The 120,470-nt window shown below is 35.1% G+C and overlaps 1 protein-coding gene and 1 long non-coding RNA gene across 20 annotated transcripts; one reads left to right on the top strand and one right to left on the bottom strand.

The window, feature by feature from the left end:
* Positions 1–13,689: 13,689 nt before the first annotated feature.
* LOC143234292 (uncharacterized) lies at positions 13,690–96,600 on the bottom strand. Of its 18 annotated transcripts, XR_013018584.1 has the most exons (6): positions 96,462–96,600; positions 81,998–82,095; positions 52,590–52,702; positions 29,507–29,596; positions 27,651–27,781; positions 13,690–14,453 (listed from the first exon to the last, which is right to left on the bottom strand). It is a non-coding gene; the product is annotated as an uncharacterized LOC143234292 (long non-coding RNA). The 18 variants fall into 18 exon arrangements; XR_013018587.1 differs by lacking the exons at positions 29,507–29,596; positions 81,998–82,095 and adding an exon at positions 46,334–46,477 and having other exon boundaries at positions 96,462–96,595; XR_013018583.1 differs by lacking the exon at positions 81,998–82,095 and having other exon boundaries at positions 96,462–96,595.
* Positions 43,181–112,085, top strand: LOC143234291 (uncharacterized). 2 transcript variants are annotated; one of them, XM_076471537.1, is made up of 10 exons: positions 43,181–43,312; positions 56,296–56,338; positions 57,524–57,637; positions 70,714–70,937; positions 74,745–74,874; positions 85,284–85,424; positions 98,854–99,030; positions 103,900–104,158; positions 109,080–109,217; positions 111,308–112,085. In XM_076471537.1, the coding sequence occupies exons 1-10, from the start codon at positions 43,239–43,241 to the stop codon at positions 111,715–111,717; spliced, it is 1,710 nt and encodes a 569-aa protein (XP_076327652.1). In that variant the 5' UTR covers positions 43,181–43,238; the 3' UTR covers positions 111,718–112,085. The 2 variants fall into 2 exon arrangements, with proteins under 2 accessions (XP_076327652.1, XP_076327653.1); XM_076471538.1 differs by lacking the exon at positions 98,854–99,030.
* The last annotated feature ends 8,385 nt before the right edge of the window (positions 112,086–120,470 follow it).

The raw sequence follows: 120,470 nt of genomic DNA, 5'->3' as shown, positions 1-120,470 counted from the left end.
TTTCAAGACCTACTGAATTCCTTATTCTTCGCCTTACCACCTGAAGTACAACTTCTCTTATGGTCTAGTATTTCAACCACCTATGTTCTTCATAACAACTGCCGACGACATGTTTTGCTCAATCCAGAGTTCATCAGGTCATCTGGGACGAAATAAATATTATTTATATAAACACCATTTACGGCCCGGCATGGCCAAGTGGGTTAAGGTGTTCGACTCGTAATCTGAGGGTCGCGTGTTCGAATCCAGGTTGCACCAAACATGCTCGCCCTTTCAACCGTGGGGGCGTTATAATGTGACGGTCGATCCCACTATTCGTTGGTAAAAGAGTAGGCCAAGAGTTGGTGGTGGGTGGTGATGACTAGCTGCCTTCCCTCTAGTCTTACACTACTGAATTAGGGACGGCTAGCGCAGATAGCCCTCTCTATGCGCGAAATTCAAAACAAAGAAACAAATAAACACCATTCATATAAGCCATCTGTTAAAACAATTTTTATAGTGTGAACGCCTTTTCGAAGTTGTCGAAACATGGTTATAACTAATTATACCTGTTATAAGGCATTAGTATCAGACGGATTATATTTTTTAACACTATGTTCTTTTCTAGTTCCTTAGTGTCTCATATTGCATTACAAAATAAAATTAATTTCTACATTACACAGCCCTCTTCCAAGTGGCACAGCGATATGTCTACAGACTTACAACGCTATAAACCGGGTTTCGATACCCGTGGTGGACAGATTACAGATACACTATTGTGTAGCTTTGTGCTTAATTACAAACAAGCATTCTACAGCGCATAATTGTTAACGTTTTTTTAAATAATGAAACGGAATTAAAAGACAACTATTATGTTATTTTCGAATATAAGTATGAATCCAATTTTTAATCGGCCTAAAAGTAAATTCCTAAGTAGATAGTTGTGTGTATTACTAGTTTATTGGTGTATAAATAAGAATAGGCATGCCATTTATACCATTACGATCAGTGTTAACTGAAGCTGATATGTAGCTTTTCCTCAGAACCAAACATGGTTCCGACAAACGTAAGTCTGCTGAAGAGAAGAAAAAAAAATAGTTGTTTGTTTTGAATTTCACGCAACGCTATTCAAGGTTTATCTCCGCTAGTCGTCCCTAATTTAGTAGTGTAAGACCAGAGGGAAGGCTTCCGGTTATTACCATCCACCGACACCTCTTGAGCTACTCTTCTACCAACAAATAAGGGGATTGACCGTTACATTATTACGCCCCCACGGCTGAAAGGACGAACATGATCAGTGTGAGGGGGTTTCGAACCTGCGGCCTTCGGAGTACGTGTGGAACGCCCTAAGCACCTGGCCATGCCGAGCGGTTTATCGGTCATTTTAAAGATAACATGCAGGCATGAAAGAAAAGGCAAATAAAATTCGATCATTTGTCATAACAGTTTTCAGAGGACTTGATAGATTAATGAGATAGGTAACAAGTGAAAGCACAGCATGAACAAAATAGTGTAATTACCCAAGTTTTTTGTGTAACAGAAACGTTTTAATATTTGCTTTCACTGCGCAATAGATTTTAATGCACTGTGAAACGTTTAGCTTGTTCTCTCTCCGTTACATTCAAATACGAATACTGTTAGGTATCAACAGTATAAGAGTATTGTTATTCCATTGTGTTTCTGTTCTTGATATATGTAAATACTGTCAAACTATTTTGTTTTAAAATTTATACATTAAAATAAAAGCCCATCTCCAGTGGCACAGCGGAACGTCTGCGGACTTACACCGCTAAAAACCGGTTTTCGGTATCTTAAGTTCGCAGAACACAGATAACTCTGCGTGTAGTTTTGTGCTCAGCAACAAAACAACTAAAAGAAAATTCTACGTCGTATATTTTATTAATAATTTTGAATTTTTTGAAGATAATACGTACCACGTGCATTAGCAAAATTACGTATATAAACAATACTAACTTTCAAACTTGAATCTTTTATTTATGATGTATTTGAGTCACTCATAGGTAAGTGTTTGTTTTACCGCAAAGCTACAAAACTCACAATCCATGGCCTGGTCACCGAGGTGAATCAAGCCTCGGACTTTAGCGCTGTAATTCTGTAAACTTACCGCTGAACCCCGAGAGATTGGGACATATATGTATAAATGCATATTGAGTATTTTCTACACTCTTAATAGAATTATCAAGACATGTTTAGTAATTCTGTGCATTAGTCACTGCTTGAGAAATTTGTCCAATGATAAGTTTATGGATGAATTGTACTGTTACTTTTGTAGAAGCTGGTTTACACATTACGACTGTCAACTTTTTTTTTTTTTGTTTAGAAAACAAATAAACTTCCATATGTTAAATTTCAAACATTGATATCCCATTTTGTTAAGATTCATTGTTTCTTTTTGGGAGTTTTGTTTTAGGTGTTACCAAGAGGTACACTGCTTCTAACAAATCGACAAGTGTATTCAAACTTCACCTACATGTTATAGCTTGTAAAACAAACCGTTTCGTCAAGTTGAAACAGATGTAAGGAAAACCTAAAGCTTTAACTACAGTTTAAATAAACACGACACCTAGGATGTAAACGGTAGACTAAAACAGCTGTTATAGCACCATCCAGTTTACCAGCAAATTACAAATAAACAGAAAATGCAGTGTGCAAATTAGAGAACCTTCACGTAACAAGATTTAGGGGCGTAGTAATGAGAGTGTTGGTCCAGTTTGTGTTGAGTGAAGTACAATAAGACGAGGGGCGTAGCAATAAGAGCGAAGTTCTATTTTGTTTTGAGTGAAGTACAAAAAGGCTACGGGCGTAGCAATGAGAGCGAAGTTCTATTTTGTTTGAAGTGAAGTACAACAATATTAGAGGGCGTAGCAATGAAACCGTAGCTCCATTCTGATTTAGGCCTGGCATGGCCTAGCGCGTTAAGGCGTGCGCTTCGTAATCCGAGGGTCGCGGGTTCGCGCCCAAATCGCGCCAAACATGCTCGCCCTCCCAGCCGTGGGGGCGTTATAATGTGACGGTCAATCCAACTTTTCGTTGGTAAAAGAGTAGCCCAAGAGTTGGCGGTGGGTGGTGATGACTAGCTGCCTTCCCTCTAGTCTTACACTGCTAAATTAGGGACGGCTAGCACAGATAGCCCTCAAGTAGCTTTGTGCGAAATTCCAAAACAAACAAACAAACCATTCTGATTTGAGCGAAGCAAGAATAAGAGAAGGAATGGATGGAAAACAAACATTTTTTTTCATGTGATAACTATTAATAACGTATGCCATGTGACATTATGCAATGAATTTGTGTGTTACTGAACTTTGAGATAGTAAGTGAATTTCAAAATATATCATATATACGAAAAAAACAGCTATCAAACGTGAATTGTTATACATATAACAAGTGAATTCTATATTGGCATAATTAACATGCAGAAATACTAAAAAAATGTGTTTCGTCCAGTGATTACAAACACACTCGGCCTTCTCGTTTATCTTTCTCGATAATTCATGGCTTAATACCCTGCTACACCAAATACGGTCGCCCTGTCAGCCGTGTGGGCGTTATAATGTGACGGTCAATCCTTCTATTCGTTGGTAAAATAGTAGTCCAAGAATTGGCGGTGGGTGGGGATGACTAGCTGCCTTTCCTCTAGTCTTAGACTGCTAAATTAGGGACGGCTAGCGCAGATAACTCTCGTGTAGCTTTATGTGAAATTCAAAAACAAACGAAAAGAACAAAAACAAACTTAATAATGTTTCAGTCTTCTTCACTTTATGCACCGTGTAATTATTGTTGATACGTCTTATTTGTATAGGAAGTGAAATACAGCAAGTCGATAGTGTGGTTTCATTTGTTTATTTTTCTCAAACAACCTAATGAAAAAAATCAGAATTATGGAAGTTTGAAATCGACTTCACTCAACTGAATAATGCTAAAACCAGAGACTCAATACATGTTAGTCATATGATGAATTATTTTAACCCCGTTTCCTGTCTAGATTCTCGCAATGTGCAGTAATAATATGGTCTAATGTGTAGCTTTGTGTATAAAACACAACAACATACAATAGTTTTTCTATATAGTTGAGAAATATATAATTAATTAATTGTATTATTACCTCTGTCTAACTGATGGTACTAAGTATATTTGTATGATTACCTCCATCTAACTGATGGTACTAAGTATAATTGTATGATTACCTCTATCTAACTGATGGTACTAAGTATAATTGTATGATTACCTCTGTCTAACTGATGGTACTAAGTATATTTGTATGATTACCTCTATCTAACTGATGGTACTAAGTATATTTGTATGATTACCTCTATCTAACTGATGGTACTAAGTATAATTGTATGATTACCTCTATCTAACTGATGGTACTAAGTATATTTGTATTATTACCTCTATCTAACTGATGGTACTAAGTATATTTGTATTATTACCTCTATCTAACTGATGGTACTAAGTATATTTGTATGATTACCTCTATCTAACTGATGGTACTAAGTATATTTGTATGATTACCTCTATCTAACTGATGGTACTAAGTATATTTGATTACCTCTATCTAACTGATGGTACTAAGTATATTTGTATGATTACCTCTATCTAACTGATGGTACTAAGTATAATTGTATGATTACCTCTATCTAACTGATGGTACTAAGTATATTTGTATTATTACCTCTATCTAACTGATGGTACTAAGTATAATTGTATGATTACCTCTATCTAACTGATGGTACTAAGTATAATTGTATGATTACCTCTATCTAACTGATGGTACTAAGTATAATTGTATGATTACCTCTATCTAACTGATGATACTAAGTAAACGTTTCTTACAAGGATTTATATAATAAGCATCTAACTACGTTACGTGTAAGAGTGACACACAAAAGCAACCGTATTGAAAGTTGCGATGATATATTAAATATTTTGTTTAAGTGTTGGCTTTCACAGCCAAGCTTCTCACTTGTTTATATATGGTAGCCATATCTGATTTTGAAATGAGAGACTAAAGAGGCGGCGGCTAATCGGCGCCACACGCCACCTACTCATGGGCTACATTTGTAAGAGTGGCCCGGCATGGCTAGGTAAGTTAGGATGTTTGGCACACAATCTGAGGGTCGAGGGTTCGAATCCCGGCTTCACCAAACATGCTCGCCCTTTCAACCGTGGGGGCATTATAATTTGATGGTCAATCACATTATTCATTCCTAAAACAGTAGCTCAAGAGTTGATGGTAGGTGGTGATAACTAGCTACCTACCCTCTAGTCTTTTACTGATAAATTAGGGACGGCTAGCGCAGATGGCCCTCGTTTAGCTTTACGCGAAATTTAAAACAAACTCTTGCAAGAGAGACTAGTGGGACATGGTCGCCATATTTATTGTTTGTTTGTTTTGGAATTTCGCACGAAGCTACTCCAGGGCTATCTGTGCATGCCGTCCCTAATTTAGCAGTGTAAGACTAGAGGGAAGGCAGCTAGTCATCACCACCCACCGCCAACTCTTGGGCTACTCTTTTACCAACGAATAGTGGGATTTACCGTAACATTATATCGCCCCCACGGCTGAAAGGGCGAGCATGTTTGGCGCGACCGGAATGCGAACCCGCGACCATCAGATTACGAGTCGCACGCCTTAACACGCTTGGCCATGCCGGGCCCCGCCATATTTAAAACGCTTCTTATTATAAACGGTAACACATGTGAATAACAGAACTTCAGAACTACAGTCCAGCATATTATACCACTGAGCCACGTTTTTAATAATTTTATAAATATATTACTTAATTATTAAAATTATAGTTCTATTAAACTGTTAGATAAGTATTTTGGAATATATTTATGAAGCATATTTCGATAAATATGACACACACACATATATATGATTTGCTTTGAGTTACTACTTGATATTCACATATATTATGTGGTTTCATATATTATGTAATATACATATATATGATTTGGTTTCATTTATTATATGATATACATATATATGTTTTGGTTTAAATTACTATGTGTTATGCATATATATTATTTGATTTCAGCTAGTATACAATGCCCAATGGAACATGTGCTACTAAATTTATAAGTGTTTGTGATATGCTACAAGTTATTACAAACAAGTATTTTTCGAAATCAGTTAATTGAAAAAACAAACTCATCTCAAAAGAAGATCAGATGCAAGCCACTAACTTGTTTGTCCTAAACTTCTAGACTTTCTTTACAAACTGATACAAACAATTGGATGAATTCTTCCTATTTCAAAACCTTAAAATAATTTACTCAACTAAGCCTTCTTTCAGATTTTTCTACAAAAAACTTCAAAAGTTTCAAGATAAATGATTTGCAAAGTGATTTTTGTTTAACGTATTTCGAATTTTAGTTTTCTGGTACAAAATGCAAATTTAAAGAGACAATAATCTTCGCTTTTAAGACAGCACATATTCCCCGTTTGGTACCGAGTCACTACGTTTCGAGATTTTTCTTTCTATTTATCAACAAACTAATTTGTCAATTGAATGAAAGCTTTCAGCTGTGAAAACGATGCTTAAGGTTTGTTGCAATTCACATTCTTGAATGCTTGAAAACAAAATAAAAACGTGTTACTTTATGTGTAAAAACTTACAATTTGATTGCATATATTTGTAACGAATTGTCTTATTACGTCATTTTAGAAAAAAACAAATCTTGAAATCGACCAGTGCTTGCTATGCTTTTTGTTAATAACGATTCACCAATGCTAAATAAAAGTATGGTCATAAAGTAATTAGTGTATATCTCGTCAAAAATGAGGGGACGAGTATTATCACCCCTACCTCTCATTTTATAAATAACGTTTAAAATAAATAAATTTTGAGAAATCAAGCTTGACAAACAGAGGCCCAGAAAAGTGTAGTCGAGGCAGCCAAACGTAAATTGCTACGTAAACCAATCAAAATTAATATCATTTATGAAATGAATTCGTGGAGTATTCATTGAATAATTATTGTTAAAAGCCAGTACATTTTGGTAACACTACGTTCCAAAAATGGCTTTTATGTCATGTTGCTCAGCAACAAAAGTATAACTTAATATTTTTGTTAGTCTATGTCCTGAAAGAATAAAACGGAATGTTAAATATAACAAAATTTGGAAAATATTTGTTGATTCTTTAATTTGTAAGCCTCCGCTGATTAAAGAAGTTCGTGATATGACATAAATAAGAGTAATTCAGAAACAATTTACATTCAAAATTGAATGGATATTTTTACTTGATGAATTTTATTCACTTGGCTCTAGGCTAGGTGATTCCACTCTACGTTTTTACTTTAGGGTTATCATATCAACATTTACTACACCCATAAGATTTCAAGCTCCACTTTACGGACTCCTTGCATTCCCGTCACTAAAATTTTAATGGGCAGGCAGTAATCGAATTATTCTATCTGGATAAATGCATTTTGGCTTTTACAACTCTTCGTCTTTCGAGAAATCAAGGATAACATGACCCACACCAGCTTTTTTTTTATAGGTCAGATAAGTTATGGTTCTGAATAGTAAACGAAATAAGAATTTTGAAAGCACAGTAGGCTTCTGCTGCATCAAAACTATAAACCTGAGCATTCTATTCCCTTTCTATGTCCTCCATTCCGATCATTTTAAAGAGTAAACTAATAAACGATACATATCAAGAACTTTATTCCTTTTATCTCGTATGTGAAAAGAACGTAAAAAATGGCTGTCTCGTATTCGTTTCATATGAGACCACATGAAAAGGAAAAACTTTGTAAATTGCTTTCCGAGCAGACAAAAATGAAAGTGATACGTTTCTATTGGTTACATAATAGCTTATTTTTCCTTCATTATCAGCTCTGATAATAAAGAGATGCTGTTTGCGCACCAAACACCAGAGTTCAGAATGCTCTTGATATAGTAATAACCATGATAAAACTTGCAAAAAGGTGCAACTTGAAGGTTGTATCTAGTAATCCATAGCAGTTCATCAATTGTCTTTCATTTTCTGTGGAACTAACAAACAAACCGACGGAAAAACCGTGAGAAAAGACCTGAGTTCGAGAATATGGTACAGGCAGAGGGCGGAAGATAAAAACCAATTTTCCCAGTCACCATATAGAACGAAAGTTGGAAGAGGCTTATATCGGATGAATCGCCTGGTAATACAGCAGACAGAAGTATTGCTGTTCTAAACGAGACCACCTGTGTATTTCCCACCGCAATCGAAAACAAACTCGAGGATAAGGCATGTTCAGCCAAATGCACTCTACTTTGCTGGCCAAGCCTGTCCGATCCGCCTCTGTGAAATCACATCATTTTGTGTTTACAACTGATTTTGATATAAAATTTCTTGTTTATAGAATCATTGAGGTGCAATTCTCTGAGTGAGAGCAATATTAGCTAAAGAAGTAACTTGAAGTGTTGGGAGAAAAATACCTTACTTTATCATTGTTGGTTCTTGTCTGTATTCATTCCCACAGAACTAACAAAAAATAGAACTGCAAAAAAGAATACGAAAATGTATCTAATCAGTACGTTGATGAAAAATAATATTATTATTTTAATTATTGACCAGTATTTTATCTTGTTGTAAACGAAATGGTCCGGTATGGCTAGGTGGTTAAGGCACTCGACTCGTAACCTGAGGGTCGTGGGTTCAAATCCCTGTCACACCAAATACGCTCGCCCTTTCAGTCGTGGGGGCGTTATAATGTTACGGTCAATCACACTATTCGTTGGTAAAAGAGTAGCCCAAGAGTTGGCAGTGGGTGGTGATGACTAGCTGCCTTCCCTCTAGTCTTACACACCTAAATTAGGGACGGCTAGCGCAGTTAGCCCTCATGTAGCTTTGCGCGAAATTCAGAAATAAACAAAATTCTTGTAAACGAAAGTGAATTAAGGGTGGGTGACGTTTTTGTAAACCAGAAACAAAGAGAAAAAATTCAGGTATTTTATTAAAGTCGATATGATGTCGTGAAAACCTAATACGGAACCACATGTGATGTTTCTAGTTCGCTGTCGTTTAGGTCTAGCAGAACAAACGTAGTTTCTAATATACTTCATTTGTTGAATTTCTTTTCCAGCTTGAGTTACACCCATTAGTAACCATAATATTTATATACATGTCATAAGACTTGCCCTACAGAGTCTCCAAGGCTGAAGAATTACATTGCTACATTTTGAGTTTTATGGTCTCTAAGAGTATAGTAATTAAATGTGATTTAAGGACAATAAACTGATAATCGTATAGCTTGTGATGATTTACAATTATGGCCAGGAGTTTTGTATCACATTATAATTATCCAATCTGTCTTTATGGAAAAGAATTTATGGATAATGTTTTACGGTTTTAGTCTGCAAGGAGGAATCTAATGGATAACTCGACTTTCTTAGCGCTTCAGTGAGTCAATCCATGTCTGCGAGCTCTAAGAAAGTCTTGAAAACTCGTGAAATACAGTACAAATATTAACTGTTATGAATATGGTTTCTGTTAGACTTTTACAAAATAATTCTATAGTTTCTTTGATAAAATCACGTGAGATAAAATATATCATTTATGTTCACATATTTTTCTATTTAAATTGTCTTATTTCTAAAGTTATAGAGCGATACAAGACGTTCAGATTTATATATATGTGTTCGGACCAACTAGCATGGAACGCGTAGCTTACCAAACAAATTCGAAGCATACTAGGCTCTGACTAGCACTTAACGTCTTCAAAATACATTCAGAAACATAAAATTGACCATTCTACTTTAGCTGTGCCATGTTGTATTTGTTAGCTATAATACGTACCAATTTCCTGTGGCTCAACTTAATGAGGTATCTTTGATCTTCGGCCCGGCATGGACGGGTGGTTAGGGTGCTAAATTTGCAATCTGGGAGTTGCAGGCTCAAATCTCCGTCTGACCAAACATGACCACTCTTTCAGCTACAGGGATGTTATAATGTGACGGCCAATCCCACTATCCGTTGGTTAAAGAGCAGCCCAAGAGTTGGGGGTGGGTGGTGATGCCTAGCTTCCTTCCCTCTAGTCTTACACTGCTAATTTAAGGACAGCTAGCACAGATAGCCCTCGTGTAGTTTTGCGCAAAATTCGAAATAAACCAAAACCTAAACCCGTTGATCTTAAAATGTTTGAAGTTCAACACAGCACCATAAGATGTAATATTCGAATAATTTCTAAAAAGTGTATAATTAGCCAGGGAAAATGATTAGGAAACTTAATAGTTCTTATCTTACTAAAGACGGGTTTTATAAAAGTCTGCTTTATAACTAAATATTAAAACAACAATGACCACGTGGTGAAAATATTTGATCGAATTGTGGTATTTATTAGTTTGTTTGTTTTTGAATTTCGCACAAAGCTACTCGAGGGCTATCTGCGCTAGTCGTCCTTAATTCAACAGTGTGAGACTAGAGGGAAGGCAGCTAGTCATCACCACCCACCGCCAACTCTTGGGCTACTCTTTTACCAACGAATAGTGGGATTGACCGTCACATTATAATGCCCCCACGGCTGAAAGGGCGAGTATGTTTGGCGTGACGGGGATGCGAACCCGCGATCCTCAGATAACGAGTCGAGTGCCTTAACCACCTGGCGATGCCGGGCCAGATACATTAAGACGTGATACGATCGCAAACAAATAATAATAACATCAGGAAAAAGATTTTCGATGTAAAACCTCATCCCAAGCATAATAGAGGTGAATGTATAAATGGTATTACTATTATGTGAAATAAAAGTTCCTAATCATACAGCAAACCTACGCAGTTACTTCATCAGCCATGTGAGTGAATACACATTACGTCAACACTTTGTTTGATATTGTAAGCATATTTTCATTCTTTACCAATTACGTTGTTTTTGTTTCAAAAATCTACATATAAAGCATTAAACGTTTAAAGCTTCTCGATTAGAGCTGAATTTTTAGTGCAGTTTCGTTTGTTAGGAAATCTTGCTTTGCCAAAACAAAGCAGCTTATTTTTAAATGAAGGATTTACTTAAAATTCACCCAGACATTCGGATCCCAACAGGATGTTTAAGTTATTTTGGTTGATTAGAGGATCGTTCTTTGAAAGAAAACGAATACTTTAGTTAAAATAAAAACTTAACAAAGAGTAATTTAATTATTTAAAAAGCAGCTGGGTTCTCAGGGGATTTTGCTTACTGATCTCTAAGCTCCGCTTTAGAAGAGATTTGTTAGGAAGTGAACAAGGTGTAACATAATAGATTTCATCTACGAATCACTCACTATCTGAGTTAGCTATATACACGTAGAAAAAACAGAGAAAAAAAACACGGCTGAAAACACTTCAGTACGAAAAGCAAATATCAGTTTCATCTGTTCCATCGCGCGACAATCAAATATTTACCTATTCGGATTTCGTAGGATGGTATTTACTTGATGAACTGTCTTTCATTGTACTCTTCAAATCCAGTCATTTCTGTCGACTTACGCACACGAATAAAATAGACCAAAACAAATTATGTTCAGACACTTTATTGAGAATGAAAAAAAAAATGGAAACTTCGCAAACATGTGGAGTTTGGACCAGAGTCTTAATGCTGTTTTAGTTACAAAATTAAAGTTGATGTTACACCAAGTTTAAATTTATTGAACGCATTCAACTACTGAATAAGCGACAGATACTTGCATATGTATAGTTAAAATTTGGTAAAACTAAAAGTGAAGAGTAAATTGAACAGCCCCCTAGCGGCTCAGCGGTATATCGTTAGGCTTTAGACGCCCAAAATTAGGTTTGGATACCATTAGTGACCAGAACACGTATATATATATAGCTCGTTGTGTGGCTTTGCACTTAACAAGAACCAAAAGAACCGGCATGGCACGGTGGTTAAGGCACTCGACTTGTAATCCAAGGGTCGCGGGTTTGGAATCCCCGTCGCACCAAATATGCTCGCCCTTTCAGCAGAGGGGCGTTAGAATGTAACGGTTAATCCCATTATTCGTTCGTAAAATAGTAGCCCAATAGTTGACGGTGGGTGGTGATGACTAGCTGTCTTCCCTCTAGTCTTACTCTGCTAAATTAAGGACGGCCAGCGCAGATAGCCCTCAAGTAGCTTTGTACGAAACTCAAAGCAAACAAACAAACAAACAAACAAGAACCAAAATAAACCTAAATTGACGAAATGAAAACATCTATGTAGTTAACATGTAGGCGTATTTTACGTAAATTGCCCAAGGAATGATTTAAAACAAGCAGAATTCCAGGTGTGATCCTATTCTCAAGTTTATTTTATTGTGTCCAGAAATCACACGTGTTCATAATTTTAATACGATGTTCAACATACGTTATACAGTTTATAATTTTCAATAATTTCAATTCCAACAAAAATAAAACGATTTTTTACTTATTCGTTTTACGACATTTTTTTACAAAATTGTAGTAACATCGTATTCAGTTCTTTAAAATAAAACAGTAAATGTTTTAATTTTATTTATATTTTTTTAGAAAAATACAACAGAGAGAGAAATCTCGAGGACTCGAGAGGTCGAATTCATCTGCTATTGTTACTGAACTTTTTAAAACTACAAAGATGATCAAATTCAAGTATCTGTTCAGAAAGCTACATAATGGGGCTAGCTGTGCTCTGCCCACCACGGGTATCGAAACTTGGTTTCCAGTGTTATAAATCCGCAGACATACCGCTGAGCCACTGGGGAGGGGCAAATGGTTTGGTTTGAATTTCGCTAAAAGCTGATGTTGTTTCGTGTTTTCTTAAAGCAAAGCCACAGTGGGCTATCTTCTGAGCCCACCGAGGGGAATCGAACCCCTGATTTTAGCGTCGCTAAAAGCTACACGGGAGCTATCTCCGCTAGCCGTCCCTAATTTAACAGTGTAAGACTAGAGAAAAGGCAGGTAGTCATCACCACCCACCGCCAACTCTTGGACTACTCTTTTATAAATGAAGAGTCGGATTGACAATCACATTATAACGCTCCCACGGCTGAAAAAACGAGCATGTTTGGTGAGACGGGGATTCGAAGCCGCGACCCTCAGATTACGCGTCGAGTGCCTCAACCACTTGGCCACGCCGGGCCAGGGCAAATAGAAATGTCAAAACAAGTCGAAGATTAGGGTTTCATTTATAGATGTTTATACACATTGATATATTCAAAATATCTGCCTTTTTGTTTCTCCTTTCGTTCTTCTATCTATCAATCCATCCACTAAACTGTCTATCTGTTATAAAGTGCATTTATGTATTTTTGATATATTCAAACTTTCGAGTAAATGTAATTAGAAATTCAAACAGAATAACGATAAAACTAGTAAAGGGACAAACAGATTGTTTGTACTTAAGCACAAAGCTACACAATGGGCTGTCTGTGTTGTGCCTGCCAAGGATACTGAAATCCGCTTGTTAACGTTAAAAGTTCGCAGACTTACCTCTGTGCCACTAAGAGAAGCCGGGACAGACAGAGTGAAACTAAGTCTGTAAAAAAAGTCTATGCACAATGTAGTGGAATAGATTGATTTGTGTAGTAATACCTATTATATATAGATTATAAAATAATCGTGTATTTAAATTTATCATCTGAAATGCTTAATCAAACAGAACATAATGCAAGAATTTCCAATCGTTTGAGAAAAAAAAATTTTAGAGGTATTATCGGTTATTCGAAGTTTATATATCGAACAGACTGAAAAACCACAAAACAATAGTTTGGTCAATATATCTATTCCATGTTCATTATAAAGATGCATTGCGAGACATTGCATTTGATTTATCGATTCGTACGGTTTTAGCTAGTCAACTTTTATGTAAAAGCACAATTACTCTGCAGTGAGATGTAAAAAAGCAAATAAAAAAACTACTTTTGTAACAGCCATACATTTCACTTCTTTCTTTTGATAGACATTTGATTGATGAGTGTTTGTAAATTGAGTGCTGTATATTTAAAAATGACTTCTTAAAACTTATCTTACGATCAATCGTAAAGTAATCGTATAGACAGGACGTTGTTTTACGATCCTTGTCTCTCAGGAAATTGAGCATTGGTACTGACTTTACGATAATGAGAATTTTGAACTTACTGAGCAGAGCGATATATGCTGTTCATTAATTTATTGTTCTGTAGGAAAACTGTGTTCATACATAAGTTCTGGTTCCCATGATTACAGTGCGACTTTATAATGAACAAAACTAAATTATTACATCGTCACAAGCATATAATGATCAAAATAAGTTATGGATCAACAGATTGTGACTTACAAAATATTCATATAAATTAACTGTTTTATTTATATTAATAGAATATCACAAGGTACCATGCTGTTATCATGGGACTGTGTTGTGGTGTAGATGACTGCTGGATGTAATCCATCTCAGAGTTCAATGAGAGAATGCTGTACATACATACATATCAATGCATTATATGGCTAAGAACCAGAGACGACAATGGATGATCCGTCACAAGTGTGTGTTATGGATCTGAACACAGAGAGAGAATCCTAGATATAGTCCATCTCACATGTGTATTACGGGTTTAAGCCTAAACAGAGAGCACTGAATAATCCATTATACATAACATTATGTGGCTTAAGACTAGAGAGAGAATACTGGATAATTCATCATCGATATATTTTATGTAACTTAAGGCTAGAGAGAGAAAGAGAAAGAAAGAACACCGGATAATTAATCACAGATGTGTATTATATGACTTAAGATTCTAGAGAGAACACTGGATAATTCATCACAGATGTGTATTATATGACTTAAGATTCTAGAGAGAACACTGGATAATTCATCACAGATGTGTATTATATGACTTAAGATTCTAAAGAGAACACTGGATAATTCATCACAGATGTGTATTATATGACTTAAGATTCTAGAGGGAACACTGGATAATTCATCACAGATGTGTATTATATGACTTAAGATTCTAGAGGGAACACTGGATAATTCATCACAGATGTGTATTATATGACTTAAGATTCTAAAGAGAACACTGGATAATTCATCACAGATGTGTATTATATGACTTAAGATTCTAAAGAGAACACTGGATAATTCATTCTCGCAAGTAATGAGTAAAGAGAAGCTGCATAGCTGAGAAACCCATTATGACCCTCAAAACAAAATATGGTTCAAAGCACCACCAAAAGGCTGAAACCAGTTGTTAAAATCTAGTTTTTACAAACCACAGCTTTTAATATACAGTTTCCAATAATGATCAGCACGTCCATCGGTACAGATGCCCTCACCTATACCCCCATAATCTAAGATCCACCTTCTATGCCTGTTACGCTCACTTACCTCGCAATTAACGAAGCATTATCTGGGTTTTCTTTGAGTGTTGTCGTTCTTGGAAAATATTCTGTTGTTGTTATTTTAAAATAAATATTTCAACCGAAAATTTGATTTAGTTGAAAAATGTTATGTTGTATGTAAGTTATCTTTAAATATCATGAAATATGTTTATTTTTACATTCATATTAATGTTTCATTATTTTTGAAAATAATACACTCGTATTCCTTCCTGTTCTACGATATTTCAAAATTAATTATTAACAATAGATTATCCTAAAATATATGATTAAAATCTCAACGTTTATTGACATTTTTGCAAAGTCTAACCAATTAAAAAAATCTAGCATCTATACAAACAATGTTTTACTGTTTGTCTGTCTGGAAAGTTTCTTAAAAAATTCTCGATGAAACGCTACAAATCTCATATCATTAGAAATACCTTTGTTCGAAAAGCCTGTATTACATATTGGCTTTTCGATTCAGAATCACTTTCACTGTTTCTTGTTTAGGCAACTTCCTAATGTAGTGAGTATGGTATGTGATGGCACAATGTTTTTGTTATAGCTTGATGAATGGTTTTGATTTCAATTTTAGTTTTTGATTTGTAAAGTATTTCAAACAAACAACACTTAATTCGCGCGTAAGTTCCTAAAATAAGAGCATTACATTAAATATGATTGGTATGGGCTTTCTCGACTGATTCAGATCTAAAATACGTAAGCATAATTAGTCCAACATCACACGCTTTTCGTTTTGTGAACAAGCATTCAGACGCTTCTGCATAATCAGCCACATTTGCTTTTATTACAGTTTCACACTTACTTTACTTTCCAATAATTTAGCTTCGGTTGGTTTTATAGACTCTTTTAAACATTTTAAAGCTACCATTTTTTAGCACGGGCTTTATTCTTCGTTTTGCGAATTTCTTTGTTTTAATTCGCAAAACTGTGTCATAGGCTAAATGTTCATAATTGTTTCATACTCTGTACACTGTTGTAAATACCATTACTTTATTGCTTAATTTACGTGTATTTTTATTAAATAAAGTTACGTCTACGTGAATTTGTTTATCTGACCGCGAATTTTGTTTTCTTCAAATAGATCAGAATTTATTCATTTAAAATATAATATCTTCTGAATTTCGCGCAAAGCTACTCGAGAGCTATCTGCGCTAGCCGTCCCTAATTTAGCAGTGTAAGAGTAGAGGGAAGACAGCTAGTCATCACTACCCACCACCAACTCTTGGGCTACTCTTTTACCAACGTCATATTATAACGCCCCCACGTCATGGCTAGCATGTTTGGTGCGAAGAGGATTCAATTCCGCGACCCTCAGATTACGAGTCGAACGCCTTAACCCACCTGGCCTGCCGGTCCTGTATAATAACCACAAAAAGGCGTAGATTAAATGCTGTGCGTGAAAATGATAGAACAGATAAAATTCCAACGAAGACAATGAAAACTACAATTTTGCGGGTAGCGGCTAGTTAGTAATAACGTTGTTATAGGGTTTATTTAGTTTACAATTTCCGCGCTAATTTACGCAAAGCTTATCTATTTTGAGCTGACAAATTAAGAACGAAAGCAGCTGTTAAAATGCAATCGCCAGAAACTCATCGCTTAATCCAGTCTGATCGAATAATGCAATATGACCTTCAACTTTGTTCCACAACTATGCCCTAGAGTGGGAAAAACAAAACAGAACAAATATATATATATATTCAGGAATGGAACGCGAGCCAAGAACTCTAGGATTCACTGTTCAGGCACGCTAACTACTTAGTCACGCTGGGCCATATTATTTGAGAATCAGAATCGTTTAATGCTCACAGCAGAAATGATCTCATTTCAAAACCTAATCTGTTTCTCTTACCAACTAAGCTTATGTTACTCCCCTTGATTACCTTGTCAAGTCCGGCATGGCCAGGTGCGTTAAGGCGTTCGACTCGTAATCTGAGGGTCGCGGGTTCGAATCCACGTCACACCAAATATGCTCATCCTTTTATCCGTGGGGGCGTTATAATGTTATGATCAATCCCACTATTCGTTGGTAAAAGAGTATCCCAAGTATTGGCGGCGGGTGGTGATGACTAGCTGCCTTCCTTACACTGCTAAATTAGAGACGGCTAGCGCAGATAGCCCTCGTGTAGCTTTGCGCGAAATTCAAAACAAACAAACAGTTACCTTGTCAGGAAGCTTCAAAGCTATCGTTTACGAAACTCAGACTGATACCAAACTAATTCTAACAGGTTATTTATAATTTTCCCCTACCTGACATGCGGACGAATGTCTTTAATACGGACATACAATTTGTTTCATAATGGTACGCACAAGTTTCAAAATCATATGGACATAGAAATTGAGTGCATTCATTCTGAACTGACTCAGAAGAGCTACGTATGTATAGTTTGGTCTGGTTTGAATTTTGCGCAAAGCTACTCGAGTATTATCTGCGCTAGCCGTCCCTAATTTTGCAGTGTAAGCCTAGAGGGAAAGCAGTTAGTCATCACCACCCACCGCCCACTCTTGGGCTACTCTTTTTACCAACGAACAAAAGGCGCAAGACTTTCGAAACGTCGTCTTCTACCCTTGTGTCTCCACAACAGGCAGTTGTCGTCCATTCTACAAAGTTTTATCATGAATACTCTGCCAAAACATGTTATCAATGGTAAATAATCTGTTGATGACTTTTTAAAAGTAAAATACTCACTTCTTGAAGCTTATCTGTGTCTTATTTCTATATAAACGAGATTATCCTAAAATTTAATTGAAGGAAACGCATATGAGGTTAATTATTTTGTTGTTGAACTATATTTCATAAATTCATTTTACTTATAATGTTTAAAAGCGGTTTTAAATCAAACTTAGTCGATCTTGCGCCGTCACAACAAACATGCTTACCCTTTCAGCCGTGGGGGGCGTTATAATGTGACGGTCAATCCTACTACTGGTTCGTAAAAGAGTAGCCTAAGGGTTGACGGTGGGTGGTGATGACTAGCTGCCTTCCCTCTATTCCCTACACTGCTAGATTAGGGACGGCTAGCGCAGATAGCCCTGTAGTAGCTTTGCGCGAACTTAAACACAATAACAACGAACTTACTCTACGTAGTGTAAGTGTTATTTCATAAAGTTGCTGGAAATAATCGTTCCTAGATTTAGATACTAGGTCTGCATAATTTATATGTGTTTCTAAATATCGTTGAATTACTTGTCAATCTAATAATATTGTTGCTGTGTTGGTTGCCACTTACTCGGTGTTAGTTATCAATACAATTTCATTTAAAATTTAGGGTTTCTGTTGTGATATTTTGAGTTAACATTATGTCGTATTGATAAAACTATAGGAGAATCAGTTACTTGAGCAAGCAAAGTAAGCCAGTTTATTGTACCCGTCTATTTTAAAGCTCCTTGTTATGAAAGTGGTGATGTCACCAGGCGGCAAGTCCATTGATTAATATGAAGAATTTTTCAATATGTAAAACCATACAACATCAGGTTAGAAAAGGTAAAATGGGTGTGGAGAAAGGTCACTCCCACACAGATATCATTTTTTTCCATGTTACACTAATCACCTGGCCACGCATGTTTGTGTCGCAGTTCGTGTTTTAGTGTTAATAAACGCATTAGCCTGACGTTGTTTTCTTACATGGGTAAATCTTTTAATTATAAAAACCAACGTATCATGATAAAACTCAGTCTCTTGACCTATATATAAATATATTATATATATATATATATTTATTTCTCATGAATCCATGACAAATTTCTAACATTATTAACCCTGACTTTCTATAACATACAATATTGGTATAAGATTCCAAAAAAAAACGTGCTGACTCCAGTCAACAAATTGTAAAAATAAATTAAAAAATGTAATTTGTGCATATTGTATTTTAATTTCCGTTATTGTATTTGCCTTCTGAAATATTAAAACACTGAATATTATATATTAATAAGGAACACAAACGTCTGATAAACTTCAGATTATTGGCAGCAAACAAGTTTGTGCACGTATACTTACAGACAATTGCTTCGTAATTTAAAATTCTACATCTTATACAGACTTCTTGATTGGAAACTTTTCGCCATGTATTATAAACATTCTTATTATATTTTACCTATGCGAAGTTTATAAGTTCCTATATATATATCTACTCAGATCCTTAAGAGCCCGGCATGGCCAGGTGGTTAAGGCGCTCGACTCGTATTCTGAGGGTCGCGGATTCGAATCCCCGATACACCAAACATGCCCTTTCAGCCATGGGGGCGTTATAATGTGACGGCCAATTCCACTATTTGTTGGTAAAAGAGTAGCTCAAGAGTTGGCGGTGGGTGGTGATGACTAGCTTCTTTCCCTCTAGTCTTACACTGCTAAATTATGGACGGCTTGCGCATATAACCCTCGTGTAGCTTTGGGCGAAATTCAAAATAAAACAAACCAGATCCTTAAGACTGGAATGTGATTAAGGAATATTATACTAAAGTTAATATAAAACACATCATATTTAATAAGGTACTAATAATAATTTAAATAAGCATACAAAACTTTGATTTGACTAAGAAATTTATAAACCTAGAAACAGTTATATTAAAGTGGAATATCTTAGTTAAATGTCCAATTCTGCTTTCCTGGCAGTTTTCTTGTTTAGCGGAAATTGTTCAAGTAATTAAACTCTCTAAAATAACTTTAATTTTAGGCATGAGGCTTCTTCTGTCGTTATAGCCAGGATTACACACACACAAAACAACAACGACGAACAAACAGTGCCTTTTAAAAAAGTACCTTTTGCCACAATGTTGTTCTTTCTACTTTATATAATAAACTTAATCTACTGAACGTGCGTGTTTGTTTTCCGTACATTTCTCAGTATGTTTGCCATTAATGTAAGTAATTACTAGGATACCCCATAACCTAAAAAAAAAAGTTAGTAAACAAAAGAAACGGGAAGACGTTTTTTATAAAAAGAAGACATTCCAAAATTAAAGACATAAATGAATGAACCTTACTAATGAGTTCTGCAGCTGCTTCATTATTGGCTTGAGAAAACATTACTAATACGGCCGCGTAGAAACACATGACTACAGTTTTTTTGTTTTTTTTAGTGCGCTCAATTCTTTAAAACGAAACATTAAGAAAAACGTTTAATTACTGAAATGTGGTTTAAATCCCAAGAAAAGTATAATGTAGTCCTACGTATTTAGCCAAGAAAAAATACTGAGTGACGCAAGAGTCTCGCATACTCAGATATCCCAAGTAATCTCAAATATTTCGATGCCACAAGTAGTATTCTAGCACACCCCGATATACCCTACATAATACGGCGAGGTGGACAGGGCGCCCAACTAGCAATCTGTGGGTCGGTGCTTGGAATTCCATTCACACAAACACACTTGCCATTTCAACCGTGGAGGCATTATACTGTTACAATCAATCCTACTATTAGTCGGTAAAAGAGTAGCTCAAGAGTTGGCGTTGGGTGGCGTTGATTGACTAACTATCTTCACTCTAGTTTTACACTGCTAAACCAGGATAGCTAACTCAGATAGCCCTCGTGTAACTTTGCGCGAAATTAAAAATAAACAATAACAAACAAATCCTGAATTAGAAAGGCCCATCTTTCGAAAGCACGCGAGTTACAGGACTTTTATTATTTCTTATATACCAATTAATATTCTCGCACACCCCTATTTACCATTCACATACCTTTATATACCAAATCATATTCTCGCATACTCTGATGCACCAAGTAATATTCTCACATACCTTTATATACCAAATCATATTCTCGCATACTCTGATGCACCATGTAATATTCTAACATACCTTTATATACCAAATCATATTCTCGCATACTCTGATGCACCAAGTAATATTCTCACATACCTTTATATACCAAATCATATTCTCGCATACTCTGATGAACCAAGTAATATTCTAACATACCTTTATATACCAAATCATATTCTCGTATACTCTGATACACCATGTAATATTCTCACATACCTTTATATACCAAATCATATTCTCGCATACTCTGATGCACCGAGTAATATTCTTGCATACTCCTACAAAAAAAAATTTCTAGGATACTATAATATATCAAGAAATGCCCTCAAAATCGATTTGAAATTATAAATGATCGAACTAGGCTTAAGGTTGAATTTTTCTATAACATTAGGTACACCAAGTAAGTTTGTTTTTGTTTTGAATTTCGCGCAAAGCTACATGAAGGCTATCTGCACTACCCGTATTTAATTTAGCAGTGTAGGACAAGAGGGAAGGCAGCTAGTTATCACCACCCACCGCCAACTCTTGAACTAGTGGGATTGACCGTCACATTATAACGTACCTACAGCTGATAGGACAAGCATGTCTGGTGCGACGGGGTTTCGAACCCGCGACCCTCAGATTATGAGTCGAACGCCTTAATCCACCTGGCCATGCCGGGCCTACCAAGTAAGTACAATTCAGTTTTTAATTGTTGAATATACTCACCAGTACAGGAAGACGAAAATGATCAAACTCTAAATTTCATTCACAACAAAAGACAGTCAACTGAACACCATAGAATGAATTATAATTATTTAATAAAAGCTGAATATCTTCCACGTTAAGGATACTTTCTGTTTTAAAACAATGATATATTGTGAAACAGGTCTTAAGGTGATATAAATTTGTCCTACTTCGATAGAATACACGTACGTATAATTTGATAAGTGGCTCACAATTTAAACGTATTCATTGTTTTAGTATTTAACTCAATTAATTGAAAACTGGTTCCAATTCTCGCAACCGTAGCTACATAGTAATCGCTCATTACTTTGGTAGAATTGGAATAATAACGAAGAGTAATGTAAGTTACGCCCGTATAATTACAAGAGATTTTAGGTCATTAGGAGATGTTAATTGTACAGTGAATATTTAGTTTTAAGATTTTATAAATTACAAATTTTCAAGTTTCAAACGGTTCTTCCAATAACTTATTCTGTGGTAACATTATTTACAACTTAATTGGTATGTTTAGTTTTCTCAACTTAAACAACACATGGGTTGAATGATAAAAACCCCAGGTTTAGGGGCTTGGCATGGCCAGGTGTTTAAGGCACTCGACTCGTAATTCGAGGATCACGGGTTCGAATTTCCGTCACACTAAACATGATTGCCTTTTCAGTCGTGGGGGCGTTATAATGTGATGGTCAATCCCACTATTCGTTGTTAAAAGAGTAGCCCAAGAGTTGGCGGTGGGTGGTGATGACTAGCTGCTTTCCCTCTAGTCTTACACTGCTAAATTAGGGATGGCTAGCACAAATAGCCCTCGTGGAGCTTTGCGCGAAATTCAAAACAAACACAACTAACCAATAGATATAAAAAATGTAGAATATTGGTCCGTAATAACTATATACTAAAATCTATAACTGATTACACTACAGCTTCTTTGAAGTAACGTACCTTTCTATTATAGTATCTATATGTATATGCTCACGTAATACGTAAGTTCTTTATTTCTATGTGGGGGGAAGGCCGATGTTAATGCATTGAAGTTCAGTTTCTATACATTTTATCTTAACAGTTTTGTTTCGTATATTTCAAAACACTGGACAATTTATTTACTAATGAAAAATACCCAAAGAGGGCCGCCCCTGGCCTAGTGTGCGAATTAAAGGACCTAAGGTTCGAGCCTTTCATTTCTGAATATATCATAGAAGTGAGAGTCATTCCCGGTTCAAAGAGCTCATGGAAGCCATTGTGATGATAGCTGCTGATGATTTCCCTTTTTTGCCCTTTGTATTTAGGTCTTATGGACCTCGAAGGGTTATGTACATTCGATCTTTTTCTCTCCTACAGAATGGGAGTAGTTAAAAATCAGGACAATTATAGTGATAGGAAACTACGAAAAAACAAACAGTATTCTTTGGTCATGTGATGTGGATAAAGGAGATGGAACACTTGGTAACAATGGAGAAAAAGTAAAGATAGAAGAGGGAAAAGATTCTGGACAGTTTAACAATTTGGCAACACAAAGAGATTGTGAATGATGCCATAACAAGTGTCTAGGGTCCTGGAGGGACAAGGCAGCTTATGCTACAAATAATGGTAACAATGACAGGACCAGAGAAAGCTGTCGTGGTAGTAGTTGGCAATAGCTGCCTGCGTTCCTATTGGCTTGTAGTTCAAAACCAGGAGCCACTGTAGCGATAGTTTCACATCGCTAAAAACGAAGTTTAGTTTGTTTGTTTGTTTTAAATATCGCGCAAAGTTACACGAGTGCTCCCTGCACTAGCCGTCCCTAATTTAGCAGTGTAAGACTACAGGGAAGACAGCTAATCATCACCACCCACCGCCAACTCTTGGGCTACTATTTTACCAACGAATAGTGGGATTGACCGTATTTTATAACGCCCCTACGGCTGAAAGGGCGAGCATGTTTTGCGTGACGAGAATTCGAACCTGCAGCCCTCGGATTACGAGTCAAGTGCCTTAGCCACCTGGCCATGCCAGGCGTACGAAGTTTGGTTGTTCAGATGAAAACAGTGATAAGGATATAAAAGAAAATAGATGGGTCGAATATTTAAATACACTTAAATCACGGTTATCAAAGTATGAAAACAGCGTATATTGTATGTAAGTACAAAATATCTTAATGGTATTTTAAAGTACTGAGAGGAAATGAATTATATAAAAACTATAAAATAAGTGACACAATACATTCGGAACATTAGTATTAGCGGAAAATAAGGTAAAACATTTATACGTAAAAAATGCCAACATATTTTTCAAAACTTAGGATACGTGAAATGAAGTTGATGTTTGTATATTACACTAATTAAAACAGCTTAGTGGAAAGATGCTTGCATATTATCTAAACCAGAGCGTTCTTTCATAAATAGAAGGCTTTTTCTTTTAAATGAGGAGGCAGGTCTGTAGATCAGCTGTAATAATGGTATAGCTGTTGATTTACGTGTTATGTCCCGTATGTTTATTTTATTTTAATGTGATCGAACTGCTACGTGGTAAGTCATGTAGTTTCTTCTACTCGGTTTCTTTCCGTGTCAAAGGCTACACAAACATCTGTATTGGAATGTATGTGACCTTATATTCACTACATGGGTATTTATACAGGAGCCGAGAGTGTAGATCGGTCTTTGTACTGAACTACCTTTTAATTTCTCTGAAGTTTCATGTCCACAGAAATCATACAATTTTGGCCAAGTTTTTACTTATTCCAGACTTCAAGTTGAGTCCACAAACTCCGAGTTCGAGTCATCAGTGTCCCAGTACAAGTCCAATTGCGGGCCAATGGTGTCCGAGTCACTGTCTTTCAAGTCCGGGTCAAGTGTTCCTGACTTGCAAGTAATCTTAAAGACTGTTTGCATTTTAATTTATTTTGAGTCACGTGGACATTAGGGTAATCCAAACAGCCGAGGACTAAAATGTTTCAATTTCGACTACACTTAAATAATAATTAAAATATATCTTATATTTGGGTAATATGGGAGATATGTGTCAGGAGGTGGGTTTGGTTTGTTTTGAATTTTGCGCAAAGCTACACGAGGGCTATGTGCGCTAGCCGTCCCTAATTTAGCAGTGTAAGAGTAGAGGGAAGGCAACTAGTCATCACCACCTACCGCTAACTCTGGGGCTACTCTTTTGCCAACAAATAGGGCGATTGACCATTACATAATAACGCCTTCACGGCTAAAAGGGGCGAGTATCTTTGGCGTGACGGGGATTCGAACCCGCCACCCTCGGATCACGAGTTAAGTGCCTTAACCACCTGGCCATGCTGAGCCCAATAGATGGGAGTGGCGAACGAGCTTATGATTCTACAGTTACGACAGAAAGTGTTCGTACACCTGCGTCCCGAGTGGTTTTTTACTCATAACTTAAAAAGTATCACGATTAGGATAACAGACGTATGTTTTATTGTAAATATTATACTCCATATTTTTATGTAAATTAAATAAATTAAATAAACTATTTATAAAGAAATAACCAAAAATAGGAGGAGCAGAAAGTGTTCGTACATTTCAGAACGTGTGAAAAAACTGATATTCCCGTAAAACGTTTGTTTAGTTTGGCGAATAAACTACATTATACCATTCCAGAACTAGGCACTGGGTTCATAATTATTGGAATTTAGCCAGCAAAAAATGTACTTCCGGCAATTTAGCGCCGTCTCCGTCATTATTTGCTTGGTCATCATGGCGAACTGGAAACAACTGTCCAGTGATTTAAAAAAACGAATTATTGTAACATACAAGTCTCGTGTCTCTTTCCGGTATTGCTACACAACTTAATGTGCCGAAATCTACTGTTCAAAACATAATTGCCAAGTTTAAGCTTACAGGATAATCTGTTAACCTCCCTCGTTCCGGACGCCCCACCGAAATTCCAGAGAGAACCAAGAGGAAGGTTCTCAGAGAATTAGTATGAACCCTCGTTTAACACGTAATGACATACAGAAACTGGTAAGGGAAACTGGGGTTGAAGTAAGCACCTCTACAGTTACGAACATGTTACGCTCTTCTGGATTCAAAGTATGCCGTCCTCGTAGAACTCTATATTTAAAGCCTGTTCATTTAGAAGCACGATTGAGTTATGCAAGAAAGCATGTAGATAAACCCTTTACCTATTGGAAGAGTATTCTTTGGTCAGACGAGACTAAAATCGAACTTTTCGGCCATAATGATGTTCGCTATGTTTTCCGTAAGAAAGGAGAACGAAATCTTCCAAAGAACACCGTTCCTATAGTTAAACACGGAGGTGACTCGATCATGCTCTGTGGTTCCTTCAGCTCTTCTGGTGTAGGCAGCCTTCACCGCGTCAACGGAATCATGAAAAAGGAAGAGTACGTTGACATATTAAGCACTTACATCAAGAATGATGCTCGGAACTTGGGTGTCTTTGGACCTTCCAGCACGACAATGACCCTAACCGCACATCGAAATATGAGCAATCCTGGTTGCAGAGGAACCATATAAACGTTCTGGAGTGGCCATCGCAGTCACCCAATCTCAACCCAATTGAAAACGTTTGGCATGAGTTGAAGACCAAGGTTTATCAGCGTCATTCGAAAAACTTGCAAGAGTTGGAGGCCTTCAGTAAAGAAGAATGGAAAAAAATACCAGTTGAGTGCTGTCAAACGATCATGGAGGGCTATGAGGATAGATTGCGCCAAGTAATTCAGCTGAAAGGCTACACAACTGACCATTAAAGTAGACTCACGAATACTTTCTGCACCTCCCATGTTTGGTTATTTGTTTATAAACAGTTTATTTGTCGTTCAATTTACATAAAAAATTATGCAGAAGTGTGTTAGTATAATATTTATAATATACTGTATATTCATTGTCCTAATTGTGATAATTTTTAAGTTATGAGGAAAAAACTACTCACGACGCAGAGGTACGAATACTTTCTGTCGTAACTGTACCTAGTACTACAGCTTAATAGCAATAAACACGTTTACCTTTTAATTAGAGTCAAAGCAATTAACAATAAGAAATTGCTTTCATCTAATGTATGCTTCCCCCACCAGTGGTACAGTGGTATGTCTGCAAACTTAAAACGCTAAAAACGTGGTTCGATACTTGTGGTGGGCGGAGCATAGATGGTTCATTGTGTAGTTTTGTGCTTAACTTATTCATCTACATGAACTCGTGAAAGATGCATATTAAAGTCACATAGATATAGTTTTATGCTTCTTTTGCAAAACGTACGTATAGCACACGATTATTTTTATATTCATGTGAAATACGGGTGACACAAATGTTTCGCATGTAAATGACAAATTAATATTACTTTAAGACATTTATTTAATAACATTTGCTACATCGTGTATGCATCAAATGTTCGAAACTTACGGTGGTTAAGCAGTAGCCCCAATGCTTTATTAAGCCAAAACTGTTTTGATACTTGCCCTGGGCAGAACACAAATAAATAATTATTCAGATTCGTGCTAACAGTAAAGCAAACAAATAAATGTTGGATAGGCAAGAAGACCAATTGATATTGCTTGGCATATAGCCAGATGTTTAAGGTACTCGTCTCGTAATCGCGGGTTTGAATCCTTGTCACATCAAACATGCTCGCCCTTTCAGCCGTGGGGGCGTTATAATGTACGGTCAATCCCAGTATTCGTTGGTAAAAAAGTAGCCCAAGAGTTGGCGGTAGGTGGTGATCACTAGCTGTCTTCTCTTTAGTTTTACACTGCTAAATTAGGGATGGCTTGCGCAGATAGCCCTTATGTAGCCGAAAGTGGTATAATGGTAAATGTATAAGTAATAGGAATTCGAGGGTTGTTGGTTGGCGACTCGCGTTTCGCACTTAAAGACGGTAGAAGCGCTATGTGAGTGAGTATTGTCCAAAACTAACCATTTGACAAGACAAGAGTAGCCAGAAATTGACGTTTGGTAACACTGATTAACCGAGTTCCTTTCGTCTAGGAGTTCGAAACTATGTTCAGCTGTGTGTCGATATTCCTTGTGCATGATTCTGTGAAACTACTAAAAACGAGAGAAAAAAACATAATAGTATGTTATCAATAAAATATTAATAGCATGTAAGGTAAATAAGGTGAAATGTTCTGAGCACTACAGAGATAAATCTATACATTCCCTGAAATCTCTTTCTTTTAAGATAGCCTAACCAGTCATTTTGTCCAGGTGTATGGATGAAATTATTAAATAAAATATAATTGAATGAAATTGTATAAGAAGCTTTTTAAAACAAGGCTTAAAATTACAAGGAAAGGACAATTAAAAATGACGGTAGTGAACTTCAAAAACTTTCGATTCTACAAAATAAAGTTATCTTGAATTCACTATTTTTGAATTTTTATTCAAGGAGTTTCATTATTTTTTTACCCAGAACAACAGAGAAAAAACAGTACAACAGCTGTTTCTGTTACAATAAACAACTTTGATACCAGCTAGTTTTTTGTTTTTTTTTACTGTTGCAAAAACTACGAGCAATAAATTTTCTTTTAGGTTATTACGTTCTTGTGCATAATTTCATAAAAGAAGTAAGTATATGCGTGTTTAATTACTACCTAGATTTTGTAAGAAATCATAGCTCATTACCTGCGCAAAGGGCGTGACCTATTATTTGTTACATATGCATATTACGTACAAACAAGAATCTCGTATATATTTAAGATAAAGCTTTGTTGGAAAAGAAGGTAAGTAAAAATGTGGATCAGCCTTCATTAACAGTGCTTTTGATGGACTTCTTCATTTTCCATCTTCTATCTTTACATAACGATTGAGACCCGACAAGCGTGATATATCACTGATTTTTAATACTTTTCCAGACTAGTAAGGAAGTTTTGTGGAAAGCAGTAGGTGGACTTACGTTTGTTAAATGACAAATATACGCATCGCATTTAACTCAATAAACGAAGAAGAAATCGAAATGGATTCAGATGTATTTGCTTGTTTGTTTTTGAATTTCGCGCGAAGCAACACGAGGGCTATCTGCGATATTCGTCCCTAATTTAGCAGTGTAAAGCTGGAGAGAAGGCAGGTAGTCATCACCACCCACCGCCAGCTCATGGGCTAATCTTTTACCACCGAATAGTGGGATTGACCGTGACATTATAACGTCCCCATGGCTGTAAGGGCGATCATGTTTGGTAGGTTTGTTTCGAATTTCGCGCAAAGATACACGAGGGTTATTTACGTTAGCTGTCCCTAATTTAGCAGTGTAAGACTAGAAAGAGGCAGCTAGTCATCACCACCCACCGCCAACTCTTGGGCTACTCTTTACCAACGAATAGCGGGATTGACCATTACATTATAACGCCCCCAAGGTTGAAAGGGCGATCATGTTTAGTGTGATGGAAATTCGAACCCGTGACCCTCGAATTACGTGTCAAGCATCCTAACCATTTGTCAGTTTGAAGTGCATTAGTAAGAACATAAGTTTTATGGCGATTTAAGTCGACGAGTTAATATATAAAAGAGCTCTGTAGGGGAAAAACATAAGACGTTAGAAATTGTAGAACGTTCATATGTTTTACATAGATATTCACACACTTGTGTAATTACACTTAGTTATAAATCAAACTTGTTAAAAACGGTTAAATGAATTTTTAATTTTCTATTAAATAGGGATGATTTTAATCTTGATACATTCAGTTTGAATGTTATACACATAAACGTTTTTTCACGTTTCCAAGCCATAGTTAATTACTGATTATTTTAATAGCAAAACTGTCGAAAATCGCTTACCGACAATGAAGTTGAGGTGGCTTAAAGGTCTTTAGGAAATTGAACCCACAGTTCAATAAAGTGGATTCCATAACTCTTCTGTAGGTGGCGCTGTGATAAAATTAATATAGCTCGTGGAAATACATTTCAAATCTTAGCAATAGACTACAATATGCTGATAATGTCTATAGAATTTTACTTTGTATGTTTTAATGCTATTTAAAACACCGTGAGTGTGCCATGTTCGTTCCAAGTTTTGAATTGTGTGATGGATAGCGAACTCAGTAATGAGACCGGAAATTGAATCCTTGAACAGATACTGATGAACTTCCTGTCATTTCCTGGAAACCTCTACGTATGGAACGTAATTAGTTGTTATAAGTAAAAATTGTCTTGTCTTACGCCACTCCCGTGTGACAACTAGTTTGATAGATTTAACATGTGTTAATACGTTGCACTATAATGTAAATATCAAGTTTCCATTGTCTACCAGTATCGTAAAATAAAACATATGTGGATGCGTACCTGAACTGTAACATACAGAATGCCCGGAAATTACGTAAATTGAATTGTTTATTTGACGTAATGTCCGGATACTGTCTAATATTAGAAGCGATATCAATACCCGGAGAAAGGATATTAGGTTTTCAAAATGGATAAAAGGGTTACATTCATAATTTGGCATAGTTAATATTCTAAGTATAAAGTAAATTTAATATAGTTTTCATGGGCACCGCTAGGGGGAGAAAGGAGGCAGATGTTCCTCTGAAAAACAATAAACATAATCCTTTATTTATTCATTCAGTATGTGTTTACCAAGTTAAAAGTTTTTTCTATTCAGTTCAAAATTTCATACTTCTTATTACAGTGAATTTCAAATTCTGATAAAAGTCGCCAGGTTCGTCAGCAGCTTCACTTAGAAACTAGATATCTACACTGTAACTATATATTTAAAAAAAATGTTGCTAGCGTGGTGGATTCTGGGATACTGAATATAACAATGCTCATCAAAAAATGACGCGGTCTTTCCGTTGTCACCTGAACATAGTGTGATAAGGTGAACTTACTGCCACCTGCTGGCAACTACGGCAGCAGGTTATATAAGAGACTGACGCAGTCTTTTCGTGCTAACCATACATCCACCATAAATATCATTAAAATACTGTATTCATATAAGAGATTGTTTAATATAAAGTAAAATTATCCTAAAAGAACAAACAAAATATTATTATTATGGGAGTATACATAGTGTCTGCAGTATGTCTTAAACTAACCTTACAAATATTGAACCCATCAGATCTGACCATGTGAGCTTGCCTGCAATGGCAACACTTTGAAGGAGGGTCCATCGTCCCTTGATTCTGAATTTTCCCTCCACCCACACCCGGAAAGATGTCTGCTGACACCCATATCCATTTAAAACAAAGCCACAAACATTCTTACCACACTTGTGTTGTTTATCATCTTTTTCAACGTAATATTTAATTAACAGTATTTTTGAGTTAGGCTTAGTGATATTACGTCACAACACTACTGATCATAATAATAACAAATCAATAAATTGTGTTCTACCAGGTTAGGCCTTGTGCATACCAGCTTTGAGGTTCTAATCTTGCCTGAATGGGAAAATCTCAACTTTTTCCCCAGTTTTATATAATTAAAATGTTCTTTTTTTCTGCCTGTACTTTATCAAACGGAGCTCAGACTTATATGATAAAAAACTATTCCAATGGGTTGTTAACTTTTCCATAGGAGATTTTCAGATTCTAGCCTTATGGGGTTTCCTGAACAGCAATGATTTTTTTTTTTTCAGTTTTACCAGAAATAAGTTAAATTTGAGAATTATAAGAAGAAGTCATTATGTTAACTTTAACTGTAGGACATCTATTAATCACGAACCTGCTAGGATTATGATAATTAATTCGTATTTGTAGGCTTTGTTTTATAAGTGTGTTTAATTATATATTTTTAGCTACAACGAATTGTTCAGATCTTAAACACTATACACTTTATAATGATGTATCTTTAAAGTTTCATAAGAACCAGAAATAGAGATTGTTTTAAGGTTGATGACTAAAATATGTCCACGCCATGTTATACGAAATAATCAAGTAGAAAATGCTGTTACGAACCAACTTTTTAATAAATCAGTTGAATGAATATTTATTTGTTAAAAAACAATGCATAATAGAAATATGTATTTATTGTCAGTGCAAGGACGTAGAATGCAGCGTATATAGAGAAACAAGTATGTTAATATGTCCAGTATGTTATCACAACATTACACAGTGTAAAGGAATACATCCGGTGTGTTACTGTAACATTATGTAGTGAAAAACTCTGTTAACACGTTAGTTGTATTATTATACAAAGAAACTCGTCAACATAGTACCGTAACATTATACAGCGAAAACTAATATATTTAATATATTTTTACTAAATTATCTAGTGGAAAACAACATATTAACATATCCAGTTTATTCTTGTAACTGTACTCTTCTGATGGACCAGTGGTATATTTATGAACTCACAGTGCGAAAATCCAGACTTTGCTTGTTAAAGCGCAATAGCCCATTGCGTAGCTTTGTGTTAAAAGACCAAACAACAAATATCAAAACGATATCTTATCACGTTAATTATGCTATTACAACATTAGAAAAGGAAAATAAACGATGCACGTCGGTAAATTCGATAAGCTTGTAACTATAACTAATGGGTATACATTTCCTCGGACGTTTATATATGGAAATGTGATGTACGAATCAAACGATTTTGAAAACCAGAGAATAAGATTTGTCTGCAGTATTATTTGTATGAACTGTTTTCACTTTCATAGTCCTACTTTATAACGTGGATGGTATGTTCATTGAAACCTACTGCAAACTTACAGAGTGTAAGTATTTTCAAACTGTAAGATATCCATTGTAGTTGTTTCTTAAAATATGTGGGTGTTTTCTTATAGCAAAGCCACATCGGGCTATCTGCTGAGCCCACCGACGGGAATCGAACCCCCTGATTTTAGCGTTGTAAATCTGGAGACATACCGCTGTACTAGCAGGGGGACTTCCTTAAAGCAATAGAAAGAGTTACAATCTTTGTTTACCCTTCAGTGTGTTAGGATAGATTGTGTTAGGGGACTTCCTTGAAGTAATAGAAAGATTTACAATCTTTGTTTACCCTTCACTGTGTTAGGATAGATTGTATGAACTCTTGAAGTCGATAAACAGCTTGATATGTTTAAATATTTCTAAGATGTGTTTCACAGTGATCATCTTTCAATATTTTAAACTGGAATGTTTAACTGGCAACACTAAACGTTATGAAGAATCCAGTACGGTGCACACATTGTGATAAATTATGAAATATCACCACAAAATATAAACTGGAATGTTTAACTGGCAACACTAAACGTTATGAAGAATCCAGTACGGTGCACACATTGTGATAAATTCTGAAATATCACCACAAAATATAAACTGGAATGTTTAACTGGCAACACTAAACGTTATGAAGAATCCAGTACGGTGCACACATTGTGATAAATTATGAAATATCACCACAAAATATTGATATATGACTGATTACGTCATTATAACTTTTCATGTGCTAAACCGGAAGAATATTTTACTTTGACCGGAAATTACTTAATATGGAGAATAAAAAAAACAAAAATGTTTAAGGTACAGTTTTTTTTTATTCTAGGCTTAAAAACTTCTATATACATCAGTGATATCATGAATTGAAATTATTTGAATGGTAAAATACTACGTAATTACAAAAATAGATAAAACCTAAAAATTAATTATATGTTTTACTAAATCATTACGACAAAGAAATTAATTATCCGGGTTGCCTTTTTTTTAACCTGTTTTTACTCAGAAAAGTTACAACAGAAAGGAAAAAATGTGGTACGAGCTAAAAGAAACTTTATGTTTTATGAATTAATTTTAGGAAATAAAGGGTAATATATAAACAAACGGAAATATCTATTATAATAATAATCAGTTTTTTTGTTTTTCCTGAAAATGCGCATGGATGTGCATTTCAGTTCGTACACATTTTATACGACTGCATATTAAAATCTTATTGAAGTTTTTAAAAGGGTCGCATAATAAAATTATAAGTTGATTTTTTTAATAATATTAAGTGCACTAAAGTTTAGCCCTAAATACGTTAAAGCAAAAAGCGTACACAAGTTAGTGTTAATTTATTACCTCTTCATCGCATATGGGTGATACTTAACAAGAACTTAATTAAAGTTAGGCCTAAGACACGTGGGCTTACACATTTTGCAAGAAATCCTAATTTGTAATTGAAACATATATCTTAAATAATAGTACTTTGATTTATTTTTATTATAGACTATTTTCATGGTTTGAATATTTATTCCAAACGACTCGTTTAGGAAATAAAATATATCATTTCCTTCAACAACTTTATTTTTTTATTTATTTCGTCACACATCAGGAAATGTTTAATTTGTTCACATTTTCTCTCTTTTTTTCCATTTCTATCCATTCAGTTTAAAACATAACATTTCCATTCTCAAATGTACACGCAGAATAATACGAAGCAAAGTTTTAGCTCCCTCTCCCCAGTGACACAGCGGTATGTCTGCCGATTTACAAGGCTAAACACTTTGTTTCAATACCCGTTGTGGGCAAAGCACAGATAGTCCATCGTGTAGCTTTGTGCTTAATCCAAAAACAACAAAAACAAAAGTAAAGTTTTAAAAGTGTCACTGGAATGAGGGAAAAATGAGAAACGGTGTCTGTTTCCTATGTGCCAACGATTTGAATCCACGCTTCTAATGATAACTCGTATAGGTCGATGGTCTGGCTCATAGAATTGGAAATATTTCTATTGGGTCTAATACTTACACTCTGCTGCATGTAACGTGTCGTTTTAATACAGAGGTAGGATCGAGTTAGGCTGTGTTCATGAAACTTTGTGAATTATTAATTTATATATACAGCTGTAATTTGTGTTTTGGAGTTAAATTAAAGAAACTACAAACATTTTTTTTCTTCCAGTAAAGTATAACAACGTAGTAACAATCAATTTTACTAATATTAATGGCCAGGTGGTTAAGGCACTCGACTCGTAATCCGAGGGTCGCAGGTTCAAATCCCCGTCGCACCAAACATGCTCGCCCTTTCAGCCATGGGGGCGTTATAAGTGACTATCAACCCCACTATTCGCTGGTGAAAGAGTTGGCAGTGGGTGGTGACGACTAGCTACCTTCTTTTTAGTCTCACACTGTTAAATTAGGGACGGCTAGCGCATATAGCCGTCGTGTAGTTTTGCGCGAAAATTCCAAATAAAGAAACAAATCGATAATAATTGATTATTTAGGTCAGACTTTGATGGTTCTCCAAATGCTTCAGTCAGCATTTACTTTAATACAGATCTAACTAGCTCGATAAAAGAGACAGATGGGTAGATAAAAATAAATATCCATACAGAAAAACATACATTTATGGAGAGACAGATTATAAGATAGTAGATGGATAGGACTACAGATAGATAAATACGCGGATAAGAACATAGACAATCTCATGGGCAGATAGATATACAAAACGCAGGTAAGGGTATAAAAAGGCAGATACAGGACAAAGTTTCATCGTGAAATACAGTGGTACCTCTGTTCTCGAACGACTCCCTTCTCGAACATATTGTTTGAGAAAAAAATGTCTCAGTTGTCGAACATAAACTCAGTTCCCGAACCAAGCTGTCGGGGCCCAGACCCCCGAAATAACCCGACTGATGACCCGAACGACCCTTCGACCATTTTCGGCCCACGCCAAGCTTGCCCAAAACATTTTACCTGCATCTGTTGCTCAGTCCACACCCCTGCTAAAATCTGCTGTGAACGTTCTCGTTTTTTTTTTTCTAAATATTCTGATTAAATAAGCCACCATGGGGTCAAAGAAGGATAATGAAAGCAGCAAACCAAAAAGAAAAGTTGTTAGAGCCACAATAGAGGTGAAAAAAGATCTCATAGCGAAGTATGAGAGTGGTGTTCACGTGTCTAACCTTGCTGCACAGTTTGGTATGACGAAGTCTAGAGTCTGCACCATACTGAAAAATAAAGAGGTCATCAAAGGAGCTGATATTGCAAAAGTAGTGACAGTGCTTACGAAACAAAGATCACAAACAATGGAAGAGGAAGAAAAACTGTTGTTGATTTGGGTAAATGAAAAACAGTTAGCTGGTGATGGCATTTCTGAGACCATCATTTGTGAGAAAGCAAAGCAGTTGCATGCTGACCTCCTGAAAAACACCCCTGGAAAGAGTGCTGATACAAGTGATGCCTTTAAGGCTAGTATGGGGTGGTTTGAAAAATTTAGGAAGAGAAGTGGCATACATAGTGTGGTGAGACATGGGGAGGGTGCCAGTTCTAACAAAGACGCTACTGATAAATTTGTTAGGGAATTTAAAGACTATGTAAAAGCTGAGGGTTTTATTTCCCAACAAGTGTTCAACTGTGATGAGACAGGCCTCTTTTGGAAGAAAATACCAAAGAGGACCTACATCACCAAGAATGAGAGATACAAGCCAATGAAGGGCAGGCTAACTCTACTGTTATGTAGTAATGCAAGTGGGCACAAGCCTTTGCTTCTGTACCATTCTGAGAACCTGAGGGTTTTTAAGAAAAATAATGTCCTGAAAAGTAAACTAAATGTAATGTGGAGGGCTAATAGTAAAGTATGGGTAACCAGGCAATTTTTTTATAGAGTGGGTCCATGAAGTGTTCGCTCCAAGTATAAAGAATTACCTCACGGAAAAAGAGTTGCCACTTAAGGCCCTTCTAGTGATGGACAATGCACCTGCTCACCCACCAGGCTTTGAGAAAGGGTTGATGGACAAGTACAGTTTCATTACGGTGAAGCTCTTGCCCCCTAACACGACTCCTCTCACTCAGTCCATGGACCAGCAGGTCATATCGAACTTTAAGAAACTCTACACCAAAGCAATGTTTCAAAGGTGCTTTGATGTGACCTTTGACACAGAGTTAACCCTCAGAGTGTTCTAGAAAAATCACTTTAATATCCTCCATTGCTTGAGGATCATAGACAAAGCCTGGAGGGAAGTGTCTTTGAGGACCATAAACTCAGCCTGGAAGAAATTGTGGTCAGACTCAGTAGCAGATAGAGACTTTGAGCCTGTTGTCGAGGATATTGTCTCACTAGGCAAGTGTATGGGCTTGAATGTGAGTAGTGATGATGTGGAGGAGTTGGTAGAAGACCACAACACTGAGCTCACCACGAAAGAACTTCAAGACCTTCAGAAGGAGCAGCAACAGAAGGCAATTGAGGAAGTGTCTTCAGATGAGGAGGAGGGAAGGGAGGATTTTCCTAGTTCACTAATCAAGGAAATGTGTGGAAAATTGGGAGAGTTACAAAGTTTCGTGGAAAACTTTCACCCTGACAAAGCTGTAGCAAACTGCAGCATAAACCTGTTCAATGACAATGCCATGTCTCACTTCAGAAACATTTTAAAATGCAGGCATCAATAAACCTCATTAGACAAGTTTTTAGTGAGAAATAGGTCCAGTGAGTCTCAAGCAGGTTGTAGCGATGCAAAGAGACAGAAAAGAAAAAGAACCCCAGAAGGAGAGTTACCTGACGTTTTTATGGAAGATGACTCCTATTCCAAACAATAATAACCCTCCTACTCTCCACGTTCCTCACCACCTTACGCCATCAGCTCTCCTCAGCACAGGTAAAGTGCAGTTAAATTTTTATTTATTGTTTTTTATTGCGTTTATAGTTTTTGTGGTTGACTTTATGCATGTATTATTACACAGGTATAAATAAGCAATATTTTTACTTAAAATGCTTCATAATGCGTAATTTTTGGAGTTCTGTAACGGATTCATTTAATTTACAGTATTTCTTATGGGAAAAATTGATTCGGTTTTCGAACAGCCTTCTGGAACGGATTAAGTTCGAGAACCGAGGTACCACTGTACTGTGTTTTTATTTCACGTTGTACTTTTAATCTTAGAAAAGAATACATTATTTTCATATCGTGTTTTTAGGTTTAAGATGTAGTTAGCTGGTTGTAACTCAATGTGAGCTTTAACACCTGCAGCTCGCGAAACCATTTTTAAACGAATATTCGAGGTCTCTACGTTCATAGATGTTAGTCACACTACGTTCTGGTACACAAAAACAAACAAACCTTTAACTTTTAATATAAACAATTCACTCCGATCACAATAAACACGAAGGAATCCTCAATAGCCGCGGTACTTGTAATTATTTTAGGCAAGATTAGAGTAAATTAATCTGTGAGATCTTCTCCCCCTTTTATTAACTATATTTTTGTGCGCCAACAGTACAAAGTGTAGAGCTCGACTATACCCGATTCGATTTTATAACCCGTCAGGACCTCTATCAACTTACCCTCAATGTGAAATTCCTTTTATCAGGATTAAAAAAAATTAATCTATGAGACTCTGAGCGTCATAAGATACACCAATCGAAAGTGTTTGACCTTCTGAGTCTAAAATGTAATTAGTTTCCAAATCGGTCAAGAGGTAATGGAGCTGTAAGCTAAAAGTTTGTACTTGTAAAACAAACCAACAAAAAATGAGAGATGTTCTACTGGCCGCTGTGCCGCAGCTAGAAATTGAAAGTCGGTTGGAAATGAAAGAAACACCAAGTTATTCTTCACAGACAACACAAAGAATTATGTTCTAGGTTGTCTACTATCGCGTCTTTTTCATGAAATAAGTACTTTAAAGGATAGGAACTTATACGGATACCTGTTTGCGTAATACAACATTTTAAAGTGTGGCACCACTTTGCTCCTTCAGAACCATTGTAACCAGTCCAGTAACATGTCGACGTCCGATGGAAATTGTTCCGATCGCCCATAGGAAAGAGCCGTGAAACTAATTTGAATCATAACCTTAGCTTACCAGATATTTTCTGAAGCGCATGATTTCCTTATTGAAAAATGTATCACGCTTGCGCTACTCACAAGAGAATTATTTGTTAAGAGTGGACTTAAACCTTGTGAATCTATCGTAAGAGTTTTATATAATATAGTAGCTTTTATAAAGTATTAGAATATATATGTAAATCTCCATAATTTTTCTGTTGAAACTTGAAACGCAGGTTTATAGGAGTGTTATTGTTATTGTTTTGAATTAAGCACAAAGCTACACAATGGGATGTCTGTGCTCTGCCCACCACGAATATCGAAACCTGGTTTTTAGCGTTGTAAGTCCAGAGACATACTGTTGAGCCAAGTGTATGTGTACGTTTCATATGTTTTTTCCCATTCTAACACAGAAACGAAATTTAATAAAAACAAAATAGTATTAAGGTCCATGTAGAATATTTTTGTATAGAAGTCGATTATGTTTTTTGCCGGTGAAAGTTATGGTAACCGCTTTACACGGTGGTTAATAAGGTGTTATGGATTAATGTGATATAGTTACTTGATTTACTGACTATTAAATATTTATATATTGTTAAGCATGCACTGAATGATTAAAAACTTCTTTATAAATGTGTATAATTCACTCGGAAAAACAAACACGTGTAATTTATGTGAACTTCTTAAGTCATAAATAAAGCTTAATTTTCTGTTTGTTTTCACACTGAAATAATAACAATGCTTATTTAAAGTTAAGCACAAAGCTACACAATGCGCTGTTTGGGCTGCGCCCAGCACTGGTATCGAAACCCGGTTTCTTTCATGCGTTAATGAAGCAGTAATAAGAAACATTCGGAAAAGATTCTGAAACAAGTAAATATCAGCTTTCGTTTCCCAGAACAATGCTTCTGCTGTGTCCAGTGGGAGGAATTGAACCCAAGATTTTAGCGTTTCAATTTCCTAGAGTTATCACCGCCTCACAGGCGGGACTAGTTTATAAGAACGATTTAAAATATATTATGATTTCAGTTACAAATGTACAAGCTTAAATTGTCCAAACATCCAATACTGAGAATAAATAACATAAACCGATTGCAAGCTTTCCTCATGACCCAGCGGTGAGCTTGTTACTTTATAAACTCCGGGGTTCAGTTCTCACGGTGAACACACCGCGACTTGAGTTAGCTTTATTTTCACCTTGGTAGACAAAGAAAAATACAATAAAATTGTGCATGTTCAAGTTTAAGCACTCAAGCTCTAACTTTACAATTGATTCTACGTTAAAGAATCAAAGGCTTATCATACAGTCTTGGCCGAAGTGTTTGAATATTTTATTATAAAATAAGATCATTGTTATTAAGGAATATAAGTACACTTAAAGCTGCCAATCTGTCAAATGTATGTTACATTACACATCTTAATACGTACTTTTTATAATGAAATAGATTATATGGACATCATGAATGATGTATTAGAAGAGCAAACAGTTTTATGAAACACTTGTAGAAAAACAATGTGTGATTCAGCGTTTAACCTATCACGATTAAAACATTACCAAAACGTACAGTACTGTGCAAAAGTGTCAGTATTAAGACAAAAATTATATTGTAGGATATTTTCAAAGAACAATGAAGGTAAACCACATGTGAAACATTGATACACTATTAATATTCATATATTGTACAACAGAAACTCAGTGGAGTGTGTGTGTGTGTGTGTGTGTTTCGTATAGCAAAGCCACAAAGGGCTATCTGCTCAGCTCACCGAGGGGAATCGAACCCCTGATTTTAGCGTTATAAATCTGGAGACATACGAAACTCAGTGGAAGTGACCGAGTTCAGAAAACAATTAATGTTTTTTATGTCTCCCATTTTGCCTTAATAACAGCAAAAAGTCTTTCAGAGTAGCCCAAGAGTTGGCGGTGTGTGAAAATTACTAGCAGCCTTTCTTCTACTGTTACACACCACTAAATTATGGACGGCTGGTGGAGATAGCCCTTATGTAGCTTTGCGCGAAATTCATAAGGAAACAAAACAATGTAAGATTATACAAAATATTCTAATAAAAATACAGCTAGGAATTTAACCATTTAAATAGAATTATCTTACAAGTTGTAATACTAAAGAGAGTAAATCAAAACGAAGAGAATAGTATGAACCGAGTAAGTTTAGAAAAACTAAATGGTTATTTTTTGAAGATATTATTTTTGTTATTTAAACTAAAGGTAAGAAACTGAGTTAAAGAGAACGTTAATTAACAACTTTACTTGTGGCTTGAAATAAGCGCAATTTCCAAAAATGTATGGACGGATTGGCAGTAATGTGTTTGTAAACACAAAACAACACATTGGAGCTATCTGTGTTCTGTCCCATCGTGGGGATTCAGATTATTTTGCTAGCTTGTAAGCACAAAACAACACAGTGGAGCTATCTGTGTTCTGTCCCATCGTGAGGATTCAGATCATTTTACTAGTTTGTAAGCATAAAACAACACAGTGGAGCTATCTGTGTTCTGTCCCATTGTGGGCATTCAGAATATTTTGTTTTTTTGTAAGCAAAAACAACACAGTGGCGCTACCTGTGTTCTATTCCATCGTGGAGATACAGAATATTTTTTGTTAGTAAGCATAAAACAACACAGGGGAGCGATCTGTGTTCTGTCCCATCGTGAGGATTCAGATCATTTTACTAGTTTGTAAGCATAAAACAACACAGTGGAGCTATCTGTGTTCTGTCCCATTGTGGGCATTCAGAATATTTTGTTTTTTTGTAAGCAAAAACAACACAGTGGCGCTACCTGTGTTCTATTCCATCGTGGAGATACAGAATATTTTGTTTTTTTGTAAGCAAAAAACAACACAGTGGCGCTACCTGTGTTCTATTCCATCGTGGAGATACAGAATATTTTTTGTTAGTAAGCATAAAACAACACAGGGGAGCGATCTGTGTTCTGTCCAATCGTGGGCATTCAGATTATTTTGTTTGTTTGTAAGCACAAAACAACACAGTGGAACGATCTGTGTTCTGTCCAATCGTGGGCATTCAGATTCTTTTGTTTGTTTTTAGGATAAAGCTACACTATATCTGTGCACTTGGTAACGAGGAAGCAACTTTTACGAAAATAAACTTTTTTGTTATTATTATTATAAGTATACTATGTTTTGACAAGATTTTAACATTCTATCATACAGTTATAGTATTTTTTTTTTATTTACCCAGCCCAGTCGTCTCAAAACTTGAATACCTGTGTACTTTTATTTATATATAAAAATGCAATATAAAATATACCCTTTTTCGCCTAAAGAATAAATTAATTTACTTCAGTGAGATTTGAAATGTTATTTATCGAATTTAGTACGATTCAAGTTTTTAGAAAATCATTTCTTAAATGTATGATAACTTATTACTGACAATTCCTTGAAATTATATTATCGTTTCAGGTCCTAACATTAGGAAGGACTTACTATTCTTTTTGTTCCGTATTTGTTTCACACTACCATGTACAGAAAGTTTCATTTCAAACAATATTGCCCCCAAAATAGTTTGTAATTAAGCACAAAGCTACACAATGGGCTATTTGTGCTCTGCTCACCGCGGGTATCGAAACCCAGTTTCTAGCGTTGTATGTCCAAAGACATCGCTGTGCCACTGGGTGGCCTCAGATAACTGACATATACACGTGTACTTTCGTTTCGATTCACTTAACTTTTTTACAATCTCTCTACTGAATAGGTACGACAAAAATCGTTAATCACGTATTGGTGAGTCTTCATTTCAGCTAGGACCCGCTATGGCCAGGTGGGTTAAGGCGTTCGATTCGTAATCTGAGGGTCGCAGGTTCGAATCCCGCTCACGCCGAACATGCTCGCCCTTTCAGCCGTGGGGGCGTTATAATGTGACGGTCAATCCCACTATTCGTTGGTAAAAGAGTAGCCCAAGAGTTGGCGGTGGGTGGTGATGACTAGCTACCTTCCCTCTAGTTTTACACTGCTAAATTAGGGACGGCTAGCGCAGATAGCCCTTGAGTAGCTTTGCACGAAATTGAAAAACAAAACAAAAACAAACACTCCAGCTATTAACTTGTTTCACTTAGAAAACAAACAAATCCACAATTCACTTTCAGCTAGGTACATTTGCAAATGTGTATATGAAATTACGAATCCTATGTAGTTCTGATGGAAAGGAAAAAGAATACACTTTAAACGGAAAAGGCTTTATTATTATGTTTAAATAAGCACGTGAGCAGTAATATATTTTTATCTACTGTTCTATATATAATTATATATTTTCAATAAACATATATATGAGACTTTTCATATCCATAAAGAAACCAATTCTTTTTTATCGACCTTGATGTGTTAGTTATTAAAGTATTAAAATAAAATGCGAACTTATATAACAATATTCATAGATGTACCTTATCTTCCTTCCACAGTTCTCTTCGAATGTCCTTATGAAAATAACACACTTAGTAAGACAGAATTACAAATCGAAGTACTACATTGCTTCTCTGACGTCACGCCGTGGGAAACATGAAACCTGCTGTTCGGGGACCGACAGCGGTTTCTATAAGACCGCCAGCTTATTGCGAGAGCGACCATTTCGGTAACAAGAAATTCCTTTAAAGTACTTCCATTTTACCTAGACCATCTCACCATACAGAGAAATACTGGCAAGCCATCCAGCCATCCATTCCTCTCTAACACGTTTGTGTGAACACCAAGTCCCAAAAACTTTTGCACCCCTTATACAACGTTGGCTTGTCCCTGCCTGGAATGTAGGCTTCTCTACGGAACAAGAATCTCGTGGGGAAAAGCCAGTTTCACAGACGTAGAGGAACTTCACTGATTAGGACAAGAAATATGAGCACCTACACCACAACCCCTGGTCTTATATCAACATTCCATTCAACCCTTGACAATATTGTGAAAGAAAGGTTAGACTTTACTATTCTTTGAAGAAATTCATCACCATATTATATTTATTTGAAAGAACTAAGTATGATTGTGGGTTAATATCACCAGCCATACTTACTTTTATTACAATAATTTGGATATAGTAGAGGATTTGATATCATTAAAACATTAGGATATGACATTTAGTTTTTACAAATATCTATTCCCAACAATGATAATTTATACAATACGATAAAACTGGAAAAAGAAACGCGTAAAATAAGTTCATACTACTATAACTAAAATTACATTTGAACATTTTTTTGTAAGTAAGAGATATTTAGTAAGTTTTCAAACTAAGTTATACAGTATAGTTTATATTGGTAATAATTTATAAAGTGGTATATGATTATTCGATTAAGTGATTTATTTGTAATATATTACATTAACTTTACTATTTCATACCGATAATTAGTTAACGTGATTGTCTTTTTAAATTATGCAGTATTTAATAACATAAACTTGATCAATTATTCCTTGTAATTTTGGATCTGATACTCTAAAGACAGCACAAGATAATAATAAAACCCGAATTGTAGTTTGGTTTGAATTTCGCGCAAAGATATGCGAGGGATATCTGCGCTAGCCGTTTCTAATTTAGCAGTGTAAGACTAGAGAGAAAGCAGCTAGTGATCACCACCACCGCTAACTATTGGGCTACTCTTTTACAAATAAATAGTGGAACTGACCGTCACATTATAACGCCTCCAGGCATGTGTGGTGTGACGGCGATTCAAGCTCGCGACCCTGGGATAACGAGTCGGGTGCCTTTACCACCTGACCATGGCGGGGCTCGAATTATAGAGTTTGTGTTTAGCCCTATTTATAAAATGCTTCGTGTTTTCCAACGTATATTTATGTATTATAGATATTTATGTAAGTTCTTAAGTTTGAATATTTTAGGTTAAGTATTTATGTCACACCATAAAGATACTTCACTGTTATGTATATATCAGTTGAATAATACATGCCTTTTATTGTTCGCACGCCTGTACTTGTAATGACACAGTGCACTTGTAATACTGTCATAACACGCCCCCTAGTGGCTCACCGATATGTCTACAGGCTTATAGCGCTAAAAATCTGGTTTAGATACTTGTGGTATGCAGGATACAGATAATCTATAGTGAAGTTTTTGTAAATATCTAATCAACTGGTATAACACCAACATTGTAAATATTACAAGGAGAATAACAAATTTTATTCGTAAGGTGTTTTTTGCTTTTGAAACTATTCGGTTGTCAACATTAGTGTTACTCTAGCTAACTGGTTGTAAACCGTGGATTTGACTATTAAGATTTAAACACAAAAAAAATGTTTCACGCAAATTCCTTAAGCAGAGTTTCACATAAACAAATATATATGCATAACTGTAAATATATTAGCATATCTACGGTGGCTTTTTTATATTAAGGTATTAAAATAGTGGCACTGATACCAAAGGTATTTATGACAGCTTGCACGTGAAATGTTGGTAGAGCCAAACCACATTGGACTATCTGATATGTTCCTAGCGGGGTATCAAACCCGAATTTTAACGTTGTAAATTGTTGCCTTTCTTTCAGTCTCACACTGCTAAATTAGGGACGGTTAGCGCAGATAGCCCTTGTGTAGCTTTGCGCGAAATTCAAAACAAATCAAACCAAGAACTCATAATTAAATCAACTGAAGTCTAGGGCAATTTTACTGTAACTTGTATATATCGTTCTTGCATTCGAATAAAACCAGCATGTGTACTCCATCTCTGGAACGTTTATTACGTCAAGCGATTGATATCAACAAATTGTTATAAACGCAAGTTAGTTATGAATATCAGAATTTAAAAAATAACTTGGTAAATGAAGTAACCATTTCCGTATAGTGACTTAACTAGGAGAGTTATCTTATTAAAAAAAAAAAACCATAAAAACTTATAATGACTATAAAACATTAATTGGTAATTTTGGTACTCACGCTATTGCTGATACCTTGTTTGGGAGCCATACTTAGTTTAATTTATTAAAAAAATAATAGCATTTTCGAGTTAAGTGTAGTGACAGAGTTAAAAACAGTATTCGAGGATTAATTAAATAATGATTTAAAAATTGGAGTGAAAAACTTAATTACTAGACGCCAACCTTTTAATTAAATAACACAATGAATAAAACAAATACAATACAGTTTATTGTAAATTACATTTATTTAACATAAATGGCCACAATTTTGTTTTGGCAGGCGTAACTTCTTGGTTAAAGCACCCGACTAGCACTCTGTGGGTCGCGTGTTCGAATCCCCGTTGCTGAACACGCTCATCATGGGTGCGTTATAATCCGCGGTCAATCCCACTATTCGTTAATAAAAGAGCAATCCAAGAATTGGCAATGGGTGGTGATGACTAGCTATCTTCTCTCTAGTCTTACACTGCTAAATTATGGACGGCTTGCGCAGATAGCCCCCATGTAGCTTTGCGCAAAATTTCATCCAAAGCAAACCTATTTAAAGGGTAAAGGGAGCTCAGATCTACAGCGATGTAACTCACGTTAACATTGCGTATATTACAAAAGCTGTTTGCAGATGGTTTCGTGATGGCTTTTGCCTACTATTAAAGTGCACTGGATAATTATGGTGAGCTAATGTGGCAAATAAGACGAAATATTTCCAGTGTGTTCGTCATTTGCGTCTAACAACTGCAACACCCGGCATGGCCAGGTGGTTAAGTCACTCAACTCGTAATCCGAAGTTTGCGGGTTCGAATTCCTGTCACACCAAATATCAATCTCACTATTCGTTAGTAAAAGAGTAGTCTAGAGGTTGGCGGTGAGTGGTGATGACTAGCTGCCTTTTCTCTGGTCTTTGACTGCTAAATTAAAGACGGCTAGCGCAATTTCCCTCATGTGCTTTGCGCGGAATTCAAAACAAAGAAAGAAACAAAACAACTGCTGAAGTTCTATTGCAGTTATTATAAGAACTAATAACTGAGAATTAAGAAAAATGTATTAATGCACCAGCTACACTGTACTTACTATATCCAGTGCCGACGAGGCCTTTTGCTCAGTATTAGAGTTCGTTAGACAGGGTGGGATACGACATTGGTGGAGGAACTATTAATAACTTTGACGTGAGTGTCCTGCAAATTTTCTGTATATAGGTTTGCCTTCCGTAAACTCCTGCAAAAAATTACGCAATTAATTTCAAACTAAAGTGCCAATTGCTTTATTTTCTAGATTCAAAACACAGTAACTTTTTATTTAGGCCCAATGTGGTTTAGAGCGCTCGACTCGTAATCTGAAGGTCGCGTGTTCGAATTCTTGTCACACCAAATATGCTAGCCCTTTTAGCCGCGGGGACGTTATAATGTTCAATCAGCCTACCTTTCATTAGTAAAATAGTAGCCCAAGAGTTGGTGGTAGGTGGTGATGACCAGCTGTCTTCCCACTACTCTTACACTGCTAAATTACAAACGGTTAGTGTAGGTAACCCTCGTGTAACTTTGCACGATAAAAAAAATTGTTATAATTCTTTGTTTTATAGCAACTCCACGTTGCACCCACCGCGGAGAATCGAACCTAGGATTTTAACGTTATACGTCTGTCGGCTTACAAATGCCTCATCGATAAAATTTTGTTATTCTACAATGTAAATACACTTTTAGGAAGTAATAGCAAAATAGTACTAGAACCTTCTAGATAAGGAAAAATAAAACTATATGGGTAACTTGGTGCATTTTGGCCATATAAATAATTTTATTTTCTTAGCAAACATTCTGACACCATGAAATTGGCGTTTACCAAAGGCACCCCAATACATTACTCTGTATCAAAGCCTAATCTTCAACCTCACCTTTTAACTATCAGAATATTTGTCATTGGATAATGTACTTCTCAGAATGGACATTATGACCTTATCCTGAATAGAAAATAAGTGACACAGAAATCGGTCGAGCACTATACATGTTGTGGCCGTTACTAGTGAATGAATAAAAACGTGCACTGAACTTACTATAATCACTTGTTAGGTTGTACAGTATTCGTGTAAGTGATAATTAATTGGTTACAAATAAACGAGGGTAATAGGGTTTGAAAATAACCTCAAAGACTGTTCAGTAAGTATAAAAATGCTTGCTGAACTAGTCCATTAATATATCATTAGGGCCGATCGTGGTCTAGAGGCTAGCATGCAACTAGTTACTGTGGATCGAAAGGTCCAGCGCTCGAGACGTGACGCCGCTGGACATGCTTCACAGTTTCAGTTGTGGGTGCGTTATAAAAGTGTCAGCCAATTTTACAATTGGATTCAAAGAACAGGGAAAAAGGCCCTTGTGTTGGCGGCTGTTACTGGGTTGCTTACTGCTTTTTCCCACTATTCATTAGTTCAAATTAGAAACGGTTGTATTTGTGTCCTCCGGTGGGGTCAGCGATAAGTTTACACAATACGAAATTTGCGGCTCGATTCTCCGCGAGGGACAGGATACAGATAGCTCACTATGGAGTCTTGCAGTATTAAATAGAGCAAGAGCTATTTCTGAACCGTGCGTCTCATGGTTGGGTTATGTGTCTGTTTTAGATCAGGTACATCTTCCTCCAACCGGAATCTCGAAATTCTCTGATGTGTTCGTTTAAATCGTGTGCGCTTATTGAAAATTCTAATACAGCATATTTTAAATAAAGTGTGAATGTGTGTGTTTTCTTATAGCAAAACCACATCGGGCTATCTTCTGAGTCCACCGAAAGGGTAATCGAACCCCTGATTTTAGATTTAGTTAAGTATATTTATAACTGTTTTTATTAATGTTTTACTTTTGAACAAGTTTTCATTTTACGCTTTAGTTTTAAGGTTGTAAGTTAGTCTGTTATTAAAGAAAACAGGTGCGGAATGCTGAAAGCTTGTATGAAATTAGAATAATTTGGGCGGCGGGGTGGCGCTTTAATATAATTAATTATTTTTTGTTGATAATTTAATAAATTAAAGAAAGTGGGAAAGACTAAGATTTTTCTAATCAATTTTAAGGAAAACTTGTAAATAAAACCTAGAAGGTTAAATAACCAAAACAGAACAGCATTTCTTTAACATTATGAACGTTATGAACTAATGGTAACAGGTTTGTTTGTTTGTTTTGAATTTCGCACAAAGCTACTCGAGAGCTATCTGTGCTAGCCGTCCCTAATTTAGCAGTGTAAGACAAGAGGAAAGGCAGCTAGTCATCACCACCCACCGCCAACTCTTGGGCTACTCTTTTACCAACGAATAGTGGGATTGACCGTCACATTATAACGCCCCCACGGCTGAAATGGCGAGCATGTTTGGCGCGACTGGGATGCGAACCCGCCACCCTCAGATTACGAGTCTAACGCCTTAATCCACCTGGCCATGCCGGGCTGGATAGTGTATAGAGAATTTAACGTGTACATTGATTATTTTTAACATTTGTATTTAAACTCCTGCGTGTGTATATACATATGCGAGCTGTAACCTACCACTGAGCTCACTAGGAGGCGATAGTTTAACAAAGCATGCTCATTCACCCTAGATATGCATACTGTGAGAACACTTAACAAATCTTCAGCTGCTATATTAGTTATTTATGTACGTAGTTAATAATGGTTCGTACTGCGCGTGGTGTATCTCACAACACAGCAATAAAATAGCATGTTTTAAGCCTTCCTAGTTTTGTCGATATTATTATTATAGCTTGTTCTGAAACTTGTCTGTTTCTTCCTTGATACTGCCGATAAGATACACAATGACTAACTGCACTCAGCCGACCCCAGTGTTCGACTGATAGTACGACTTTTGGACTTAATAGATACTGAAATCAAATAACGAGATTTAACTGTAACAACCCCACAGTGCAAAATGCGAGCCCCAAACCTTCGCTTCTACAATTAGGCGCGCACACTTAGTTACATTCGAGTCAAATGACTTCTAATTTTATGTTACTCTTAACTAACATTATTTTGTAGGTCTTTACCAGTCTGGTGCACTATTACAAAATTGTAATAATATTTTCTTGATATATATATATATATATACACTAGCTGGAGTACCCGGTTATCTTAGGACAAGAAAAGTTGGTTCTTTTGTATGTAATTGTAAAACGCGCTGACAAAAAAGTGCCTTCCCTCTAGTTTGCCCCTCAGCGGCATGTCTGCTGATTCACACTGCTAAAATTTGGGTTTCGATACTTGTGGTGGGCAGAGCACACGTAGCCTATTATGTAGCCTTGTACTTAATTTCAAACAAACAAAAAAACCACCAACGTGTACCGAGGGTATACGATCCACTTTACACTTAGGGTAAACTTCTTAATTTCTAGAATATTTATAATATTAAAGTTATATAAAGTCCTCAAAATTAAACTTTATTTTCAAATACTATAAAACTCTGGTTTTTCATGTACACATCAGAATTCATTTTATTTTGTTTTCTAGAATTAAAAGGGAAACAAAACAATTGTGTGTCGATAGAGTCATATCCTTTCTTTAGACTATGATGTAACTGAAATTATAGTCAATAACTATCTAAACAAATTATACTCAAGACCAGCAACGTGTGAATGAAATAGTTGTTTTATGCATGTTAGACTCAACGTATTGACAGGATGCATAACCCATCTTAAAATGTAATGCTAGTATATAAGATTCGTTTTCAAATAAGAGGGAAAGTGCATTTTATTTAATCCAAGTTACAAAATACCGTCGTAAATTAACCTGATATTTCATGTGATGATTAAATTTGGACTTCTTGTAACTATGGTAGAGAAATGGTATTCGTTTCCACATTTTTGCAAACTTCTTTTCAAATGGGCCCGACATGGCCAGGTGGATTAAGGCATTCGACTCGTAATCTGAGGGTCGCTGGTTTGAATCCCCGTCACACCAAACATATTCGCCCTTTCAGCCGAGGGGATCTTATAATGTTACGATCAATCCCACTTTTCGTTGGTAAAAGAGTAGCCCAAGAGTTGGCGGTGGATGGCGATGACTGGTTACCTTCTCTCTAGTCTTACACTGTTAAATTAGGGACAGCTAGCTCATATAGCCCTTGTTTAGCTTTGCGTGAAATTCAGAAACAAACGAAACACTATTTTCAAATTTCCTGTTTATTTGTACTCATTTAGGAGTTAGCTTCAATACAGTTTCGAATTAAATACAAAGACATGCATATTAACCATCGCAGTACATTCTAACTCTCTTTTTTTATATTTTTAAGTCATTAATGACAAAACACCACAAAATATCCATTTATTATATCATTCATCTGTGCAGTCTACTTCACAGGCGCCATCTATCGTGCGAGGTTACCAAAGCCTAATAAATTACATATACTGAATATATAAGCTTTACCAAATCCATACAATTATGAACTGTTGTTGATGTTGTCTCCTTCGTGCTGAGTTCAACTCCAATGGTTAGTGTATTCTGTCCACTGCAGATAACAGAATCCGCATTTTAGCATTGCAAGTCCGCAAGCTTACCTCTGACCCACTACGGGACACAACCAACTGACAATTATCTTTTGTGTTATGTAAACTATTATTATTCAACTTAGTTAATCATAAAGAATACCACAGAATGGATTTTTTTAATGTTAGATTTTAATATTTTGTGGGCTATAAATTTTGTTATTACATTCAAATTTATAATAACTCATTACAAAGTTATGTTTGGAGCATACTTATTTTCAACCTAATGTTTTTTGTTTTTTTTAAACAGAAGACATAGATATCAGATACAGGCTAAGAAATAAAATCCACACTTTGAGAATTTTCAAAAGGTATAATTCTCAGCTACATCATCTCTTCTAAGTTTCACCTAGCTAAACTGGGTGGGGGCTAAAAAAGCCATGGGGGCTGAAAAAGCGAGCATGTTTGGTGCGACCGGGATTCGAACCCGCGATCCTCAGATTATCAAACCTAGGGAAGTTCAATCCGTGGAGGTTATATAACGTTCACTGGAGAGAATTCTTTTTTAATTCGCCTGAACAATTCAACTACAATGATGAAAGCGTGGATTTCTTAAGTGAGAATGTCTATTACACAATGTGTACAATTTAAAGATTAAAACAAACATAAATGCTAGAACTAGATGGAAATTTTATTTGCTTTTAAATGCTCTTGTATTTTTGACCTGTTTTAAATGAGAAATTACATATTCTGATGTGTATATACAATTACATATTTTCAGTAAATTATAAAAGCTTGAACAATTAAACACAATGTGTCTAGCTCAACGGACATTGATAATATTAACTAATCACACTGTGTATAACTGAAGGGACATTGATAATATTAACTAATCACACTGTGTATAACTGAAGGGACATTGATAATATTAACTAATCACATTGTGTATAACTGAAGGGACATTGATAATATTAACTAATCACATTGTGTATAACTGAAGGGACATTGATAATATTAACTAATCACACTGTGTATAACTGAAGGGACATTGATAATATTAACTAATCACACTGTGTATAACTGAAGGGACACAGATAATATTAACTAATCACACTGTGTATAACTGAAGGGACATTGATAATATTAACTAATCACACTGTGTATAACTGAAGGGACATTGATATTATTAACTAATCACACTGTGTATAACTGAAGGGACATTGATAATATTAACTAATCACACTGTGTATAACTGAACGGACATTGATAATATTAACTAATCACACTTTGTATAACTAAAGGGACATTGATAATATTAACTAATCACACTGTGTATAACTGAAGGGACATTGATAATATTAACTAATCACACTGTGTATAACTGAAGGGACATTGATAATATTAACTAATCACACTGTGTATAACTGAAGGGACACAGATAATATTAACTAATCACACTGTGTATAACTGAAGGACATTGATAATATTAACTAATCACACTGTGTATAACTGAAGGGACATTGATATTATTAACTAATCACACTGTGTATAACTGAAGGGACATTGATAATATTAACTAATCACACTGTGTATAACTGAAGGGACATTGATAATATTAACTAATCACACTGTGTATAACTGAAGGGACATTGATAATATTAACTAATCACACTGTGTATAACTGAAGGGACACAGATAATATTAACTAATCACACTGTGTATAACTGAAGGGACATTGATAATATTAATTAAACACGGTGTGACTAACTGAACGGACATTGATAATATTAACTACACACAGCATGTATAACTTAACGGACATTGATACAAAAAACCTGCAAAACAACAAATAGATACAAGAAATGACTGATATTTACATATTTACTTCAAACATTCTCAGAACGAACATGAACACCTTCCAGTGGCACAGCGGTATCTCTGTGGATCAGTACCCGTGATGGGCAGAGCACAGAGACTTCTGTGTGCTTACCTATAAATAAAGAAAACGAAGATAAATGCACCTGCTATAAATGCTAAGCAAAGTTTATTCGTAACGAAACCATATTTACGGAATTAAGAAGTTACAGTGTTTCCAAAGGAAATCGCATTAACTGATATTAGTAATTTTGATAAGGTGTAACAGTCATAAGAGAAACTACGTTCTAGAGATATGTTTTACAGTTAATTGTTATGAGATAAACTACGTTTTAGAGATAAATGTTACAATTAATAATATCTGTAAGATAAATTACGTTCGAGAGATAAACCTCACAGTTAATAATTATAAGAGAAACCACTTCGCGGAGTTAAATATTACTGTTAAACCAGAACAGCTTTTAGCAGAAAAGGAGTCAAAAAAAGCGCGTGCAGATATTAAGTACAGCTCCCAAGTCTTCGGGTTATTTCAGGAAATAAAATGGTCAACGTAAATTTTCGACTGCCTTTAGTTACTTTATGATAACTGTTATTTTTTAACTCACAGGCAGAAGTTTAGCGACTTTCTCAGTTTTTGAAATGATATATATTCAAAAATTAATGTCATAGTAGAACATGAGCATAGCCGAAGATTTCTAGTTTGAAAAAAAAAAATCTGTATATGGTCAACAACGGAGTTTTCTAGTTAATATATTTCATGAATGTCCACCATTTTCTGGGGCCCGGCATGGCCAGGTGGGTTAAGGCGTTCGACTCGTAATCTGAGGGTCGCGGTTCGAGCTCCCGTCACACCGAACATGTTTGCCATTTCAGCCGTGTGGGCGTTATAATGTGATGGTCAATCCCACTCTTCGTTGGTGAAAGAGTAACCTAAATGTTGGCGGTGGGTGTTTGATAACTAGTTGCCTTGCCTCTACTCTTACACTGCTAAATTAGGGACGGCTAGCACAGATAGTCCTCGTGTAGTATTGCGCGAAATTCAAAACAAAACCACCATTTTCTGAAAGATGTTCCCGTTTGGAAATTTTCGTTTTCATGTGGTTTAAAATGAACTTAGTATCTATTTTACATTTAATAAAAAGAAATCTGTAACATACGTAAGTAATCTCTCCCCTATTTCTCAGTCTATAGATATACTTGTCGTTTCTGTACAAAAGTATATGTTATACACGAGTTTTTTCATTAGAATAAAATAACGCACGTTGATGAGACCAGGATATGCCTTAATCAAAGTGTAATGTTGTGTCCTGTTGAGAGGAGCATATCCTGAAGTCAACCTGCAGTGTTGAGTAACTCCTTCGTTTCTCCTCAAAGTGCAAACACGCTCTCATGTTAGGCTTACTTGTAATCTTACTTACATATCAATATTATGTGGCTCGCGAATTACATGCAATATAATTACAGTATTGTTTCTGAGGTGGTTGAATAATAGAATCGCTAGTACTTTAAGTCCTGTCAAAGATATTCTACGATATAATGGTATGATTCAGAGAAAGACATCGATACAGCACTGAGAAACATTGTTGTAGATTTGATGTCATACGTTTATGTTCTTGTTCACGTACAACGTATATAATATTGCGCACATTAATATACAATTTATGATAGGACAAATAAATTCCTAAAAGTGCACGTTACATCCGTTTTAAAGATTATTGATTCAGTGCCGACACTTTCATATAGAATTTTTCATATTTTGCAAACCTTAAAATGAATATCCAGCTCGTCACTTGAAAACTAACATTTATATAAAATTAAATTTCTCATTAATGATTAGTTTTCATTAAATTCTTGAATGTATTTCTACAATTTCTTTTTTTCACGAACAGAAAATGTCCAGATTAACTGAAAGACGAAATGATCCATTAGTTATATCGCACCATTTGAAGTTAGTATAGAATTATATAAGTTAGAGATAAGAAATGAAATGGGAAGTGAAAGAGGGTATTAGTCAAATCTGCATGTTATGCCAATCAATGTGCTATAGTTATTCATATAATAAAAGAAAAAGTTCAGAAGTGATATTTGTAGTATGCTCTCAGATCAAAATTACCTACAATACATAAAAATATTCGATAACTTTAAAGCTCACTGATTTAAATTATCTGACGCCACTGGCTAAAAATAAATTATAACATCGACAAAACTGAGACCAGTTGGAGAGGGATATCGTATATTTCAAAATGTTATTGGATTGGAAAGTGTTATCTAATTCCTTTTTGTTTTAAAACAGAGTAGTAGGAGATATAAGCTTTCATATCAGACCCCATTACAACCTTAATACCAAAGGATTAATCCGCGAAACAAAAAAGGGTAGAATCATAAATAGGGAAAATCTTTGTGTATTTTTCTGGGAATAAAAATCTTAGAGTTGATAAAGCATCGTATGTTAAACTGTTTAATAATTTTGTCTGAAGTTAATAAAAAGTGTTTTTCTTAAAGTATTCTTCCACGGTTCAGTGGTTCGTTTTGGAGCTTATAAGATCAGAATTCTGGGTTTAAATTGTGCGGTGGGCATAATGCAGACAGCCCCTTTTCCGGTTTTACGCTGACACTACCAAGGAGACAACTACTTTAAAAAATGTTCTAAAATAAGCTGTAAACCGTAATAAAAAATTAATTCGGAATATCGTTTGATTTATGTACCTGAGGTAAGTTGTTGTTGTTTTGAATTAAGGCCAAAGCTACACAATGGGCTATCTGTGCTCTGCCCACCATGGGTATAGAAACCTGATTTGTAGCGTTGTAAGTCCGCAGACATACCGCTGAGCCACTGGGGGACATCTGAGCTAAGCAAATGTTGTTTATTTAAAAATATATTTATGCTACTTGTTCCCCAGTGGAACAGCGATTAATCTACGGATTTCCGACGCTAAAATCCGGAGCTAGATTCTTCGCGGTAGACACAGCAGATAGCCCAATGTGGTTCTGCTGTAAAACAAACTGACAAACAAACAGCAAAATCTGTATTGTCGTTTACTTTTAGGGCCTGGCATGGCCTAGCGCGATAAGGCGTGCGCTACGTAATCTGAGGGTCGCGAGTTCGCGCCCGAGTCGCGCCAAACATGCTCACCCTCCCAGCCGTGGGGGCGTTATAATGTGACGGTCAATCCCACTATTCGTTGGTAAAAGAGTAGCCCAAGAGTTGGCGGTGGGTGGTGATGACTAGCTGCCTTTCCTCTAGTCTTACACTACTAAATTAGGGACGGCTAGCACAGATAGCCCTCGAGTAGCTTTGTGCGAAATTCCAAAACAAACAATCGTTTACTTTTATTTATTGCGGTCGTACACGAACATAGAACGTGTTTGGTTACAAATTCCTGGAATTAATTCAAAGTAACATAAATTTAAAACATAGAACACAAACTGTATGCTTAAGCAACAAACGAGTCTATATGACAACTGACAAAATAAATAAATATATCACGGCTGCTACTGTTCAGGTAATAAACCTTAATAAATCAGAGTAACTCGTGTAGGTAAAATATTCCAATACAATACCGTCTATACTTGAAGTTTAGATTTTGAACTTTACTTTATTTCATTTATGAAAGACTTGAGTATTTACGTTTAAGAATTTTTCATTTTATAGGATTTCAATTAATTTTAATATAAGCAATTGCATTCTTGTTTTCTTCTTCCTTTAAGGTTGAACGACACTTTTCGTGTAATCGATGAATGTAACAACAAGGTAAGATAATTAAATGAATTAGAAACTTAAAATTCCAATCATTTTCTTCCATAACTCAAATATAAGAGCACGTGTTATAAAATCCAATCTTTTTTCAGCATTTTCTATTTACATAATTGATGTTAAAAAATAATTTTTGCGAATTAATAATTTTTATGGTATATTGGCATTTTTTCTTTCTTTTGCACTGCACAGATTTATGTAAATATTGACACAACGAATATGAAACGTGATACAATGTTAGTATTTGCTCATTTACTGTGTAAAATACGAGATTTGTATTTGATCCAAAAGTGTAAATTAATTTTCCAAATATATGTTTCAAGTTGTTGATTTAGTTTAACTAATGTTTGTAAAAATCCATCAGAAAACTAACGATTTTTGTGGGGAAACAATCTACAATTCTAATGTGTGGTAGACTTGCTTATATAAGTAGTCTAAAAATACATTTAAAGTGAGATGAAATAAAAATACATGAGGAACAGGAGATACATAGTTTGAATGTGTCTTATGTCGTAAAACTTACGCTGTGGGTTTGTTCATAAACACGAATACTTTATCTTAGAAGATGAAATACTGATTAAGCAATTTAAGAAAATATTTGGTGGATTTACATACTGCTTTGAGATAATTTCAAGACTGAATAACTTAAAAAAGATTGTAGAAATATTTGATTAATGTGTCAAAAGGTCAAGTTATTTATTATTTTTTGTAAGATAAAAAAACTATTGTTTTGGGACTAACTTAATATTGATCGATGTATATTAGTTAGCGTTGTATTTCCTTTAAATAACTTAATTTAATTTACGTATATGTTTTTGTGTTTTCGACTAATGCTTCTCAAGTTAGGTTACAGGTCTTGTTTCGTTATAACGTTAGTTTTAATCATAGCAATAACGTACTCGCGTTATATTCTTTCATATATAGAATTATTTTACCTACAGACTTTTCTACATGGTCCCTCACTCGAAAGAAGAAACGTATTGTACAGAAATACGGTACATATTTAAAGTTATCGTTCATACAGACCTATAGAAGAGGTTAAAAACGTATCACTGAAAAGAACAACAATAGAAAACAAAAAATTAGTTGAGAAGTAAATGTGGGACAGCGAGAGGGGGTGAATATTGCGTGAACATATTATTACTATTATCCACTCTGAAATATTAACAAATCTATTTGCAGAAAAGCAAATATCCACATACTTCAAGTCACGTGGCTCGCCCATGCTTTCCAGAAAATGATTGCAATCAACTGACTATGGGACTAATTGGTTGTTTACCAGACAACGTGCAACAGGTACTGTATAAATCATATTGATTCGAACTACGGACAAGAAGATGAAAAAAACAAAAAAACAAATCTACATTAATAAATCGTTATTTGTCAATTTATTATTGTACTAGCATAAGAGCCGGTGGTTGCGAACTCGAAGTCCTGTTACCGAACATGCTCACCCTTTCAGCCGTGGGGGCGTTATAATTATACTGTCAATTACACTATTCGTTGATAAAAGAGTACCTCAAGAGTTGGCTGGTGGTTGTTGTTGACTAGTTGCCTTCCCTCTAGTTTGAACTACTAAATTAGGTCCAGCTAGCGTAGAGAGCCTTCGAGTAACTTTGCGCGAAATTAAAAACGAACCAATGTTAACAAAATGCAGAATATTGTCAAATTAAAGTGAATACAATTAATACACCAAAGCCTCAAATATTCGTACTTTCAAAATTAAAGAAACTCCTTACAAAACATACAAACCTAAAACTATATATCTACGGTACAATGCCCCAGGCTACTACACCAGAAAAAGTTTCTTGGCCTTACGTGTGATACAAAATTAATTTGGCAAAATCACATTAACGAAATTTCAAATAAAACCTGGAGACAAGTGAACCAAGGTCTGTCTGGATATACTACAACACCCAACAACATACTTAAAATATGTGAACAATACGTAAGACCAGTGATCGAATGCACCTGTCAGACATGGACAAATATAGCATCCAAGAAAATAACAACTGAACTGCAAAGGTTACAAAACGCAATACTTATACTGTGCATATAAAGTTCCACGGACAACATAGTCTCGCTTTCTACATAACTATGCAAACATACAACTACAACTTCTCTATGACAGAAGTCTAAAGATATAATTCACCTACTTTAAGAAAAACGTGTATCAAAATGAATTATTTCGAACACTAGATCGCGATATCGTACGTGATAGAAATAAGCCTAAGTACCTCTCACCCGTAAGTTGGTATTATAAGTTCAGTAATCAGACATCTATAGCTAGGCCTACATAATGTATTATTATTGTGGTTTATTTGTTGTCTATTATAAGGGTATTTATATAAATACACATAATATAGGCTACATGATTAAAATACATCGAAATATAAGGGAGTATAAATAGCGAACGGTATATATACCGTTGTGAATGATGAACGTAGTACAAAAACGAAAATGGCTCTCACACGGGTTTTGAGTTTATACCCCGATTTTATGTGAAATCAACACCCTCTTTTGCGTAACGTTTCATAATTGAGCAGTAAAACCTAAACCTAACCGCAGAAGGAGAAAGAGTAAAATTGTATCTGATCCTTCCAGATCCACGTGGATCTATATCCCGATGAACAGTGTCTTAATATGCTTCGGTGCATGAGTAAGGTTTTTTAGGCCTAGTGAAATAACGCTTAACTTTAGACGTTGTAATAATATCTTACCTTCATTTCAGTTATCGGATAAAGTGAATCACCAATAAAGAAGCGTGAAGCGTTACTTTGAAACAGTTATTTAAGTCTATCATTCACTGGTTCTCATAAACAAAAAAACATTATTCAACGGTACTTCAAAATTACAATATCGGCTAACTTTAATGTTAGAAGCTCCACCTATAAACGTAATATGATGGAAAACAGATAAAGGTCGATAAATCAGTGTTTAATACAAAATTAAATAAAATACTTTCTTGTCATTTAGAAGTCATTTTTGTAGGCCTGGTTAGAAAAAAGCGAAACGTGAAATAATAACATAACGTTTGTTTAAACAATAAAGTATTAACTAAACCTATTAGAGATTGAGACGGACGTTAATTCCACTTTATATAACATCATTTATTAAAACTGTATATAATTAATTAAAATTATGCGTAAACATTTAGCAACATCAGTTGTTTGTTGTACAATTCACGGCTACTTGCATCAAATAATAAAATGTGCGTATATATATATATATATAGATACATGTGTACGATTATAAGAAAGGTTCAAGCTTACAGTGTATAAAAGTTATAGGTTAATATCTGATGGATCCATAGGTGAAAAATATTCAAATTAGACATGAACTCTCAGTGTGTGGGATTTAAAAAACAGTTCAAGTAGACTGCTGTACCACTTAGAATATAAACACGAAGTTACAAAACTAACGTGGATTCTGTGAACGTTTTATTAATCCAATGTTATCAAACGTAAAAATTTTTGTGTTTAGGAGAGATGTTACTAGTTTCGTACTTAACGCTTACCCACTCGACTATTTTGAAACGTGACACATATAGCAAGATACATGAGATAAGCCATGGCCTCGTTCAGAGTTTATCTCTAATCCTCAATGCCCCTCGTTGGCTCAGTAGTATGTCGGTGGGCTTATAACTTTAAAAAAATTGTGTTTCGATACCCATGGTGGGCAGAACACAGACATTTCATTGCATAACTTTGCGCTTTACGACAAATGAACAAACTCATCTTTATAATTATGAATTTAGAATAAAATAGAACCCTGAAGTAAAGTTTGTTTTTAAACACCCTGCTTGTCGCTGAGTCAAGCCGGATAGGACCAGGCATGGCCAGATGTTCAAGGCAATTGTTTGTTTGTTTGTTTTGGAATTTCGCGCAAAGCTACAAGAGGGCTATCTGTACTAGCCATCCCTAATTTAGCAGTGTAAAACTGGAGAAAAGGCAACTAGTCATCACCACCCACCGCCAACTCTTGGGCTACTCTTTACCAATGAATAGTTGGTTTGATCGTCACATTATAACGCCCCCACGGCTGAAAGAACGAGCATATTTAGTGTGACGAGAATTTGAATCCACGGCCCTAAGATTGCCAGTCAATCGCCCTAAGGCCCAGCATGGCCAGGTGGGTTAAGGCATTCGACTCGAAATCTGAGGGTCACGGGTTCGAAATCCCGTCGCACCGAACCTACTCGCTCTTTCAGCCGTGGGGTCGTTATAACGTTACTGTCAAACCCACTGTTCGTTGGTAAAAGAGTAGCCCAAGCGTTGTCGTTGGATGGTGATGACTAGCTGTTTTTCCTCTTGTCTTACATGCTAAATTAGGGATGGTTAACGCAGACAGCCATCGTGTAGCTTTGCACGAAATTCAAACCATAAACCGGTTTTGCAGAGACCCACATGTTATCATTGTCAACATTGCAACTAAAAAAACACCACAACTACTATTCTCTTAGTTTTACTGGACGAAAACATTAAGAAATTGATGAATTTTCTGTAACTCCAAGACTTGGACAACGTCAGTTCCGATAACCCGATTTGCCAACAAAATTGTAGTAATGACACCAGAAAATCGCTTAAGTCTTTGGCAGTTTGGCAAGCTCGGGAAGTGAAGGTTGAAATCTCAAATTCACTGCTTTTTTTCTTTAAGTTCGTCATTTATACCTTACATCTCCAAGAAAGCAGTGTGAACGTGGAATTTGATAAAGGTCAAAGAGATGGACCGAGACTTTTAACTTCCTTCACCTAAGCGATTTGATCACAGCAAGTTATTTATTTGAGGAAGGCTCAGCATGGCCAGGTGGTTAAGGCACGCGACTCGTAATCTGAGGGTCGGGGGTTCGAATCACAGTTACGCCAAAAATGCTCGCCCTTCCAGCCGTGGGGGCGTTATAATGTGACGGTCAATCCCACTTTTCGTTGGTAAAAGAGTAGCCCAAGAGTTGGCGGTGGGTGGTGATGACTAGCTGCCTTCCCTCTAGTCTTACACTGCTAAATTATGGACGGCTAGCACAGATAGCCCTCGAGTAGCTTTGTGCGAAATTCCAAAACAAACAAACAAAACAAACAAACTTTCTGTGGAAATCAATGCTGTAAATAAATCTTAATGATACGTCAAGAAAGAGTCAGTTTCCACTAGCCTACTGTGTTCTCTTAACTAAATGTCAAAAGATATTACTTAACGCTAAATCTTCATAACGGACAACTAACAAGTTTCAGGAGTCATGCTACATTTGATAAAACCATTTTCTTCCAAGTAGTTCCACATCTCTTCTCTGGATTATTAATATTCGTCGAAAAGATCAAATAGATTATTAAGGAAATTTCCTAACAACACAACTACTACCAAAAAATTTACAGGCGATTAGATAAAAATAGTATTAAAAACTCAGTATACGAGGGATGTTCAAAAAATACGCGGACTGTTTGAATTGCGCGGCTCCAGTTGGTTCCACGGAAATCCGTTTGGTGTCGCTAGGTTCACACAGATCAGCTCATTACGTCGCCATTTCCCGATTGCAGATATCTTCATTTGTGTATTAGCTACGCGGTTTTAAGTGAAGTGCGAGTTTTTCGTTTGGCGGATTTCAGAATGAATGACCTGAAGGAGCAACGACTTGCTGTGAAATTTTGTCTTAAACTTGGAAAATCTGCGACTGAAACTTTTGCTATGCTTAACACGGCTTACGGTGATGTTGCTATGAAGCGTACGGCATGTTTCAAGTGGCATGAACGTTTTAAGGATGGTCGACAGTCCATTGAAGATGATGAGCGTCCTGGCCGTCCTTCCACGTCAACTGACGACCCACACGTCGACAAAATCAACACCCTGGTGCGGGCAAATCGACGTCTGACTGTCAGGGAGCTTGCTGAAGAGTGTGGGATATCAGTTGGATCTTGTTACGAGATTTTGACCGAAAAAATTGAAGATGCACCGCGTTGCTGCGAAATTCAGCCCTCAGAACTCGTGAGTGTTTGGCCAAACACTCGATCACTGTTCTTCCCCACCCCGCTACTCACCTGACCTTGCTCCTCGCGATTTTTTCTTGTTCCCCAAACTCAAAAGACCCTTGAAAGGAAGAAGATTTGAGACGATTCCCGAGATTAAGGCAAATGCGACGAAGGAGCTGGAGGACATTAGAAAAGAAGCGTACCAGGACTGTTTCAACAAGTGGAAACACCGTTGGGATAAGTGTGTGCGTTGGTGAGGAGAGTACTTTGAAGGGGTCCCAGACCTGTAACTTCTAAATAAAGTACATTTTCTTTTATGACATCAGTCCGCGTATTTTTTGAACAGCCCTCGTAGAAGACAAATCATCTAACTTATTTTTTGGGGGCAAACGTTAACGTGTGGTAATACTGATCATGAAACACAAACAAAAGAATAAATTAGCTACATTTTAGAACAATCTTTTAAATTTCTATTGTTCAGCAGAAGGAATGTTTGTTTGTTTTGTTTTGAATTTTACGCAAAGCTACACGAGGGCTATTTGCGCTAGCAGTTGTTAAGTTAGCAGTGTAAGACTAGAGGGAAGGCAGTTTGTCATCACCTACCTCGAACTCTTGGGTTGCTCTTTTACCTACAAATAGTGTGATTCGTCGCACATTATAACTCCCCCCACGACTGAAAGGGCGAGTATATTTGGCGTGACGGGAATTCGAACCCGGGACCCTCAAATTACGAGTCGTGCGCCTAACCACCTGGCTATGCTGGGCAGCACAAGGAACACTAGCTCAATGGAAATCGGCTTGACAACTTAGCTGTAACTTTGTAGTAACGGCATAATTTTCCAGTTTTATATTTTACTGTAACCGTCGAGGATAATGTTAAAAAGTTATCTAAAAGGCAGATTGAACCCTTTCATCCAGAAGCATCCAGTCTCGTCATTATTTATTGAAATCACGAATTTAGGAAAAGAAGTCTGAAAAATATGCGAAACAATAGCATTGTGATGATAATTATGAGGTATAGCAGAATAACTGTGTCAGAAAATAGAACATGATGGGTTATTAAAACTGATAGAGAATCGACAAAGTTATAAAAATAAATAATATAAAACACGTAAGAAGGGCCGGAAGAAGATGCTATTTAAAATTTCGATATTAGGTCTTTAGATATTACCTGCCCCCCGCTAGTACAGCGGTATGTCTCCGGATTTACAACGCTAAAATCAGGGGTTCGATTCCCCTCGGTGGGCTGAGTAGATAGCCCTTTGTGGCTTTGCTATATGAAAAACACAAACACACAGATATTAAGTAAAACTACGCAATCCAAAACCACATAAAGCTGAGATTTCATTTTACTTAATAGGAACTTGCAGTCTCTGAAACAGTTTTTTTTTTCAGTCTCAAAGTTGAAATAAGAAACAATCTCGCAAACACAGACATTTTTTGTAGAATACACCCTTATCTACCAATAATTAATTTTCAAGTTGTGACACATATGAGTTATTTCCTAACATTCTAGAAAATGATTCCGAACAGGCTTGGCGTTAACGCCAAAAAATTCCGGTTTATGCACTCGCACAGCATAAATAGCTGTGATGAAAGCCTACAAATATATAACCGTATAAGTTAGTATTTGGTGAACAAGTCATTTTGCTCTCTTTACAGTCAGACATCAGTATAGTTTAGTTTGTTTTGAATTTCGCACAAAGCTACACGAGGGCTATCTCTGCTAGCCATCCCTAATTTAGCAGTTTAAGACTAGAGGGAAGGCAACTAGTTATCACCACCCACCGCCAACTCTTGGGCTACTCTTTTACCAACGAATAGTGGGATTGACCGTCACATTATAACGCCCCCAGGGCTGAAGGGGCGAGCATGTTTGGTGTGACGGGGATTCGAACCCTCGTCTTGTGTCTGAAACACTATTCATGATATCATTCTGTAGTTTTAAATTGTGCCGATGAAATATATTTTTCGTTAACTTACCATCATATTATTTTAAGTTGTTATTTAACTACGAAAATAAAAGTTATGCTTAGAGGGTTTGGCGTTTATTAAATAAATATAATTTTTAATATTCCAAAAACATTTATTTTTGCGAAAAACCCATCTTTCAATTCCTGGGTCATGACAGTTTTTTTGTTTGTCTTTTAATTGTTTTATATCATTATTTTAAGATACTGATTAAACACATTCTCAGAACCTATATGACTTAGCAACGCTATTGGTTAGAGCGCTATGGATGGCGGGATCGAAATTCTTCTCTGAACTTGCTTGCCCATTAAGCTTTGTGGACTTACTACTGTGGCAGTGGATTCCACTGTTCGTTGGTATAGAGTAGTTTAATAGTTCCCAAAGGGGGGGTGTTGACTAGCTGCCTTCCTTCTAGTCTATCACGTTGAAATTACATAAAACTTGCGTAGATAACCTTCGAGTAGCTTAACAAGAACTTCAACAAACAACTAAAACAGAACCTACGTTTATGTTCGAAAAGAAAAATGTAACTAATAATATCTCTAAATTCCGTATGTTTTATTTTCTTTCTGTGAGATCAGAGATCTGAAAGAAAGATTCTGAATGATATAGCTACAAGTTACCGTTATATTTCGTGATCCTGTATTGCTTCTATGCTTCGCCATCTTATTTTTGCAAGAAATCTTGTAGACTTTAGATAAAAGAATAAAACTTGTAGGCTGTAGATAAAAGAATAGTTTTACTCGGATGAGAAGTTACGAAATTCTAAAACGGGAGACGGATCAAAGGATCGTGGGATACCGCATAAACCAATAAAAAAGAATTTAGGACTGTTGTGAAAAATTTAATAAATATAAATTCCGTATATTTTTTAATCTTCGTGATTATGAAAAATTTTCAAAAGGTTTTTCTTTTTTAATTTTGTGCAAAACTACACGAGGGCTCTCTGCGCTAGCCGTCCCTAATTTAACAGTGTAAGACCAGAGGGAAGGCAACTAGTCATCACCACCTACACAAAGCTAACTCTTGGGCTACTCTTTTACTAACGATTAGTGGGATTGACTGTAACATTATAACGCCCCTACGGCTGAAAGAGTAAGCCTGTTTGATGCGACTGGGATTCGAACTCGCGACCCTCAGATTAAGAGTCGAGTGCCTTAACCACCTGGCCATGCCGAGCTCTTTTCCAAAAAGAAATAACTCGAGAGGTTATTGAAAACAGAACGTAACGACTACACAAAATAAACTCACAAAATGTTTTTATGTAAACAAATATGGCTATTTATTTTTATTATAATTTTGTGATAGTAGTTTCAATTTCGTGGCGTGGGTTGGCAATATCGGACAGTAAAACCAGTTTTCAAAGAAACAAACCAACCCTCAGTGACACAACGATATGTGTGCGGAATTACAAAGCTAGAAATCGAGTTTCGATATTCGTGGTGGGCAGAGCACAGATAGTCGATTGTGTAGCTTTGTGCTTAATTGCAAAGAAAAAACCAGGATATTTTTTGAAATGAAAATAGCAAAAGTTGTTTATGCTATTTGCAGCGTTTTGAATTTTCTGTGGAAGGTTGTTTTAAAAATAAATTCTTGAAGGGAATGAATTATTAAAAAATAACGACTTGAAATAAAATCACCTCAAAGTGATTTGATGCTTATTATTATAAAAGGTATCACATATTTTGTTGTTTAAATCATTTAAATTTATTTGCTTTGTTGTAATGTACAAACATACACAATGGCTTATCTGCTCTGGATCCACCGCGAGTATCGAAACCTAGTTTTTTAGCCTGATAAACCATTAAGCGTTTAAGAATTAATTTTTTTTTTTGTTTTATGAACTTCGCACAAAGCTACACGAGGGCTATCTGAGCTAGCCATCTCTAGTTTAGCAGTGTAAGAGTAGAGGAAAAGCAGCTAGTCATCACCACCCACCGTCACTTTTTGGGCTACTCTTTTACCAACGAATAATGGGATTGATCGTTACATTATAACACCCTCATAGCTAAAAAGGCAAGCATATTTGGTGTGACTGGAAATCAAAACCGTCCCCTTAGATTACGAGTAGAGCGCCCTAACCACCTGGCCATGCTCAGCCCTTAAGAATTAATATAATTTATTTTTCTACTGATAAGATTCTCACCTAACTTGGATTTTTGTTGTTGTTACATTTGTGTTTTTTTAAAATATATATATATATTATCATTATATATATTTTCATCTCAAAAGACATTTTTATTTATCAGATGATCTGTCTCTTGACACCTATAGCTCATCTCAAATGAATAGAAATTTATCGTGTTTTTATCATAGAAAGAAACTAAATGAATGAGGCAAAAGGACATCGTATTATTAAGTGTCTATAGGACAGTTGGTGTTTGATATTTTGATAATTAAAACACGCGAAAGATATTGGCAGTATGATTGCAGCAGAGTCAATAGAATACGTGGTTTGTTGCATCATATATCAGTGCATGGAAACAAGACAAGTAGAACAATTTTGGTTCCAAACCGTACACAAAAGTGAAGTGACCTGCAAAGGCATTATACATACTAACCGATTTCCCTGGGAGCTAGTGCATTAGATGTGCGTGTGACGTGTCATAATGTCATACCTGCACCTCGAGAATGAACAAAACGTTCTCCGTGACGGGAAACGGAAACAAGAGGGGAAAATTGCGACCCCCATTGCGAATCTATATTGACACAGGATTAAAATTTTTTGAAGTTGGGGGTTGCATATTACGCAATAAAATTTTTTCCAGTATCATATAAGCAAGAGTTTCATTATAGTATGATATATGAAAACTAGACATACGCCACTAATGAGTACTAATGTACTTAACACTATTACGCTCATATATGATAAGCGTGGGTTTTATGCATATGTTTTCGTTTTATCTATAACCAAACTGTTATAGTATTTATGGGTTTTAAAATGTTATAACATGAAGTATGATTACCACAGACATGTTTTATGAGTGGACAGAATGTATTGATCACAGTAATATCTGCTAGAACTTAAATACACACGTAATTGTTTTGCTACATTGATTTTCATGTTTAGGCTTATGGATATATATAATATTTAAATTTGTGATAGCCCTATAAAAATAAAACTGGAACACACATATAGGATATTGGAAAATTTTAATACTAGAGTAAGTTACAACAGATACACAAGCTCTTTAGCTATAATTCTTTAAGTCTAAATTTTTAAAAAAATAATTGTTTGTTTTTGAATTTCGCACAAAGCTACTCGAGGGCTATCTGTGCTAGCCATCCGTAATTTAGCAGCATAAGACTCTTGGGCTACTCTTTTACCAACGAATAGTGGGATTGACCCTAGCGTTATAACACCCCCACGGCTGAAAGGGCGAGCATGTTTAGCGCAACGGGGGTGCGAACCCGCGACCCTCAGATTACGAGTCGCACGCCTTAACACGCTTGGCCATGCCGAGCCAAAAGAAAAATAATTAAGAGACAGACAGTTTTTATTACAAGTGTAATTATTTAATAACTTAAATCCATCATGTTGGATTACAATAAAGTACATGTAAGAGGATCCTGTTTCAGGTAATTAATACTAAGGTATCTTACATAAAAGTACAGTCTCTACAGTACTGTCCGGTTTGAAAATATGCCGGTTTATTGGTAGTGGCGCTTCATTACAACTACCATAAAGAAGCGACATTTGGAGACTGTTTACGTTGAGGTGTGTGCGATTTATGTAAATGATATTCACAGCTTATGTTCACAGAATCTTTAGCGTGAGTTTCAAAGATGGGAGGCTAGAATGTATGTTAAAATGAGTTGAAGAGTTTAATTATGTCGAACAGAGGTTTACTGGAGGGCCTGACTGTACACATTCAGAAACAAATGTTGATAAATTTGTTAACGCATTGCCCATAACAAATATGTTTTTTTTTACAAAATATTAATAGATTACAAAGGATAATGTGGTAGGTTTCCTGTTGTAGACCCGCAAATCCAACCATATCGACAAACCCACATACCTTGTTCATTTAATTGCACATTGAACTTGTAAACATATCACAAAACTCGAATTACGCACATCATCTTAACATATCGACTTTCACTAGTTTTCTATTATAGGAAGGATAAATGTGCTGTACTAATAATAAAATTATTAAAATTCGTGTTTATGTTGTTACGATTTTGTGCCTGTAAATCTACACTATTCATATACAACTAAACAGGTTCTGACCTTGCTTATGGCTCGTCTATCTGTAATGACGTAAGATAGATCTTGTCTCATTAGAGTATATACCGATTTAAAGCTTTCAGTGATACCCGAAGTGTAGTTAGTAAATTCAAGGTCACTGAGGTGTAAGTTAATTTCGACGGTACCTAAACAATCATTACCCTGAGTGAATTTCCTCTACCAATTTCACACCACTGTTATTGAAGTGAAATGGACACTTCACCTAATTTGTTTCCCTGGGTCTGTTGAGGACACATCAAAGTACGTTTAAGTTTCTATTTTCAATGAATATAATTAAAACCATGCCTCAGTTTGCGGCCGTATTATTTTTAAGGGTAAAGCAGGATTTATAAAGCGTTAGTTAGACGCTGGTCTCAATTAGTATCTGTCCTGAAACGTTGAACCAAGATCGTGTTCAACGCACTTTAAGGTTTGATAAAAAAACCAACTAAAGTCGTTGAGGATACTTCACATTACTATGTGGTTATCCATGAGTTACATTACATATTTGTTTATGTGGTAATATACAAGATTTAAAAACAGAGAAAAGAAATACAGTTGGAGGTGAAAACTTAAAACAATTTTAGAGACGAAAAAATGTTTGAAATTATTGGAACGTTTGAAGAAAAATAAGATAAAAAGACGTTAAAATGTAAAATACGTGAGAAAGATACTGAGAAATGTGGGGAAATGATCTGAAAAGGAACAGACAATAAAGACTGTTAAGAATACGAGCAAAGGCTACAAAGAGTCTTTGTCTGTTTGTTTCTTCTTTACATTCGCGCAAAGCTACAAGATGGCTATCTGCGCTAGTCGTCCGTAATTCAATAGTGTAAGACTAGAGGAAAAGCAGTTAGTCATCACCACCCACCGCCAACTCTTGGGCTACTCTTTTACCAACGAATAGTGGGACTGACCGTCACTTTACATCGACCCCACAGCTGAAAGGGTACAACGTGGATTCAAACTCACGACCTTCAGATTACGAGAAGAGCGCCTTAACCACCTGGTCATGCCGGGTCTACAAAGAGTTAATCGTTGAGTTTATATTAATGTGCACTGTTAATACTTACTATGCTTAGCAATTTAAACAACAGAGTTGTCAACAATACACAATAATTAAATGGTAATCACAGTAACAATTACAACTTCTGGTAAACAGGGGGTAACTTTGACACTAGTCTTTTAAATCGAACTAAAAGAAAGCAAAATTACGGTGATTACAATAGTAACCACTCTATCTCAGTTACTGTTCTAGCAAATCTTCTTTGATCTCTGTCCAACGGTTCAATGTCTTTCTTAAGGTAAAGAATCAAATACTGAACACAATACTCCAAACTTGACCCTAATCAGTGACCTGTACAATGAAATGATAACCTTTTTAGGCCTGTATTCAATATTTCTCTAGATGCAACTTAAATTCTATTTACCCTACCATTAGCAACACCATTAGATTGTTAGAGCACTCGACTCATAATCTGAAGATCGCTGGTTCGAATCCCGTAACATCAAATATGATCTTCCTTTTAGCCATGAGGTGTTATAAGTGACGGTTAATCCCACTATTCGTTGGTAAAAGAGTATCCCAAGAGTTGGCGATGAGTAGTGAAGAATAGCAAACTTCTTTCTAGTCTGTAACTACTAAATTACAAACGGCTAGCGCAGGTAGCCCTCGTGTAGATGTGGGAAGTTAAAAAAAATCACAAATGAACAAAAATAACAAACAAACAGATTGTAATGACCTACAAGCATTACTCTCCATTAATTACAATTAAAAGTCACTGCCATTTATTTTCGCTCGTTGGTGATTTAAATAAGTTTTGGAACTTTCTGTATTGTGTTTCTTTTAGAACAAAGCCACATTGGGCCAGCTGCAGTGTTAACCGAGGATAATTAAACCGTAGACTTACAATTTTTACCACTAGGGGATTTCTTTATTGTGAATGGTTATTTTGTTTAGGGCGAATTTTAAGCTATTAAGCGCATCTCTAGATATCCCATCATTTTTCCTGTTTTAATAACTCTTTGCGGCTTACTTTCTGTTTTGCTTTATATCAACTATATAGTTAACTAGTGAGTAAGTTTCGTGTTTATATAGGAAAAGTGATAAACTCCCTTCCTGTAAACTGAACTAATGAAAATTTCTGTGACGTATTAAGACGATACCAAACAAGAAACTTGTTGATTGCAAATATCAATTTTTTTTTCCTAAACAGGCAATAAAAAGCTTCTCCATTCGTCCTGGAAAACAGCACATTACTTTCGCCTTTCCATTCATGGAAGACACAATCCAAAACTTCTGTGAAGGAAACAGAATTTCAGAAGTAGGTGGCGTTCCGGAAAAACCGCGGTACATCACTTCCGGTTTTTTCTTTGATCAAGGATTGGAAATCATTCAGGGATTTCAGACTTACGTGACTCTTGTCCCTTATGTCAACAGGTAAGGTTTAATATTTAAAAAAATCTATTGTCTTCTAATTTTTATAACTTTCCTGCGTCAGAAACAATGAGCCAGGAAAAGTTCGACATGTAATCCATTGTAATTTATTTGGCAGTATCTCAACATGCTTAAATGTATTACTAAAAGTCATTGCTGCTACTTATAAGGAAGTTTGGTTCCACTAATTAATAAGAACCTCATGACTTCGTCTTATTACCTCAATGAAATCTGTCATTTAGGCTTAACCATTTTCTACTTCAGCAACTGTATCTTTAGTTAATATCAAATAATATTTCCATAATAATTTGCAATTTCTAGTTTTTTAGGGGCGACATTTAATTTTCCCCGAGACTTGCTATACTTAGTTTTATGAAACTCTGACATAATATTTCATAGAAATGTAAAACTAAAGACAGGGGCTTTGATTCTGGATCAACCGTTATTTGCAATGCTACAACACATATTTATCGTGGTTTATTCGTGATTTAGTTACGATATTTTATGTAACGTAAATGTTTAAGGGAGATGAGGAAGATCGAGATAGGCTAAGATAAGATAAGATAAGCCGTGGGCTGGAGGTCAAATGGAAGAAGACAGAAAAATCCTTGCTGTGCAGCAGTAGAAGGGATTATTTGATAGGTTGTTTAGACAGAATATTCACAATGAAACTCAGTTGAATGGGCGGCGACTGCATGTTGTAGAAACACAAGTGCAGAGGACGACGTTTCGAAAGTCTTCCGCCTTTCGTCTTGAAAGGTGTCTGTCTTGTCTTATGTACATTCTTGGGCCTTTGTTCTGTCCAGGTCTTTATCAAATTCCCCTCTCTCTTGATGAAACTCAGTTGAAAAAAGTCTTCTACTGTTGAACCATATCAATGAAACCTATTTGTTTTCTTTTCAATTCTTTATAATTTTTAATAAGGCATCTGTATAAGGTTTTTCTCTCTCTGTGTATAAGACCATATGCTTTTCAGGTAAAATATCATAGTTTATAAGACACTTAAGTGTAATACAGGGTGTTCATGGCTCTGACTAATTCCTTAACTGAAAACAAATGCTGGTTGTATGTGTCTGTGATTTGAGTACCACGGTACTTCGTCAAATCTATGGGACGAGATCCCCAATGGTTCAACGGTTAGTCGTTGGTGTTGTTTATAATTACGTACAACGCTACACAATGAGCTATCTGTGCTCTGATCATGACGGGTATCGAAAACCGGATTCTAGGGTTGTAAATCCGCAGATATTCCGCTGTGTCACCTGGGGGAGCAACGATCAGTCTGTGGGTTATAATGCGGGTTATAACGGTACAAAATCGACAACAAAGAGACTATTCTATAGCTTCGTGTTTACGTAACACAAATAAATTACACGACAGATATTTTATTCTGAAAATAAAGGGCAAATTGGATTTTAGCTTAAGGAGTTTATTGGACACTAATGCTCGTATCTGAAACGACCGAACCTGAATGTTAATGCTATATAATACAGAGCGTATCGTCGTGCTGGTATTTTGAATCGAAGTTCATAAAGCAACATTAATGTCTCTCATATTTTTATTTAAAACTTTACATCACTGTTGATTTTACTTAATACGTTTCTATGGTAACGTGTATAGAAAGATTTAAGTAAAATATAGAAGATTAAATAAATGAAAACTAGCAATTACGCTGTTAATTTAAAACAGATTGTGGTAAAGTAAACTGATATCGAATTACTTTTACTCAGTTGTGCTCATGCGCACTAGCAGCAGGTATTTAATGAACAACACAGAGCAGAATAAAACTGACGCTACATGACAATTTACTGTAAAACTAGGAGGTGACCAATCACATCAGGTTTTACAAAACTGAATCATTTCTCATACAGAAATTTCGATTAATGTCAGTTTTTAAATATGAAAGAAATTCATACTCTAGCATTTTATCTTTTCATGAAAAATGCACACAACATTTACTTTCTTTTTACGTAAAACAACACCATATCACGAAATATATATATATATATACACACCATGCCTCTTTCTCCCATTGGTTTAGCGATAAGTGTGTGGGTTCACACTGCAAAAAACCTCGTTTCGATACTTGTAATAGGCAAAGCACAAATAGCCAAGTGTGTGGTATTGCGCTTAACAACAAACGAACAAAACATTTATCATGTATTACCGATATTAAAGACGCTAGAAAAAAAACAGATTTCATGCTTATTTGTCTACTTATCACTTTAAAACTCTAATTTCATATTATTTTGTTCCTGTAAACAAATAGAATATTTATTAATGGTAATAAAAAGTTTGTTTCTTTTTTTCTTAATTTCGCACAGAGATACGTGAGGGCTATCTGCGCTAGTCTTCACTAATTTAGTAGTGTAAGACTTGAGGGAAGGCAACTAGTCATCACCACCCACCGTCAACTCTTGGGCTACTCTTTTACCAACGAATAGTGGGATTGACTGTCACATTATAACGTCCCCATGGCTGAAAGAGCGAGCATGTTTGATGGGAAGGAGATTCGAACCCGTGATCCTCAGTTTAGGAGTCGAGTGCCTTAACCACCTGGCCATGCCGGACAGTTAATAAATAAGTAAAAAAAAGACACACAGAAGTGGAACGAATTGTGTAAAATCAAATTTGAAGTGGGTACCGCGTTTAATGTCATATCCGTGGAGAACTGTTTTATTTGAAGCGCACAGTAGACTATCTGTGTTGTGTTTGCCAGAAGGATTCATCCCAAAACTTTAGCGTTGTGAACTCTCAAATTTAGCGACAATCCCTCCGGTAATAAGTAAATGATGTAACAGAAATTATTGTACTAACAGGGGTCGGCCAAATGGTTAGGGTGCTCGACTTTCAATCTGAGGGTCGCGGGTTCGAATCTCCAATTACTAAACATGCTCGCCCTTTCAACCGAAGGGACGTTATAATATAAAGATCAATCCTACTATTCGTTGGTAAAAGAATAGTCCAAGTGTTTACGATGGGCGGTGACGACTAGTTGCCTTCCCTCTAGTGTATCATTGTTAAATTAGGGGCGGCTATCGTAGTTAGCCACCGTGAAGCTTTGCGCGAAATTCTAAACAAACCTAATATTTAGAATTCTGGGATTTCAGTAGAAATTAAACTAATTTTGTCATTAGATTGTAATCGCGTTTGTTTGTGTTATTTTTAAATAAGTGTGTGTCTACTTTGATTGGATAGTTTGATTAGTGTTTAAGTAAATAATTGTTTGATGATAATACTGAGTTAATGGATTTATACTGGTATGTTTGTTTGTTTGAAGTTAAGCAAAGAGCTACACAATGGGCTATCTGTGTTCTGCCCACCATTAGTATCAAAACGGCCTGGCATAGCCAAGCGCGTAAGGCGTGCGACTCGTAATCCGAGGGTCGCGGGTTCGTGCCCGCGTCGCGCTAAACATGCTCGCCCTCCCAGCCGTAGGGGTGTATAATGTGACGGTCAATCCCACTATTCGTTGGTAAAAGAGTAGCCCAAGAGTTGGCGGTGGGTGGTGATGACCAGCTGCCTTCCCTCTAGTCTTACACTGCTAAATTAAGGACGGCTAGCACAGATAGCCCTCGAGTAGCTTTGTGCGAAATTCCAAAACAAACAAACAAACAAACAAATAGTATCAAAACCCCGATTTTAGCGTTATAAATCCGCAGACATGCCGCTGTACCACTGGGGGGAGAGATTTATAGTGGTTTTGCTCTGATGTCTTTTACGTTCCACTATTTTGTTTTCAAGCACGAGATTAATTGATGAACATAAGGTGTAATGCTATTTTAAAAACAAATGTTGTGTCTTTGCTAGAGAGAGTTTTCCGGTTGTTTTGCTCACTCTTTACCAAAGAGAAACGACTGAAGGCATTTGTCGTCACTTTCAAAGCCTAATAAGGACCATGCTGAAAAGACCGCTACCAGCGGGATTATGGAAAATTTCGGTGAGTATCTAATCAGTTCAGCCGGAATTAGGTGCGTTTTTTTGTTGATTTAAGTTATCCTATATTTTTTTCCTTTTTCAAAAGGGCGATTTTATTAGATTTACTTCAGAAAACTCTTCATTTTGTTTGCTTAAAATCCGAAGACTGCGATTGTTCTACAAATATGTTATTCATGAGAAATGGAATTACTAGAAACAGAAGAAAATACAACAATCGAAAAAGAAAACATAAAGAAAAAATTAAATTATGTCAAAATTACAAAAAAGACGAAACACCGAGAGAAGATAATAAGAAAAATTCGCAAAAGGTAAAAGCTAAATTAAAATGGAAAACACATACACACGTGTATATATATATATATATGTATAAATGCATTAAATATTACCATAGTTAAAAAAACACCAATAACGAACAATGGAAACTGAAATACAAACAAAGAAAAGAGAAGAAACGACAGGTATACTGTAATGAAAGTTATGTGGGATTTGAGAAACTGAAAGTGAGGTTAAATGGAAAACAAAAGTGGGAAGAATACTGGTTGAATTTTCATGTTCGTAAAATATATTCTTTGATTGGAGGTTATTGTACGCTTACGTCCTGGTGTTATTTCTGCAACGGGTGCAAATAATTTGCTACTGAAATAACATAAAATTATACGAAATCAGTTGTTTTTAAACCTTATATCACAGCTAATACTTAATATAATTTATATCGAATCTTGAAAGAAAGAACCCAGTTTTTAGAATTATAAATATTTAGACTTGACGCTGAGCCACAGCAAGCGAACTAAACAATTAACGACGAAATTTATTAACGGATTCTCGATGCCGTTCTGTTACCGAATTTCTTTTAATGTTCAGACAATTAAAAGTAAACTTTTACCGCTTCTCAGAATTACGTCCAGTTCACATCATTTCAGAACTAATTACACGATGAAACCGATAAGTTGTAATTTAACATAGTTAAACTGAAACGTTACTCAAAAAACTGCAGTTGTTCTCTGACAGTAATGAACATAAAAAAACAAGTTACAAACTTAACTGCGCCCTACAACGTTTTACGTGAGTTTAACTAGCGCCCCTAATTCAGTATACGAATTTATAACTTTGTCTTTATGGAATAGCAGCGTGGAGTAGATGGAGCACAGATAATCATGCTTATAGACAAATAAATAGATGGATGGATGAAGGAATTGCTAGATACAGATAGATAAATGGTAAAAACAAGACAATCTTAAATTTTATAGCAAATCCAGCAAATATGGATAATTTCTTCAGAAAGTATACTGTATTCAAACATAGGAAATTCTTGAAGCTAGAAATGCACGCGATTTTTTTTTTAATGTAATGATTGCTTGTCTGTTTATTTTAGGGCAAAGCCACAATGGTCTTGTCTGTTGCGTTCACTGAGGGTAACTAAGTCCCGGATTTTAGCGTGTGATTTGTGTAATAAAGAAAAGGTGTATTTTAGGATGAAGATGTGCTTGATATAACCAATCACTTGGCTCTAATTAGCAAGCAGGTGATTCGCAGACGTGTTGGTTGCATCCGATGTGTTAGTGCCTAAGCCTAAACAAAACGAGACGAAAAAATAAAACCTGTTGAATATTATGTTTTCATCGAAAAGTCAGCTAACATTATAGAAGTTCTCAACAACTAACACTATTATGTATGAATAATTCTTATATTATTATTCAAAATTCGTCACGTTTTAACTTTTTATCTTCACTTTCCCGCATATTATTTGCGGAATAAAAACACATTTTTATTCTGAAAGATAAAAACGAGCCCGAACAGTTTTATATAATGGTAATGTTTGACATTTGTATAATAATGAATGCAACGTATACACTAATAACATGGAGACAATATCTGCATGTTGTATATCATGTGCACGAAATTTCAATTGGATCACTGTTAATTGTAAACATTTGGTCACGTATCTATGTTTCTTTTTTTAATATTTCTTAGAGCTACGTGCGAAAAGTTTCCTTGTAGCAGATGATACATGACGAGAATTTTGGGTTCAGGATTTTGACTATTATATTTCATTAACTGGTCAGAGAAAGATATAAAACCCTCAGTACACCCAGCGCATGTGAAGCGTGAGGTAAACATATTCATGACTATATGTTAGTACGTGTTTTGTACGGCGCTGCACATAATAGACAGTGAGCAAGTTATCTTCTTACAAAATTACTAAGAGTGCTGGTGAGAATATGAAAACCCATTTAGAGTAAGCCTAAATTACTTATATAATATTGGATGTTGTGATAGATGAACGTCAATTTGTAAAATTATTACATCTTTCGCATCTTCGTATGTTTTATGTGGAGTTTAAAACTTATAGACGGTCAGTTAATAAGCGTATAATCTATTGTATTTGTTTAGAATTAAGCACACAGCTACATAATGGGCTATCTGTACTTTGCCCACTAAGGGTATAGAAACACGGTTTCCTGTGTGCCACTGGATGGCATGCGGTGTGTCTTCTAGCAGAACCATAACCACAAAATAACTTATAACGAACTCTTTTGCTTGTTTCTTTGTTTGTGAATTTCGCACAAAGCTACACCAGGGCTATCTGCGTTGACCGTCCCTAATTTAGTAGTCTAAGACTAGAGGGAAGGCAGCTAGTCATCACCACCCACCTCCAACTCTTGAGCTGCTCTTTTACTAAAAAATAGTGGGATTGACCGTGACATTATTACGCCCCCACGGCTGAAAGGGCGAGCATGTTTGGTGCGACGGGGATTCGAACCTAGGAGTCTCAAATTACGATTTGATCACTTTAACCACCTAGCCATGCCTGGCTTAACAAAGTGTTGGTATAAAGTTGAAAGGTTTCAAAGTTAAGAATCGATGACATTTTATATTTGAAAATAGATTTCTATTATGAAGCCATATAAAGTACTTTTTGAATGTCTGCTTTACTTGGGGAGATTGTGATATTTTTTATTTTGTTTATGAGTATTTGAAAATAGTTATATTATATATATATACTTCCGATTCTTTGTTTTCCGTACAGTGGTTGAGTATGTTAAAGTGATACAAATGTGCAGTTCCATCACGTCGTTACAGTCTAGGTTGCCACGTGCGCTCATGCTCTGTTTATCGACCGTGCATCCTAACAATAGTTCTGCAGCACAGTTTCTTTCGCAACAGTCTCCGTCGTAGATGTGTTATGCCCAGAGCGCACCATACTTCCTTGCCTGGTTTCCACAATCCGTCTAATGTACAACAGTAATTTTTTCATCTGTCAGTTTCAATAGTTTTATTACACGGAAATCCATAGGTGAGGCATCAGGAGATTTCACCAATAAGTTATTATGTAAAACAATATGAATACACGTTTCATTTTCCAGCTGGTTCAGGTATGTGACGGTTGAGCGGGTGATATGTCTGAAGCCTTATTTTGATGAACTCGCATGATGTCGTCCTCGTTTTAACACAAATACGTCTTGATTACAATGTGTACTGTTGCTTGGCAAACCTAAAAGACTTTTGTAACTGACTTTTTTGATTAGATATGCTTAACCCGTCACAAGACGTCGCACTTAAATATAAATCACAAGATACAACACTTTATGTTTAACGTGTCGAACACTTGCTCTCCAATTATAAATTATTTTTTATTTATTTGCTGACAAGCACAAAGCTACACAACGGGCTATCTGTTCTCTGCCCACACAGGGTTTGAAACATGTTTTCAGCGTCATAAGCCTTCAGATTTAATGCCGAGATACTTGGGATTTCATGTTTGATAATTTGCATAAATGTTTGTTTTAGAACAAAGAAACACGGAGGGAAATGTTGCGTCTACTGTGAGTGATCGAACCCCGGATTTTAGTGTAATAAGTTCTTAATGTTACCGCTGATTTACTATAGAACATTTACATATTTGCACTTGGTTGGTGGTTGGTTAAAATTAAATATATCCTGTTTTTATTTTCTAACGCTTTATTTTAGGGTTAAGTGGGAGAAAGTACGATTATATTTTTGTTGAAACATTTGTGAACTAAGCAAAAAATATCGTTCCAGCTGTCTGTATCCAGTGCCAAGCGGATGAGGATGGTATTATGTTGGTGGCAACGAATAAACTTAAAGTCAGCTCGAAGAAAACATTACCAAATGCAGATCACAATGAGAAATTTCCAATGATAAGCAGTATTCGAAATAACAAAGCAAACGTACAGGTTATACATATGCAGGACTCATGAACATGTGTGCATGATTGCAAAGTACTATTTGTGTGATCGAGTAGACGATTATGATGTATGTGTGTGAATTAATGTTACACATTAGTACGAAGTGGTTTCATAAACCACTGCTTTGAGAAGATATGAAAAACAAAATGAATCAGGCTTCAAACACTGGGATGAACAAAGTTGGAACAGGTAGATCTTAAGAGATGAATTCAAGTTCAATTTGTTTGGTGACAATCAAACAGTTTTTTTTTTTTTCGATGGCACGGAGGAGAACGGAAATCATGAAAAAACCACTTGGGTGAAGCATCTTGGGGAACAGTATAGTGTTAATTTAATGTTCAACTTATCTCTAGTATAACAAATTATTTTATAAAGTATAAAATAAAAGCAAATAATTCATACAAAGCACTGACATGTTGTAATTACTTTTAACAGTACACTTTATATTTGTGCTACCAAAAATTTGACAATACACGATTGTAAATTACTATTCTAAAAGTTCCGTAATGTTTCCTCCTATTTCAGCAAAGTCTTTCAGTTGCCACTTGAACCTTTCATTTTCTGTATAAGCACAGATAACTTTAATAATTAATAACTTTAATTTAATATCAAAAATTTTCAATCGCCAAGGCAAGGTTGGAAGTATTCCACCAGTTCCTTCTTTGTTTTTTCTTCTTTCCAGGTAAAGGTTACTCACATTTGCTACTTATTTAGGATCACTGAATTATCCGAAAACAGATCCTTGATCAATAATTATTGTTCCTAAGACAATTATATGATGTGTAAGAATCTACCTGTACAAATCAGCAGCAAGGGTGCCATCAGTTTTCTGTAAATCACCAATAACAGTGACTTAAAGGCAGCTCATGCTTATACTGTTCCCCAAGATGCTTCACCCAAGTGGGTTTTTCATGATTTCCGTTCTCCTCCGTGCCATCAAAAAAAAAAAAAACTGTTTGATTGTCACCAAACAAATTGAACTTGAAAAAAATAATGTGAAACTCGTGACAGATATACTTACTGAAGAACATAGCATTGTTAAATAATGTGAAACTCGTGACAGATATACTTAATGAAGGACATAGCATTGTTAAATAATGTGAAACTCGTGACAGATATACTTAATGAAGGACATAGCATTGTTAAATAATGTGAAACTCGTGACAGATATACTTAATGAAGGACATAGCATTGTTAAATAATGTGAAACTCGTGACAGATATACTTAATGAAGGACATAGCATTGTTAAATAATGTGAAACTCGTGACAGATATACTTAATGAAGGACATAGCATTGTTAAATAATGTGAAACTCGTGACAGATATACTTAATGAAGGACATAGCATTGTTAAATAATGTGAAACTCGTGACAGATATACTTAATGAAGGACATAGCATTGTTAAATAATGTGAAACTCGTGACAGATATACTTAATGAAGGACATAGCATTGTTAAATAATGTGAAACTCGTGACAGATATACTTAATGAAGGACATAGCATTGTTAAATAATGTGAAACTCGTGACAGATATACTTACTGAAGAACATAGCATTGTTAAGTAATGTGAAACTCGTGACAGATATACTTAATGAAGGACATAGCATTGTTAAATAATGTGAAACTCGTGACAGATATACTTAATGAAGGACATAGCATTGTTAAATAATGTGAAACTCGTGACAGATATACTTAATGAAGGACATAGCATTGTTAAATAATGTGAAACTCGTGACAGATATACTTAATGAAGGACATAGCATTGTTAAATAATGTGAAACTCGTGACAGATATACTTACTGAAGAACATAGCATTGTTAAATAATGTGAAACTCGCGAGGGTTAGGTGACAGAGTCAATAAATCATTGAGTGATAATGGTCTGCGTAGTATGTTCGTCTGCATAATTCACCAGCTTCTGGGTAAAACGAACTATCATAACTGTGGAACGAAAAACGGACGAAGATAAAATAAGAGGTGCACTGTAAATCACAGAAAAACGACAGTGGTAAAGTTTTTACAGGGAAAAATAAGTTATTTTAAGTGCATATTTTTCTCTACGTTCGCAAGTTTGTTTTTTTATTATTATTGTTATCTGAGACTGCTTGTTTTATGGATTTTACTGTTAAGATCTTGTAAAATCACGACGCTTAGGATTCGATGCTCAACTCTGGGCTTAATTGGCACAAGCGGATGAGAATGGGACACATTTTCGCTAGACGGATGTCAGTCCATAGCAGGTTGATTCTTAACTAACAGTTGGCACCAATCTTATAGCTGGATACGCTGAAACGCTGGTGTGAGGGTGGGGGAATTGACGTGTCTTGGTCAAGAACACAACAGTATAACACGGACTAGCCTCGAACTCACAACCGTCTAACTACGAGCTCAAAGCTCAGAAGCCATCGAGTCATTCATTTAGTTCCCTGTATTATACATACATATTCTACAGTAAGTCAAGCTGGTAATAAGCCTGTATCAGGTACATTTCTATCAGAATTTCACGGTGTTTTACTGCTTAGGCTTGATACGCTTGCAGTTGCCACAGGCAACAAGCTGGCATCAAGAAGCCACATCAAGGTAGATAGCGTGAGGAATCTAATACAACTAAGTCTCTATGCCTTTTCATACTTGAATATTCTATGAGTAATTCTGTTGGACAAATGAACACTATTGAAATAATTTTGTAGAATATTAGCCAAGCCAGCTAAACAGTAGCTAGTAAGTCCAATCAAACTCTAAGTAACTTGGACATACGTACCAAGAACTATTTAATTTCATGCCAATAAACAACACATAAATGATGTTGATACATTAATCTCAAATGAATACAAGTAATAATTAATAATAAAGATTCATAAAAGACTCCGTATTTCGTATTAACTTAGGGCATGCCTTATTATGATAAACCTTTACATAAAAAATATTGTCTCCCGGTGGGAAAGCGGTAACTCTTCGGGTTTACAACGCTAAAATCAGGGGTTGGATTCCCCTCGGTGTACGTAGCAGATAGTCTGAAAATACAAACACACACATATAACAAATATTATAAATTTAACTACAAATCTAATTTGTTGTCTATTTGAGCACTTTTAATTAATAAGAAACATAAGATAAAATACAAAGATTAATTAATAATTTATTTATTTAAAATAAAATAAAAATTTATTTTTAAAAAAAGTTTACTTGGATCTATAGTATGTTTCATATTAATGTGTTCTGCGATATACTAGTCTTAACTTTACAGACTTAAAACACTAAAACCTAGGGATCGATTCCCCTCGTTGAACGAAGTAGAGTTAACACATTTTTCAGACTTGTGCTGAGAACATAACAAATACAATAGTTCATTGGTTTAATTCATTGCACATTATTACACTATACTATTTTATTTAATGAATACAATAAATAGACTTTAAGTCTTACAAGTGCTTCGTATTAACTTAGAATTCCCTTAGTTAACGAGCAAATAAAATCCCAGTTTAACTAATCAGGTTAGTTAAAGATAGGTTGCAGGTTTGATTTAACGCAGAGCTACTCAATGGACTCTTAATGCCATTATCACTGCGGGGGAATCGAACCGCGGATGTTAATGTTGTAAGATCCTAAATTTATCGCTAACCCACCGGGGAACCGCATTCATTACATATGTTTAAAAAAAGCTTTGACATTTGTCCCACAATTCTTCTCATTATAAGAGTTTTCCTTTAGATTACTGTAACTCTCAAAATAAAATGTCATAAAATTGTTTTTTTTGTTTTTGAATTTCGCGCAAAGCTACACGAGGGCTATCTGCACTAGCCGTCCCTAATTTAGCAGTGTAAGACTAGAGGGAAGGCAGCTAGTCATCACCACCCACCGCCAACTCTTGGGCTACTCTTTTACCAACGAATAGTGGGATTGACCGTCACATTATAACGCCCCCACGGCTGAAAGGGGGGAGCATGTTTGGCGCGATGGGGATGCGAACCCGCGACCGTCGGATTACGAGTCGCACGCCTTAACGCGCTTGGCCATGTTGGGCCGTATCATGAAATGAATTGCCCTATATTTTCTATTAATCCTTATTATAAGTATACGTATAATGAATGTCATAAATTAAATTTGTACTGTCATTACGTCATAATTTTTTTTTTTCCCATACTGAGTATCGCGGAATAGCTCATGTTCAGAGCTTGTATTAGATGTTAGCCTTTCTTTATATTTTCAATATTTATTCGCAAAGCGACGAAGAGAAATAAACAGGCGGATGAAAAACACAAGTGAGGGATCTGAAATAGCCAAAGGGTTTAATGCACTCAAAACCAAGAGGGTTCATCTGTAAGGGAAGAGAGTATGAGGACAAACTGGAACTCTAACCCCTCTGTTTGTGCTTGGGTGACGAGGAACTCAGCGCTATTTACTTAACTCTTCCGTTAGGTTACGGTAACCTTGCTATTACAACAAAGTTAGTTTTGTTAATATATCTTTCCGAAACTAAGCTGTTGACCGTACGTGTAGTCAAGGTGTTGTGAGACGAGCTGTGTTCACCAGAAACAGATTTTGAGGGTTTGATGTATTTCACAGCTGCTGTTCACAGGTTCGTATGAGACGCTGGCGCCACCACATAATACAAAACATTTTGCGATAAATTCTAGGTATTTTTTAACTTCACATTTGCGGTAATCCGGTATTTTTCCATTTATAAACATCAATAAAATTATTCACCTATGGATACGAATAATACCACATTGAAATATCAAACTGTTTATTCTATATCTTAATTACCTACTTTAACCGGTTTCGTGGCTTCAAAGGCCACTCGTCAGGAAATAATTTTATTGAGAAAAAATATATTCTCAGTAAAATTACACATCCTGAAGAGTGGCCTTTGAAGTCACGAAACTGGTATGTGCTTTATTGAGAATTTATTTTCTTTTCTCAGTAAAATTATTTCCTGAAGAGTGACCTTTGAGGTCACGAAATCGGTATATAATTTTACTGAGAATTTATTTTTATTTTCTCAGTAAAATTACCTCCTGAAGAATGACCTTTGAAATCACGAAACTGGTTGAAGAAATTAGTAAAGGACAGAAAAAACGGAATAGTCTGATATTCCAGTGTTCTTTTAAATATTCACACACATACATATATAAGGGTAAAAGATATAAAGTTTTGAAGACTCATACCAATATTCATGTCAAAACGCTTAACAAAAGAACATACAATTATAGCATAGTTACGAAATTGTGAATACCAAAATAGTCGTCTCGAAATCAGGACAAAGGACAAGAATAGTTTATAGTAAACTAAATTCGCATTTTAAAAAAAATACTGATAAAATCCTATAGTGCTTTTGAAAGATGGATCCCTTGAAGGGGTTGAAGTTTATCAGGTTCGTAAATGTGGTTTTCAATTTTTTTTTAAATTCTACCATTCATATATTTCATGTTAGCTATAAATATTAAACAGCGGTTTTTCTTGGTTTACGCTATGATAAACTATTGCTTATTTCTTTGGCATGATTCATCCCCTATCTTTCCAAGCCGAACTTTTTACTTTACTTTGAAATGGTGAGAGTAAAACCAAAATCCGAACACACATGAAAGATTTCGAAATTTCCAATCTATTTCCAGCCTTCTTCGTTAGGGTTACTTGTTGCCAAGCGGGAATTACGAGTCAAAATATGCCACTCGAGACGTTCGTTCTATTGAACAGGAACGCATTGAATTATGTTTTTTTTATACACGTGTGATGTGTTAAGAGCGTATCTGCTTTAGCTGAACGTGTAATTAGCCTTATGATTTTACTCCTTTTTGGTTATTACAGGGGCTACAAGAACTTGAAAGATAAACAAACACAGGTCTGTAGATTGTCATCAGACTTTTAGAAATTGCTCCAACTGTTGAGTGCATGAGGCAATAAACCGCATGAGATAAGAAAACATTCTAAAATTAGCCTGAAACATTCAGTCATAGACTTAAAAAACAAATAAAACAAAGTTAACACTTCCTAAAGATATTTATGATTTACTCGATGAAAGACCGACTAGGGTGTGATTTTGGCAATAATTATTTGTCAAATATTCATTAAGGGCGGTAAAAGTAAAAGTACCCCTTTTTTAATACCCTATAATATTTTCTGTTTGTCACACACGTGGTAGTAATACTCGATAGTACTGTGTAAAATTATTATACGTATATTTTCGGATGGTGTATTACAGACACTGGTCGTTGATTTAAGTCCTAAGCTTCGAGAGCTTGTCCTGAACACATGCGCCGAAGCAGTCACAGAATGCCAGACGGAAGGAAGCTGTCACGGATTTTCTGAAAAACCGACGGAAGAACTTATGATACAGGTCAAGGTATGGTTTTGGTTCTCTTACGTTTAAAGTCTCTTATATAAATATATCAGTTGGAGCAGAGAGTTCAATATAAATTTGTATTTTTGTATGTAACTTAATGTCTAACCTGTAAGATTTTAATTGTGAAACATATGTTCGCTCTTAACTGTTTCTCTGTTGTTGTTGTTTTTTTTTATTTCGAAACGAGCAATGCAATTTTTACAGGATTAAGAGCACGATGCGCCCCTTGTAACTGACTACGAATAAACTGCGTACGAAGTACTTTAGGAGAAACAAGACTTCAGAAACGTATTTTAAGAAAAAAAACTTGTTACATTAAAGAAAACTAAAAGTTAGGAGCTAGCACCTTGTTTGAATGAGATACTTGTTTGTGTTTAAGTGTTGGTTAAAGAAAAGTGTCTTTTATGTAGTCAAATTCAAAGCTACAGATCGTATCAGTGGGTTTGAGTTAAAGATACACAGATACCTAATGTTTCCGTCTACTTAAATCTGAGAAAAACCAGGTTTTTAGTCTATTTTGTTGTTATTCATTCGACACATTAATGTGTTTTATGTTATATAACACCGTGGCTTAGACGTAAATTCTTCTCTTTCGTGATATATTTCAAAAGGTTATTATGGGAATCTCTTCTGCGCATGTCCAAGATTTCACCCCGTGTGTATTTCACATAGGAAAAATATAACTTCTCAAACAAGGAGCAAAATGTAACTTCTTATATATGCTAAGGATTATATTCAGTGGTTATTAGTAAAAGTCGCTAAACAGGGTGAAGTGAAAGAGACTACATCCTAGTTTCGTTAAGAGTATAGTTTTATTTTGAGCGTCTTATTCTAAAATAAGTCGTAAATAAAGAGAATTGTTTTTTAAACTACGTAATGCTGATTGAATTATAATAAACAAAACTATTATTATAAACGACGATAAACTCCAGAAAATTATTCATGCCAAGCAATGTTGCTCAACTGTACCAGTGATATAATACTAACTGTATCAATTATACCAACGATATAATACTAACTGTACTGACTAAAACAACAATATAATACTAACTGTATCAACTGTAACAACAATATAATACTAACTGTATCAATTATACCAACGATATAATACTAACTGTACTAACTAAAACAACAATATAATACTAACTGTATCAACTGTAACAACAATATAATACTAACTGTATCAATTATACCAACGATATAATACTAACTGTACTAACTAAAACAACAATATAATACTAACTGTATCAACTGTAACAACAATATAATACTAACTGTACTAACTAAAACAACAATATAATACTAAGTGTACCAAATGTAACAACAATATAATAGCTAACTGTACTAACTGAAACAACAATATAATACTAAGTGTACCAAATGTAACAACAATATAATACTCACTGTATCAATTGTAACAACAATATAATACTAACCTTACTAACTAAAACAACAATATAATACTAACCTTACTAACTAAAACAACAATATAATGCGAACTGTACCAACTGTAAGAACAATATAATACTAACTATACTAACTAAAACAACAATATAATACTAACTGTACCAACTGTAACAACAATATAATACTAACTGTACTAACTAAAACAACAATATAATGCTAACTGTACTAACTAAAATAACAATATAATACTAACTGTATCAACTGTAACAACAATATAATACTAACTGTACTAACTAAAACAACAATATAATACTAACTGTATCAACTGTAACAACAATATAATACTAACTGTATCAACTGTAACAACAATATAATACTAACTGTATCAATTATACCAACGATATAATACTAACTGTACTAACTAAAACAACAATATAATACTAACTGTATCAACTGTAACAACAATATAATACTAACTGTACTAACTAAAACAACAATATAATACTAAGTGTACCAAATGTAACAACAATATAATAGCTAACTGTACTAACTGAAACAACAATATAATACTAAGTGTACCAAATGTAACAACAATATAATACTCACTGTATCAATTGTAACAACAATATAATACTAACCTTACTAACTAAAACAACAATATAATACTAACCTTACTAACTAAAACAACAATATAATGCGAACTGTACCAACTGTAAGAACAATATAATACTAACTATACTAACTAAAACAACAATATAATACTAACTGTACCAACTGTAACAACAATATAATACTAACTGTACTAACTAAAACAACAATATAATGCTAACTGTACTAACTAAAATAACAATATAATACTAACTGTATCAACTGTAACAACAATATAATACTAACTGTACTAACTAAAACAACAATATAATACTAACTGTATCAACTGTAACAACAATATAATACTAACTGTATCAACTGTAACAACAATATAATAGCTAACTGTACTAACTGAAACAACAATATAATACTAAGTGTACCAAATGTAACAACAATATAATACTCACTGTATCAATTGTAACAACAATATAATACTAACCTTACTAACTAAAACAACAATATAATGCGAACTGTACCAACTGTAAGAACAATATAATACTAACTATACTAACTAAAACAACAATATAATACTAACTGTACCAACTGTAACAACAATATAATACTAACTGTACTAACTAAAACAACAATATAATACTAACTGTATCAACTGTAACAACAATATAATACTAACTGTACTAACTAAAACAACAATATAATACTAACTATATCAACTAAAACAACAATATAATACTAACTGTACTAACTAAAACAACAATATAATACTAACTGTATCAACTGTAACAACAATATAATAGCTAACTCTACTAACTGAAACAACAATATAATACTAAGTGTACCAACTGTAAGAACAATATAATACTAACTATACTAACTAAAACAACAATATAATACTAACTGTACCAACTGTAAGAACAATATAATACTAACTGTACTAACTAAAACAACAATATAATACTAACTGTATCAACTGTAACAACAATATAATAGCTAACTGTACTAACTGAAACAACAATATAATACTAAGTGTACCAAATGTAACAACAATATAATACTCACTGTATCAATTGTAACAACAATATAATACTAACCTTACTAACTAAAACAACAATATAATGCGAACTGTACCAACTGTAAGAACAATATAATACTAACTATACTAACTAAAACAACAATATAATACTAACTGTATCAACTGTAACAACAATATAATAGCTAACTGTACTAACTGAAACAACAATATAATACTAAGTGTACCAAATGTAACAACAATATAATACTCACTGTATCAATTGTAACAACAATATAATACTAACTGTACTAACTAAAACAACAATATAATGCGAACTGTACCAACTGTAAGAACAATATAATACTAACTATACTAACTAAAACAACAATATAATACTAACTGTACCAACTGTAACAACAATATAATACTAACTGTACTAACTAAAACAACAATATAAAACTAACTGTATCAACTGTAACAACAATATAATACTAACTGTACTAACTAAAACAACAATATAATACTAACTATATCAACTAAAACAACAATATAATACTAACTGTACTAACTAAAACAACAATATAATACTAACTGTATCAACTGTAAGAACAATATAATACTAACTATACTAACTAAAACAACAATATAATACTAACTGTACTAACTAAAACAACAATATAATACTAACTGTATCAACTGTGACAACAATATAATAGCTAACTGTACTAACTGAAACAACAATATAATACTAAGTGTACCAAATGTAACAACAGTATAATACTAACTGTACTAACTAAAACAACAATATAAAACTAACTGTATCAACTGTAACAACAATATAATACTAACTTTACTAACTGAAACAACAATATAATGCGAACTGTACCAACTGTAAGAACAATATAATACTAACTATACTAACTAAAACAACAATATAATACTAACTGTACCAACTGTAACAACAGTATAATACTAACTGTAGTAACTAAAACAACAATATAAAACTAACTGTATCAACTGTAACAACAATATAATACTAACTTTACTAACTGAAACAACAATATAATACTAAGTGTACCAAATGTAACAACAATATAATACTCACTGTATCAATTGTAACAACAATATAATACTAACCTTACTAACTAAAACAACAATATAATGCGAACTGTACCAACTGTAAGAACAATATAATACTAACTATACTAACTAAAACAACAATATAATACTAACTGTACCAACTGTAACAACAATATAATACTAACTGTACTAACTAAAACAACAATATAAAACTAACTGTATCAACTGTAACAACAATATAATACTAACTTTACTAACTAAAACAACAATATAATGCTAACTGTACTAACTAAAATAACAATATAATACTAACTGTATCAACTGTAACAACAATATAATACTAACTGTACTAACTAAAACAACAATATAATACTAACTGTATCAACTGTAACAACAATATAATACTAACTGTACTAACTAAAACAACAATATAATACTAACTGTATCAACTGTAACAACAATATAATTGCTAACTGTACTAACTGAAACAACAATATAATACTAAGTGTACCAACTGTAACAACAATATAATACTAACCTTACTAACTAAAACAACAATATAATGCGAACTGTACCAACTGTAAGAACAATATAATACTAACTATACTAACTAAAACAACAATATAATACTAACTGTACCAACTGTAACAACAATATAATACTAACTGTACTAACTAAAACAACAATATAAAACTAACTGTATCAACTGTAACAACAATATAATACTAACTTTACTAACTAAAACAACAATATAATGCTAACTGTACTAACTAAAATAACAATATAATACTAACTGTATCAACTGTAACAACAATATAATACTAACTATACTAACTAAAACAACAATATAATACTAACTGTACCAACTGTATCAACAATATAATACTAACTATATCAATTATAGAAAGAATATAATACCAACTGTATCAGTTATATCAACGATATAATACCAACTGTACCAACAATATAATACTAAGTATATCAACTTTACCAACGATGCAATACTAACTGTATCAACTATACCAACGATATATTACTAAGTATACCAACAATAGAATACTAACTGCACTAACTACACCAACAATGTTGTACAAACTATATCAACAATATAATACTAACCTACCAACAATATAATTTTAACTATACCAAATATACCAACTACATAATACCAATTGTATGCCAAATGTACCAATGGTATAACACTAAATCTATAGTAGCTGTATATTTGATTATGTTTAATTAACTATTTGCAACAAACAACGTAAACTTCCTTAATGAATACAGTTCGATGTTAGTGTTACTAATATTCATCTCAAACTTAGTCTGAGAAATCCAAATAAATGGTTCAACAATGCATATATAATTTAGTCCATAATCTCAAGAACGTTCCCTTTGGGGAGCTCAAAGCAAGATAGCCACCTGCATGTTTCTATCTATCAAAAATATCATATTTCGATACCTTCTGTGCTCCTTAAGGAATATAAAGCGATGAAGGGTATAAGGTTTAGCTTTCTAATCGAGGTGACAAACATAAGACACAAACAGGAAATCCAGTTATAGCACCGCCATCATTATTTTATATAAAGCTTCAAGTGTGACTCTTAATTGACACTACTAGAAGATCGTATGACATATTTCAGCATCATTGTGGTTTTATCAGCCCGTACTTTTATCAGATTTCAGTGGCAGCGAATGTAACATAAGCGTAAAGTTTCACATCACACTATCAGTAAATGCTCAGACAAGTGAATTTTATGCAACATATCGCATGATCACTAGTTTACTTTAGTTTTAATTTAGAAATTTGTTTATTTCACTTAAATACTAGATCTTAAAACAATAGATAAGAACATTTACGTCCTTTCCTTGTTAATGCAAACATAATATATATCGTGTGTTAGGGGCACAAAATATTACATGTTTATTTAACATAGCAATATATTGTGTCAACTGTGTGCAAAATACTTCACGTTTTACTTAATATGCCAACATCGTGTGTTAGCTGTACCAAGTACTCGATGTAATATATCGACTGTATACTAAACATCCATGTTGGCTCTGAGGCAGATAATTCCCCAGGGTGTGAATATTAAATGGTTTCATTTGTGTAAAAAACAGCAGAAGCAGATTAACATAAACAGCTTATTCTGATCTGTTGAATGAGTTAAACATAAGAACGTGTTTATTTTAACTGCATTCTTCTTCAACTTATACTTTCTATCTGAAAACGTTCATTGCCCTTCAAACACCTTATCAGTGCCTTCTAACTCACAAAGCTACAGTCGCCCTCGGTCTGACTTTCTCTTGATACGAATGATAACCTTTGCTTTTGCTGTCATTTGAAGCCGTTACGAGTGTAAAGCGACTTCACTTCTTCGCTAAACTTCAACGTTGACCAAGCTCATACACAAGACTTGAACTCTCCCGGCATGGCCAGGTGGTTAGGGAGCTCAACTCGTAATCTGAGAATCGTGGGTTTGAATCCCCGTCGCACCAAACATGCTTGGCCTTTCAGCCGTGGGGGCGTTATAATGTCACGGTCAATCCCACTATTCGGTGGTAAAAGAGTAGCCCAAGAGTTGGCGGTGGGTGGTGATGACTAGCTGCCTTCCCTCTAGTCTTACACTGCCAAATTAGGGACAGCTAGAGGAGATAGCACTCGTGTAGCTTTCCGCGAAATTCTAAACAAACAAACATCACACAACTCGTAGTATTTTACTTTAATAAATGTTAGTGATATCTATTATGTTTCAAATTAGTGTTCACACCTAAAGGACAACAACAACAAAAGCACAAACATACAGTTTCGAGTCAGTTGTCATTTTAAATCCTAAATGTGAGATCAAGAACTGAAAGATTGCCTTCTAAGAAAATGTAAGATTCCGACAAAGCTGTGGGCTAGTAAAATGGAGTACACTATTTATATTATTGTACGTACCGTTTTTAAGCTTATTTTGGTTTGTGTTTATCAATTTCGAGCAACTCTACCCTAGGGCTATCTGTGCTAGCCATTCCTAATGGAAAGCAGCAGGAAGATAGCCATTCAACCCACAGCCAATTCTTTACCAACAAAGCCATCACATATAGGTATATTTCAAACAGCTGATGAGAGTTCTCAACACATATTAACGTTTTCAACTAAGTCAGTATTGATATAACGGGCGGTTGTTATACAACTTGTGATGATACGAAGCAATACGAGAACTCTCTTGATATATTAAAATTTAGATATTACCCTAATACTTATAAGGCTGATAGAAAAAAGCGAAATTCAGTTTGAAGCAATTGTTATAATACAGCTTATACAGAAGAACCAGTCCCAAGAGGAGACAGCCGTGGGTTTACGGACTTACTATGCTAAACTCCGGGGGCTGTCTCACACAGAAGATAGCGCAACGTGACTTTTCTCTAAACCAAACATACATAAACACTATTATAAACACTCACACCAAAAACATTATATCAGTTCCCGTTCTACACTTTAATATTTCTTTGAATATCAATTCCCGTTCTAAACTTTTAATACATCTTTGAATATCAATTCCCGTTTTAAACTTTTAATACATCTTTGAATATCAGTTCCCGTTCTACACTTTAATATTTCTTTGAATATCAATTCTCGTTCTAAACTTTTAATACATCTTTGAATATCAGTTCCCGTTCTACACTTTAATATTTCTTTGAATATCAATTCCCGTTCTAAACTTTTTATACATTTTTGAATATCAGTTCCCGTTCTACACTTTAATATTTCTTTGAATATCAGTTCCCGTTCTAAACTTTTAATATTTCTTTGAATATCAGTTTCCGTTCTAAACTTTTAATATTTCTTTGAATATCAGTTCCCGTTCTAAACTTTTAATACATCTTTGAATAGCAGCTCCCGTTCTACACGTTTAATATACACTTGAATATCAATTCCCGTTCTAAAGTTTTAATACGCCTTTGAATAGCAGCTCCCGTTCTACACTTTAATATTTCTTTGAATATCAGTTGCCGTTCTAAACTTTTAATATTTCTTTGAATATCAGTTCCCGTTTTAAACTTTTAATACATCTTTGAATAGCAGCTCCCGTTCTAAACGTTTAATATACACTTGAATATCAATTCCCGTTCTAAACTTTTAATATTTCTTTGAATATCAGCTCCGTTCTAAACTTTAATATTTCTTTGAATATCAGTTCCCGTTCTAAACTTTTAATACATCTTTGAATATCAGTTCCCGTTCTACACTTTAATATTTCTTTGAATATCAATTCCCGTTCTAAACTTTTAATACATCTTTGAATATCAGTTCCCGTTCTACACTTTAATATTTCTTTGAATATCAATTCCCGTTCTAAACTTTTAATATTTCTTTGAATATCAGTTTCCGTTCTACGCTTTTCTTACTTCCTATACGCTTTAAGTTATTTAAATACAAATGTTGTTTTCTCCGCATGTGAAACTTGCGAAGAGTTGTGGTATTTGGTGTATTTCTAACGTTTAGTTTTTCTTATTTTCCCAGATGTTACTCCTTTTACTCGGTTACCTTTTCCAAATTGTCGCTTTATTTATTTATTTTATATTTGAAAAAAATTGAACGACTAGTTTTACTGCCAGAAAAAAAAGTTTTGAAGTAACTTCCAAGGAAATGAGATGCTAATTTTCTTCATTATCATCTTCAGATGTGAAATTTTTTAAAACGGTTGCGTAATATTTATACACATACGCAGAAGCAAACGATTTAATGACTTATGTCACGTGTGTATTCAGTTCCATCATGCTCCAAAATTAATTCACTGTTTCCTCGATGCCTAATTTATAAAGCACTTGGTGGTGCCAAAAATTAGTATAAACATTTTTGTATCGAATGGCCAAGATCTTTGGAGTATGCCAATCAAAAGTCAGTTACTGTATAGTTGCTCAGTCAGTGGAATCAAAGGCATGAAAATCTCTTTCAAATTCCACTTAAGACACGCGAATCATGCAGTAAATACACGCAGATTGCGTAAGTTCTCGTAATAATCGCAGCGTTAAACATGTAAACCGGGAGTTATCGATTTCAATTTTACTTCATTCGATAATTTATCGCATGACAACTATTGATAATCAGCTGTGATAAAAACAAATTCACTAGTTTTGTTCTGCTCAGTTCTTTCTATTACTTACGTTTCTTACGCCAGTTAAGTTGAGAGAGAGACAACTGTAATGTTTAAACATATCCGAGTATAGCTCTATAAGTGAACGTTAATTCCTGAGTTCTTTGAGTCAACTAACGATTTAACTAACTCAAATAATCGTTTGAGCGAAACTTTAAGAACCCTCATACTCATTAAAGGAAATTAATTACTTTTTAAATAGGCACTGCTTCAAATATTTGCATTAATGAAAATATCAGTTTTGAACAACGTGCGCGGCATATTTTTATTATTCTAAGTTACTCAACTTTTCAGTCGTGATTTTGAATGTTTGGTTTTAACATAAATACAACATATGTTCTGTCGAAGCAATGTTTTCAAATTTACCTCTCGAAAGAATTTACTTTATCAACATATTTTTTCAGCTGTGATTAAAACTTCGAGATTTCATTTATTTCAATCACACAGTTGATGTTTTTTTACGTAATTGTAAAGTTATATATATAAATATGTTTTTTCCATCTACGTTGAATCTAATTGTTGATTGGGAAACATGTTTTTAAGAGTACTTTCGTGACTTTGGCTAAAATAACAGAGTAATTAGAAACTTGTTAAGATTATTTTTAAGTAAATGTTTTGCTTTAATATTACTAACATTTTATTTTGTTTTTTGAATTTCGCGCAAAGCTACACGAGGGCTATCTGCGCTAGCCGTCCCTTATTTAGTAGTGTGAGACTAGAGGGAAGGAAGTTACTTATCACCACCCACCGTCAACTCCTGGGCTGCTCTTTTACCCACGAAGAGTGGGATTGATCGTGGCATTATAACGCCCCCACGGCTGAAAGAGCGAACATGTTTGGTGCGACCGGGATTCGAACCCGCGACCCTTAGATTACGAGTCGAACGCCTTAACCCACCTGGCCATGCCGGGCCAGAAAGATTAAAACATAGTGGTATCGTTTGAATTTCACGCAAAGCTACACGAGGTCTATTCGCGCTAGCCGTCCCTTATTTAGTAGTGTAAGACTAGAGGGAAGGCAGCTAGTCATCACCACTCACCGTCAACTCCTGGGCTGCTCTTTTACCCACGAATAGTGGGATTGACTGTAACATTATAATGCCCATACGGCTGAAAGGGTGAGCATGTTTGGTGCGATGGGGATTCGAACCCGCGACTCTCAGATTGCGAGTCGAATGCCTTAACATACCTGGCCATACCGGGCCTGATATTGCTAAAACGAACTCGTAAAAAGCTACTTAATTAATTAGTTTATATCTACATGTGTCTTAATGTTCTTAGATTTTTCGATTGGTTGTTTAGTTAAGCACAAAGCTACACAGTGGGCTATCTGTGCTTTGTGAACCACTAATATCGAAACCCGGTTTATTAACTTGGGTAATGTTTCAAAATAAAAACAAATGTTCGTTTGTTTAGGAAAAAGGTGTTTCGTACAGATTCAAAACAAAGAAATCTCAAAGAAAGATATTTAACAATAACAACAAAAAACACCAAAGAGAAATGAGTAATTCTGAAATTTTTGTTTGAAAATTAGATATTTTTCGTTCATCGTTTAATTAAAGTAGACCTCTTCAAGGCAAGAAACATTTTAACACAAATGCTAAAAACTCTAGTTGTATAACAAAGATCGGAAGTAAATTTTCCACTTTCATTTTAGAGCCAAAAATCGTAGAATAGAAGAAACTGCATATCAGTATAAATAAGGGGAATCCGTAAGCTAAAAAAACAACAACTGGCAGGACATAAGCTAAATACGAGTATAAATGGAAAAGAAACGTAGGATTAGTCCTACCTCAGTTCATCTTGAGCTCTGAAGATCTAATAGGGCCGTCCTCTCACAGTTCTAAAGGACTAGTAACAGCTCAGATTGTGACAGAAACTGCTACGCCGTGTTTCCTTGATGCGCTGTAAGGTGGCGAACTGAAGTCATGCGGGTACGTACGTATAATGTACAGTTCGAGAGCTCTATGCATAATACGGAGAGTACAAAGGTAAGAATTACTTTGCCGTACTTGGAAAATTTTAATGATATTATTCGTGACCATAATAGTGAATATTCAGGTTTAAATTGCCTGAGAAAAAATTTCAGACGCGTCCCTCATAAAAGCAATAACCAGAAAATAGAAAAACAAACAAACCAGAACCATGGTAAGAAACATTGTCAGTTGTAACCGTGTTAGTCTACATGTTTTTTAGTGTAAATTCATAATGTTGGATAAACTGTGAATTTAAATATGAAAGTAATCATGACCACAGTACAATAATTTGCATTTCTTCTTCGCAGAGGTTTTTTTTTTACGAACACATGTTTATGTGTGTAGATTTGTTTTTAATATATTTTGTTCTTACTTGGAATTTTGCTTTGTTTTTTTTTTCTATTAGAGATTCTCTGACGAATGGGATTATAACTTATATGAAATATTTGGTTATTTCAGAAAGGTGTATAACTAAGCACGAGGTTTTAATGACTGGAGTTATTGGTCTGCTGTTTGTTTGTCTACTTTTTCAGTGTAAATTTAAACAATGGGCTAACTGCGCAGGGTCCGTCACGGGGATTGATCCATAAGTTATAAGGTTATAAGCTCTCACGCTTTTACGCTTTTTTTTTTTCAGGAGAGAATATGAATTACAGAAGAGGTTAACAAAAATATTTGTTGTTTGTACAGAAGAGACTAATAAAAATAGTTGTTGTTTGTGCAGAAGACGTTAACAAAAATAGTTGCTGTTTGTACAGAAGAGGTCGATAAAAAATAGTTGCTGTTTGTACATAAGAGGTTAACAAAATGGTTGTTGTTGTTTGTTGATTTTTTGCGCAAGGTTACTCCAAGACTATCTGTACTAGCTGACCCTAATTGATAAATGGTAAACTTGAGGGAAGCCAGATAATTAACACCACTCACTGCCAGTTCTTGGGCCGATCTTATCGAACAATGGGATTTGACTGTCACGTTTATAATGCACCTACAACTCCAAATTGCAGAGCACAACTTTTCCGTTACGATAATGAAACTCGAACTTTGGATCCAAAGTTCAAGAAAAATACAAAACCTTTATTCTATATCAAATTTCAGTAAACCGTAAGGGGCAGGGAATAAAGACAGGTTGGGATTTGTGGAGATAAAGAAACAGCATACATAATTAAAAGTCTTAAGCAACAATTCAATAGAACACTTCTAATTCTCAAACTACTGGATCATACTTATTTTGACGTATCAGGATTAAATGTCCCAGTTTACGGTATATATTGTATTTTAATCACAGACTTTTATATTTCAGATAAAAGTCTGATGAAAACGTATAAATTTGATATGCTGCCATGCGTAGTTCTGTTAATTTCATAAAAAACTATACAATGGGCTATCTGTTATCTGTCCGCCACGGGTATCAAAACCCAGTTACTAGCGGGGTGTGTCCACAAACATACCGCTGTGCCTCTGGAGGGAGTCTATTAGTAATATCTTTGTTTAAGGGCTGAACACAGCTCAGTGGTTAACGTGCCGGTCTGCGGTTCGTGTCTCATTAAAACACCAAACAAATTGCGCACCGCACTCTAGGGCCGCGTGCGCATTATAGGAGTGACCATCAAATAACGCTATTCGGTTTTACAAAGTAGCCTAATAATTGGCGGTACGTGATGTTGACTAGATACATCCCATGACTTGAAAATTATGGAATATTAACAATAAGAAATCCGTCTTTATTGAAGTACTAGTTCGCCACACAAAATGTTTATTCTGTAATTAAACATGGTATATATTATTCTGTAGGATTAGAGGCTTAGAGATACGGTAGAGGGAATTATGTTACGTTTCAAACGCATAAATTAATGTTCCACGAATGTGAATTAACTGGCTGATTTATGACCATACAATTGATTCTTCCTTAAGATTTTATTTCATTCGTTTCTCGAATAATTAAGTAACGTTTCGCGAAAATCAACCAATAAATTTCGAGAATTTTACCAAGAATAAGATCCGAAACAAGTTGAAGGAAAAGGAAAGCCGCTTTCCTGTGGATAAAATAAAGAAAACTGAGTTCACATGTGTTACACGTTTCAAATGTGTCAAACAATTTTTCGTCATTTGTGTTCGTTGCCAAAGGGTCTAGTAACATACTGTTGTAAAGATAGATTTATTTTAAAACATGTTTCATATTTTCGTCCTATGTTTTTTTTTTCCTTTAAGGAGAAGTTATTACGACCTTATTTTGTATCCTATCGAGACCTTCTGCATCGAAATATAGAAGAGGTGGTGAGGCAACTAGCCACGACAGATCCAGCCTATTTCCTGTCAGTTCTGGAACTGCTACAAGGGCGCAATTGCTCCCGTGTTGACTTTAAGCAAATTGATGTGATGTTTAAGGTAAAACTATCTTTTCTTATTTTATGGCCTTCCTCATGTGGAAAGATACAATTAAGGCGTCGGAGATGGAACGTCAAATTATTGAAGTTTTATGTATAGATAAAGGAAAGCCAATGAATTAATGTTCTATACACGCACAGAGGGTTCGGTATGTTATATTAAAATTATAACGAGTTTGGAACGTCACAGTGTCGTTTCAGTTAATGTCGTTATATCCAGTTATATCTGATGACTGAATCTTAACAATAGGCCTGCAGCCGAGATTTTATTGTAAAAGGCTCAGTCGTAAGGCTGTCTTGCCAAGCATACCAGTCCTCCCTGCTCGCTTTCAATTATCTCTTTCAACAGTCAAGGCGTATGAAAGTCCATAGGCGCTGCGTCTCGCAAGTTGTCAGCATGTCTTCATATGTAATGACATAAATGCCTATTTGATTCTCCAGTTGCTTGAAGTATTCAACGATTGAATAATGGTATGGTTGGAAGCCTTATTTTGGTGATCTCAGACACTGTTGACCTCATTTCCAGAAGAAGATATTTTTTTGATTATGCTGTGCACTGTTTTTTGGGAAGAGTTAACGGCTTTTACTACTGGTGTTTATCTTCACAGATTTCCACCTGTTAAAAGATGGCACGTTTGCTTAGCGTGATTAGGGCACGACGTATTTCATGTGTCTTTGTGGATTGGTCTTGGTACCCCAGATTGATCCCTACCACTGATAATGGATAATGAAGATCCCTGCCAGTATAATGGAAATCCTTATTTTGAAAACACTAAATTCTTGATCTGAAAACATCTTAATGGTCTGAATGAATAAATATTATGTACTAGAAAGGATTGATACAGCAAATCCCTCAAAATGACCAATTTTCGGTGGTATAATACTATCTATAAAACTCCAAGCAATGTCAACGTGTAGTTTTGATCCACGCCGTTCCATTGCAACTTTATTTTGCGTGACTAGCTAATTTACATTACATAATTTTAGTATAAAGTATCCAACCCTCTGTTACAGATTTTGTTTTGGTATAACTTAAATATATTTGTCAAACAATACTTTCATTTACAGTCTTTATTTAACAGAATAAGTCTCCTGTGTACTCTTTATATGTTACTTTTGTATTTAGGAAATGCACAACGGATGCCTATTTTATGAAGCAAGGCAAATATAATTATAATATCTAACATATATTTTTAGAAATAGTAGAATTTTCAGTTCTTTTTTAACTCACAGTATTTAGTTTTGGTACAACTGTACTTCAGTTATCAGATAGAAGTGACCATTAGGGTTAGAACAACAGGTTTTGGCCTCCTTTCAATAATAACTCTATTATTTTGTATATTTAACCCTCAAACAACCGTTTTATTTGTGAATACGGTTCCTCACTGAAGAAGACATCGTATTGAGTAATATCATGTTTCTACCTGTGGCAGCATTTGGTGTACATAAATCACCAAAACAATCGGGTGAAACAATTATTTTTCGTAAGGAATCACAATAATAGTTAAAGGGTTTAATTGTAATATTGACGAACTTGCTTTGAATATTTTGTACGACAGCTGTGTTACTATAAACCAACAAAATATATAACCAGTTTGGTGCACAAACAGTTCAGAAACCAACAAAATATATAACCAGTTTGGTGCACAAACAGTTCAGAAAAATTGTGTTTAAAATCATATGAAATAATTTTAAGTAATTCCAGGGATTATGAGGCTAAATAGAAATGGTTTAAAAGCTCTAACACTTTCAAACGGTGATGTCTTTTTACATGAGGTGAAAATCCTCAATCTGTGCGTGAGGTTAATTAAGAAACCAAAAACAAGAGTTCAAGTACAAGTTGCATGTGTTTCAAAAGTTTTTTAGAACAGCTGAGAAAAAAGAAACTAGCTCGAAATGCCAAGAAAGCAATACACGAAACTGCACGAGACGAAAACTGCACGAGAAGAAAGCAAATAGAAAGAGGCTAAAAGAAAAAAATAATTAAAGAGGTCGTGAGCCACGAGATTTGCAGAGGAAGATACGTAGCATTCTTGAACTAACAACATTCAACATCATAGAATTAAATAGTTAATCATGGTGCCTTAAGGCCCTGTTCACAGTATACTAACTGTACGAGTGCGGGTATGTTGTACTGCAATCTCTGTTTTGTCATATTGATTAAAGTTTTATTTGTTTTTTGATTTTCTGTTGTCGATGCAAGCGTCACCTATATCACTCGGCGTCTGTATATACCATGCGATACCTTGTCAACCTGATTTGTGCTGTCAAACCGGTGTTTTTAAACCTGTAGTAATTTTGTGGTTGTTTTCGAAATGCCCGTCTATCATACTTATTGCGTTATGTATTGCAATAACAGTAGCAATTATTAAAGCATTCGTCTCTTCTTGTCATTCGAAAATGTGAATGTTTTCCTTTTTAAATACGTAGGAATATGTACATAACTTTGGTTGGATAAAACCATTATCGAATGACACTCAAGGTTTTTGTTTTTATTTAGATTAGACTCTTATGGACATTGTTGACATGTTCCAGTTTAATTTTACATTGTCGATTTATTTTGTTTCTTGAATTTCGCGCAAAGCTACACGAGGACTATCTGAGCTAGCCTTCCATAATTTAGGGGTATAAGACTAGAGGGAAGGCAGCTAGTTATCACCACCCACCGTCAACTTTTGGGCTACTCTTTTATCAACGAATAGCGGGATTGATAGTCACATTATAACGCCCCCATGGCTGAAAGGGCGAGCATGTTTGGTGTGAGGGGGATTCGAACCCGCGACCTTAAGATTAGAAGTCGAACGCCACCTGGCCATGCCAAGCCTACGTTGTTGAAATGTTATGGTTTACCTTTACGTTGTTAAGATGTCCTGGGTTAATTTTGTTAAATCAAAAACAGTTTGGTTTCAAACTGTAGCATTTAAAGCTTAAAACTTTCCTTCTATTTTGATTGATGTTTGTCCTCGCTATCATAATATAAATTTAAACACGAGTGACAAATGGAAAGAAAAGCTCGTCTTTATTCGTCATTCGCTCTCAGTTTTAATATGAAAGATATTCATAGCCTTGCTTTTGTCTTATGGAAACATTTACCAAAGTTTGAATTGCATTAATGATTTCTTACGTGGTTACTTTGCATTGAATTTAAACATTTAGTCACGCAGGTTTACCTTCCTTTAAAATGAGAGATTAAATGTTACGAGGGAAGTAAAACTATATTCTGTAGAGGATATACATGATAAATAACTAAGTGAACTGTCTTGAGGTGATACCTTTGTGGACAAAGGAAACAAAACAAGTCATTTCATGGAATTCAAATTTCAAATACAACAAAAATATCAATAATTGGAGATATAATTTACTTACTGTCAACAAATTTTTCGTGGCTCAAAAAATAATGTACATCAATTTTACATGGTCTATTTATTAAAATTACAATATATTTAATAAAGTACGTTAATAATTATTAACATGAAACCGTTCAGAGCACTAGCAGAAGGTACTGACAGAGTTGTACGTGATAGTCACTCGACACTTCGGGTTGCAGTTGACAGGTTCAGCGGGCAACATAATATCAGGTTTGTTATTACACGAATCCTGTTTTGTCAGCTTCTTTTAAAAGCACATGGCTGTGACCGACGGCTCACTCGTGTCTATGATAAACAGAGCAACCCAATAAGCCATTTCAACACGATTACTTAAGTAGGCTTAACCCTTGCCTATTACATGGATGGTGAACATAGCAGATCGTGTTTACCCTTCATCGGGCGTACCAGGATACAAAATGAATAAGCTATTGAAATAACAAACTGGTTTCGAAGATCAAAACGGTAGTGTTATTGTTGACTGTGTGTTTTCTTATAGCAAAGCCATATTGGGTTATCTGCTAACCTTACCGAAGGGAATCGAACCGCTGATTTTAGAGTTGTAAATCCGAAGACATACCGCTGTACTAGCGGGGGGGGGGCTGTTGACTGAGGACCTTACAGAATTATTAAATGATATAAGCAGGTTTGTTTGTTTGTTTTTCAAATTGGAAAATTACGTGACTGGCTTACAAAGATATTTCGACCAGTAGCAGCAGGTTAACTTCGGGTTATTCGGGTTATCGTCAGTATCAAATTACAAAGAATAAAAATTTTTTACTGTCGTGACATCAGTGAAACGTGCGCACGCCATGGATCACGAGTGTAATAATGCACGCTGTAAGCTACAACGCAGCATCAAACGCAAACTATAAAAAGCAAGAAATAGAAATATTTTTACGCTTAATTTTGATTTTATTTACTGTTGAAACAAAATAATTTCAGGTACCTTACACAAGTACACCTAATTATATATTTTATTCGTAGGACAGAGGTTTCCAGTGTTTGTTTCAATCCATGAATCAACTGAGTAGCCAAACAACTTGTTGGGATCCATGTCGATATGGACAACAGGGTTTAGTGTTATAAAATATTTGAATATATTCTAATGATAACTTTTTGTGTTTCTGCAAAAACATATTAGGTTCGTTATTCGTAAATAACTTTAAGGTAAAAATTTGTTTGGTTTATTGAGTCTGAATTTACAGCAAAACCCCAAACTTCTAACGACCCATAATTAGGGAACCGCAGATGTAGGTAGTTTTAATTCAAAGACTGAATGTTTGAAATTTAATAATTTCTTTTAATTTTCTCTTTTCTTATATTTCAAGTTTGTTAAAAACCATTGTACCTTCTGGTAATTGTAGTTTATGTTGAATACGTGTTACTGTGGATCTAAAACTAATAATTAGTCTCAAAAAACGAACGATAAAAATATATTTTATTTATTTGTATTTCAGAAAAAAATAAAGCTTAATATTAAATATCGTGGAATTTCATTACAGAGCCCTGGGATAGAACCTGTGGTTAAAGAGTTCTGGAGAGTTTGGGGACATGAGCAGATTTCGAGACAAGTTTTTCCAGTAACTGTGACAAATGTTTCGTTAGCAAAACCCTTGTACAACGCTATTCCAGGAATGTTCAGAACACTACCAGATGTCTCTAGTGGATCTATTAATATCAATGCTTTTCCTCACGTTCCGATAAAAGAAGGTCTTCATAGCGTTATTAAGTGTCTTAAGACACAGGATATATCGCAATCAAGTAAACTTCTACATGTATTTCCCATTATACCTTCCAACGCAGATGTAAGAAAAAAGTTTGTTTGTTTGTTTGTTTGTTTTATTTAATTCGCTAAAAGCTACTCGAGAAATATCTCCGGTAGTCGTCTTTAACTTTGAATAGGCCCGGCATGGCCAGGTGGTTAGGGCGCTCGTCTAGTAATCTGAGGGTCGCGGGTTCGAATCCCCATCACACCGAATATTCTCGCTCTTACAGCCGTGGGGGCGTTATAATGTGACGGACAACCCCACTATTCACTGGTGAAAGAGTAGCCCAACAGTTGGCGGTTGTGCTGATGACTAGCTACCTTCCCTCTAGGCTTACACTGCTTAATTAGGGAGAGCTAGCACAGGTAGTCCTCGCGTATCTTTGCGCGCAATTCAAAAACCAAACGAAACCCTATTTTAAAGTGATAGACTAAAGAAAATACAGTTAGCTAACACCATCCACCGGCAACTCTTGAGCTACATTTTACCAGTGAATATAAAGATTAACTGTAACATTACAACGCCCCCATGGCTAATAAGGCAAGCATGTTTAGGAAAGGGATTCGACACTGCGAGTCGAGTTCCCTAACCAGCAGGCCAAGCCTATAATATATTTATTGTTTCTGTACCTGTTAATTCTGGGCTTGGTTAATGCATCAACATTTGTTTTCTATATTGTTAACTAAACTCGAAAAACAAACAAACAAACAAATTATCAGAGGTAATGAAAGTGTTTGGTAAAGCTTATAGTTTATCAACTTAATTTAATGTAAGTTAATGATTCCATAGAAAAATAATTCAAGTCCAAATATGTTATGTATCAACGTATATATCTGTATTTCTTAGAGGTTTTTCGCTGATTTCCAATACAAATGCATTGTTTACTTTAGTAAAAAGCTCACAAATCCATAGGCCAGGTGATTAAGGCGTTCGACTCGTAATCTGAGGGTCGTTGGTTCGAATCCCGGTTACGCCAAACATGCTCGCCCTTTTAGCCGTGGGGGCGTTATAATGTTACATTCAATCCCACTATTCGTTGGTAAAAGAGTAGTTCAAGAGTTGGCGGTGGGTGGTGATGACTAGCTGCCTTCCCTGTAGTCTAACACTGCAAAATTAGGGTTGGCTAACGGAGATAGTCCTCGTGTAGCTTTGTGCGAAATTCAAACCTAAATCTCTGACGTTTTATCGTAAGGTCAAATACAATAATGCACAATATTCAAGGAATACAAATTTATTTATGTGCCATTTTGTGTCTGTCTACAACCGTAAAATTCTTGAAAGTTACTTTAAGTAAATTTGTCTGCTTGTTTTTTCAAAAACATATTTTTATAACATAGGTTTCTAAACTTGAACTGCGTGGATTCCTTATGATTAAGCCCCCCCGCTAGTGCAATCGTATGTCTTTGGATTTACAACGCTAAAATCAGCGGTTCGATTCCTCTCCGCGGGTTAAGTAGATAGACTAGTTAACATTCGGATTTCTGAGCTTTTATGATACAAATTTCCAGACTTGAACTAAATCGATACCTTGTGAATGACTTGACATTCAAATTTAAGTGATTTTTTTTCAGAAACACAATTTTCCAGCTTTAAATAAACGGATTCTTAACGAATGATTGTTACTATTTGAATTTTGATGTGAACAGCAGCTAGTGTAAAAAAACAACACATTTTTACCAACATGAACTGCTCATTGTGAACCAATTGGTTATTAGCTCAGAATATAATGAACAATTTCAGAATTGTTTACAAAACTTGGGCCTTGAAATGTTGTTTAGAAATCATAGTAAATTACCTACCAGTATCGTTTGGTAAAATAGTTCGTATATCAGACTAATTTTGTGAGAGTCAATAGTTCATCTGTTGTTTTACAACAAACTTCTGATACGGTAGTGATAACTATTATAAGAAACTTTTGATATGCTAGTAATAACTTGCTTGTTTGTTTTGAATTTCGCGTAAATCTCCTCAAGGGCTATCTGCGCTAACCGTCCCTAATTTAACAGCTAGTCATCACCACCCACCGCCAACTCTTGGGCTGCTCTTTCACCAATGAATAGTGAGACTGATCGTCACATTATAACGCTCCCACGGCTAAAAGTGCGAGCATGTTTGGTGCGACGGTGATTCGAACCCGCTACCCTCAGATTACGAGTCGATCGTCTTAACCGACCCGGCCATGTCGGACCATAGTAATAACTATCACAATAAAACTTCTGATACTGTAGTAATAACTGTTTCAGTGAAACTTCTGATACATTAACAATAAGTATCACGATAAAACTTCTGATAAACTAGTAATAACCATTGCAACAAAACATTTGATGCACTAGTAATATCTAAAAGTCTAGTGCTGTTAAAAACACAATTTAATGTCTTTATCATCTACATATCTCATTTCATTATACTTTATACAAGAAAGCAGTTTTCTTTAGTTAAACTAAAATATTCATTACATGATACACCTTCCTGTAGTCATTATAGCAATAACTTCTCCTTGCTATCAATGTCCATTAGTGTATTTCTTATGAGGATATTAAAGACACAGAAATGTGTTATAGCTTGCCAACTAACTTGGACGCGTGCTTAAATTAGAGTTCCTCCTCTGTCATCAATGATATATTTTGTTGTTTTATGGTAAATGTAACTGTCATTTAATAACACTAAAAGACTGTAACAGTACTTGCAGTATTACTGTAAGTAGAGGGGTTTACTTATGTTTTATTACGTGTAGAGTATGGGCTAAGAAATTTCAGAACTATGTTACAAAATATTTGGAAAGAAAAATGGCGTTAATTTTAAAATTCAATTCCACTAATGTATTCTGTCTGTTCACTTTAATAGTACTTATTTTACTAGTGTAAGAGTAGAGGAAAGGCAGCTAGTCATCACCATCCCCGCCAACTCTTGGGCTACTCTTTACCAACGAATAATGGGATTGGCCGTCACATTATAACGCCCCCACGGGTGAAAGGGCGAGCATGTTTGGTGCGACCGGGATTCGAACTCGCGACCCTCGGATTACGAGTCGAACGCCTTAATACGTTTGGCAGTGCCGAGCCTCCAACAGTAATCATCAAGCATTGATGGATTCCAGTTGCCCTGATATCGTTTTTCCATTGTAGCAATGTCCTGGTGAAACTGAAGATTTCGATGAAACAGTACGTGATGGGCAAATTTAGATGTGACTTTCGTGATCAGCAGCCAAAAATCTGTAATGAACACCCAACAGTGTTCAAGAAGCAAAAACTTTGTTGTGCAGTGTAATGAAGCCAAAAGCCTTCGCGTCAAAAAAATTTAAAATATCGTATTGTCGCCATAGTCCAAATAAATTATTTAATACAAACATCCTAAAAAGTTACTTTGAACTGAAATTTGTTGATTCATCTGGCAAGGAAGTTAATTGAGATCAGTGTAGTGTTCTTTGAACCAATTTTGGTGAATATGAGATTGGTAGATTGTTATAGTATTGCTTGGAAAGGCCCTTATCCATCAGGATGATAAATAAGCATTGTTGGCAGGTCAATATTATTTACCCTTTAAAAATATTAAAAAACTCAATTTCTGTCGTAAATCTATTTCCCATATTTTTACAACATCCTAAATACTTTGCAATAGTTCAAACACGTAATCAGGGTAAAATGTCTTATTATTGTTTTTAATAATTTAACAACAACAAACACAGAATCAGTTTTCACCCTAAGCAGTAATAAAACCACACTTTTCTGATTATATATCTGGTTATCAGACAGTATATCGATTGAATGTTTTTGTAAGGTCCTTCACGTGGTGCGGTAAGGAATTATTGAAACCTAGAAGTTGGTAAAATAACTGATTATAAGGGACACACTCGTATATTCCTCCAGTATGCCACCAGAGGTTGACAGGCCATAATTTTTTTTTCATTTCCATTAGCTGCTGCTTGACTTGATAGGCTGCATTCGCAAATTTATTTGAACAGCAGATCAAAGAAATGGTCTTTGTTAACGACGCTTATGTTTGAATGTATATTTATCTAGTAGTATTACATATTATATAAAATATGCCTTGCAGGATGTTAGCTCAGGATGCAAAACTAATGCATGACACTGAATGAGCTTATAAAATATTGTTCACAAAACATTAGATTATATCGTAACGTGTATGTGTGTTTTCTTATATCGCAACCATATCGGCCTGTTTGCTGAGTCTACCGAGGAGAACTGAACGCCTGATTATAGCGTTGTAAATTCGTAGACTTACCGCTTCACCAATGAGGGACATGGTGACGTGTTACTAATATTAAATTTTGACCCATACGTAATTGAAATGTTTGTGTTTTCTTATAGGAAAGTCACATCGAGCTATCTGCTGAACCCACCGAGGGGAATCGAACCCATAATTTTAGCCTTGTAAATCCGAAGACTTACTGCTGTACGAGTGGGGAACATTGTAACATGTTACGAATATTAAATGTTGACCTACTTACGTAATTTTAAATCTGTATGTTTTATTTTAGTAAAGTCACATCGAGCTATCTGCTGAGACCATCGAAGGGAATCGAACTCCTAATTTTTAGCGTTGTAAATCCGTAGACTTATCGTTGTAATAGCAGGAGGGAAGATGAAATCAAATAGTTTCGTTCGCAATCAAGAAATCATTACAATCCAAATTGAACAAGAAAACATGTTTGCAAGTGAAAACGGCTGAGTCTTTTTGTTGAAGTATTGCTACAAACAATATGATTACAATTCTATAACATTTTCCCGGAACAATAGTTAAAATTACTCACAAAATCATATCACTGATTTTAACGAAAACTATGAATTAAGACAATTAATTACAAATAATTAATAACTCTAACATTTCTATATTGATAGTTATTTTCTTCAATTACGAGACTACGTGTAATAGTTTGTTTATTTTCCTGCCCTCAGAAACGAAATCGGACTTGGTTGATACAAAGCCTCGTTCCTGTGTGTGCAGTGTGTGTAAGATTCCATCACTGGCCTCAAGGCCTTCGTCTAGATTAAGAATGTATGGAGAATTCAACGTCAAAAATAACCACCAGACGAGTAAGTACCACTGTGTTATTACATTTATTATTTTGCATGAACTTACAAAGGACTCTTAGGGCTGGCATGGCAAGGTGGTTAAGGCACTCGACTCGTAATCTGAGGATCTCGGGTTCGAATCCCCGTCATCCCAAACATGCTCGCTCTTTCAGCCGTGGGGGCGTTATAAAGTTACGGTCAATCCCACTATTCGTTGGTAAAAGAGTAGCCCAAGATTTGGCAGTGGGTGGAGATGACTAGCTGCCTTTTCTCTAGTCTTACACTGCTAAATTAGGAAAGCTAGCGCTGATAACCCTCGAGTAGCTTAGCGCGAAATTCCAAACAAACTAAATTTAAACTATACAAAATGCAATGCGTTCATAGTTTTGATACGGATTATCTCTTGTTTATTTTACACGGGGAAGGAACTTTGGTGATTTTCTTTCTTTTTTTAAGTGTAAACACTCTATCTGTCAGATATTATATACTCATTACTTAAATAATACAAATGTGTAGTAGGCAACACAAATGTTTAGTGAACAACATAAGATATAAAAATATAAAATGAAATTTTCAATTTTAAAAATTAAATCAATTTTGCTTGATGAATATTTTTGATGTGTGTGTGTGTTTCGTTTAGCAAAGCCACCTGGGGCTATCTGCTGAGTCCACTGAGGGGAATCGAACCCATGATTTTAGCGTTGTAAGTCCGTACACTTGCCTATGTACTAGCGGGGGACTACTTTTTGATAACCGAAGAGGGCGCTCTCTTTATTAAGTTGTATAATTACTTATTTTCTCTGGAATGTTTCAAGTTAGCATTTTATTCTCACAAAGATATTGTGAATTTTTTTTTTTTTTTAGAATTTATAACTTTATTGCAAAATGCGAAAAAGAGTACTTCTTTGTAAAAGAAGAAAAGAGCGCAGCCTGGTGTTAACTTATCGGACTTTGGATCGAAGGATCCGAGGTTCTAGAGATTATGCTTCTGATCATTTACTGCATTTTCAAACTGTGAGAGCGTTAGAAATGTGAAATCAAATTTCGATATTAAGCTGACGAGCTCGTCATGGCCAGGTGGTTAAGGGCGCTTGACTCACATATCTGAGGGTCGCGTGTTCTAATCCCTTTCAGCCTTGGGGGCATTAGAATGTTTACGTTAAATCCCAATATTCGTTGGTAAAAAACTAGTCCAAGAATTGACGGTGGGTGTTTATCACTAGTTGCCTTCCTTCTAGTCTTTCACTACTAAATTAAGGACAACTAGCGCAGATAACCCTCGTGTAGCTTTGCGCAAATTTCAAACCAAATCACACTAATCTGACGTTACTGACTCGTTGGAAACTTTTAATGAACATTTTGCTCTATCTGTTCAGTGATGTTGTTTTATCATAAAGCTACCAAAGGTTTGTCCACAGAGGGAATCCAATTCTGGATTTTAGTATTGTAAGTCCGTAAAATATGTTTCGATCCGTCACGGGGGGAGGTAGCCATTTGGTATGAAGTGCAAAATATTCAGAAAAAAATCAAATGTTGCAGGTGAAGTCAGTAAGTAAAACAAAAACTCAAAGTTTAGGTCACCATACAGTTAATACACCCCGATGTTCCAAAATACTTCATAGTATTTATGGAAAAAAGCGTTGAAACGGATAACCTTTTAGATTTTGATATTATGAAAAAGTTGAGAAACACTGGAGAATATTTTTTTATGTTCCGAACATTCATAAACATAAGTACGATCCGCTCTTACTCATCTTATGTTTGAAAATACATTTTTGAAATCTTTGTTCTAACTCAGTATTTTGTCTTATTTTGCCACGATTGTTGTTTTGCGCTAGAAAAATTTGAATACTCGGGATAATATATAATTATGAAAATCTGATTGGTTTACACCAGGCCAATGAGACTTACTTCCTGTTTTGAATTTATATTCCATTTCATCACCTGCCTTTATCTCTTCATGTAATTATACAAACAAGTGATCCGTAAAAACCTCTACTGACTAAGCTTTCTTTGCTTAGAGAAATTTGTGTGTAGAATTCGTATAGATTTAACAGTTTAACTTTGTACTCCTATTGAAAACTCAATAACTCTTAATAATGTTTTCCTAGGTCCTCCTCAAGGTTCGGCATTCCACTTACCAGTTCATCATATAATGTCTGCTGAGGACTCGCAGGAAAACCTTCCACACCATTCTTTCCGCTTTTCTTCGACATCTGTTTTTCCATATTCACCTTTTACGTCCCAAAGGAATCGATTCAGAGAATACCTAGCGATAAAGAATCACGCATCCTCTAAATCAATCGACTTTCCCTATGGTGTACCTACTGGACACATCAGAGCAGCTTTCGTGGAGCCACGGGCGAGTGACGTGTCTATCCCGACGTCTGTGGTACAGCCTATACCCCACTATCTTTCTTTGGGATTAAAGTCTTATGAACCGGTTATGAGACCCTACTCCATGATAAACAAAGTAGAATACCCAGTAACGACTGGACCTTATCAAAATGGTTTCGGATGAAACCTTAAATTTGTATAGTAAGTAATTCCTGTTAATGCAAAAACATGTAGGGCCTTAAGTATTGGCAGAACACAACACAAAATATAAGATATTGACAGGAGATACAAACGAAACGCTGGAAACGTAAGATGAGTGACGGTTGTGAATTTTTAAGTCAACAGTATAATGTATTGTCAGCTCATATGAAAATAAAATATGAACGCCATTTTTCATCATTAAATTTTAATGGAAACAAAATACATGCAGACATTAAGCGGTTTCGTCACCACGTTCCTGCCCATTACTATTTTAATTCAGTCCAGTAATCCGTGTCATTCACTAGAACAGTTGAACTCTGTGGAAATAAAATATATATGTATTTCGTCGTATATACATGTCTGATAGTTCGTTTCAAAAGGAAAATACAGACACGTCCGAAACGCTATATTGAGACCTTAAAATTCCCTTGTATCATAGGTGTTCAAAAATGTGCTTTAAATGCTACACAAACGGTCGTATCTAATCATTAACCCTACAGAACACACCGTGTAGAAAAAAAACTTCCTTCAGAAACTTCCCGGTTTTGTTTCTTTACCTCTCACATTTTTTTACGTACCCCCTCACCCCTCAGATCGTCACATTTGTAGTTACTACTTGTATTCTTGCTTAAACCATCTAACTGATCATGAGATAATAAGTTATGCTTAGTTTCAGCACTTTGTTCAATATATTTCAGTTGAACAGTAGAGCGAGCTATGATTTTAATGCATAAAACTTGCATATTTGAGATAAGGCAAAATACGCGAACCCTTACAAGTTTACGCCGTAAAAATTAGGGTGGTGTAACAAAAAAAAAACTTTCTCTACAAAAATAATTAAAAATTCAATTCGGATAGATCTAAAGACTTGTTTTTGTCTGATGCTTTATAATAAAAAATCGATTTCTGTTTGGTATGACTTCTTACGTATCTCATTAAAAAAACGAATGTAGCCCTCGTTTAGCGTTGCGCGAAATTCAAAACAAACAAGTAAAATAAAAAAATTAAAAAATGAAAAAAATTTGTGTCGTTTTGTATGCATTTTTTTATCAGTGAAAACGTAGTTTTTTGTTTAAAAACATATCAAGGCCTTTAACCAGTGAAAGCATAACTTCATTTTGAATAAATCGAGTTCTTTTAGCAATGAAAACATGCTGATTTTTGTTATACCTGCAAACTAATATCTTTGAGTTAGTTTTCTATTTTATTTTTTAGACTGAAGTAGTTTAAACATTTTGTTACCAAACGAACTTTCGTTGCAGAAGGTTCAAGAAATGCGTCTTTTATATAGTTTTTCCAAGTTTCGATTTTACATTTCATTAAACGTAACTGATGGTGCTCGGCTATAACTGAAATAATTACGAAAGTTAAATTTTGGAAACAGAAAATGTGACATCTGTGTCGTTTCTATTATTAGTCATATTAGGCAAAACGTAATATACATTGCTGGCCAAAATCTTAAGGCCAATGAACATAAAGAAAAAATATGTATTTTGCGTTATTAGACTCAACCACTTATTTGAGTAGAGCTTTGAAAGATGAAAATAAAAAAAAACTTTTTTCAGCATTTAATAGGGAAAATGTGAACACTATGAAATTAGTCTAAATACTAGCTGGTCAAAAGTTTAAGACCATACCAAAAGAATCACGTTATTCGTCATGAAAAAGTCCTTTGTCTTGCGGGAATTGTGGATTGCAGCGTTGTCCTGCTGAAAGATCCAGTCATTTTTACACAAGCGAGAGCCTTCAGTCAATAAGGATGCTCTCTCCAACAAGCCAGTGTAGCCAGCTGCTGTTTGACGCCCCCGTATAACCTGAAGCTCCATTGTTCCATGGAAGGAGAAAGCACCTCAGATCATGGTGGAACTTCCTCCACTGTGTCGTGTAGAAAATGTCTCTGGTGTGATATCCTTATCGTGCCAGTAACATTGGAAACCAGCTGGACCATCCAGGTTAAATTTTTTCTCATCAGAGAACAAAATCTTCTTCCACTTTTCTACGTCTCATGTTTAGTGCTTATCAGCAAAGTTTAACCGAGCTCTTCATGGTGTCGAAGTAGGCGTAGCCTTTGAAGACGTTTACGATTTTTAAAGCCCTTCACTCGTAGATGCCGTCTTATTGTTATTGTGCTGCATTCTCTGTCCGTAAGGGCCTTAATCTGGTTCGACGATCGGCTGGTGTCTTGCTGGACAACCGATCGAATCCTCCTGCTCAACGCCGGCGAAATTTTCTTGGGCCGACCACTTGAAATTCTCGTTCCGTATCACTCAGCAGTTTTACTACGCCCAATCTCACCAGCGATGGCATGTTGAGAGAGACCTTGCTTTTGCAGCTCGACAATTTTGTCACGTTCAAACTCTGTCAACTTTTTAGCCTTTGCCATGTGTTTACCCAATGTAACACAGGAGATATCAGTAGGAGATGTTGACAACGCTAATGCTTGAACACAAATAACTAAATTTCGTTATGTATTTACCGATTAACGCTTTGTTTCAGTATGGTCTTAAACTTTTGACCAACTGGTATTTAGGCTAATGTCATAGTGTTCACATTTTTCCTATTAAATGCTAAAAAAAGATTTTTATTTTTCATCTCCTTATTTTCGTCTTTTGAAGTTCTACTCAATTAAGTGGTTGAGTCTAACAACGCAAAATGCATATTTTTTCTTTATGTTCATTGGCCTTAAGGTTTTGGCCAGCAGTGTAGTAATACGAGAACACAATACTGAGTAAAGCAGTTTGTTATTTTATTTCTTTGCAGATAAGGATAAAGCTACTCATTAGGCTATCTACGGAAATCTATTTGATGTCGTTATACGCCCACAGAACCACTGGGTGGGTGGGTGAAAGCAGTTAATTAAAAACCATTGCAAATGAAACAAACTATCAGAAGTTTAATAATGAACAGCAGAACGAGGATGTATTGAATATTCCGAAACGTTTGTCACTATACAGTAGAACGAGGATGTATTGAATATTCCGAAACGTTTGTCACTATACAGTAGAACGAGGATGTATTGAATATTCCGAAACGTTTGTCGCTATACACACACACGTGTCAAATGGTCGTTGTTGGTGTCATTGTTCTACTGTTCACCATTAAACTTTGATTCCTGTCTTATGAATTTCTTGCTAACGTTATTAATCTATCAGAAGACTTGAACTTGGAAAACTAGTTTCGATACATTCTTATATAACCCCGCAACTTTGAATCCCTTTAAGGATACAAGTGGTCAGGAAGCCGTTTAACTTGTAGTTGACCATGGTAGGTACCAAAACTCGACTGGTTTTATAATTCCAATACCTCCCAGTAACACAGTTTAGATTATAACATAGTGGGAAATACAGCTGTCAAAAGGTAGAAAACTGAGCTTGTAAGAAACCTCAAAGAAATAAAGAAGCCACTAAATGGCTTAGGTCCCTCTTCTTTGGACCATTTATTATAAATCGTTTTTACCAATTGTTTTAAGAAGTGACTAAAACACTAATTCTGAACATGATGTGGAAAGATCAGACACATCATCAGCGACAATATTTGTTATTTCATAGGTTGCAGTAAAATCTAGATAAGACTAAGTTGTCAAGTAGTCTTTGATTCCTATGAGATGTGTCGGTGAATATATTCTGGAAAACATCGTGGTTTACCAGTTAAGATGCACACTGCGTGTATGTTGTGAAATCTACACATGGAAACATTAAAATACCCCACTTACTCCACCAGATGAACGAATACGAGCATGGAATGAATAACAAAGTGGAGAAACGTCTCAGCAGAACACTAGTTTAAAATACGCTACATTCCACACCCGATACAAGTGTATTCCTGGGTGAACTATAAACAATGACCGAAGCCACAATGAACAGAGGAGAGCCTGAGTTAGAGGGTAGTATCCTTAAGGATAAAATACACTTTATAACATGTATGTTGATCCAGATTGAGGCCATTAATTAAATGTAACGTTTTTCTTAACATTTTTTTCTTATTAATGTATGTTTACACTATTTAATCCTGTTGGTTTATAATTTTTTTTTACTTTCTCATAAAATTGCTTTTATATCCATAACATTGCTGTTTACAAGGTTTCGTGCCCTCAGTCTGCAGACTTACAACGCTAGAAACCGGGTTTCGGTACCCGAATTGGGCAGAGCATGGATAGCCCATTGTGAATCTTTGTGCTTATTTTCAAACAAACACAAACAAGGTTTCTGTATTAAAGAGATAAACAAACAATTGTCAACAATACACCAGTATTGCAATTACTACCTCTAATTACTTCTGAGGATTTATACGCATTTAGCAAAGAAAATAATGATTTCATCAAATATTTTGGCAAAGTTTTTATAATGAGCGTCATAACGGTAAAAACATAAAACTATTAAATGAATTCGACATGTTAATCTCAGTGGTAGTAACCGAAATAAAAACAAGTTTGTAACCAGGGGGCTAGATCTTTATATAGTTTTATATGTTTACTTACATATAAAGACACATGCATATTAAAGAAAACCACAGCTTATATGCATGTTTGTAATGTACGTATGTCCTTCTAATATTTTAAAAAAAATTATTTACACCTGACGTTTTCATCATTTAGGTGTAATATTTTTCACTTCTTCACTTTTACACCAATGCTTAAATTTATTTCTGGATTTAATAGTTTGTAGCGTTGACTGGAGAATACATGTAATTTACAAACCAAACCAAAGAAAACAAACAAACAAACACCATTTACTCCAGAAAACACAGGATTTCTTTTGTCTAAAATTTCCCTGAATACGGTTTCTTCAGATATCGCACAAAACTGGTATTCGATTTCCCTCGGTAGACTCAGCAGATAGTCCGATGTGGCTATGCTATAAAAACACACATAAAAACTGGTATATAGATATGATATATCCGTTTTGTAAGGTAAGAAATAAAACACTATTACAGACTCTTTTGATAATAACAACAACAATGAAACTGAACAAGGAATGAAGTGTTGCAATGTTGTAAAAACAACAATGTAACTGAATAAGGAATGCAGTGTTGCGATGTTGTAAAAACAACAATGTAACTGAATAAGGAATGGAGTGTTGTGATGTTGTTAAAACAACAATGAAACTGAATAAGGAATGTAGTGTTGCGATGTTGTAAAAACAACAATGTAACTGAATAAGGAATGGAGTGTTGTGATGTTGTAAAAACAACAATGGAACTGAATAAGGAATGGAGTGTTGTGATGTTGTTAAAACAACAATGAAACTGAATAAGGAATGTAGTGTTGCGATGTTGTAAAAACAACAATGGAACTGAATAAGGAATGGAGTGTTGTGATGTTGTTAAAACAACAATGAAACTGAACAAGGAATGAAGTGTTGCAATGTTGTAAAAACAACAATGTAACTGAATAAGGAATGCAGTGTTGCGATGTTGTAAAAACAACAATGGAACTGAATAAGGAATGGAGTGTTGTGATGTTGTTAAAACAACAATGAAACTGAACAAGGAATGAAGTGTTGCAATGTTGTAAAAAACAACAATGTAACTGAATAAGGAATGCAGTGTTGCGATGTTGTAAAAACAACAATGGAACTGAATAAGGAATGGAGTGTTGTGATGTTGTTAAAACAACAATGAAACTGAATAAGGAATGTAGTGTTGCGATGTTGTAAAAACAACAATGTAACTATATAAGGAATGGAGTGTTGTGATGTTGTTAAAACAACAATGAAACTGAACAAGGAATGAAGTGTTGCAATGTTGTAAAAACAACAATGTAACTGAATAAGGAATGCAGTGTTGCGATGTTGTAAAAACAACAATGGAACTGAATAAGAATGGAGTGTTGTAGTATTGTAAAAACAACAATATAACTGAATGAGGAATGTAGTGTTGCAATGTTGTAAAATAACAAGAGAACTGAATAAAGAATGTAGTGTTGCGATGCTGTAAAAACATCAAAGGAACTGAATAAGGAATGTAGTCTTGCGATGTTCCTCCTCCTGACACTCAGAACGTCAACCTTGGAAGAACATTAGGAATATGATTATTGCATGATAATCGTTCTCAGAGTAATGCTGATTTAAATATGTTTAATCTTCAGAATGTTTTTGTTTGTTTCAAGTTAAACACAACCAACACAATCGGATATCTGTATGAATAGCTAGTTAATATCTTCAGTTGTATTGATTATTGTCTATATGTAAATTTCAGAATATAATTAATCGAACAGTTTCAGTTTTAGATCCATGTCTTGTTTACTATTATCTGGAGAGAAAAGGTCGTTTTTAATTTTTTTATATTAAAAGAATTTGTAACATTGTATAGCCATTATCATAATAAAACAAACAATTCTATGCGAACAGTATTTTTGCAATCATGTAATTTCTATTTTTTCGCAAGTAAAATGTTCCTAACGTCGCGGGAAAGAACATCTTAATTTATAAACTGACGTTTCTTATCATATGCACCAGATTGTTTGTGAACTCTGAAAAAATCGTAAATGCAAAACGTTGGACTAAATAAATTTGAGTTATCTGGAGTAATTAGTCCTCTTCGTTTAGTTTGTTTTTCCAAATATTTTTACTTATTTTAGAATCTTATTGTTGCTGTGTTATTGAACTTTATATTAATACAACAATAACATTTATAAACAGATGCCACGTCTTCTATTTCTCAACTTAACTATCTTTTCAGGTATATCCGATGCTCATCGAACGTTTATAGTATTTGCAGAAATAAAACTCCAATACTGTTTCAGTACGTGTTAATTTTCCGAATTATTCTTTTTAGTGCTTTACGATTAGTTTATCAATTTTTTTTTATGATCGTTTATCTAGTGTGCAACTCAAATTCACCCTGGCGAGAATTCTTCAAGTTCTGAAAGTACAAATCCTATCACGAAAGATCACGAGCAGAGAAAAGCGATTAAGCCTAACAAATAACATTAATTTTAGTTTTTCTGACCCATTCAGCTAGTTTGACAGATTAAACCCAAGAAGACAGGTTTTATTGTTGCATGAAATCTTGCCAACTGTTCAGAAGTTGTAATGTGCCTGAACGTTTATGTTTATTCTTATCCATAATTATAACTGTGTCATAGTTATAATAAAACATCATTAGTATAAGAGCATATAACTTTTCTTATTAAATATGTATAATACAGTTATTGTAGCAAAACATGCATCTACCAATCCTAGAAATGTCCATAATACAATTGAATTGTTTCAAAATTTCTATTCATCTGAAAATGAAGGCGCCCTCTATTTTTATCGTGGAATTGCTTTTCTTTTTTTGTTGAAGAGTTAAACTGTGCAAAGATACGTCAATCTGTAGTAATTACATTTAGGACATAAGATGTGTAATTTCCCTTAGGATTTGACACATACTAGCTATTCTCATGTTTTCAATAAGGATTACATTTATAAATAAACGTCTAGAAATATTTTTGTGTCATAATATAAAAAAAACACTACGTATCTGTTCATAAGAAGAGAAAAAGAAAGACAATTTAAGAGTTCAATATCTATTTCATACTCACGATCTAACATTGTTGAGAAAACAAATACTGACTCAAGGACAATGTTGATAATATTAACCCTGTCTTCTTTCTTTTTTCTTTGCTATTAAACCCCCGACGACCTCATTAGATCCTAATTGTTATATCCTACTTTGTAGAAGGTGATAATTGACAAATGTAACTGATTAATTACTTATGTCTAAGTTCAAAGCAAGAAGTCTATAAAAAAGTAGATATATGCCCTATTTCAGGTTGTCTTTTACCATTTTTCTCAGGCCAAAAAAACAAAACAAAACAACAACAACCCTAAAACGACTTAATTTACGTACATTGTCGAACAGGGTCCAGTTACTCACCATAAATTACGATAATCGAGCCTAAGTATGGGTGATGGATTGGTTTATTTGTTTTGAATTTTGCGCAAAGCTACTTGAGAGCTATCTGCGCCAGCCGTCCCTAATTTAGCAGTGTAAGACTAGAGGGAAGGCAGCTAGTCATAAACACCCACCACCAACTATTGGGTTACTCTTTTACCAGCGAATAGTGGATTGACCGTAACGTTATAACGCCCCCACAGCTGAGAGGACGAGCATGTTTGGTGCGACGAGGATTCGAAACCACTACCCTCAGATTACAAGTCGAGTGCCTTAATACCTAGCCATGCCGGACCGTCTGTGATGGTACTATTGAATTTTGCAGAAAACTCCAAAGTAAAATTGAAGCTGTTGAAATGTTTTACAGAAATCTAGCCAACAAAACTGAGATGATCAATGTTAATACACATACAAACACGTAAGGGATCGTCTTTAAAATAACATATATATATATGTATACTAGGTGTACTTCCGCACGGTCCCTGAAAGTGTTTTGTTTCAAGAGTAAACTAAACCAAAGTTACAAATAACAAATATTTTTATTTCTCCCATTTGAAATTCATATCTCATGCTCAGAACGCACAATTAGTTTTATAATTCATATCTCATGCTTAGAGCGCACAATTATTTTTTTATAATTCGTAGCATGTGTACGTCTTACTCACGATAATACAAATTGCAACGTTAAGCGTCCCTTACGTGACATCATTTTAGTGTCTACTGAATGACTGACAGACAACACAGTATTATATTATGGTGCGAGTGGTTAAAACAGGTGACTCTTCCAAGCGACCTCGGTCCCTTTTCGGAGAAGAAAAGCTAGTAATTTCGAATGGAAAATGGTTACAAGTTATATTTCCA

Source organism: Tachypleus tridentatus, chromosome 12, assembly GCF_004210375.1.
Source record: "Tachypleus tridentatus isolate NWPU-2018 chromosome 12, ASM421037v1, whole genome shotgun sequence".
Lineage (NCBI taxonomy): Eukaryota > Metazoa > Arthropoda > Merostomata > Xiphosura > Limulidae > Tachypleus > Tachypleus tridentatus.
The sequence above is the reverse complement of the archived record's forward strand: the minus strand, read 5'-3'. Positions and strand labels throughout refer to the sequence as shown.

Coding starts and splice junctions, on each gene's coding strand:
- LOC143234291 (XM_076471537.1), top strand. CDS start 43,239: ATGAGCACCTACACCACAACCCCTGGTCTTATATCAACATTCCATTCA. Junction 43,313..56,295: donor GACAATATTGTGAAAGAAAG/GTTAGACTTTAC, acceptor TCTTCCTTTAAG/GTTGAACGACACTTTTCGTG. Junction 57,638..70,713: donor TACCAGACAACGTGCAACAG/GTACTGTATAAA, acceptor TTTCCTAAACAG/GCAATAAAAAGCTTCTCCAT.